The sequence below is a fragment of the Lynx canadensis genome, chromosome A1, assembly GCF_007474595.2.
Source record: "Lynx canadensis isolate LIC74 chromosome A1, mLynCan4.pri.v2, whole genome shotgun sequence".
NCBI classification, from domain to species: Eukaryota; Metazoa; Chordata; class Mammalia; order Carnivora; family Felidae; genus Lynx; species Lynx canadensis.
In genome coordinates this window covers 20,281,662-20,425,840 of record NC_044303.2, presented here as the reverse complement: position 1 = coordinate 20,425,840, position 144,179 = coordinate 20,281,662, and the positions used below count along the sequence as shown (strand labels likewise).

The window sequence follows — 144,179 nt, the reverse complement described above, 5'->3', positions numbered from 1 at the left end:
ATTTGGGTGTATAAACGTTCTCTCATGATCAGATTCAAGGCCTGTGCTTTAGACAGTGATGCTGCACAAACCACGTGTCCTCCCCGGTGTGTCGTATCAGGAGGCACGCAATGCCGGTTTGTCTCGTTGCTGGTGGTTTATGCTTCCGATCACTCATTGAAGACGGTCTCCTCTGCATAGACACCTTTTCCTCTTGGTAAGTAATAAATCATTTGTGGGGAGATATTTGAGATTCTGTAAATATCCAGTTCCCCCCTCCCTCACCACCACCACCACCAATAAACTTTGACCCAATGGATCCAAGGACTTTAGACTTTGTATTGTGGGAAGCCACTAGAGGGTAATAGTGTGATTCCAATACTTTAAAAAATTACATCTGTATGTAAGTGCTCAGTGCTAAAGGCTGGGAGCATTGTTAAGCAAGTGATTAACTGTAGACTTCTACATTATTTAGGTATTTGAGAAGAATAACATGTCCTTGAACTACCTGGGTAATTTTTTTAAAAAATGTGTATTTTTTTTCATTGAAGTGTAGTTGACACACAATGTTTCAGTCGTTTCGGGGATACAACAGACTGATTTGACAAGTCTATACATTATGCTGTGCTGCCAGTGTCGCTCCCATCTGCACCATAGAACGCTACTAAAATACCACCGACTATATTCCCTACCCTGTACTTTTTATCCCCATGAATTAGTCATCCCCTGACCTGAAGCCTCTATCTCCCACTCCCCTTCACCCACTTTGCCTATCCCCTTACTCACTTCCCCTCTGGCAACCATCGATGCCTTCATTGTATTTATGGGTCTGGGTCTGCTGTTTTTGTTTGTTTGTTTCTCTGTTTGTTTTGTTTTCAATATTTCACATGTAAGTGAAATCATGTGGCATTTGTCTTTCTGTACCTGACTTATTTCACTTAGCGTAATGCTCTCTAGGTACACCCACGTTGTTATAAATGGCAAAATCTCATCTTTTTATGGTTGAGTCATATTCCATTGTATATACACCATGTCTTCTGTATTCATTCATCTATAGATGGACACTTGGGTTGCTTCCATATCTTAGCTGTTGTAAATAATGTTACAGGAAACACTCGGGTGCATATATCTTTTCAAATTAGTGTTTGCATTTTCTTTGGGTACATACCCAGTAGTGGAATTGCTGGATCGTATGATATTGCTTTTTTTTTAATGAAATTAATTTAAAATTTAAATTCCAGTATAGTTAACATACAGTATTATATTAGTTTCAGGTGTACAATATAGTGACTCAGCACTTCCATACATCACCCGGTGTCTATCACAAGTGCACTCCTTAATCCCCATCACCTATTTAACCTGTCCCGCCGCCCACCTCCCCTCTGGTAACTATCAGTTTGTTCTCTAGTTAAGAGTCTGTTTCTTGGTTTGTCTCCCGCTCCTTTTTCTTTCTTTGGTCTTTTTTTTTTCTAATTACTGTACACGAGTGAAATCATATGGTATTTCTCTGAGTTATTTTGCTTAGCATTATACTCTCTAGCTCCATCCATATCATGGCAAATGGCAAGATTTCATTTTTTATGGCTGAATAATATTCCGTGTGTGTGTGTGTGTGTGTGTGTGTAACCCATTCATTTTCTTTATCCATTCATCTATCAATCAATGGACACTGGCTGCTTCCATAACTTGGCTATTGTAAATAATGAGGTATCATAAACATAGAGGTGCATGTATCCCTTTGAATCGGTGTTTTTACATTTTGGGGGAGTACATCCCAGTAATGTGATTACTAGATAATAAGGTAGTTCTACTTTTAACTTTTTGAGAAACCTCCATACCGTTTTCCATAATGATTGCATCAGTTTGCATTCCCACCAACAGTACAAGAGGGTTCATTTCTCTCCACATCCTTGACAATACTTGTTCTTTCTTGTGTTTTTGATTTTGGCCATTCTGACTGGTGTGAGGTGATATCTCAAGGTAGTTTTTTTTTTTTTCCTTTCATTTCCCTGATGATGAGTGATGTTGAGCACCTTTTCATGTGCCTGTTAGCCATCTGGATGTCTTCTTTAGAGAAATGTCTATAAATTTCTTCTGTGCATTTTTAAATTGGATTATTTGAGGTCTTTTGGTGTTGGGTTGTATAAGTCCTTTATATATTTTGGATGCTAACCCTTTATTGGATATGTCATTTGCAAATATCTTCCCCCATTCTGTAGGTTACTGTTTAGTCTTGTTGATCATTTCCTTTCCTGTGCAGAAGCTTTTTATTTTGATATAGTCCCAACAGCTTATTTTGCCCTAGGAGATCGATCTAGAAAAATGTTGCTATGGCCAATGCCAGATAAGTTACTGCCTGTGCTCTCTTCTGGGATTTTTATAGTTTCAGGTCTCATATTTGGGTTCTTAATCCATTTTGAGTTTCTTTTTTGTTTTTCTTTTGTGTTGGTGTAAGAAAGTGTTCCAGCTTCATTATTTTGCACGTAGCTGTTCAGTTTTCCAAACACCATTTGTTGAAGAGACTGTTTTTTCCCATTGAATATTCTTCCCTACTTTGTTGAAGATTAACTGACTATATAATTGTGGGTTTATTTATGGGTTTTCTATTCTATTCTATTGATCTATGTGTCTATTTTTGTGTCAGTATCATACTGTTTTGATTACTAAGACTTTGTAATAGAACTTGACATCTGTAATCCTGATACCTCCATCTTTGCTTTCCTTTTTCGCAATTGCTTTGGCCATTCGGGCCTTTTGTGACTCCATATAAATTCTAGGATCATTTGTTCTAGTTCCGTTGAAAAATACTGTTGGTATTTTGACAGGGATTGCATTAAATGTGTAGATGCTCTGGGTAGTATGGACTTTTTAACAATATGTGTTCTTTCAGTCTCTGAGCAAGGAATGTCCTTTATGTGTCATTTCTTGGTGTCACCTTCAATTTCTTTCAGCAGTGTTTTATAGTTTTCAGAGGACAGGCCTTTCTCCTCTTTGGTTAGGTTTATTCCTAGGCATCTTACTGTTTTCGGTGCATTGTAGATGGGATTTTCTTTTCTTTTTTTTTTTTTTTTTTAATGTTTCTCATTTGTTTGTTTATTTGTTTGTTTAGAAAGTGCAAGGTGGGGGAGGGGCAGAGAGAGAGAGAGGAGAGAGGAGAGAATCCCAAGCAGGCTCCACACTGTCAGCACAGAGCCTGGCTCGAACTCACAAATCGTGAGATCATGACCTGAGCCGAAATCAAGATTCAGATGCTTAACCTGCTGAGCCAGCCAGGTGCCTGAGACTGTTTTCTTAATTTCTCCTTCTGCTGATTCATTGTTAGTATATATAATGTAACAGATCTCTTCATATTGCTTTTGTATCCTTTGACTTTACTGAATTCATTCATCAATTCTAGTAGTTTTTTGGCAGAGTCTTTAGGGTTCTCCCTATATAGCATCGTATCATCTGCAAATTGTAAAACTTTTACTCCTTTCTTACCGAAATGGATACCTTGGTACTTCTATTTTTAATTTTTTCAGGAAACTCCATACTATGAAAATAATTCTTCCAAAACATGAACAAAGTCTGGAGTCAGGCCGATATGGAGTTAGGCCCAAAACATCTATCACTAGCTGCGTAAATTGAGGAATTTATTTACTCTCTGTGATTCAAGTTCCTCATCTGTAAACTAAGAGTAATATTAGTTTTGTATGAATTAAATAAGAAAACAATATGTAAAACACCTAGTACACAAAGCAATCTCTGAATTCTTTTTTATTGTTTTTTCCCCTCATAAATTTCCAATTGCACTCTTTATAGTGGCTTCTTTCCATCAGATATGCTTGTTATTTTTCACATCTTAAAAATTCCATCTTCCCTCAGTCCAGTTTCTTTTCTTCCTTCACCTCGTGAAAGACCTGCCTATTCTCTGTGTGCTCACGTCCTCACTTCTAACTCTGTTCCCATGCTGCAGGGATTTGCCTGCCAAACTTCCTCCACTCCAGAAACAGGCCCTTCCCCAGGTCCCGTCAGCCTCCTGTTGTCAGTTCAGTGGTCACTTGTCAGTCTCTTAACCTTTCCATTCTTGGAAAGCTCTCTTCTCATGGCTTCTGCTACCTTTGTGTATGGATGCTCTCCCAGATCTCAGGTTGGGCCTTCCCAGTCGTCCTTGTGGGATCCTGTCTCTTTGGCCTTTAAAAGCCAGTCTTCCTCTGGTTTCAGTCCTTGGCCCTCTTATCTCTTGGCTCCAATAATACAACACCTCCTCAGAGAATTCCTTCCCTAAACGCCTGATCTGAAACACAGAGTCATTCACTGTCATATTTTTAGCACTAGGACGAATTGAAAATCTTATTTATTGATGTGTTTACATGTTTATTTTCTGTCCCCAGAGGTTCCCCCTCTGGATTGTAACTTCAGTGAGAAACAGATCTTGCTTCTTCAGTGCTTTTTCCTAAATGCTGACAGTGAGTAGCCAGTTTGATGAATGAATGAACTCTACACATTCTTTTTGAGCCATTTCTTTACTTCAGGCATTACCTACTACCTTTATGATAATGACATCCCAAAATAAGACTCACTTAGCTCTCTCTAGAGTTCTGTGGATGAAAATCAACTTGCCATGAGACATCTCTCCCTGGATATATCATGATCACTTCAAACTCAACTTATTCAGGACTGACCTAATTTTCTTCACTCTTTGTAACTACTCTTCCTGCTGTGTTTCCAGCTCCTCTTCCAGTGTCCCAGACAAAAAACTAGATGTCATTCTTTACTCTTCCCTGTCCTTCACCTTCTCCATAAACTCAAGCCTTGTGATTTGTCCATCTGCCTCTGAAATATCTCTGTAACCAACCCACTTCTCTCCACCCACTACCTACACCCTACTCTTACCCATCATCATCATCTGACATCTGGGTGGCTACTACTTTCTCCTGTTTTCTCAGCTTCTGTTGTTACTACCAGCTAACTCATCTTCCATATGGCACTCAGAATAGTTTTCCTAAAATACAATCCAACATTTAGAAAAACAAATGTTCACTAGCTTCTCATTACCCTGAAGATAAAGTATGAACACAGTAAGACAGCTTATATGATCTTCCTGAACTTGACCATGTTCCAGCATGTGTCAGTTTCCAGCATCATGTCTCTTTCTTCCTCTTTCTCATATTACGCTTTGCCCACTTAGTGTCCCATTCACACTCAGCTCTTCGGATTCAGTATACTTTCTCTTGCCATTGGTCCTTTTTCCTATGCCGTTCTTTTTGTCAGGAGCAGGGAGCCATTCTCTTCCTAGTCTAACTTCTATTTCATCGATGCTTAACTTAAGTATCACTACTTCCAAGACACCCTCTCTCACCTTCTAAGGATGGCTAATTGTCTCTTCTATATACTCTCAATAACCCCTATCTTACCATTATATTAATTAAAAGCTAAAACAAGTAAATTTCAAAAATTCAGTAGTTTAACACAATAGCAGTTTGCTTCTTCCTTCATTGACTGTCCAGTGAAGATGCTCCTGGTTAATGGGGACAAGAAAGAAGGGCACTCACTCTGCACTTTAGGTGCCAGTGAAGATGAGAGCTGTGGAGATTTTTTAGCACCCTCAGTAACTTTGAAAGCTTCACAAGAATATAGCACGGATTTCCATCTCAGGGATGCCATTGTTGCATTTTGGTCCTACAGGGGTCTGAGGACTTTCAGTTATGAAATTTTAGCTCCAACCTAAAACTTTAGTCTGTCTTGTGGTTTCATGGCTAAATATTTTGCGTAAGAGAGGATGTTGAGCATTATATGGCTTAAAGAAGTATCAGTCAGATAAAAGTAATACGCCTCACAAAGGAAAGATAAATGTATGTGGCAGAGTGGGGTAGGATGTTTTCTTTATCCTCATCAATATCACCTCTAACTTGCTAGTACCCTGGGTTCTCACAAGGCCCGAGGTCTAGCTATGTCTCTGTAACTCATCATATGTGAGATCTTGAGCAGCGAATTAACTCTTTGGTCTTCGTCTTTCTGATTTGCAGCCTTTACATGTGTGATTTCCAAATATCCCTGCTGGTTCTGATTTATATTTTGTTCATTTTTTCATTCTTTATTCATTCACTCAACAACTATTACTGAATGTCTGTTATGTATAAGGCATTGTTCTGGATATAGCAGTGAACAAAACCAGACAAAATCCATACCTCTTGGAATTTATGTTCTATAAATCTGCTTCTTTACCATTAATGCAATACAAATTATAAGTGGTCAGAATGCAAATGTTTTGATGCCTTAGTTGATTGTGACTTACATTTCTTGATTTTTCTGATTCTAAAATGAACCCTCAATTGATAATATCCTGGATTAGTGAGGATGTAGAAAACGGAATGAGCAGTCTCTGAGCCTGTAGGTACAATGTAAATTAAGTCAGCCATTTTAGAGGATGGTTTGGAGGTATTATTAAGTTGTCAACCAAAATTTTAAATGCACATGCATTTTGATCCAGCAATTCCCCTCTGTGGAATATTCCTTATGGACACACCATGTTACCATTCTAAAAAAGGAAAACTATATGACTGTATCAACAGATACAGTAAAGGTATTTGACAGAATCTCACATCCATTCCTGATAAAACTTGCAGCAAACTAAGAGTGGAAAGGAATTTCCTTAATCTGAAAAAGTACATCCTTGAAAAACTTATTGCTACACCGTAAGAATGGTAAAAGACTGAAAGTTTTCTCACTAAGATTTGAGATGAGGAAAGGATATTCACTGTTACCACTTCTATTCAATATTGTTCTAAGAGATTCTAGCCAGTGTAATAAGCAAGAAAAATAAATTATGCATCTAGTTTGGAAAAGAAAAAGTAAAACTATTTTTCTGTTTGCATTCAACATGATCATCTATGTAGAAAATCCAATGGGAACCTATTAAAAAATCACTAGAACTAACATGAATATAGCTTATTTACAGGACAGAGGTCAATATTCAAAACTCAATTGTATTTCTATACATTAACAACAAATCATTAGAAATTGAAGCTTTAAAAGAAGTGTCATTTATAATACATCAAAAAGTAAGAAATAACTAGGGATACATTTAACAAAACATGTACAACACTTGTGTGCTGAAAATGATAAAACATTGATCAGGGAAATTAAAGAAGATCCAAATAAATGGAGAGATATGCCATGCTCACTGATCGGAAACATTAAATATTATTAAGATGTCAACTCATTGTAAATGGATATACAGATTCAACACAATCTCATTCAAAATTTTAGTATTTATTTGTATAAATTTACAAACTGACACTAAAATTTATATGGAAATGCAAAGGCCTAAAATAGCCATAATATCTTTGAAGAAGAATAAGGTTGATTTCACAACTTTTTGTAAGCTACAGTAATCAAGACAATGTGGTATTAGAATAAACTAGGCAAAGAGATCAGTGAAACAGAATAGAGTCCAGAAATGGACCCACACATATGATCAATTGATTTTTTGACAAAATTGCTAACATAATTATGTGGGGAAAAATCATTTTAACAAACGGTGTTGGAATACTTGCAAAGGATTTATAATAGTGAAAATTAATTCTGAAAAAGAAGAATGAAACTATAGAACTTCTATACAGACATTTCAGATAATTGTTTTTTTTTTTTTAATTTTTTTTTTCAACGTTTATTTATTTTTGGGACAGAGAGAGACAGAGCATGAACGGGGGAGGGGCAGAGAGAGAGGGAGACACAGAATCGGAAACAGGCTCCAGGCTCTGAGCCATCAGCCCAGAGCCCGACGCGGGGCTCGAACTCACGGACCGCGAGATCGTGACCTGGCTGAAGTCGGACGCTCAACCGACTGCGCCACCCAGGCGCCCCTCAGATAATTTTTTTGACAAAACATCTATCCATGGGGGGGAAAGGAAAGTCTTTTTACTAAAATAAAGTGCTAGAAAAAAATTGGATATCTATATTTTAAAAACAAACTTCAACCCCCATGTCATTATAAAGAAGAAAATTAATTTAAGATGCACCACAGCCTTAAACGTAAACAATATGTACTTATACAGCTTCTAGAAAAAGAAATGTTCTTAGAGAGGGCTCCAAAAACACTAAGAATAGTTGCAAAACTATTGATAAAATGGACTTCATGAAAATTAAATTTTCTGCTATTTAAGAGCTATTGTTGAGAAAATAAATAGGCGAATCACAGACTGGAGAAAATATTTAAAATTAATATATGACAAAGGACTTGTATTCTGATACATACATGTTAATAATTGAGAAAATCCTATTTTTAAAATAGGCACAAAATTTGAACAGACATTTCACAAAAGAAGCCATTAATAGCCAACAGGCACAAGAAAAGTAGCTGAACATCGTTAGTCATCTGGAAAAGACAAATTAAAACCACAACGTGTACAATTTCACACTCACTAGAATGGCTTAAAAAAAAAAGAAAGAAAGACTGGCAATAACAAATGTAGAGAGCATATGGCACAGTTGAAACTCTCATACATTGCTAGTGGGAGTGTAAAAAAATTGTACGAGCAACTTGGAGAACTGTTTGGCAGCTTCTTATAAAATTAAACATACATGTCCCCTATGACTCAGCAGTTACATTCCTAGGTACTTACCCGGAGAAATGCAAACATATGTTAACTAAAGGACTTATAAAATTATATTCACAGCGTTCTTATTCACAATAGCCAAAAATTGAAAAAACACACATGTCAATCACAGGAGAGTAGATAAACAAACTATGGTATATTCGTGGAACAAAATACTTCTCAAGAAAAAAAACAGTTTAAAACTATTTATGATTGCAAAATATGCCTAAATCGTACAGGTATTAATCTGATTGCAGCAAATGAACCAAAAAAGAGGACTCACCACAGGTGACAGAATTTTGTCCCCATGACCTTGGTCATATGGTTATGCTTGTGAATATGTTACATAACTTGGCAAAGGGACTTTACAGATGCAATTGAGGAAACTCATCAGTTGACTTTGAAATAGGGAGATGATTCAGGATTATCCTGGGAGGCCTAATTAAGCATATGAGCCCTTAAAAGCAGAGGCTGAAGGGAGTCGGAGAGGTTCAAAGCTTGAGAGGAACTCCGACTGGTTTCAAGGTGGACGAATCCATGAGGAAACTGTGCGAAGGAATTGGATTCTGCCAACAACCAGCACTTGGAAGATGACCCTGAGCCCCAGACGAGAACTCCCCTCAGCCAACACCTGGATTTTGGCCTTGTGAGCCCCTGAGCAGAGAATTGACCCATGCGGTGACAGATTTCTTACCTACAGAAACTGTGAGGTGATAAATGTCTGCCGTTTTAAGCTGCTCAGTTTGTGGCAAAGTTTTATGCAGAAATAGGTAACTAACACGCTATGTGATTTCATCTATTTTAATTACTAGAACAGCAAAATGGATCTATGACAATAAAAATCAGAAAATAGTTGCCTGTTAAAGGAGAGAGCCAGCTAAAAGGGGCACAAGGCAAATTTCTGGGGTAATAGAAATAAGTGTTCTATATCTTATTTGACACAGTGACTGACTGCATGGTTTAGAAAACCTTCAAAATTCAATAAACTTTATATGTCCATCAAAAACAAAGAAACACAATGAATGCCCACCAGAATGCCTAAAAACAAAACAAAACGAAACCGAAACCAACCAGACAAAATACTGACAATAAGCGTTGGCAAGAATGTGGAACAGTTAGAACTCTCCGGCATTGCTGGCCAGAGTATAAAATGGTACAACCAATCTGGAGAATGTTTGGAGGTTTCTTAAAAAGTTAAATACACATTTTCCCCATAACCCAGCAATTCCACTCATAGGAATTTACCTAAAAAAATTCAAACTCTGTCCACAAAAAGACTTGTGCAGGAATGCCTGGGTGACTCAGTCGGTTAAGCATCCGACTTCAGCGCAGGTCATGACCTCGTGGTTCATGGGTTCCAGTCCCAGGTCAGGCTCTGTGGTGACAGCTCGGAGCCTGGAGCCTGCTTCAGATCCTGTGTCTCCCTCTGTCTCTGACCCTCCCCTGCTCACACTGTCTCTCTCAAAAATAAACACTAAAAAAAAAATGTTTAAAAAATATATTTGTGCATCAATATTCAAAGCAGTCTTATTCGTAATAGCCACAAATTGAAAAATAACCTAACATTCACCAGTAGGAGAATGGGAAAACAAATTGTGGTATATCCATACCATGAATACACTGTATACTAAGTGGCAAAGAACGATACGGCCACATGGATGAGTCTTCAAAATGGCATATTGAGGAGTGCCTGGGTGGCTTAGTTAAGCGTCTGACTTCCTTCCGCTCAAGTCACGATCTCGCAGTTTGTGAGTTCGAGCCCTGCGTCGGCTCTGTGCTGATGGTGGAAGCCTCCTTGGGATTCTCTCTCCTTCTCTTTCTGCCCCTTCCACGCTCTTTCTCTCTCTCTCTCAAAAATAAATAAATCAACTTTAAAAAATTTAATAATAAAATGGCATAGTAAGTAAAATAATTTCGGCACAAAAGAATGCATACTGTTGATTCAATTTATGTGAAAGTCCGTGAACAGGAAAAACTAACTATGGTGATAAAAATCAGAAAATGGTTGACTCTGGGTTAGGGGGATGGGTAATGAATTGGAAAGGGCCAGTAAGAAACTTCTGGGGTGATGGGAGTATTCTATATTTTGTTTTGGGTGATGATGACACAGGAGTAAGTAATTATTAACAATTATTAGACTGATAGCATAATGTATAAACTTGTCAAATCACTAAATTGTACACCTGAAACTAATGTAACATTGTGTGTTAACTATACTCAGATTAACAACAAAATTATTGGACCGGGCACCTGAGTTCTGTGTATTATATGTCAACTGTATTTCATTAAAAACGAAAAAAAAAAAATCCTAAGGAGGCAGGGATAGTATTTATTTAATCAGCATTCACTCTCTTACATGGTTAATTGAGTCCCTTCTATCTGCCCAGCCCTGTGCTGAGCTTTGCACTGGGAGACCATTTTGTTTTGACATTCTCTGTCCTGTTTTCCAGACAGATGTGCCTCACACCAGACATATTCCCTTCCTTAATGGCAATTTCATAATTTCAAACAGATCTCTATCACATCCATAGTGGAAAGCTACACATTATAAATACACTACTAACATGTAACATTTGTATTTCGCAACAACTATGGTATGAAACAGGACGTAGCTTATTTTCCTAGGAAATGGAAATTGTGTATCTGCGAAATGATTTGATTTAGAATTCTGGGTCCAAGGAAACCTTATGGGTTTGAAAGTTTTGAGATTTACGTGAAGGATGACAGTGAGATTTATATTCCTTTTTCACCTATTTTTATCCTGCCAGGTGTCTACTATGGATTATTTATTTACTGCTTCCACCTTTGCTGATACCATCCAAGATGTTTTTAATATTATATTGCAGTGATTATAAAGATTTGAAAGTTTGCTGCACAGTAGAGGGATTATTACAGAGATAGAAAGTTTACTTAAAAATTCCACTCAGCCTTTGCAGAGCATTTTGCTTCAAAATTTAAAGCAGTTCAGGAAAGGAGAAATACAAACGATTAATAAACCTATGACAGATGTTAAGGTCTTCTAACAATAAAAGAAAACTAAATTACGAATTAGATACTATTTTTTTTGCCTCTCAAATTATCAACGATTTTTAAAAGTGACATTATTCAGGTTTGGCTGGGATGGACCATAGGTTGCATCCTATGGTACCACTTTGGAAAAGCAACCTGGCATGTGTGTCTGTAGCCATCCGAAGGCAGGTGGCCCTCTCTTTTGCACACTGTTGTGTGACACTGAAACTCAATCATATAAGAACCATACAAAGCGAGGGGTGTCTTCACGGCTTTAGACACAAAAACCTCCACCCCCAAGCATCTGTGTCGAGGTATTAAATAGGGATGCCTGAAAAGATTAACTATATTTATTGAGGCATTGTTTATAATAAAAAATGGGAAGTAATCCACATGTCCAACAATAAGGAATTGGTTAAATAAATTCTGATGCTTCCATACAGTGGAACAGCACACTTCCATAAAAATGATGTTTTCAAACAACAGCTAAAGACATTTGGAAATGCTTATGATACAGTATTCAATAAGAAAGCAGGATGCAAAAAATTACATACAGAATGATCTCAATTTTATGTGCATCCGTGCAATCGTGCTCCCAAGGAATATACACACATGATACTATTTTAAATTGAACCAAAATGTTAAGAAAGCTCTTTCTGAGTGATGAGATTATGGGTAATCTGTAATTTTTCTTATAAGTTTCTGTACTCCCTGAATCTTTGTTATGAAACCGTACCTTTTATAGTACATTTTAAAAATCTGGACCTATACAGAGTAAAAAGTTCAAATTTCCAGCCTACCTCCCTGTACAGAGGTGATGGTCCAAACCATTTTCTGTGCCCTTGCATGTGTCTGAAGTTGTATATCCATATTAAAAAATGACTTCATTGAGGCGTAAGTTACATATAATAAACTGCAATTTTTTTTTAGTTAATTTATTATCAGAGAGAGACAGCATGAAGGGGAAGAGCAGAGAGACGGTGAGGAGAGAATCCCAAACAGGCTCTGCTCTGTGCTGTGAGCACACAACCTGAAGCCAGGCTCGATCCCAGGAACCATGAGATCACAACTTGAACCAACACCAAGAGTCGGACGTTTAACCAACTGAGTCACCCAGGAGCCTCTAAACTACATCTATTTAAATTGTACAGTTTCATAAATTTGACAGATGTGCATCCCTGTTCAACTGGCACCGTAATTAAAACATAAAACATTCCTATCACCCCCCACAAATTTTTTCATGTCCCTTGGCAATCCAATGTTCCCTCCACTAATCAATTTTTTGCTACCATAGATTAATTCTTTTCTAGAACTCTACAGAAACGAAATTGTACAGTATTTAGTCCTTTGCATTTAGCTTATTTTACTCATCATTATGGTTTTGAGAGTCATCTATGTGGTTGTAAATAGAAGTAGTTGTTTTCTATTGTTGAGTAGTATCTCAATGCATAGATATACTACATTCTGTTTATGTATTCACCTGCTGAAATACTGGGGTTGTTTCTAGTTTTTGACTAATATAAGAGCTCTGCTTTATCATTTAGTGCAGAAGCTTTTTATCTTGATGAAGTCCCAAGAGTTTATTTTTGCTTTTCTTTCCCTTGTCTCAGGAGACCTATCTAGTAATACGTTGCCACGACCGATGTCAAAGGAGTTACTGCCTGTGTTCTCCTCTAGGATTTTGATGGTTTCCTGCCTCACATTTAGGTCTTTAACCCATTTGAAATTTATTTATGTGTATGATATAAAAAAAATAGTCCAGTTTCATTTTTTGCATGTTGCTGTTCAGTTTTCCCAACACTATTTGTGGGAGAGGCTGTCTTTTTTCCATTGGATATTCGTTCCTGCTTTGTCGAGTATTAGTTGACTATATGGCTGTAGGTCCATTTCTGGGTGTCATATTCTGTTCCATTGATTCATGTGTCTGTTTTTATGCCAGTACCACGCTGTCTTGATTACTACAGCTTTGGAATATACCTAGAAGTCCGTAATTGTGACGCTTCCAGCTCTGCTTTCCTTTCTCAAGATTGCTTTGGCTATTCGGGGTCTTTTGTGGTTCCATACAGATTTTCGGATTGTTTGTTCTAGGTCTGTGAAAAACACTGGTTGTGTATTGATGGGAATTACATTAAATGTGTAGATTGCTTTGGGCAGTATGAACATTCTAACTATTTTTCTCCCAGTCCATGGGCATAGAATGTCTTTCCATTCCGTGGTGTCATGTTCTATTTCTTTCATCAGTGTTTTATAGTTTTCAGAGGACAGATCTTTCTCCTCTTTGATTAGATTTATTCCTAGGCATCTTATAACATTTGATGCAACTGTAAATGGGATTGCTTTCTCAATTTCTCCTTTGCTGCTTCAATATTAGTGTATAAAAATGCAACGGATTCCTGCACATTGACTTTGCGTCCTGTGACCTTACTGAACTCATTCATCAGTTTTAGCAGCTTTTGGGTAGAGTCTTTGGTGTTTTGCTTTGGGTAGTATGGACATTTTAACAATACTCATTTCTTCCAATCCAGGAGTGTGGGATGTTTTCCCACTTCTTTGTCTCATCTTCGATTTATTTCATAGGTGTTTTATACTTTCCAGAGCACAGATCTTCTATCTCCTTAGTTAGGTTTATTCCTGGGTATCTGATGGGTTTTGGTGCAACTGTAGATGGGATCGGTTCCTTGATTCCTCTTTCTGCTGCTTCGTAATTGTTAATTACATGTATACTGGATGATTTGCTATTTTCCCACAGGTGTTTTAAAACAAACTTTCTTGGGGCGCTTGGGTGGCGCAGTCGGTTAAGCGTCCGACTTCAGCCAGGTCACGATCTCGCGGTCCGTGAGTTCGAGCCCCGCGTCGGGCTCTGGGCTGATGGCTCAGAGTCTGGAGCCTGTTTCCGATTCTGTGTCTCCCTCTCTCTCTGCCCCTCCCCCGTTCATGCTCTGTCTCTCTCTGTCCCAAAAATAAATAAACGTTGAAAAAAAAAATTAAAAAAAAAAAAACAAACTTTCTTAAAGGAATAGTTTTAGATGACAAAAAAAAGTGCAAAGATAACATAGTTCCCATATACCCCATATCCGATTTCCTCTGTTGTTAACATTTGGGCCATCTGTGGATCTGCTTCTAATAACATTATTTGTATCTTGACTTTGGGTCACCTCGTCCTATTACTGTCAGTAGCTCATGATATTGTTGTTTTATACTGGCCATGTGGTCTAATAGAGCAACAAGGTTGGAGGTAAATAATATTTACTCCTGCTGTGCAGCATGGATCCTGCTTTTTAGTCCTCTGTGTTCGAGGGGCTGGTCAACCTGATCTTTAGTTGGGCGGGTTCCGAGCTTTGTTGCAAGTTTTTGGATTCAGTTTATGACTGGTTGCATGAGCTTCAAGAGTGGGATCAGGACTTTCCTTTCGGTATGTCTTGAAACCCTAGAGCCTGCAAGACTCTGGAAATTTCCTCAAGCTTCACAGGCCGGCTCCCAGATTTCCAAACTATGGAAACCTGTCTGTGCTTTAGAACCCAGCCACCAAATTTTGGGGGTTGTTGTATAGCATTTTCTTTGCCCCCCCCCCCGCCCCCACTCTGCCTCTTCATCATAGAATTTTGGGATATCTATTTCCAGTCTGATGCCCTCCCCCCAGCTTTCAGTAGGCAGCTGCAATGTGTTGAGTAAGGGCCTGATGTGCCTCCAGTAGGGGGCATTCCTGTCAGTTCTCCTGCTTTGCCTCAGTTTCTACAGGCTGCTTCCTGGCCCCGGGTGAGAGCCCGTGTTCTGAGGAGAGAACTCCTCTCAGCTTTGCTGGCTACACCCAAGCTTTGCAAGCCAATGCCTAACAATCAGTGAAATTCATGTACCTAAGAGAATCTCTCTTCCCGCTCCCGGTCGGCTTCCACCTCCAGCAGGCTGCTTTCCTGTACTGGGGAAGCCTTGATGTACCTCTGGGGGATATTTTTTGGCACCCCTGCCCTGGCATAAACTTTCAGTGTACTCGGCCCATGTACTCAGCACAAGTATCATGCCTCCCCACATACGATCATTGAAAGTGTGTTTACAGATAGGCTGGTCTCTCCCTTCCTTTGCTATACCCCTTCCAGACTGCCCTAGGGGTGAAAGCAGTGTGGGACTCCTCTTCTAGAAAGTACCTGATTCTTTCTAACATTTAGTTAATTTAGTTATTTTTGCCTCACGAATTCTCTGATGGGTATAAAACAAGTAAACAAAAACAGCAACAAATCCAACTATGATTTTTTAGCATTTCTGGCCTGTTCTTGTTAGGGTAAGAGTGACAGACTTGAGGGGTTCCTGAGTGGTTCCATCAGTTGATGTGTCTGACTCTTGATTTCTGACTCTTGATTTCAGCTCAAGTCATGATCCCAGGGTCATGGGATCGAGTCCCATGTGTAGCTCTGGGCTGAGCATGGAGCCTGCTTAAGATTCTCTGTCTCTCTTTCTCTCCCTCTGCCCCTCTCTCCACTCACTCTCTCTCTCTAAAAATAAGATAAATTGTAAAAAAGAGATGAGTGACAGACTTGTAACTTTCTGCATCTTATACAGAAATTAAGTCTTGTCCCCTCATTAGATGTACATTGTCCTGAGGGGGTAGGTTGTATACCTGTCACAAGGTTACCTGAAATACACACACACACACACACACACACACACACACACACACACCACACACACATTCCTTTTAAAAGTGGCTAAACAATGCTTTAAAGCCTCAAAGTTCAACATCCATACTAATGTAAAGGAGCTTAAACTTCCCTTTCTCTTCAAAAATGCCCTCTAGAATCTCCCATATTAGTGATGGACTTTATTCACGTAATTCTTTATCCAACAAATGCTTGTTGTGTGCCTACTGTGTGCTGGGGGCCATCTCAGGGCCTGAAGGTACAGGATAAAAGTCCCATGGAGCTTACATTTTAGTGTACTTGTAGAAAAATAAAAGGATCATGATTTAGATGGGAGAACTCCCACAATGTACAAGTTCACCATGCTCTAACATTGGAAACAGCCATTTCGGGAGCCAAATTATTAAGGATAATTTATTCCAGATCTCTGCTGAAATAAACAATGCTTCTGAGTTCTGTACAAATGTGTAGCCAGCAGGGAGCCGCCTGACTCCATCAGTTTCTAGGCATCTTTCAGCAAAGTCAGAGCTCCACAAGGAAAGCCGAGTATTCAGGGCCTCTGTGCATATGCAGGCATGCCCTGGGGTCTCAGGCTAATGAGGGGATTACACTCTTCTTTGTGTGCCATTATTTCATTGGTGACAGACTTAATGTGGACAGTAATGCCCACTTAATAAGCAATGCAGTATAATTTAACAGGAGTTATGAGTGTACGTTAAAGTGAAGCTTCATCTGCCATTTGAAGAGCTTCATGTCTATGACAGAACAGTGAATGGAGAACTCACCTAAAAATAGTGACATCCTGAATTATGTTATTACATTCAGTTCTTTTACTTAAACTTCTTAGACGACGAAAAGTGGAAAAATATATTTCATGATTCGGGTATAATACTAAGAGCTTAAACCAGAAGATGGTACTATTCACCGAACGTATCACAAGACATGAAATCATGTTTACTCACACAGTTTTAGCTTACCAACTGAATCAGGGTCATGCGTAATTTGTATTGATCCATAGCTGGCTACAGGCAGAAATCAGTGGCTGTGTGTTATGCATAAAATATGACTCTATCATGCAGATATATATGCAGACGTACATGATGGAATTTATGAGTGAGTATCATATCAGTACATAATGATGCTGTGCCTGAAGGTAGTCAGGGAAATAGATTTTCAATAGACTCTGATGTAGTAGCTTTCCTCTGGATGGGAAAGAATTAATTAGATTAAGGTCCCTTCAAAGTTAGAGATGTTTTCAACACCATTCCTTCATCCGGCCAGCACTGGTGTTGTTCACATCATGCTAGGATCTGGGGATTCACAGATAAATAGAAAACAGTATCTGCTCCCAAGGGCACACAGTCTAGTGACAGAAAGTGATGAAAAACTAAGACTTAGAGGGATCTGGTAAGTTCCGTAGTAAAAGCATGAGCAAGGTACTCTGATATGGAGAAATGGAATCTCTCGACTTTTCCTGAAGATATTAAGGAAGACTTTGTGACAAAGGTGTCATTTATTTGGTCTTACAAGAGTCAGTATTTGCCAGGCAGACAAAGGGAGTAGATAATTTCAGACAGGCGGGCAAGTTCATGTCTCTTTCTTCACTTTTCCTTAACTCCCTGACATTTGGCTTTTGTACCTTAAACTATTCTGTCCTGAAGGACACCAAGCCATTAACAGTTTCTCGGGCTGCATTCTCTCCTTGACCGTTCTGTCTCGTTTCACTTTATTAACCACTATCTCCCCCATGCTTCTTTAAACAGATTCCTCCTTTTGGAAGATCATTTAACCTGAAGTATGAAAATGACTGCAGGGAGTATTGGTTAGGATTTTATTGTGTTAATCAAAGTGAGAAATGATAGGGCCTGACCCGAGACTTGGAGTGCTAATACAGAGGGGGAATAGGTTCTAGAGTGATTCGAAAAACAGACCCTAGGGAGGAAGGGCAGATTGGAAGTACAATGTGGGAGGTGGGTAGGGTATGACCCCACCAGACTGGACTTAATGTCTTAGAACCTTGACAGAGCACTTAACTTCTCTCTCAGACGGGCTGTCATCCCTGGACACGTTATAAAACAGCTCCAAAAAATAATGTTACTCATTTCTTTAATTATTTTTAAAACTGTCTTAAAACACACATAACAAAATTTATCACCTTCCCTATTTTTAAGCGTGCAGTTCAGTGGCAACAGTTACATTCACATTGTTGTGCCACCATCATCACCATCCATTTCCAGAACTTTTCTCGTCTTTTACAAAACTGAAACCCTGTATTCATCAAGCAGTAACTCCCCTAGCAACCACCGCTTACATTCTATCTCCATGGATTTGACTGTTCTAGGCACCACATATAGATGGGAGTCATACACTGTTTGTCTTCTGATGACTGACTGATTTCACCCAGCACAGTGAAGCCTCCTGGTTCATCCGTGCTGTGGCACGTGTTCAAATTTCCCGCGAAAGCGGAACAATATTCCATTGTACGTATTTAACGGATTTTGTTTACCTGTTTAATCATCGATGGATACTTGTGTTGCGTCCACCTTTTGGTTATTTTCTTGCTTCTTAAGGCTGAAAATAACATTTGAAAGATGCTTATACTATTCCACACTGAAAATACCTGCAAAGTACCCATTCTTTAGAAAAAGCATAAATCTGTTATTTTTTTTTCTTACTAACTCACATCATGGAAAAAAGAGGAAAGCACCAAGTTTGATCTCAACCAGCACAGATTTCTCAGGATCTTCGCCTTCTATTGAGTCTTTCTGTTCTTCTCTCTGCTTTGCGCTTTCTTACCTTCTATGATATCGTTAAGAAGGGATTGGCTGTTAAATAATGGTTGGAAGAGCCGACGTGTATTATGATCATTGCTTGATGGTCGGTGCTTGTTTTGTTTCAGTTACATCTTTGCCAAATAAAGCAAAGATGCACAGCTTTTCTTGTATCTTAATTCTCTCATCTGGTTTCAATTTTCTTCTGCCAGAGGGGTATCTTTCACAGTAGTTCTTTTAGCAAGGATCTAGTAAATGTCCCAGGCTTTGTTTCTCTGAAAGTCTATTTTGCCCTCGCTCTTGAATGAAAATAATAAGACCATACCTAGACCTGTGACAGTGAAACTTCAGAACGCCAAAGACAAAGAAGTCTAGAAACTTAAGAACTTCGATATAGACATTTGAAACAGCATTACAAGTTAGTAGTCTTGAGGAAATTGTCTATTCAGACAGACGAGAAACCTAAACGTCAGAAAAGCAATATTGTAAAAGTTTGGACGAGAATAGAAAAATAATATCTTTATGGCATTAGAATAGAGACGTAATTATTATGTAAAATTCAAGAGCATAAACCATGAAAAATATAATATACTTGAATATCTTAAACTTTAAAAAAATCCTCCACCCAGTACCATATAAAAGTAAAAGAGCAAATAAAACAAAAACAAAAACAAGACAAATAAAACAGAAGTACAAAAGCAAGATGCACACTAGGATATTTGCATAGTACACAGAAATTATTAGTATGTAAAGAATTCCAACCAATCAATAAAAAAAAAAAAAAGCCCAATAGCCCAATAGAAAACCTGGACAGAGGATGTGAATAGGCAATTTATAGAAGAAGAAACATGAGTAATCAGTAACCAGGTGAAAAGATGGCTAGTCTCACCAGTACTCAGAGCAATTAAAACTGAAACAACATTGAAATGCCCAAGACACTCATTGGCTTGACAGAGAATACATTTTAACCTGACAACACAGAATGTTGGTGGAGATGTGGGAGAAGAAGAGCTCTTGAAAATCACTGGTTCTAGAGTAAATTGCTACACTCAGGAAACAACTTAGCACTACCACAGGAAGTTTACTGGGGAGTGACCTCAGGATCAACACTTGTAAGGGAACGAGAGGTGCCGAACCGGCAGAGGGGCAAGTTGAATCACAGCTCAGCTGCAAAAGAGTCTGTGTTAATTCCATGGGGTGGTCTGGAGCTGCCTCTCCCTTCAGAGTTCCCCTGCACTGAGGCAAGAGACCAGGTCTTTCCATTGGCTCTCCTCCCCCATTCAGATGCTCCCAGGCAGGAGGTGTGACTTTGGGCCAGGTATCTCCCTTTGGCCAATGGAAATTTTCAGAGAGGGAATCAACCATGGTCAACACTACCATGTAGAGGAAAAGTACCTTGCATCTGACTTCAGCTCAGGTCATGATCTCACAGTTCGTGAGTTCAAGCCCTGCGTTGGGCTCTGTGCTAACAGAGCAGAGCCTAGAGCCTGCTTGAGTTCTATGTCTCCCTCTCTCTCTCCCGTTCCCCCGCCTCAAAAATAAATATATTTTAAACAACTTTAATAAATAAAAAATAAAATGAGGATAATAATAATAATACCTATTCTATTCTACATGTCTCCCAAGGTTATAATGAGGATACAAAGAAGCATTGTGTGTAAAAATATCTAGTAAATGGGAAACAAATATTCTGTAATAGTACAAAAAGTTTTCCATTTGTAGTCAGCAGGGCAGTATTGGTGACTTGAAATCTGTTTTATCTTTTCTGAGAATATATCATGACTATTGCAGCCTTCAGGTCTTCCCTGGCCTGGAATGGCTTCTCCTCTTTCCTCCACATAGTGAAGTCCTCAGTGTCCTTCAAGCACACTTTCCCCACTAAGGTGCCCTTCTTTTGAGCTTTTCTGAGTCTCGTTAGTGGAGTTTGTGAGATCACTATTGCATACTGTCTTTCTCTGGCCATTGCTTTAAGTCTCTTTCTCCCTTGTCAGGGACATTATTTTATACACCTTCTCCTCCCACAGTACATGACAAAAACAGCGGACTCACAGTAAGTAAATGTTTGTTGAGTAGCGTTAAAAGGTAAACTGAGACATATCAAAATTTCTAAGAGCATCAGCCAAAATTAATTCGAATCAGGAGGTAGCCAGGAGGTAGAAAGGAACTCTGAGGAGCCATACAAAATGAAAGACTTTTACAGCCAATGTAGCAGGATCAAGGAAATGACACTAGGCAAAAAGGATGTTGGTGATTGCAAGATTATTTTCCTTTGGGGGAGAGCATTGTTCCATCAGGCAGTCTACCTAACTAGTACTGACCAGGTGATTCCTGCTTGACTGGTTCAAGATTCCATTTCTGGGAGAAGATCCCATTTCTGTAATTAAGTCTCAGTTTGGTGATGGGGGGCTTAGCGTAAGCAACTCCATTTTGGATGTGTTGTTTTTAACAGTAGTTTAATAATCTCTGAGTTGGCTCGTATCCGTTCCCAAGAGCCCATTATACATATCACTTCCCAATTTTTCACTTAGTCATGTCAAGTTGGTAGCTTGAAAGTGGCAGTTCTGGGAGCGTTTCTACCACAGGAATTGGCAAATACTACAAATTACAGCCCCACGCTCTACCATAGCCAACTGTTGACATTTATCAGCACACCGTCCACGAAGGTTCTGCATGAAGATGGTCTGCAATGGAGAAGAGAACACAGTTCCTAAGATGGAGTCACGGCTGGTAAAGGGTGCAGAAGGGTGGCCTGAGCCTTTAAAGGTAGCCTGCACTGGGGTGCCTGGGTGGCTCAGTTGGTTGAGCATTCGACTTAATTTCAGCTCAGATCATGATCCCAGGGTTATGGGATCAAGCCCTGCATTGGATCTTAGGATCCTCTCTCTCTCCCTCTGCCCCTCTCCCCGACTGTCATTCATATATATGTATATGTATATGTATATGTATATGTATATGTATATGTGTGTGTATATATATATATATCTCCATATTACAAGTACATGTGGGAAGGCTGCCTGATCTTTCTCCTTGAATTCCACTGATGCCCTCTTTTAATCAAGAGTATTACAACTATGATAGACATATAGGAATAGGGGAGGCAAGGTATTTTTATCATTACTGTCAGGGGTGTAGAAACAAAAGAGCAGTTTAAAAAAATCCTTAAAAATATAGGTGGGGGAAAATATAAAGGTTTGACCAAACTGTACAATTACACAATTAGTTATGGGGGGAAATGTGATTGCTGGGTCTTCGTATTTTAGCCTTACTATTCATGGCATTGAATATGTTAGCATATAAGAGATTTTGTTTAGAGTGAGCAGGAAGTGAGAGAGGATATAATCTCCTGGAGGGTGCAAATGACAGCCTAAAGAAGGAGGGCATGGCGACCAGCCTGGGGTGATCAGGAGGAGAGTAGGTTGGGGCAGCATGATCCACAACTTTTTCTACTAGGTTTTTCAGTCCCTTTTCTTAATGCCAGTTATCCATTACCTAAAGCAAGATAAAATAGAGATTTTTCCCTCAAATTAGGGAATAGGGTTAATCTAAATCGTATGTTCCCCTTTTATGAATTAATACACTTTTTAAAGGCATTGTAAGAGAAGAGTGCTTTTTGGCAAACCTCCAGCCAAATGCCTATCAAGATAATGCTTTCCACATAAGTTTAAATCTTCAGTCACCTGATTGATTTCAATGTAGAAATTACAGTATCATAACCTATCACCCTTAAGGGTAAAATCAAGAATAAATAAAGGCCAGCCTTTTGGTCCAACCACTTCCCACTCAATGAGTGATCTCATTATTGTCAAAATATTGGCCTACAGTTGTGGGCATCTGTGCTGCTGTGCACAGTCTCGTCCTCACTGCCACATAGGAAACAAGGGGGGTGGGGGGTCCCTGGGCAGTGCAACATAGCGCTGGGATGGTGCCCGTTGTCTCCTTGCTCCTGCTCTGCTGTGTGGGCACTTGGCTGCAGCTCATTTTCTCTGGGAAATCTCATTTTCTCTGAGAAACCTTTCCCTCTGTAAAAGAAACATGAGTCAAAGAGCGGAAGAGAAATTGAGGTGATGGAGGAGAAAACAAGAAAGGGAAGATGAACTACAGGGTGTGGTTTGAAATGCAAAGCCTGGATAACAGAAAATTAAAACAGAATAGAGGAACACAAATTTAAAAGCTTTGGAACAAAGTAATCAGAGAAACCAAATTTTAAATCTGGAAAAAGAATCATCTGATTATAACAACAGGAGATGGAGACTAGAGCATCCTGAAGTCTCCTTGATTACAGAGAAGGCAGAACTGGACCGAAGCGTTTCCCATGGTCGTTTTATGTCGTAAGGATGGTCACTAAAATTTTAAATGATGAAAAATAGCCTTGTAGAAGAAATCAAAGAACTCGTGTGAGTTAATATGGACCTGCCTGAATGAGTTAAATACATTCCCTCCCTCCTAGTGCCCTGCAGTAGTCAGCTTTCCAATTCTACGGGACCATGACAATCTCAGCTATGCTTGGGATTCTTTCACTTTATAATGTTGGTACCAAAGCCTTATAAAATGCTGTTTGTGTAGAGAACTCAGTGATGTTAAAAAAGCAATCATTCGTAAGAAAAATTCCGAAGGGAGCAGTAACACGAAATGATGAAAATGCCAAAGATATGAAAAATAAAGACAATTGTTACAAGACGCAATAGCTCTGAATGTTTGCTTTTATGTGACAGATGTTTTTAACCAAAGCTCAACGTTGGCTGTTTGAGTACACTTATGATTTTAATTTGTGCTCTATTCCCTTTTCATATCGATGTCTACTTACAACATCTGTGAAGGCTCTGTAACCTGAATTTGACAGGGGAAAGTGAACAGACTGCTTTTGGAGTGTTTCCATTAAGTCCACATAACAGACTGTTAACAAAAATCTTAAATAGCTATTCTAATCATCAACAGCAATCTTACACAAATTAAATTAGACCCAAAGGGCCCGATTAACTTTAAAATGCCTTACAGGCATGTAACATAAATTTAACTTTTTTTTTTTTCCTTTGGAGAAGAAATAGGATTTTTCAGTGTGAGTCAGATATACAGTTAAAAAAAAAAAAGCCAGCATGCATGTTAGACTCATAATAACGTGGAGACAGGATTTCATTTTCTTTATCAGGAAACCACACTTATGTGCATAGAAATTCAGTTAGGCCGCAACCAAGCTCCCTGTTTACATGCAAAGTAGATGCATTGAATGAGGTCTTATGGCTGAAGAAAAGAGGCATGTATCAATTGGCCTTAACGTTAAAATGATGCCATGAGCAGAGGTAAAGCTGAGCTAGAATTTCTGCAGTTCGTCAACCCCACCTACCAAGAAATAGGCTGAATTCATGATTTAAAGCATAATTAGACCATGAATCAAGGAAAAACCATTAAAAAAGATATCTTCCCTTCTCTGCTTTAGCTAAATCCCCAGGGGTATGTCCAAATTCATTTCTTGAATTTTCACTTATTCCAAATCCCAGCCAGCAGGTTCACCATCTATATATTTAATAGCCTCCATTCCTCACACACATTGGATACCTTCTCTTAGGCAACTTCCTTCCAGCTGCATGAAACATGTGATTTCTGCCCAAATCAGTAGCAGCAAATGAGAAACTTCGTATTAAAGACCATGAACTGTCAGAATTACCAAAGCTACATTTTGGACAGCCTATTGGTTTGAGGAAACCGTGTCCTTTCAACTCTTGGAAAACTATCACAGACAACCTCCTTGGCAGGCAACACCCCCTGTGTTCTGGTGCCCTCAAGGTAAGTGTTTTCAACCACTTGGAGATGCTCTCTTCTCCCCACCTCTCCAGATGCTAGGTAAGAGTCTTGGGAGATGTTCATTGCCTGCAGAATATTCATTGGTACTTTACAGTACAAAAGTGCTTTTCAGAAACCTACCCTCTTCCACACATTGCTGGGGGCTTTGACCGCCACCTGGATCATCAACAATAGAACCTGATTAGTTCAAGTTCACGTCAATGGCCGTCTCCCAGGCACTGTGTTGGGCACATAATCTGAGATGAGATAGGCATGAGGTATTTCATGCCTCAGATAGACCAGGAAGCAAGTAGCCCTCGTTGCCACTGGCAGCCAAACGGGGACTAGAAACAGAACCAGTCTTAGGAGGAGACTAAGGATTCTCTACCTTCAGGATCTGGGTATAGAAATAAGTATTCTGGTTATTTATGCCAGGTGGAGTCAGGTAGTTTGATTCCTCACAGTTGAAAATACTTGGGGCACCGGGGTGGCTCAGTTGGTTAAGTATCTGACTCAGTTTCAGCTCAGGCCATGATCTCATAGTTTGTGAGTTCAAGCCCCGTGTTGGGCTCTGCACCAACAGTGCAGAGCCTGCTTGGATTCTCTCTCTCTCCTTCTTTATCTGCCCCTCCCTTACTTGTGCGCACTCTCTCTCAAAATAAATAAATAAACTTAAAAAAAAGAGAGAAAAAACTACTCCACTGATTTAAGTGGTCTTCTGAGCAATTTGTACACCAATATCTCAAAAGTTTTCCTAGAATTCAACCACGAGTCCATAAGTGCTGGACCAAAGAGACTCTAAATAGCAGACAATGCACGGCATATTGTCTCCATTCTCCAGTGTTGGAGAACTGATTGTGAACCATGTGTGTGCGTGACTCTCTAGGACTGAGTTCTTTTCCCAAGAGACTTCCTCATGCAACTAGACCTCTTCTGCCCACCTGTCAGATATGTCCAGTGATACCCTAGAATATGCCAGGTTAAACGCAAGCTAGAACCCCAGGTACATAAATAAATATATTTAATGTATTTTCATATCAAGTTTGAACTGAAAAATGTTGTTTTGTTTTGTTTTCATTTATCAGACTTAATTGCCCTTCGTTTTAGATGACTTGACCTGACTTGAGTCCGGAAACACTGAGGAGGCACAGAGGTAGGACAGAGCCCACATTTCCTGCTCTCCACTCAGTGCTCAGCCTGCTGCTCTGCAATCCTGAACCTTCGAGCATAACCCTCGTGCCCTTTTCCAGTAGCAGATGAGCATTCTACAAGCATTTTTTGGGGATCTGAAGTAAAACTGTTGAGATTCTATATTTTAGGAAGTCTGAATTTTTCATGGCTCTGCCGTGTTAAAACTGTTACTGCTACTTTCCAAGAAATTGTCCTCGGATGCAATGAAAATTTAAAGAAATACTAACTGTCAGGAAAAGAGTTTTAAGCTCCAGGTTAAAGCTCAGACTAAACTGAATGATAAGAAGGTTATTCAATCATACCTAGGCTTCTTTCCTTCAGTGTGTTCTAAAGTAATTAAGAGTAGTCATTTAACAATAACAAAAATCGCAAGTTTTAACATAAAAAAGAAGCAGAGGGGCACCTGGGTGGCTCAGTCCCCGGGTTAAACTTCCAACTTTGGCTCTGGTCATGATCTCCCAATTCGTGGGTTCGAGCCGCATGTCGGGCTCTGTGCTGACAGCTCGGAGCCTGGAGCCTGCTTCGGATTCTGTGTCTCCCTCTCTCTCTGACCATCTCCCAACTGTGCTCTCTCTCTTTCTCTCTCTCTCTCTCTCTCTCTCAGATATCTCTCTCTCTCTGAAATAAGTAAACATTTAAAAAAATGCAGAAAAACATGCAGACCTTTTATGTTGTACCTAATCCATATGAAATATTTAACTGTGAAAATTGCTGCCAAATAAATCCTGGACACACGCTTTTCAGTACATCCCTGCCCGACTCAAGAACACACACAGGCTCCTTTCCCCTTCCATCCTTAATTCTAGAATTCTCTGGCTGGTTTCCAAAGCATTCCGTGACCACACACCACTAATCAACCATCTCACTTCATCACCTCCCATGTCCTCTGAAGCATCTGCACGATAGCCAGAAGCCTCCATGAACAACATTCTCTGATACTCATGAATATTCCTCCCTCAGGTCTGAGCCCACATTTAGCTGACATCTGAAATGCCCTCAACTCTCCTGTGATTATTCAAGCTCCATCCATCCCATAGGGACTCATCATAAACCCCTCCTCAGTGACAGTGAGCCCAGCCCATAATCTTTCCTTGCGTTCAGAAGTACTTGCCGTTGATTATCAGTGTGTTGTTTTTCTAATTATTTCAAACATACGAGTCCTTTCTAAGTTGAGCGTACACTTTTAAGGATAAGCAGTAATGTTACTCTTCCTATATTCATTCTGCAGAGCACTTTGCACAGTATGGATTTCTAACGCTCCTCTACAAATGCTTATTGATGGGTGAGTAGAAATAACCTGTAGTACGGATGAAACCACACCTTACCCTGCATCACGGGTTCCCCAGAGCCCTGGTCACCACTAGTCCGTTGGTGTATGACAGCTTGTCATTAATTAGTACAGGCTCTTATAAGGGCTGAGGACCAAGTTTCTTGTTCCCTTCCTTGGTGTTCTTCCTGCCTTGCTGTAGATTCTGAGATCTGTTGAGATCTTCATACCTGGAGAGTTCACAGACCAAATCTCAAATTTCAAAGGACACCTATGACATTGATAATCCTTTCTAGTTCCAAGTAGGCTAGGATCTCGGCTATTTCAGCAAAGCTCTTGTTCTCCAAATCCCCAGGCAATCTTGAATGTCTTGCAGAGATATGTAGTTATTTCTAATGTCTAATCTAAATCTCTTTGGCTGCAACTCAAGTCTGTTGCCTTTATCCCAACCCTAAGTGGAAACAGGGACCGGGACTTTCTTTGCTGAAAAGCATGTCCACATCATATAACTGATTTCTTTAAATGTTATTTACCAGCCTGTCTTCTTTACAAATTAAGGATGTGGTATAGTGTTTTATATCTGGTCTCAGTTTTGTTTTTTTTTTAATTTTTTAAAAATGTTTGTTATTTATTTTTGAAGGAGAGAGAGAGAGAGAGAGAGAGAGCATGAGCGAGGTTGGAGCAGAGAGAGAGGGAGACACAGAATTCAAAGCAGGCTCTAGGCTCTGAGCTGTCAGCACGGAGCCCGACGGGGGGCTCGAACTCACGAACCGCGAGATCATGACCCGAGCTGAAGTCGAACATTTAACCACCTGAGCCACCCAGGCGCCCCAACAACAAATTATATTTTAAAAAATAATAATAAAATACAGTAAAATCTTGGGAAAAAAAGGCATTCTAAAAATTTGTGTGCTATCAACAAATTCTTCATTCTTGAGAAATCATTTTGTACTTTGTGCTTTAAAGGCTCAAAATCTTTGGATAAAATTGTCTGTTTAATCCAAAGTGAATCACAATTAATAATCACTAATGATTTTTCTTTTTGTAATTATTCTCAAGTAACTATTTTGGGTTTTTTTAGACTTTAAAAAATTTACTTCCCCATCCATTAACAAGCATTTACTGAGCATTAATTATATGCCAGGTCTTGCTGTGGGAAAATAAGACAAGATAGACAGAGCCCCTGCCTCATGGAGCTTACAGACATTAAATAAATATGTAATCACAGGGCCAAGCTTTCACTACCACTGTAGTAAGTGCTCTCCAGTGCCCTTCTTCTTAGTCCTCACATAATGTGGCTTCTTTTCCTTCAGAACTTCATTGAAAATGTCATATCCTCTGAGAATCCTCTCCCTACCTGCCATGATTATCTGGTTTGGTTCAGAGCCCAGATGTAAGAAGCTTATCACAATTTACTATTATTGAGATTATGTATTCTAAAAAGTCCATCATCCTAACTAGACTATAAGCTCCACAAAGACAAAGGGCCTGTTTTATCGTGTTCTGTTGTCTTTGCTGTCACTTGCTAGATGATGCTTGGCTCGCAGTTGGAACTCTAAAAAATATTTGCTGAACGAATGGGTAAGTGAACCAATAATAGAAAGAGACCTAAGAAATGAATAGGCTCTGGCCAAAGAAACGGAGGACGTGCGAGGCGTGTTGGGTGGGGGTGGAGAGAACGTTCCTGTCAGAAGGAGCAACCTGTGTCAGGTCCTTGAGGGTGAAAGGAGCATGGCATGTGGCAGGAACAGAAAGAAGACCAAGGAACCCTGGCATTACAGGAGGAAAGTAGTGGGCAGCTCAGCTCCTCTTGGCCCTGAATATCAAACTGAGGACTTCAAATTTTATTTGAATCATCGTTGGAAGCCACTGGTGTGGTTTAAGTAGGGAAATGACTTGTTCAGCTTTTCTTTGTAAAGCTGCTCTATCCAATATGGCAGCCATTAGCCCGGCATGGCCACTTAGATTTAGATTCATTAAGAATAAACGAAATTAAAATTTCAGTTTCTCAGTCGTACAATCCACATTTCAAGTGCTCAAAAGTCACAAGTGGTTAGTGGCTATCTTAACAGAAAGCACAGAGTGCTCAGTGGTTCAGAGGACGATTCCAGTTTACTGTAAAACTTGAACCTAAAAACCTAAATGTGAGACGTGAAACCATAAAACTTCCAAAAGAAAACATAAGCAGTAATCTCTTGTATATTGGCCTCAGCAACATATTTATGTGTATGTCTCCTCAGGCAAGAGAAACAAAAGTATGAATAAACTGTTGGGACTACAGCAAAATAAAGTTTTTTCTTTTAATTTTTTTTTTTTTTTTTTTTTTATAGCAAGGGAAACCAATAAAAAGGCAACCTATTGATTAAGAGAAGATATTTGCAAATGATGTATCCAATAAGGGGTTAACATCCAAAATATGTAAAGAACCTACACAACTCAACGCCAAACAATTAAATAAATAAAATAAATAATCCATTTAAAACTGATTAGAGAACCTGAATAGACGTTGCTCCAAAGAAGACATACAGGTGGCCACAGACCCATGAAAAGATGCTCTATATCCCTCAACATCAGGAAAATGTGAATCGAAACCATAATGAGGTAAATCCTCTCACACCAGTCAGAATGGTTAGTATCAAGAAGACAAGAAATAACAAGTATTGACAAGGTTGTGGAGAAAAGGGAACCCTTGTGCACTGTTGGTGGGAACGTAAATCGGTGTTAACTCCTATGGAAAACAATATGGAGTTTCCTCAAAAAATTAAAAATAAAAATGCCATATGATCCAGTAATTCACTGCTGGATACTTACCCAAAGAAAACAGAAACTCTGATTTGAAAGGATACATTCACCTCTAAAGCATCATTTACAATACCCGAGATATGATGATGAATAAAGAAGATGTGGTATATATATATATATATATATACACACACATATATATGCACATATATATGTGTGTGTATATATGTATATGTGTGTGTGATGGAATATTACTCAGCCATCAAAAAGAATGAAATCTTGCCATTTGTGACAACATGGATGGACCTAGATAGTATTATGCTTGGTGAAATCAGTCACACAGAGAAAGATAAATATCATATGATTTCACTTATAGGTGGAATCTAATAAAGCGAATGAACAAACAAACAAAAAACAGACTCAACTACACAGAACAAACTGATGGTTGCCAGAGGGCAAATGGGTGAGAGGATGTGTGAAATAGGTGAAGGGGGTTAAGGGGTACAAACTTCCAATTTTAAAATAACTAAGTCACAAACAAATAAACTGGAACCTATCCAACGGCAAATGTAAGAACTTTTTTTGCAGCGGAAAAAAATATTTAAAACTATAGCCCGATTTAAAACAAATTTTGAATTTTGACAGAGCAATTTAACAGTTCAGAAAAGGACCAGTGCTTATAAGCTCATAAAAAGAAGCTGCTCTCAAACATGTTGAGAATCCGTCAAAACATTTTGAGCTACAGTTCTAAAATTTGTATTATCTAAAAACAAATACATCTAAAGACTGGTCTGGAGATAATGAACAGAAATCTATTAGCAAATTTACTAATTAGGGTTACATCTATGCTTTTATGGAAACACTAAACATTTGTTTATTTGAAGTCAAATCTCTTTAGCCAACTACCACGAATATTGGCTGCCTGTCAAAAGTGATGTGCCCAAATTTCATATGTTTTACATCTCCTAGTAGTGATCCAGCCCACGCAGTATTTTTATATGATGACAGCTGTCATGAAAGCAGAATATCGTATATATACCTTGGATTTTGATTAATGAGCTAATGGTAGTTCCCGGTCAAAGTCATTAGGCCCTGTGTGGTGTCTGGCATGCTCAGAGTTGATGATGTCGAGGACGTCATCCATGTGTTAGGATGTAGCTAAAATGAGCACATTACTGATAGCCATGCTTTTTCAACGGCAGATCACAACCTATTACTAGGGTGTGAAATTAATTTAGTCAGTGCTATCAGGGTTGAATAAAGAACAGAAACCTAATAGACTAGAATTAGAGTCCATTGAACGTAATGCAAGTAAGTATTGGTTTGGGAAAAGTTTCAATTGTGTGTCTGTCCTGTGACTGCTGGGTCATACTGTAGAACGTATTTCTTACTGTGGGTTACAGTGAAAATAGCTTTTTCATGTTTATTTATTTTTGAGAGAGAGAGAGAGAGAGAGAGAGAAAGAGAGACGCAGCGCAAGTCGGGGAGAGGCAGAGAGCGAGAGAGGGAGAGGGAAACGCAGAATCTGAAACAGGCTCCAGGTTCTGAGCTGTCAACATAGAGCCCGAGGCGGAGCTCGAACCCACAGACCGTGAGATCATGACCTGAGCTGAAGTTGGACGCTTAAGCCACGGAGCCACCCGGGCGCCCCCAGATGTTACCTTTTTTAATGAGGCCTGCTGTGACTTCTTTATTCAGGACTGCAACCCTCCTCATACTCTTTCCTCGTAACCCCCCTTTCCCTGCTGATTTCATTCCTCCATTGTACCAGCCACCCTCACTTGTACCATAGAATTTACTTATTATGTGTATTGTTTGCCTTTCTCCCTCTACTAGATGTAAACTTCAGGAAGGCAGGTATCCTTGTCCCTTGTATTTACTGACAACCAGAGCAGGGTCTGGCACATAGCAGGTGTCAATAAATATTGTAGAATTAATTTAGATTGGGCCCACATCAAGAGAGACCAAGCATCAAATTCAAAATTACCAGATGGATTTTGCATTCATAGGTTATTTTCTGCATTTTATCAGAAACTTCTAACCCTTCTTAAAAAGCAGGCATTCTAACTTACATTTGCTCCTTATAAGGCTCAGTCCACATCTGGTTCTATAAGCCATTAGACCAAGAGCCTCCACTAACTTCTTAGAATCCATCCCAGAGGAGTATAGCATAAGAAATGAGCCTCTGGTGATAATTTATAGATTTAATACAGCTAATCTAGGTAAAATCATCAAAACATGTGCCTCTGCTGAACGCGCTTATTTATCCAACATGGAAAATGAAATAGTAAAGGAGGTCAGAAAATAAATTACAGTGTCACGTGGTTTACAACTTAAAACTTAAGGAGAAAAGTAACCGGATCAAGGTGATGGGCCCTGAAATTTTGGTTCCGAAGCCACCCAGGTCAGGGAATAAAGGTCCCCAGTTCAGGGAATAAAGGAGTTGGCTCTGCCACCCAGGTAGGAGGGTTATGTTCTTGGTACATTTCATTTATCTTTCACCTCAAACTTTCCAACATAGAAGCAGGGACTACTCCTGGCATCTAAGGGAATCACCAATGCCTTTTTGTACTTATTCCAAAACAAGTTACCTTGATCTGCTTAGTGTTATGAGCATCATATATGAAGTAGTTTCCATTTTTAAAAAGCTGGGAGATGGTTGGGTCACCTGGGTAGCTCAGTCGGTTGAGCGTCCGACTTCGGCTCAGGTCATGATCTCGCGATCTGTGAGTTTGAGCCCCGTGTCAGGCTCTGTGCTGACAGCTCAGGGCCTGGAGCCTGCTTCGGATTCCATGTGTCCTTCTTTCTCTGCTCCTTCCCTGCTCACACTCTGCCTCTCTCTCAAAAATAAACAAAGATTAAAAATTTTTTTAAAATAAATAAGTAAATAAAAAATAAAAAGCTGGAAGATTGTGAAATAAATAAATAATTTCTGGAAGAAATGCTAGAAATATCATTTTGGGTTTGTACATGATTGCAGTATGGATGCCATTTATAAAATGGCTCACAGAAGACATATTTGATGTTAGAAATAACAAAAGGAGGAGACTTCAAATAGATTGACTTCAAATAGATTGACATCATATAAATAGCAAAAAACTCCAAAACAAGGGCACCAGGGTGGCTCAGTAGGTTAAGTGACCATCTCTTGGTTTTGGCTCAGGTCATGCATGATCTCATGGTTTGTAGGATCGAGCCCCACGTCAGGCTCTGAGCTGACAGCACGGGGCCTGCATGGGATTCTCTCTCTCTCTCTTTCTCAAAATAAATAAATAAGCATTAAAAAAAAACCCTTCCAAAACAAAATATAACCAAACACTTCACAAAAGGGATGCCTACACATTTGGCCACTTATTTTAATCATTATCTTAATTTGTGCTTATTTATTTACCACACTGTTGTGAGAAACTTAAAGCTATATTATTTTTCCTTTTGTCCCCAAATCTATCCCCCCTTCCTCCCAATCTGTACTGATATTTGAGGAATTTGAACATAAACTCAACTTGAAAGCTTTCTTCTATCTCAGTGTTTATCTCCAAAGCCAGAAGAATTGCACCAAATCTTATTCATACTTCTTAATATTGTTTTTATTTTAAGCTACATTTTAAATAAATGGAAACATGTCTGCATGGTTCCTGTCTACAAGAAAGATGACAGAATCTGTTTCATTATAGGCTTGTCACGGTTCAGTCAATATTGCCAAAGCTGTGGAATAAATATTGCAGCCTTTCAGGGAAGCGCAACTCTTTCACATCTTAAATCAATGTTAAACTTTTAAAATGTCTCTGTTTTTTTTCTTCCCAACTCCAGAACAAGGGGTACTTACTTGGTTACAAATTCTTCACCTCTTGGCATGATCTTGATAAGAAATACATGGGATTAGGGGCGCCTGGATGGCTCAGTTGGTTAAGCATCAACTTCAGCTCAGGTCATGATCTCACGGCTCATGAGTTTGAGCCCGGCATCGGGCTCTGTGCTGACAGCTCAGAGCCTGGAGCTGTTTGGGATTCTGTGTCTCCCTCTCCCTTGGCTCCTGCCCCACTCACACTCTGCACTCTGTCTCTCTCTCTCTCTCAAAAATTAATAAACATTAAAAAAAATTTTTTAATAAAAAAAGAAATACATGGGATTCATTTGTTTTATCTAGAGGTCTTGATAGGTTTTTTTAAGTGTGTTTCATATTTACACTAAAACGTAGAAAAAATATATAAGCACTTTTAAAAGATAATCATTTTATTAATTTAACTAAGTTCTTAAAGAATTAGGGATATTTATGAGCTAACAACATTCATTTATTCTGTCTTGAGACCTAGATGATTTTTTTTCATAAATTTTCTTCATGGTTATGCTAAAAATAGAGAAGTTATAAGCTCTTTTAAAGGACAATCTTTTTATTAAGTTCTTAAAGGATTAAGGATATTTCATGGACTCTGAAGAAGACTCTAAGACCTAAGAAAAGTTACATGGTCAATGTAATTACAAAGCTTAATGTGAGGGATGCCTGGGTGGCTCAGTTGGTTAAGCATCCAACTTCAGCTCAGGTCATGATCTCATGGTCTTGTGAGTTCGAGCCCTTCGTCAGGCTGGGTGCTGACAGCTCAGAGCCTGGAGCCTCCTTTGGATTCTGTGTCTCCCTCTCTCTCTCTGCCCCTCCCCTGCTCTCTCTCTCTCTCTCAAAAGTAAATAAACATTAGAAAGCTTAATGTGAAATTAAATATCCTGTAGAAGATGCAGAAGTTCCTCTTTAATCAATATTACTAATTTTTGCTGTTGAGCAAAATGTCGGGTGGACGTCACACTACCAGGAAAATTGTTCATCTTTGGTGATGCATTAGTCATACTTGGCAGTTGCAGTTCCTGTTTTCAGATGGTCGGACAGGATGAGTTCCTAAAATATCTCATTACTATTTGAAGAATATTTTACTTGTGGGCAGAGGGCAGCAGAAATGTACTGCTTTGATGTAATCAGTGAACGTGTATCCTCAACCCTCTTAATTGTGAGACCATTGGTAAAGGTAATCGGGACCAAAAGGGAGTAAGAATGTTATTCTTTAAACAGATTGGAGGGGGGGGGCCCTGGGTGGCTCAGTCGGTTGAGTGTTCAGCTTCAGCTCAGGTCGTGATCTCGCGGTTGCTGAGCTCGAGCCCCGCGGCGGGCTCTGTGCTGACAGCTCAGAGCCTGGAACCTGCTTCACATTCTGTGTCTCCCTCTCTCTGCCCCCCCTCCCCAGCTCATGCTCTGTCTTTCCCTCCTCAAAAATAAATAATCATTAAAAATAACAACAACTACAAAAAAAAAAAGAACAGGAGGAAGCACAGAGTAAAATGAAACTAGAAATTAATAATATATTTTTAGAGTACATTATTTATTTAATTTCAAGTTAGTTAACATACAGTGTAGTATTGGTTTCACGAGTAGATCCCAGTGATTCATCACTTGCATATGACACCCAGTGCTCATGCCAACAAGTGCCCTCCTTAATGCCCATGACCCATTTAGCCTGTCCCCCACCTACCTCCCCTCTGGCAACCCTCAGTTTGCTCTCTGTATTTAAGAGTTTCTTTTTTATATATATTAAATATGATTTATTGACAAATTGGTTTCCATACAACACCCGGTGCTCATCCCAATGTATTTAAGAGTTCCTTAAGCTTTGCCTCTCCATCTCTGTTTTTATCTTATTTTTCCTTCCCTTCCCTTATGTTCAGCTGTTTTGTTTCTTAAGCTCCACATGTGTGAAATCATATGATATTTGTCTTCTATGACTGACTTACTTTGTTTAGCATAATACACTCTAGTTCCATCCACGTTGTTGCAAATGGCAAGATTTCATTCTTTTTCATCGCCAAGTACTATTCCTGTGTGTGTGTGTGTGTGTGTGTGTGTGTACCACTTCTTTATCCATTCATCAGTCAATGGACATTTGGGCTCTTTCCATATTTTGGCTATTGTTGATAGCACTGCTACAAACATTGGGGTGCATGTGTCCCTTCAGACCCGCATTTTTGTATCCTTTGGATAAATACCTAGTAGTGCAATTGCTGGGTCATAGTGTAGATCTATTTTAAATTTGGGGGGGAACCTCCATACTGGAGGTTCTGGAATCACATTCCAGAGTGGCTGCATCAGTTTGCATTCCCACCAACATTTCAAAAGTGTTCCCCTTTCTCCTCATTCTCACCAACATCTGTTGTTTCCTGAGTTATTAATTTTAGCCATTTTGACAGGTGTGTGGTTGTATCTCATTGTGGTTTTGATTTGTATTTTCCTGATGATGAGTGATGTTGAGCAGCTTTTCATGCGTCTGTTAGCCATCTGGATGTCTTCTTTGGAAAAGTGTCAATTCATGCCTTCTGCCCATTTCTTCACTGGATTATTTACTTTTGGGGGGATGTTGAGTTTGATAAATTCTTTATAGATTTTGGATGCTAATCCTTTATGTGATACATCATTTGCAAATATCTTCTCCCATTCCATCGGTTGCTTTTAGTTATGTTGATTGTTTCCTTTGCTGTGCAGAAGCTTTTTATCTTGATGAGGTCCCAATAGTTCTTTTTGCTTTTTTTCCCCTTGCCTCTGGAGATATTTCTAGTAATAAGTTGCTGCAGCCGAGGCCAAAGAGGTTGCTGCCTCTTTTCTCCTCTAGGATTTCGATGGTTTCCTATCTCACATTTAGGTCTTTCTTCCATTTTGAATTTATTTTTATGTATGGTATAAGACAGTGGCCCAGTTTCTTTCTTCAGCACCATTTGCTGAAGAGACTTTTCCCATTGGATAAACTTTCTTGCTTTGTCAAAGATTAAGCTGGCCACACATTTGTGGGTCCATTTCTGGGCTCTCTATTCTGTTCCATTGATCTATGTGACTGTTTTTGTGCCAGTATCATACTGTCTTCATGATTACAGCTTTGTAATACAGATTGATGTCTGGAATTGTGATGCCTCCAGCTTTGGCTTTTTTTTTTCAACATTACTTTAGGTCTTTTCTGGTTCCATTAAAATTTTATAATTGTTGTAGCTTTGTGAAGAATGCTGGTGTTATGTTGATAGGGATTGCATTGAATGTGTAGATGGCTTTGGATAGTATAGACATTTTAACCATATTTGTTCTTCCACTCCATAAACATGGGATGTTTCTCCATTTTCTTTGTGTCTTCTTCAGTTTTTTTCATAAACTTTCTATAGTTTTCAGCATACAGATCTTTTACCTCTTTGGTTAGGTTTACTCCTAGGTATCTTATGGCTTTTGGTGCAATTGTAAATGGGATCAATTCCTTGATTTCTCTTTCTGCTACTTCAGTACTGGTGTATTAAAGAAGCAGATGCAACCAATATCTGTACATTGATTTTACATCCTGCAACTTCACTGAATTCACATATCAATCAGTTCTAGCAGTTTTTTGATGGGAGTCTTCCAGTTTTCCATGGACAACATCACGTCATCTGTGAAGAGTGAAAGTTTGACTTCTTCTCTGCTGATTTGTATGCCTTCTATTTCTTTTGGTTGTTTGATTGCTGAGACTAGGACTTCCAGTACTATGTTGAATAATAGTGGTGAGAGTGGACATCTTTGTCGTGTTCCTGATCAGAGGGGGAAAGCTCTCAGTTTTTCCCCGTTGAGGACATGGCCTTCGTGATGTTGAGATACGTTCCTTCTATCCCTACTTTCTTGAGTGTTTTTATCAAGAAAGGATGCTGTATTTTGTCAAGTGCTTTTTCTGCACCTATTGAGAGGATCAGATGGTTCTTATCCTTCCTTTTATAATGTGGTGTATCACATTGATTGATTCGTGAATATTGAACCAGCCCTGCAGCCCAGGAATAAATCCCACTTGATCATGGTGAATAATTCTTTTAATGTACTGTTGAATCGGATTTGCTAGTATCTTGTTGAGAATTTTTTCCTGCAGCTTCATCAGGGATATTGGCCTGTAGTTCTCCTTTTTAGTGGGGTCTTTGTCTGGTTTTGGAATCACGGTCATGCTGGCTTCATGGAATGAGTTTGAAAACTTTCTTTGCATTCTACTTTTTGTAACAGTTTGAGAAGAACAGATATTTTTTTTTTAATTTTTTTTTTCAACGTTTATTTATTTATTTTTGGGACAGAGAAAGACAGAGCATGAACGGGGGAGGGGCAGAGAGAGAGGGAGACACAGAATCGGAAACAGGCTCCAGGCTCTGAGCCATCAGCCCAGAGCCCGACGCAGGGCTCGAACTCACGGACCGCGAGATCGTGACCTGGCTGAAGTCGGACGCTTAACCGACTGCGCCACCCAGGCGCCCCGAGAAGAACAGATATTAATTCTTCTTTAAATGTCTGGAAGAACTCCCCTGGGAAGCCATCTGGCCGAAGAGTCCTGTTTGTTTGTAGATTTTTGATACCTGATTCAATTTCTTTGCTGGTTATGGATCTGTTCAAATTTCCTATCTCTTCCTGTTTCAGTTTTGGTAGTGTGTAAGTTTCTAAGAATTTGTCCATTTCTTCCAGATTGCCCAGTTTGTTGGCATATAATTTTTCATGGTATTCTCTTATAATTGTTTGTATCTACGTTATTTGCTGCCCGTGTGGCTCAGTAGGTTGAGCGCCCAACTCTTGCTATCAGCTCAGGTCATGATCTCTTGGCTCTGAGACCCAGCTCCGTGTTGGGCTCTACACTAGTGTAAAGCCTGCTCGGGATTCTCTCTCTCTCCCACTGCCCGTCTCCCCACCCCTCTCTCTAAAAACAAAATAAAAATTAAAAAAAATATTATCAAATTAAAATATTAACTGCACAATTTAGAAAATACACCAAAGAAAGAAAGAATGAAAGAACAACTCTGGTTAGATTTTAGCCACCAGTCTTTTATTTCTGTTATTCTTCTTAGTTGTGACCATACTTTCTGTACAAGTTTGTATCCTGCTTTTGAACATAAATATTTAAATGAAAAGTAGCCGATATTTGAAACATTTCTCAATTTATTGACTTGCTAGGTGATTCATGGCTTAAAAACACACATCTCAAAAGCATTGTACTGTTGAAATATTAGTATTATATGAAAGTAAATTAAATGAGTAATGAAGACATCAAGTTATTAAAATTTTCTGAAGTGTATGATAATTGCTTCATCTGTCATGCAGCAAACTATGTAATTATCTAATTATCTGATTCATGTGATCACGGTAGCCTATCTTTACAGATAGTTCAGGCACAAAAGTATATTTTGGAGTTTGAGTTGCCTGAGATTTCTTGCTACCTTGATTTTATGTAAATATATATGATGTTTATAACTCTATGCACACCCAGACTGGAATGTGTAAGCATAGTGCCAATAAGCTTCAGCCAAAGTCTACTAGAAACATACCTGTAGTTGAACAAGTTCAACTTGTCACTTGTTGCAGGGAGGGTGAATACACGCTATGGGAAATCATGGGTCTTAGTAAGACAGTGTTAGAAGGAAGCTTCAGTTATGTGACCCGGGGGAGAGCCTAAGGAAGCAGACATGGCCTCCAGATTGGGTGCTGTTGGAAAGTGGGGCAATTCTGTGATTGAGGGTCTTAATTGAATCTCATCTACAGGAAGGGAAAACTGGAATGAGGATAAAGCTGTACATGGTAAAGAAGTAGCAGTCACTCATTTGGTCTAAGAGAGGGGAGGTGTGTGGCATTTTGTGGGTGGCACAGTGACCTGTTTTTGTCTGTGCTTGGCCAAAACCATGAAGTGGTCTGGCTTTGTCTCATTTTCTTCTGGTTTCAGGGCAGGCTTGTGTGAGGCTGGTATTCTGGGAAATTGTTTTTGTCTCCTGGCAGAGTCACACGGTCCAGCTGTGAGCCCCGGGCCAGCTTCTCAATGTCAAGGGTGGTTCTTCTTCCTTTCCTAATAGCTTCAGTCATTTTTCTTCTAGAACTGGCAGATCTCACTAGTTTACACGTGCCACACTGCCCGTCTGCAACAAGTATAATCCAATTTTAGGTTGGGTTGGATAAGAGAGTGAACATAAAGGAAACATTCTCCCCAGAAAGGATGGTTCACTACTACTCATTGGTCCCCTTTGTAAACAATTGGCTCTTTTGAGAGCTGATCCTTTTCTCCTCCCCAGCTTATGCTCAATGTTGTCTTCTCTGTTGTCACTAGATGAACACTTGGCAACAAGACAAAAACAAGGCAACAATCTTTTCTTATGGTAAAAGTGATGATAGATGTGAATTTTCATTTGCATTTTGTTTTGAAAGAAGCATTCTCATAAGTTTTTAATAATCTCTAAGAGAAAGAAATTGTTTCTCTGCGCCTTAGCTCAAGGATTTTCTGCTCTGGTCACCACTAAGCATTGCTACAGGTCATTTGACTCTGAACGCCTTCCTCCCAGTTCCTTTTTTTTTTTTTTTTAAACTAGAAAATGAACATCTCTTGCTTTTGGCATTTAGAAGACCTTCTGTGATTCTCTATTGAATTCTCTACTTGCTGTTTCTTTCTTATTCTTTGGAGAATGACCTGCTTGACTTTTTGCATGTTAGCATGACTAGTATAAAAATTAATTTCTGGAATATTTTTTGGTATATTGGAAAATCCATGTGTTCTTGTTTGTAAAACTTAGAAATACCAGAAGCCACACTGTTACCATAACTGCCTATTTATCTACATACATATTTATTCAAAAGATATATGCTAAGCACATGGTGTGCCCATAAGCTTCGTCCTAGACATTGGACACCAGGGCAGGAGGGAGGAAGGGTGAAGAGCCATCTATGGGTTGGTATTCCTGCTCGGTCACTTGCTGGTTGGGCATGCTGAGCAATTAGTTATCTCTCTAAATTTACATTCTTCCTCTGTACAATGTGGGGATCCCACTAATACTTCCCCTTAAGGCTGCAGGAGGATGGAAAGAGATCATCTGAGTTAAATGTTTAGTGCGGTGCTGTCACAGTTAGTACTAAAAGAAAGCCATTGTTATTTTTTGAGGATTAAGTGGTGAATAACTAGATGCTATCCTTCCTCAAGGAACTGATGGAGGCTTGGGCTCCCCTACCTAGTGATGTACCTGGGAAGACTGGAGGCATCTCATTCATTCTTGGGGAGGGTGTTGGGGGGCAGCAAGACGAGTGCTGTAGAGAAGGAATTGCCTAAATAAGACCTGGTGGGTGAGTAAAAGTTGACCAAGCGGTGGTGGAGAGAGAGAAAGTGAAGGAATGTGGCTAGTGGAGAGCAGGTGTCCCTGCAGTGGGAACACAGTGTCAAGTGCTCGATGTGACAAGGGCAGTTCCTTGTGGCTAGACTGTGGACAGGGAGGGAGGCAGTGGGAAGTGTGGTTGGAGGGGCAAGTGAGGACAAGATCTCAAGGTCCCTCTGTTCAAAGCTTAGTATATTGGACTTTATTTATCCTGAGGACAACAGGACTCTGGAGTCAGTTTCCTATATCACCACTGGTACCCCTTCTAAGAAGGTACTCAAATTTAACATTTTAAGTGAATAAAGGAAATTGTTTAGAAATGTTTGTTGGAACAGATTTTTAAAAAATGTTTTTATCCCTGGACGGAAACGCCAGAAAGTAAATTATACTCTCATTCATAAAACATAGTGACAGTCGCCCATGTGTGCCCTGGCTCCTCTCTTATTTGACTTTCCTTGCCCCCTCATTCTTTACCTGTCCCTTATCCCATTACCCTCCATTTTGAAGATGCCATTCCTTATGTGTTCCATCCATGGTCTTAAAACTGCATGTATCCTTTTAAAAGATACAATGTTTTAAGTGGGTTTTATTTCTTAATGTTTATTTTTGAGAGAGCCAGAGAGAGCCAGAGAGAGCCAGAGAGCGAGAAAGCATGAGCGGGGGAGGGGCAGGGAGAGAGACTGGAGACACAGAATCTGAAGCAGGCTCTAGGCTCCAAGTTGTCAGCACAGAGCCCCACGCGGGGCTCAAACTCACCAACGGCGAGACCATGACCTGAGCCGAAGTCGAACGCTTAACCCACTGAGCCGCCCAGGTGCCCCTTATGTGGGTTTTTGATTTATCTACTTGGTATTCTATTAGTCCTGCATCTTTTTTTTTCTCTTGATATGAAGCATCCATGTTGCTGTGTGTACATGTAGTTCATCATATGAACATCTAGTCCATTGCTTTGAACTGCCACAAAGTCCATGTATAGTATGCATTGTAGCATTATTTATAATAACAGTTTGAAATAACCTAAATATTGCACACTAGGGAATGGCTAAGTAACCTTGGTACATTAGTAGTATGAAATAATGCCTCCTTTAACAATACGCTGGATGCCATGGGAAACATGTTTATACAATGTTAAGGGAGAAATGCAGACAAAATTGTCTTTACTCTGTGCAAACTACCTCCTGATAAATACATATTCATACAGACAATGGCTGGAAAGGATCAGAGAATGAAAACAATTCTGTATGTCAGAGCAAGGGAACTGTGGGTAACGTTTCTCTTGTAGCTGTTAATAGCGATTATGGTGTGCCTGGGAATTTAGCCTACACACGCTTTTCCCCTAGTATAATCTTGGGGGAGGGAAGAGATCAGAGCAATACTAATCTGCTGCCTGTCCCAGCGTTGGCATCTGGATGTCCCTCCTGAGGCAGAAGGGTGTGTCCTCCAGTCAATTTCAGCTGCATTTGCCACCACCACTCCCCATGGGAAATTGGACTGAAATTAAAACTCCTTTCAGAAGGCTGAGATAGATGGAGTTCTGCCAAAGTTAACTATCTTCAAGAAAAGTGAAGTGCATTAAGCTATGTAAAATATTATTCTTCCATTCGTGCAAAAAGACACGGACTTGTACGTGCATGGAAAATTTTTGGAAGAACAGACAAGAAACTGTTAACAGTAGTTGCCCATGGGGATGGAGATTGGGGATCTGGGGTAGGAGGCAGACAGATTTTTCTTTACAGTATAAGAGAAGTATTTATTATTTTCTTTTAAGAAACCCTGTACCAGGTACCACTTTTTCAATTAAAATTTTATTTTTCAAAGTTTAAATCACCAAATTTCATGAACTTAACTTTTAAACATCGCTTTGATTTAAAAAAAAAAAAAAACAACAACTTTTTTTTACTTTATTTGTTTAGAGAGAGAGTATGGGGGGGGGGTTGTGCACAGAGAGGGAGAGAGAATCCCAAGCAGGCTCCACACTGCCAGTGCATGCAGGGCGAACTTACGAACCCTAAGATCATGACCCGAGCGGAAACTGAGTCCCACGCTTAAGGACTGAGCCACCCGGGTGCCCCTTAAATATCCCTTTTAAAATGTCTTACATTTTTAACTCATTACAAAGATTCTCCCCAAATAACAAATTCGTATTTTGAGCACCTCTTTTTAGTGGTGAGAGCTAAGCCCAATTCGAAGACTACTTACAATGCATTATGAACCCCCAAAGCACAAAATACTGTGACCTTAATTCCAACGCAGAATGCAACCGACAAACAAGATATACTAACAAGAATGACATCAGGATTAGAATCTGATGGCAGTTGTCCTTAACACGGATCTGCTGCAGGCTTTTTCCTCCACGCTTGGTGTTCGCGCTCCCCAACCCTCCGGGTGCGGCGGCCTCATCCGTCCCGGGCCCCCTCTCCCCCCCCCCCCCGCTCCCAAGGTGGGGGGGCCCGGCCTCGCTCGCTCTCCCACCTGGGACTCCTTCCGCCGCCGGCCGCACCACAACTTCGCGGGCCGAGGCTCCCCCGCCCGCCGCCGCGTCCCAGGGTGGCCGCCCCGCGCGCCGCGTCACTCCGCGCCCTCGGTGAGGACCTACCACTGGCCGCGCAGCGGAGGGGAGAGGCCGCGACCCTTCCCCTGCCGGCGGGCGACGCGTCACCTCTCGGGTCGCCTCGGCCTGGCGCTAAATTTAAAAACGTTCACAGGCGCGGCCGGCTGGCTGCGGAAACGAAAGTTAATTCGTCCCGCGGGCCGCCTCCCGGGCTCCGCCGGCCCCTCCGCGCGCCGCGCTAGCGGGAATACACCCTTCCCCCGCCATCTTCCGCCGGCTCCGGGCAGGTCCCGCGCTCCGCGGGTGAGGCCTGCTCGCGCCCCGCGCAGAAGGCGGGCGGCAGGGACAGCATGGACGGCGGGGACCGGGCTCGCGCCCGGCAGCACGTGTTCCTGCTTCCAGGTAAATACGCCCGCCCCGAGCGGCGGCGCGCCTCGCCCGGCCCTCCGCCCGCGCGGTCCGGCGGCGGCGGCGGCGCGCGGCCGGACTTCCACCTGGGGCGGCGGGGCGCGCCACACGTCGGCTCTCGGCGCTCGCGGCCCTGCGCGCGCACCCCAGCGGGTCCCACTCCCGCGCGGAGCCCGGGCGCCGCGGGCACGGGCGCTGCGCGTCCCCGGGCCCCCCGTATGGGACCAGATTCTCTCCCCAAAGCGTCGCACCCGCTCTTGGTCACTCCTTACAGCTGGCTGCGGGGTTTGCAACCCAACGCCGAAAGCGCAGAAACGGGCCGAGCCTTATTTCTCCCGCTGCGGTGGGCTGCAAGGAGCGGCCCAGGCCTGTGGAGAATGACGCGGGCTCAGGGTCTCGCGGCACGCTGTGGGGCCCGGAAGTGTCTGTTTCGGGGGGCAGTTTGCTGTCCCCCTCTCTCTCCCCACTCGGCAGCTGGCCCAGCCCTGGGTTCCTACTGGATAGGATCCAGTGAGCCCGGAAAGGCCTCAGACGCTGTGCACCTTTCTAACAAGGCCCAGGTGATGGTAGGGGTTAGGACAGGTCTTCAAAGAAAGTCAGGTGGGTAGTTAATGAAGTGATGGAGCCAGGCCCTTTTTCAGCCTCCCCCTAGGTGGTGAGCGGCCATCCGGGGTCTGCAGAGGATTGGAGAAATAGATAGTGAGATTCCGCACGCGATGGGCTCCAGGAAGTGTCAGAATCAAAGGCGTTTGGGACTAGGGAATGCAAGCCCGTCAAGTTTGGCCCTCTTGTAGGTTGATACATTGATATGATGGCATAACATTGGAAATAAGGAGAACCCTTGGTTCACTGTGTTTAATTTTTAGGTTTAGCTCAGCAAATGCAGTGTTTTTACAGCAAATAATGGTCTGATGATGTTATAGGTATCTAGCAATCTAGACTTTCATGATGAATATTGAAAATTCTTACCTGACAGTGTGTCAAGAATATTTTTGTGTATTTTTGTGTATGTTTCACTTTTTCTCCCTTTATAGTTATTACACACAATACGGTATACAAATTTAAGTGTGCAATTCAGCAAATACACTCATATATTTTCATTATGTACACGTACGTGTACACCCCTGTAATCATCCCCCAAGTCAAGATGTAGAACTTTTTCAGCAAGCTCATGCTTGCTGCTGGATAGCCACGGGTCAGTGCTGACCTTTGTCACTAGAGATTTGTTTTGCCTGTTTGGGTAAGTGTGTACTCCTATAGGTCTGGCTTGTTTCACTCAGCAGTATTTCTTGAGATTCATCCATATTATGTGTAGCAGTGGTTTGGTTTATTGGTCGATTTGTGTTTTCATTGTTGTGTGTATTTTATTGTATGAATATCCATACTGTTTATTTCCTCTGCCGTGGGTGGACATTTTGATTGTTTTCACTTGGTAACTATTGTGAATTGCACTTTTTTTTTTTAAGTTTATTTATTTTGGGAGCAAGCAAGAGAGAGGGAGAGGGGCAGACAGAGAGGGAGAGAGAGAGAATTCCAAGCAGGCTGTGCACTGTCCGCACAGAGCCCAATGCGGGGCTCAAACTCACCAACCTTGAGATCATGACCTGAGCCGAAACCCGAGAGCCAGATGCTTAACTGACTGAGCCACCCAGGCACCCCATGAATTACACTTCTAAGAACATTCTTTTATGAGGCTTTTGGTAGAAAGAGGCACTCATTTCCCTGGCGTGTGTACCCAGGAGTTCCCATTGCTTCATATCTTCACCAGAGATTTGTATAGGCAGTTTTTTAAAAATTTTGTATTTGAGAGAGAGAGAGAGAGACAGGGAGGAAGGCAGAGAGAGAGGGAGAGAGAGAGAATCCCAAGCTCAACATGGGGCTCCATCTTGCGACCCTGAGATCGGGACCTGAGCCAAAATCAAGAGTCCGACACTTAAACAACTGAGCCACCCAGGTGCCCGGAGATGTATATATACTAAAACCATTAAAGCAAATTTCAGGGTTTTGATAGAATCTAGCAAAGGCCTACTCGTATACATGTTTTACATTAGAAAAATCTTCTTCTTGTTTTTGTCACATCAATTCAGTGAGATTTTAAGGGTAGGAACTCCGATTCTTTCACAATCAAGTGCATTATTATTATTTGGATACACACAACAGCTGCTGATAATTTGAGTTTCTTATTTTGTTCTGTTTAATTGGTATTGACATTTTCATTCTTGAAAATGCATATATCCTCATCGTATTAAACACAAAAACCTGGGGCGCCTGGGTGGCTCAGTCGGTTGAGCTTCCGACTTCGGCTCAGGTCATGATCTCCCGGTCTGTGAGTTCGAGCCCCGCGTCGGGCTCTGTGCTGACAGCTCAGAGCCTGGAGCCTGCTTCAGATTCTGTGTCCCCTCTCTCTCTGACCCTCCCCCGTTCATGCTCTGTCTCTCTCTGTCTCAAAAATAAATAAACATTTTTAAAACACCCACAAAAACCTTCATTAACTATTGCATCCCTGAAAATTAAAAAAAAAAATTTAATGTTTTACCTATTTTTGAGAGACAGAGACAAAGTATGAGCAGGGAGGAGCACAGAGAGAGAGAGGTAAACACAGAATCCAAAGCAGACTCCAGGCTCTGAGCCGTCAGCCCAGAGCCCGACGCGGGGCTCGAACCCACAGACCGTGAGATCATGACCTGCACCGAAGTCGGATGCTCAACCGACTGAGCCACCCAGGCTCAGGAAATATATGCAGGAAATATATGCAATTTCCATATCCCCGAAAATTTTAGGTTTAATGTGTTTACTGCTGGACTGTGAGAAGTTCAGTCTGCTTCCCGTTCAAAGCTGAGATGTCCTGTGGCCTGTGAACTCATTGGAGAGGGCTGAGCCAGCTGCTCAGGAGCTGCGTTGTCTGGCTGGCTTGTTCTTTACCACTACTTGAGCTTCCTGTTCCTGCCTGTCCGGCCGGCCTTTAGTGCCACCTGCAGGCTTTGAGCGTACAAACATTGGTGGTTTCACAGTTCCTGCAGTGCAACAATGCCACTCAAACTTGAGGGCGTAGGTCACCTGGGGAACTGGGCCCCACCCCCAGGGTTTCTGATTCGGTGGCTCTCGGGAGAGGCCTGAGAACGTGCATTTCGAACGAGTTCCCAGGTGACGCTGATGCTGTCGGTCTGTGGACACCACTTCGAACCCCTGCACTGAGACAGCCCTTCGGAGTGGGTAGGGAGGAGTAGGAATGGCCAGCCCCAGGTTTAGCTCTCTTTTCGTGGGCCGGAATTTGTATCCTCAGGGGTGTGCGTGTTAAGTCCAGGGTATGAGGCCCATCTTTCACAGATACATATTTGTGGGTTTTTTCTAGCAGATGAGAAATCAGCTACGGTAAGCTATGCATTTGAGACGAGGAGACTATATCCTCCTTGGAGTGAGCACTTTAGCGCCAGTGAAATTGGGCCCTTAATTAAGAAAACAAAGATTATAGAAGATTTTTCAAGAATATTTGGTGGGGGGCACCTGGGTGGCGCAGTCGGTTAAGCGTCCGACTTCAGCCAGGTCACGATCTCGCGGTCCGTGAGTTCGAGCCCCGCGTCGGGCTCTGGGCTGACGGCTCAGAGCCTGGAGCCTGTTTCCGATTCTGTGTCTCCCTCTCTCTCTGCCCCTCCCCCGTTCATGCTCTGTCTCTCTCTGTCCCAAAAATAAATAAACGTTGAAAAAAAAAATTAAAAAAAAAAAATTTGGTGGAAGCCGTTTGTACTCAGTTTTAGGAAATTTCTGGGATCGGAGGAACTTACTCTGTCACTGGAACACAAGCTCATTAGCCAACAGATGAATAGAACTTTAGAGATTTACCCATGAGGCAAACGCAAAGCCACTGGTCCTTGGGATGACACTTTTTTCTTGCCATTTAGTTCATGTTGTTTATCAAGTTGTCTACAATAACATTGTGTTATACGTTGAAGGATATATTAAAAAGGACTATTTAGGCCTCTTGCTTTTTAATTCCTCTGGAGAAGTCAAAATTCCCTGAGAAACAAAAACTGAAACTTGGAAAGGATACTTGTGAGGTAGTAAGGCTTAGGGCCTTGACTTTCATAGGCTGCCAGGGACAGAACTGCCTCCCATGCAAACAAGACAAGCATTTCTTGTAGTTTGGGATGGTCTTCAGTGTTTCTCCAAAAAGGCCTGTAGGTTCTAGCCTATTCACAGTTTTAGTTACTGTAAGAGACCGTTAACATCTCTATCTTTTAGAATTTGGTATAAGTTTCTGTCTCTCTTTGCTGCCCTAAAAATAAATGTTTAAGTCATATTCTTAATGTTTTTCTCTAGTCTAAGTTTTGTACACTTGTCAGCTCTACTAGGTTGGGATAGACCCTAACGTGAAAGGTGGGCTGGGAACCGATTCACCAAGTATAGAAGTCTGTGTGGATTGTTTGTGTGGCTGCACCCTGTGGCTGGACCATCTCCAAGGAGATGTCAAAACATTGGAAAACCCTAATGTTGTGTGAGGGAAGAAAGGAAGGACAGAAATGATCTCAGGACCACTAAATTGATTTGGGTTAGCTTAGGCTGAAAGCATCCCTCATTCAGCCCCCTGATTACAAAGCCCCCAGATCAAGGTAGATGCCACATCACATTTTCAGCTGTAGACAAGTTTTGAAATAAAATTATTCACCTTTATCTCCAGAAAACACACGTTCAAAAACATTTTAAGAAGAATTGTATTTGTTCTTTCCCCACAGCGTGAATCGTGCCAGCTTTTGCACGGTAGAGGATGGGTTGCTTTTGGGGGGGAGGTAAGAATCACAGGCCGGCCTGCCTGCCTACCTTAGACATTCCAAATACGTTAATGAGCCTTTTATGAGAGGCAGCATGATGATCACAAACAATACGATCCTCTTTGTCTCTCCAAATAGAATACAGAAATAGATCTGAAAGCATTGTGAGAATGCAGGCTTTAGAACCATGTTCTAATTAAAGGATTAAAAAAAATCAACTTTAAAAGGCAAAAGTAGTTTTTGTAATTAATGGTAGACACAATTTATATTAATGTTATTTCTGATTCGAGTCTTGTAACTTTTTAATAAGCCCACAAGAAACACCTCTTATTTGAAAAAAAATAATAATAATAGTGTGAAGTATGTGGTAAAGGAAGAATTGCTATAGACCCAAATGACTTTTTTTTTCAGTGACCCTAAAACACATAAATAAATAAAACTTTTTTCCTCCTTTACCTAAAGGCACATGGTTAATGTCAGAAGAAAACTGTAAGCAGATTTTTTGGTTTTTTGTCAACACTGTTTACACGTATGCATGTTTGTGTTTGGAAATCTAGCGTGTGGGCTGAAAGCTTCCTTACTTTCAGAAGAGCTTATTCACAGGGCAGGAACCTGTACTGTACTTGGTAGGAGATGGGGCACAATTCCAGCACTGGTTTTAGACAATCTCTGAATAACTAAGCTCCGCTTCTTGGGAGATTTGTCTTTTACTGAATAGTCTTCTGCAGGCCGTCAGCAGCACGGGAGTCTCTGAGTTCCCCAGCATGGAGCATGTTTAACGTTTTCCACACAAATCCTGAGGCTGGTTTTGTCTTTACGAGGCTTTTTTTTGGTGGCGGTTCCACCGACCTTTTCTCAGACGGCCACTGGATCTGCCCTATCTGAGCACACTCTGAAGCGGGTGAACTTAGTCGGTTGTCAGTTGTGCAGTCAAGCTGAGCCTGATACTGTCCCGCTAGTAATTGTTCCGAAAGATTTGGGATATTTATAAGAACTTTTAACTCTCACATATTTATCCTCCAGGGCAGAAAAGAGTTTTCATAAAAGGAAAGTAAGAAATGTTCACAATTTTTATTTGAGTATGGTTGTCACCTAATGTTACGTTAGTTTTAGGTGTGCAACATAGTCTTCCAGCCACTCTGTGCGTTCTGTGTGCTGTGCCCACCACGAGTGTAGCTGCTGTGTCACATTGGCTGTTCTCCCCATACCCTACCTTTTATTCCCATGACTTGCTCATTCTGTAACTGAAACCTGGGTCTCCCACTCCCCTTCACCCCACCTCTTCTCCTCTGGCAACCGTCAGTTTGTTCTCTGTATTTATGGGTCTTTTCTGCTGTTTGCTTTGCTTTGTTTTGTTTATATTCCACATGTAAGTGAGATCATACGGTATTTGTCTTTCTTTGTCTATTTCACTTAGTATAATACCCTCTAGGTCCATCCATGTTGTTGGAAATAGCAAGATTTCATCGTTTTTATGGCCAAGTAATATTCCATTGTGTATGTACGTGTACACATACATTTTACATACACACACACACACACACATAATCACATCTTCTTTATCCATTCATCTATTGATGGACACTTGGGTTGATTCCATATCTTGGCTGCCGCAAATAATGCTATAATAAATATAGGGATGGCCATAGCAACCTTTTTCTAGATAGGTCACCTAAGGCAAGGGAAACAAAAGCATGTCAAAATAAAAAGCTTTTAAAAAAAGTTTTGACTACATCAAAATAAAGAGCTTCTGCACAGTGAAGGAAACTGTCAACCGAATGAAAAGGCAACTCACTGAATGGAAAAATATATTTGCAAATAATATGTTCAATAAGGGGTTAATATCCAAAATATAGAGAGAACTTCTACAACACGACATCAGGAAAACAAATAATTTGATTAAAAAATGGGCAGGAGACCTGAATAGGCATTTTCCCAAAGAAGACATCCAGATGGCCAATAGACACATGAAAAGATGCTCACCATCACTCATCATCAGGGAAATGCAAATCCAAACCACAATGAGATGTCACCTCACAACTGTCAGAACGACTAAAATCAAAAAGACAACAAATAAGTATTGGTGAGGATGTGCGGAAAAAGGAACCCTCATGCACTGTTGGTGGGAATGCAAACTGGTACAGCCACTGTGGAGAAGAGTATGGAGGTCCCTCAAAAAATTAAAAGTAGAATTACCATATGAGGGGCACCTGGGTGGCCCAGTCGGCTAAGCCTCCAACTTTGGCTCACGTCATGATGCCTATGTTTGAGCCCTGCATTGAGCTCTGTGCTGACAGCTCAGAGCCTGGAGCCTGCTTTGGATTCTGGGTCTCCCTTTCTCTCTTCCCCTCCCCCACTGCACTCTGTCTCTCTCAAAAAATAAATAAACATTAAAAAAATAAAAAAATACCATATGATCTAGTACTTCCACTACTGTGTATTTACCTAAAGAAAACATAATTTTTTATTTGAATAGCAGAAAAGGGGGGCACATGGGTTTTTCCCATATCCTCTAAGCTTTTACCATGATGTTAAGACACAAACAACTTATCAGTATTTTCTAAAATGTTGTAATAAAACATACCTAAAACTAGATTTATGCTATTTGTTGGCTCTATGTCCTTGGACAAATTGCATCTTCTTTGTAAAGCCTCAATTTCCTCATCTCTGCAGTGGGGAGAACAGCTCTTTCTCCTAAGCTCTCCTTTGCACCCCAAGATCTTAGTCCCAGACCTGGGACAGAGTGGGCATTCGGTAAACATTCACTGAAGGATGCATGTCTCACGTGCCATTTTTTCCTGCAGTCTTGGCTACACTGCCCTTTGTCCTCCTTTTACACTTCTATCCAAATCCTACCCCTTTCTTCAAGGCCTGGTTCAAAGTTAGTTTCCACAAAGCTAAGCCATTGTATAGACCACAAATGAATTCCAGTATTCTTCAATTTTTCTCATTTTTCTATTTCTGCCTTTATTTCACTCTGCGCTCATACTACTCACTAAAATACTCAGGGTTATTGGGGTTATACAACATATCTCTGTTTGAATGCCCGTGACTTTGGGTCTGCCTGGACTCTCCTGCCTGCTCATCTTCACGTTCTCTGCCTGGCACATGCCTGCCTGTCTCTTAACCTCAGCCCCTGGCTCCTCCAGGCAACCTTCCCTCCGAGCCTCTCCCCTGTGAGTGTGCGAGCTCACGGTACCTTCTCGGCCACCTACGCATCTTGTGATTATTCTGTCCACTATCCTTTTTATGTAAAGACGTATTGAACCCCCAGTACATGCCAGCAGCTGGAGAGAATCCACGTGGGTTCCGCCTGCATCACCACCACCGGCTCCTCAGTGCTGGGCACCTTGGCCTGAGGCTCCAGAGCCCTCCCCTGCCCAGTGCCTCTGAAAGCAGAGGCGTGCCACTGAGGACTCCCAGCCTTTTTGTTCAGAGGTCCTTTATCTGTGCCTTTTAAATATCTGCCTTTCTAGGTATACCTTGCCTTTCCAGGTATGACTGTTGCTAAAGTGGAACGGGCTGCCTGCTGGAGTGGTCAGATCTGCATGTTCTCATGCCTGTTTTATCATCTGCCTCTGAAACGCCGAGGATCCAAGCTGGCTGAGGTCTCCAGGCGGAGCTAATTTCTCTGCAAGAGTCTAAGACATTTGGTGAGGCTCTGCTTTATCAGTATAGAATAGTATAGGTTAGACTATACCGCACTATACTATGCTATACTATACTGTATATTTTAATAGTAGAATATTATTAGAACAGTAATACAGACCCAGTGCTGTATGGAAACTTTACCCAGTTCCCAGTATGGAAACTTTAGCGATGCAGAAAAATATAAAGAAGGAAATAATTTATCTATCATCTTGCCACTGAGAAATAACAATTTTGGAAATATTTCTTTCCAGTCTTTTTATATTGTATGTATCCTAGTGTGAACTCAGTGTTTTTCATTTTTTTCTCATTTTTCTATTTTTAGCTTTATTTCACTGTTTATTCTTTCTACTTATACTATGAATTTATTTCTTTTTTAAGAAAAAATTTTTAATGTTTATTTTTGAGAGAGAGAGACAGACAGACAGAGAGCATGAGCGGTGGGGAAGCAGAGAGAGAGAGGGAGACACAGAATCAAAAGCAGGCTCTAGGTTCCAAGCTGCCAGCACAGAGCCCGGTGCGGGGCTCCAACTCACAAATTGCAAGATCATGACCGGAGCCAAAGTTGGACACTTAACCAACTGAGCCACCCAGGTGCCCCTGAATTTATTTCTGTTGTAACAAATATACCAAATAAGTTTTGCTTCAGGGCACCTAGGTGGCTCAGTTAAGCCTCTGACTCTTGATTTGGCCTCAGGTCATGATCTCATAGTTTGTCCCTGCATCAGGCTCTGTGCTGTCAACGTGGTGCCTGCTTGGAATTCTCTCCCTCCCTCTCTCTCTCTCTCTCTGCCCCTCCCCTGCTCATTCTCTTTCCCTCTCTCTCTCAAAAAACAATTAAAAAAAAAAGTATTACTTCACAGCATAGACTGCATATTTTGAATGGATTATCTTTAAGAGTAGGTAAAGACTGAAAATACAGATAGATGCAGGAGAGGTGAACGTAAATTCACAGAACCATAATGGCCACAATGGCAAGCTGGGATTCTTTGAAAGACATTTGAGGCTGAAGTTTTTAGGACAACCATGGCCTCCTGCAAACGTCCCTTGGTGTACTTACCATAAATAGGATGCCAGTTTGAGTAGACCATGAATCTGGCTTGGTATGGAAATTACTATGCATTTAATGTTGAGACATTCATCCTAATTGTGTTACAAAACCTGGCTTATACTTCCTTAGGGGTTCCCTAGCCAGTTCATTGATCCCTGGGAAGGGCCGGCTGTGAGTTGGGGGTAGAGGCGGGGTGGAGAGTATACAAGCATTGGAACTAGGGTGTTGCAGCACTTAGAGGTCCAGAGCTTCTGTCCCCCTGAGAGTTTACTTCCTCTGCTCAAACCAACTTCCTCCACTTAGTGAATAATAGGCTGCACGCTGCACCCACACCTCAAATCCTCCAGTATCTACTGGGAGAAGCTGCCCCTTTTCTCTTCTTCTCTTACAGCCTTTTGACTGGCCCCACTGTGATCACATGCAACCCCAGCCTCACCCCCTGTTAGCTGTAGCCTTGGAGGGGCAGCCTCCACTACAGCACCAGGTGGGAGACAGGGAGGACAGAGGGGTTCTGGAGGGTAGGGAGCACTTTTCCAGAAGAGGGAATGGTGAGGCTGGGCAGCACAAGAGCTAGCTGCTGCCCTCAACCCCCAGTGTGCCTGAGCTCTGGCCAGAAGCCTGCACTGCGTGTGACGGGGTGGTCTCAGCCGAGCATTCTCAGTTTCCCAGTTCTTGGGGGTCTCTTTGGCTAGATGGCGTATAGGTGGGGCAGAGGTTTATCGTATGAAGAAGTAGATTTGGGCTGTAACTTGCACTCTTCTTCGTTTACCCAAGGTTTGGGTAATTTCTAGGAAGCCCATCTTCTAGGTCCTGTGTCTTTTAGCTCTTATACCTTTGCAGGACACTTTGATGTCTGCTGTTGTATTTGACCCTCACGATGGCCTTGGGAATTAGTCAAGGCAAGCTTTATCATCACCATTTTACAAGACTTGGAGAAGTCAGACAATCTGTCCCAACACCCCACAGGAATTAAATGGCAGACACTCCAGGCCCTCCTTGGGTGTCTAGGACCCCTGCTGTAGGCCAGAGGCCACTCTGCTGGCCGAGTGGTGGCATCCCACCAGGATGGGAGAGGCGGGAGGATCAGAAAGGGCTGGGGTTCCCTCTGTCAGTTTGATGACCAGGGACCAGGCACACTGCCTGTCCTGGTGCCAGCCCTGGTTATCAGTAGACATCCCAGTCGGGTCTGTCCTTTCTGCCTCTCTAGAATATTCCTGCTTCGCAGATATTTCAAAAGCTTAGCTCCATCTGTACGTGTCGTTGGTCTTCGTGACTCTGAATTGCCCGCCACCCTGAAGTTCTTCATCAGTTTCTTCTTCAGCGCACAGGTCCGTCCTAGAAACATGGCTATTGATAGGGGCAGCCTTGAGAAAATGGAAGGTTTATCTTCTATGGCCTTGGTGAAGGCCAGTTTTTGGTTTTTTCTTTTTTCTTCAAGCTTTAAAATCAAAAAGACATTCTTAGAGGAACCCATTACTTGAGAATTATTTTTCTGGTGCGTGCCTCTGTCTAGCTTTCTTGGTTTGCCTCCTGTGGCGTTGAAGGAAACAGAGTGCCCCAAAGTCTGGAAAGTGACCCAGATCTCTTTGATGGCAGTGGTAACATCTTGGGAAGGGAAGACATATAGTCATTGCTTAAATTAACATTCCTGGAAGTGGCAAGTAACTTAAAAATTATGCTGATCTGTCTTGCGTGCATTGCAAGTGTCCTAGCCAAGTGTTCCCAAGGAGCTGTCCCTGGCAATCAAACCAAAAGGAACCAAGGGGGGTGAATATGTTCTAATGGCTGATGACTGCAAAAAATGAACCAGAACCTATTTAGGACAAGGTATTGCATGAGCATGAGAGTGATGCTCTCCTCTTTTTTTTTTTTTTTCCTATTAGATCTTCTTAAGGAAACTGAATAGCCTTGATATAGTATCTAAAAATAAAGTAAGTGGTGCTTTGATGTCTGTCCTTTCTTCCCCATGTAACAGCGGGTGTGTGTTTCTCAGAGCTTATCTGCTGTGTGCCAAAAATCAGACAGGGTCACGGACAAATGTCCGTTGCTTCCAAGTCATAAGAACACTTGGCAAAAAGGTGGCTCTTTCTGCTGCCTCATGTCTTTGAACTTTAAATGATACGAAGAAACTTGTCTTAACCAAGAGAGGGATAAGAAAGGGCTGCCAAGTTTAAAAACTGGTTGATAAGTAACTTCGTATCAACGGCACAGCCCATACCATGTAGTCTGAAGATGAAAAATAATGTTGCATTTTGGCTTCTACAAGACTTCCTGACTAACTTTTCAATATTACATAATGGTTAAGTCTGTGCAGTGATACATGCTGTGTACAGGCAAGTTTTCTGTGAGAACTTGGGGGTGTATGTAACTGTGTAGAGGATGTTATATTCTCTAATGGGAAGAGCAGTTTCCTTTTCTTACCTTTGGTCAAACTTCTTTATCTGGTTTTATCACCTGAAATCCCACGACAGATTTCTCTCTTCGTTTGTTCGTATATTTTTTGATCCCAGCCCTTTTTGTCTCTCTCGCTTTCCCCAGCACCCCCGCCCCTCTTTTCCTTCTGCTGCACCCCTGGCAGTGTGGGAAGCCGGCTGGATTGGAGTGGGGGCAGCTGATTAGACGACCCTCTGGTCCTCAAAGCCGAACAGGACACAACAAGAGAAGACAAATGGGTCTGCGACGTCTTCGTCGTAAGAGAACAGGCATGCAAGATAGTCCCTGCGCCTCAGAGCTGCAGTTTGTGTTTTCTGAGTTAATGCGGATGGGATTTGAGATTAAGAGTTTCTCTCAAGTGTCTCTTAAATCTTTGCTCTCTGTCCAGCTACATAGCTCTGTGACCTTGAACAGGTTCCTTAACTTTGGGCAAGTTTTTCACCCAAAAGAGTGGGAATCAAAATAGCACCTACCTCATAGAAATAGTATAAGGATGACATCATGTAACTTGTATCAAGGACGTTGCCTGGTGTGGTAGATGCCCAATACGTATTAGCTATTATTTGCTGTTTTACATTCATCGGACACAGTTGTCTCTTGATCACTGGCATGTTTTCTTTAAAGTTCAAATGTCAGGAAGGTAGCAATGAGACTTTCCTTTCTGTTGAGGTGTTTAGATCGGGATGGTAAACAGATGGAGAATTTGCTGCTAGAGTTAATGGTGACCAGTGGGACATAAAATTGGGTCTTTATAGAAAACACAAAGGCCATAAGAAAACTGCCGTGGAGTTGGTTAGACAAAAGCTAGCAGGGCTTGAGACAATTGGCAATTAGCAAGTTTGAGATATCACTGAGTCCAAAATGGCCCAAAATACCAAGTACCTATGTCTGAATTTTTTTATTTTTCTGAAAACACTTTTGGCCAGCATGGCTTAAGTCATCTCTTACGTAAGAGAAAACAGTCAGAAAAAGAAGGGTGGGAAGCTTACTCTTTAAAAAATGCAATTTGAATCTTATTTTATTCAGCGTAGCTTTAGGTGTTTCATATGAGTCGATTTTCTAGATAAATGAAGTTCAACTTGTTGGGTATCAAAACTTGTTTTACTGTTTCTTACTGAGCTTTTTCTAAAGTCAAACACCACATTCATGTAACATTTATTGAGCACATTCCATGTGCCAAAAACTGCTGGGTACTTTACTATATATTGGATTATCTTCATTTTCGCACCTAAAATGAATATTGTGTTTTGGCTTTTAGAAAAGGATATCCTGGTCCTAACTTAGTCTCTTCTTAAAAAGCTAATCATTAAGCCCTTAGGTAATTCTGTGTTTAGAATTTTTAACCTTTATATTTTGATCTTATTATTCCCTGCATATTCTTAATGTTTCCATGTCACTGAGAGAAAGGGAACTGATTTTTAATTGTTTATTACATGTTCTAGGCACTTTGACATATATTTAAGCTTAAGAAAAACTTATAAAATTTGGGGGCGCCTGGGTGACTCAGTCAGTTAAGCGTCCGACTTCGGCTCAGGTCATGATCTCGCGGTTTGTGAGTTCGAGCCCCACGTCAGGCTCTGTGCTGGCAGCTCAGAGCCTGGAGCCTGCTTCGGATTCTGTGTCTCCCTCTCTCTCTGCCCCTCCCCTGCTCATGCTCTGTCTCTCTCTGTTTCAAAAATAAATAAAACATTAAAAACATTTTTTTTCTTTAAAAAAACCTATAAAATTATTTTATAAATGAAACAACTGAGGCACACAGTTCATACTGTGCCCAAGTTCATACTGCTGAGCAAGAAAAGGAACTGAGAGTGGGTTATGCGGACCTCTCTGTCTCTGGATCTTGTACTCTTTTTTGTGCTGACGTTATCAAAGAAATAGGCCTTAGTTACAACTAGGTTAATAGAGGACAACCCTTCTCCAACTCCCACTCTCATACACTTCTTATTCTTTCTAAAAGCAGATTTTTTTTTTCCTTCTTTAATTAATTTTGCTATCCTTCAGCTGTGCTAGATGCAGGTAAAAGTTAGAAAAAAGATAGAACTTTTAAGCTTGTGGGTAAGGAAATAGTCCATAGGATGACCCAGAATTTTCCAGATTTAAATGAAAATAAAAAAACTGTAACTTTTATAGAGCCTTTAATTTATAGTCGCAAGTAACTTTGTGTGCCTAAGGCCAGGTATAGACTAAAGAATTTATCAGAAGTCTTATAGCAATATGAGTTCTTTCCTCATGCTAAGCCTTCAAGATTCGGTGGGGGTAAATCCACCCCTCCATAAAAGCAATGAAAACATTGGCAAAGATGGCCAAAATCAGCTTTTTCAAAACTCTCGAAATTAGCCAGTCTTCCAACAATCTGAGAAGTGTTTATTCAAGAAAAACTGCTGAATCTCATTAAGCAGGGTTTGTGGCATTGTAACTTGAACTGCTCACATCTCCCTCTCTCCAGGTCTACAGGAACCTTGAAAACCAACAGTCTTGCAAACATGGTACTTGTAAAAACCATCAGCATTGCAACCCCTGGATGGGACAGGCCTTGTTGGCGCTTCTCTAAATGTTCCATTCCCAGAGCATTGTCCCTATTTGACCTGTCTTGCAGTTCCCTAGAAAAGCTAGATTGGAGCTCAGAACTTGCTCTGCAAGAAATACCCTGTCCCCAGGGCCTTTGTCAAAAATAATCAGTGGCAATTGTTAATATATCAGCTCCTGAGGGAGCAATAGCAGTTGGGCAAATAAGAACCTGGCCAAAAACTTAAAAGGAAGATATGAGGAGAAGATATCCATAAGGGACTTTGAAAAGCTCTGACATATTCCTAGGAAATTAAAAGGCCGAGCACGTATTCAGGACGGTATGCATGCCCAGGAAAGACCTGAGAGGGCCCTAATCTCTCACAGTTAGGTAAGCAGTAAATAAAAGGTAAGGTAGAAGTTTAAATTGGTTGAGTGTTGAGGGTATGTCCCAAAACACATGCAGAACTCCTTAGCAAATGTTGGAAGGCTTCTTTGTTCAAAACATTTAAGGGAATCTCTGACTACTCATTAGCTAACCACTAAACTAACTGAGACATCAGTGGTTACAAGCGTAACAGACTTTATAGGATTAGTCCAGGAAGGTCACTAAAAAAACAGCAACAACTACAATGATGACAAAAAGCAGCAACAACAATAAATCTTAGGGACTTGGGGCAGGGGGTTCTGATTTTCAGAATTGTCACATCAATCATTATATTATCTAAAATGTCTAGCTTTTTGTTTTTTTGTTTTTTTTTTAAGGGTGTGGGACACCTGAAGAAATAGGAAAGTAGGTTTATACACAGGAGAAGAAAAAAGTAGTCAATAGAAACTGTCCCTGAGGGGGCCCAGTTGTTGGACTTATTCTGTGAAGATTTTAATCAGCTCTTATAAATACATTCAAAGAACTACAACCAATTATATCTAAAAAATTAAAGTATGGTAATGAAGTCTCACAAAATAAAGTATATCAATAAAAAGAGATAGAAATTATAAAAGAATATATAAATTCCAGAGTTGAAAAGTATAATAACTGAAATGAAAAATTCATGAGCAGGTTCAATAGCAGATTTGAGCTGACAGAGGAAAGAATTAGCAAAACTCGAAGATAAGCCAATTAAGATTATCTAGCCTGAGGAACAGAGAGATAAAAATATTAAGAAAACTGAACATAGTCTCAGAGACCTATAGCATACCACCAAGCATAGCTGACATATGTATAGTGGGAGTCCCAGCAAGAGAAGAGAGAAAGAGGTAAAAAGAATATTTGAAGAATGGCCAGACCCAAATTTGATGAAAAACATTACATATCTAAGAATCTCAACAAACTCTAAGTAGGATAAACAGAAAGAGATCCATGCCTACACACGGCATAGTCAAACTGTCAAATGACAAAGAAAGAATCTTGAACGCATCAAGAGCAAGTGATTTATCAAGTACAGAGATCCTCAGTAAGATGAATAGCTGACTTCTCATTAGAAATCAAAGAGCCCAGAAGTTAGTTGGATGGCATATTCAAGATGCTGAGAGAAAAAGATACTCAACCAAGAATTCTGTATCTGGCAAAACTACCCTTCATAACTGAGGGATTCTCAGATACAGAAGAACTGAGAGAATTCATCACTAGTAAATTTGACCCTCAAAAATCATGAAGTTAGTCCTTCCAACTGAAAGGAAAAGAGACTAGATGGTAACTTGAATCCACACAAAGAATGCAGAGCACTGGTAAAGATAAATATAGATAACTACAAAAGACAATAAAAATGTACTTTTGTTTGTAACTCTTTTCTATCTGATTTAAAATATAACTTCATAAGCAAAAAATATAAAATGGTTGATGGGCTTATCATAGATAAAGATAATTTGTGTGTATATGTATATATGTACACACACACATAGATATATGGCACATAGTAATAGCACAAAGGAAGGAGGGGAAAAGGAATATATTGTGGGAAAATTTCTAGATACTATTGAAATTTTCAAGTTAATATTAATTTGAGCTACATTGTTGTAAGTTAGGTTGCTAATTATAACTCTCAAGACAACAACTGAGAAAATTGCTCCCCCAAAAATATAGTGAAAGAAATGAAAAGGGAATTAAAATAATGCCCTAGAAGATATCTATTAAACACAAAAGAAGGCAATAATAGAGGAATACAGGATCAAAACCATATGACATATAGAAAATAAAGTTAAATGGCAGATATAAATCCTACCTTATCTGTAATTACATTAAAGGTAAATGCACTAAACATTCCTATTAAAAGGCAGAGATTGGCACAATGGGGAGGCATGATGCAACTATATGTTATCTACCAGGTGCACACTTTAAATTAAAAGACACAAATAGGTTGAAAATAAACAGATGGGAAAAGGTATAATGCAAACAGTAACCAAAGGAGAGTTGAATGGCTCTACTAATCATATGAAATAGACTTTAAGACAGAAATTGTTGCTAGACACAAGAGTGGATACTTTATAATGATAATAATGTTAGTCTATTATATAACATATATACACCTAACAACAGAGCCCCCAAATATACAAACCAAAAACTGATCAAATTGAAGGTATATATACACAATTGAATAATATTAGTGGGAGATCTAAATAATCCGTTTCCAATATGGCTAAAACAACTAAGAGGAAGATCATCAAGGGAATAGAAGACTTGACCAACACTGTAAAACGACTAAAGAGACATCTATAGAACACTCAATAATTGTGGAATACACATTCTCCTTAGGTGAACATGAAACATTCTCGAGAAAAGACCATATCACAGGCCATAAAACAAACCTCAGTAAATTTAAAAGGATTGATATTATACAGAATATGCTCTCCAAAAACACTGAAGTGAAAATAGAAAGCAATAACAGAAATTTTGGAAATTCACAAATACGTGGAAATTAAACAACACACTCTGAAAATAACCAATGGATCAAATGAATCGAATGAAAATGATACATTATATATCAAAAACAGAAGAGATGCAGACATATGAGTGTTTAGAGCAAAATATGTAGTTGTATATGGCTATATCTAAAAAGGAGAAAGATCTCAAATAATCTAAACTTCCAGTTCAAGAAACTAGAAAAAGGAGAACAAACCAAACCCAAAGCAAATAGAAGGAAGGAAATGAAGATCAGAGCAGAAATAAACAAAGGAGAGAATAGAAAAACAACATAGAGAAAAATCAATGAAGCCAAAGTTGGTCCTTTTGAAGAGATCAATGAAATTGCCTAATCTTTAGTTAGAATGACCACAAAAAGAGAGGGGAGGGGAGAGAAAGAGAAGATTCAAATTACTAAAATCAGGAATGCAAGAGGGGACATCACTAATGATCTTACAGAAATTAAAAAGGACCATGGGGAACGCTATGAACAACTGTATGCCCATAAAATAGATAACTTAGATAAAATGCACAAATTCCCAGAGTGGCATAAATTACCAAAGCCAACTCAGGAAGAAATAGACAATCTAAATGGACCTATAGCAAGTAAAGAAGTTAGTAAATTACGTTTCCCATAGGAAAAAAAAAAAAAAAGCCCAATCCTACATAGCCTAACTGATAAAGTCCACTAACCATTTAACATATTGGGGCGCCTGGGTGGCTCAGTCGGTTAAGCGTCCGACTTCGGCTCAGGTCATGATCTCACGGTCTGTGAGTTCGAGCCCCGCGTCGGGCTCTGTGCTGACAGCTCAGAGCCTGGAGCCTGTTTCAGATTCTGTGTCTCCCTCTCTCTCTGACCCTCCCCTGTTCATGCTCTGTCTCTCTCTGTCTCAAAAATAAATAAACGTTAAAAAAAATTAAAAAAACATTTAACATATTAATATTAATCCTTTTTAAAGTTTTCAAAACAAAAAAGGAAAAAGAACATTTCCCAACTCATTCTGTAAGGCCAGTATTACTTTCATACCAAAACCAGACAAAGGCATAGGAAAATTATAGATCAATATCCCTAGCAAACATAGATGCCAAAGTGCTCAACAACTAGCAAACTAAATCCAGGAGTATGTAGAAAAGGATTATAAACCATGAGCAAGTGGGATTTATCCTAGGAATGCACGGTTAGTTCAACATACCGAAATCAATCAATATACCATTTTAATAAAATAAAAGCCCCAAACCACATAACCATCTCAATAGCCACAGAAACAGCATTTGAAAAAACACAGTACTTTTCATGATTAAAAAAAAAAAAAAGTTAACAAATTAGGAATAGGGAACTTTCTCAATCGGATAGAGCACATCTATAAAAAACAGGTAACATGCTAACACATTTCACGTGAAATTTTTTTGCATGTTATGAAAATACTTTAGGTATATTGGGTTAAATAAAATATATCATTGACACTCATTTTACCTATTTTTAATTTTTATTTTACCGATTTAAAATTTTCTAAGTGACTCACATTTGTGGAATGCATGTTATTTCTGTTCTGGACCCAGGGCCTCCAGGTTCTGGTACATGTGGGCCCTATCCCCTGTCCTGTAGCACTGGATGATTGAGAGGTTAAGGGTAGAGCATGGGGATTGATGAAATGGGGTGGAGAAGAAGTAGACGGAGATAAAGGGGTGTAATGAATGCAGTCTTGCTCTGAGAGCCAGGGCCTTGTTTTATTCACAGCTGTATCCTCAGGGCCTAGGTTAATACCTGGGCTGGTAACAGAAAACTGGTAATAAAATAAAATAAAGATTGGCAATAAAACAAAAAAGATTCGGTAAGAGGGTGGTGTCTATTACTAAATGGTTATTTATTCAGCACTTGATACTTGTTAGGTCCTGCTGTGGATACACAGAATCTAGCAGACAAGAATGCAGTTCAGTGAGGACATATGTGGCATCTGTCAATGGTCTGACCATGGGATGGATGTACGAGCTGCCATAGGGGAATATGGGAACTAGAGAGTGGTAGTTGGGGTTTCACAAAGTTAGCTTGTTGTTGCCAGGTTTCTTTGATTGCACAAGGCAAAATCTTTGCCTAGTAATTTTTTTTTCACGTTTAGGGAAAATATACTTAATTTGCAGTCTGCACTTTATGTAAAATCACCTGATTTCCAAATATTGGCACCTAAATTCAGATTTTTTTTTTTAAAGGCGCACATCAAACAAAACCCTTCTGTGGCTTGGGTTGGGCCCAGGAGACAAGGGAAGATTTAGCTAGTGAAGTGAATGCATAATTCCTTTGACTTCTTAGCCTTCAAAGCAAAGTACTTAACCATTGCTAGGCACCAGAGGCCTTAGACCTCCTCGTCTCTGTTGTTATCCTCTGTCTTAAGGTCTCAAGTTCCATGTATTTTTTCATCTTAGCAGCTGTTATATTTGGAGTCCGCATTTGTGTGATAATTTCACCCAATATCTTTCTCTTCCATGGAAAGTCCAAAAGCGTCTCATGGGTAGAGGCTGGGTCGGCTTTGCTAAGCAATAGTTAATAAATGAATGACTGAAGTAGGGAGGAGAGATTAGTTTTAAAATCCATTGTGTCGTTGAAGAGGAAAAACAACCTGAGTATAGCATCTCACTTGGAATTCTGTGTTGAAAGATTGAGTCCAACAGCAGTTCATTTTATTGGCACGACTGAGAAAAGATGACTTTTTTTCCCTACCAAATAGACATTTCAGCATTATCTACACTAATACCTCTCAAAGTATATTCCAGAGAACCCTGGCATTTGCAGCAGAACACATTGTCAGTATTTATTTGTACTTAGTAAATCCAAAGTTCTTACAGTTTGACATTTTAGGCCATACCTAATCCTCGGACTTAGTGCTCTTCCTGAGAAAAATGGAAACAGTGCTTCCCTTGTCTAGTTGTTAAAAATATATTTTTTGGCCCTTTGGTGTTTGTAAATTTTAATTATTTTAAGCTCTGCAGGAATGGGAAGGCTGAAGGAGACCTGGCAAGAAATCACCACAACTGGCACTTTCTATTTAAAAAAAAAAGGAAACAGAAAAAATCAATAATGATTCACCGAGTTAACGGTGAAAGATTTACCGTGGTATTGATATAAAATAAAGGGTGTATTGCCGAAAGAGAGAGGTCGCCTTTTCTGTGCCTGGAGACACAATGGAGATAAGCGAGGCTGGACAAGTGAGAAACGGCAGGGGCAAGGAGAGAAACCAAAACCTGTTTTCATTTTGTGGAAAAGTTTTTAACAGTGCTAAACTTTATCCTGTACATTTTTACAAGTTGCAGAAAGGAAAGTCTTAAAAGATTCTTAAAATTAAATCGGTATGGTTCCATTTGTATCACATTCTCAAAAGCACAAAACTGTAGAGACGGGGAACAGATTTAGTGGTTGCCAAGGGTTGAAGATAGGGCAGAGGGTTCTCTGAGGGTTAGCACATCCTGCGGCTCTGTATTTGTGAGCATAAACATTTAAGATTATTTCCTCTTGGTCTTTTTCTCATTGTGAAATGACATGACCGGCTTTAAAAAAATTATTTTTTTAAATTCCAGTAGAGTTTTATTGGCACATACGTACATTAGTTTCCGGGGTACAATACAGTGATTCTACAATTCTATACGCTACACAGTGCTCATCATAGTACATGTATTCTTTGTCCCCATCACCTATTTCATCCATCCCCCAACCCACCTCCCCTCTGATAGCCGTCAGTTATCTGTAGTTCAGAGTCCGTTTTTTTGTTTGTCTCTTTTTATCTTTTTTCGTTTTTTTAAATTCTAAATATGAGTGAAATCATATGGAAAACGGTATGGAGTTTCCTCAAAAAAATTAAAAATAGAATTACCATATGATCCAGTAATTTCACTACTGGAAATTTACTCAAAGGAATGAAAACACTAATTTGAAAAGATATGTGCACCTGTATGGTTATTGCAGCGTTATTTACAGTAGCCAAGATACGGCAGCAACCCTAGTGTCCGTCGGCTGATGAGTGGATAAAGAAGAGATGATAAATATATGACGGAATATTACTCAGCCATAACAAAAGAATGAAATCACCATTTTCAGCAACGTGGATGGAGCTAAAGGGTATAATGCTAAGTGAAACCAGTCAAGTCAGTGAGATGACCTTCTTCATTCCTGGTAATATTCTGTGTCTGTTATTAGCAGAGCTATTTCATCTTTGTTTTTATAAGTAGCATGATAAGGGCGATGTATCTTCTTCCTTCATTGTAATCTGCTAGTGCTTTCAAGTGTGTCTCTTACAGGCAGCATATGGTATTACCTAACTTTTTTAACCAATCTGGAAACTTCTGCCTTTGAATTGGGGTGCACAGAGATTTATGTCACATGTGATGATTAATAGGGTTAGGTTTGTGTCTGTCAGCCTCTGTTTTCTCTTTATCTCATCTGCCCTTTGTAACTGCTTTTACTCTCTTTCTGCTTTTTTAAGACTGAGACGGCATAAGAAACTCACAACAGTATGCTTTCATTTCCCCCATCCTGGCCTTCGTGCTATTGTCGTCATGTATTTCATTTGTATGTAGGTGGTAAGCCCCACACTAACTTGTTATTTTTGTTTAGTCAGTGATCTAAAGAGATTCAAGTAATAAAAAAATTCCTATTGATTTACCCCTGTAGTCACCATTAACGGCACTCTTCATTTCTTTGTTTAGATTCATATTTTCATCTGGTATCGTATTCCCTTTTTCCGGGACTTCTTTTAGCATTCCTTGGTAGTATGGGTCTGTTGGTGGTTATTGCTTTCAGCTCTTGCTGTCTGAAAAAGTCTATTTTAATCACCCTCATTTTTCAAGGGTATTTCTCTCGAGGATCATCATGTTTTCTTTCAGTGCTCTAAAGATGTTTCTATTGTCTTCTGGCTTGCATTATTTCCAACAAGAAATTTGCTGCCATTTTTAGTTTTGTTCCTCTGTACATAAATGTGTCCTCTTTTCTTGTGTCTGTTTTTAAGATTTGTCTCTTTATTACTGGCTTTGAGCTATTGATTATGATGTATAGTTTATTCCTCTTTCTGTCCTTTGGGTTTATTGAACCTCATGGATGTGTGGGTTTATTGTTTTCATCAGATTTGAAAATATTTAGCCGTAATTTCTTCAAATATTTTTTCTGTTCCCCACATCCCCTTTCAGAACTCCAGTGACATGTATATTATTAGGATGCTTGAAGTTGTCCCACAGTTCACTGATACTCTATTTATTTTTCATTCTTTTTTCTCTGTGTTTTCATTTTACATAGTTTCTATTGCTATGTCTTCAGTTCATTAATCTTTTCTCCTGCCGTTAATCCCATATAGTGTATTTTTCATTTTAATTTGGGTCTTTAAAAAAAAAAAACCAAAACTACGTCTCTCTATTTAATTTTTTGTGCAGGAGGAATACTGTTCTTATGCCCTTGCCTGTTCATTCTAACATCTGTGTCTAATATCAGTACCCTTCCCTCAATATTGATTTCTTTATTTTTCTCATTATAGGCCATATTTTCCCGCTTCTTTGAATGCGCAGTAACATTCGATTAGATGCCAGACATTGTGAATTTTACCTTTGTGGCTGATGAATACTTTTGTATTCCTATAAATAATCTTGAGCTTCATTCTGGAGCACAGAGGAGGTACTTAGAAATAGTTTGATCCTTTTAGGTCTTGCTTTTAAAATTAGTTTGCTGGGACCACAGCAGCATTTAGTCTAGGGCTATCTGCTCCCCATTGTTGAGGCAAGGCCCTTTTGAGTACTCTGAATTGTGAGGTTTTCCAGCCCATCTGGAATTTGGAGCCCTGAGTGAGTGTGAGGTCCTATTCCCTCTAATCCAACGCGGGTGGCTCGTCTCCTGGCCCTCAGGTAGTGTCATCATATGCATGCACTGATCAGTACTCCGTTGAGTACTCAAGCAGTACCTTTGCACATCTATGGCATTTTCTTTCTTTGTAGCACTCTCCTTTCCCGTAAACTGCCCTGTGAACTGTAGCCGTGGTGTCTCTAGAACTCTCCGCTCCACCTCTAAAACTCAGGGAGTCTGCCAGGCTTCATCTGGGGCCTTCCATTCTGTTCTGTGGACCGGAAACTCTTCTCAAAGCAATAAGCTGGGGCATTCACAGGGCGCACCTCGGTTGTCTCCCATCTCTCCGGGGTCACTGTCCTGCAGGGTTCAATGCCCAGTGTCTTGAAAACAGTTGTTTCATGTATTATTTTATTGTTGTTGTCATTGTTGTTACTGTTCTGGTTGTTTCAGGTGGGAGGATAAATCAGCTTCCTGTTACTCCATTTAGTTGCAAGTAGAAATCTCAAAATTAGGGTTTTTAAACCTTTATATATTTAGTGTACTATTATTTTAAGAAGAAAGTTGTATTTTAACCATGCATGAGTAAGCCGATTTCTTTTTTTTTTTTTTAATTTTTTTTCAACGTTTTTTATTTATTTTTGGGACAGAGAGAGACAGAGCATGAATGGGGGAGGGGCAGAGAGAGAGGGAGACACGGAATTGGAAACAGGCTCCAGGCTCTGAGCCATCAGCCCAGAGCCTGACGCGGGGCTTGAACTCACGGACCGCGAGATCGTGACCTGGCTGAAGTCGGACGCTTAACCGACTGTGCCACCCAGGCGCCCCGAGTAAGCCGATTTCTAATCATGCTTGCTGTATTTAAGTTTATGAAGATCCGAAATGGGGTGAAGGGAACGTGGGCCACAGAAAAGAAAACACACCGAAGTGCCAGTCCTTACCCCAAAGCTCTCCCATTTGCTCTTTGGTAGGTTGTTGCTCTGCTCGATTAGTAGAGCCCCTTTGTTCCTTTTGGAGAGAGATTCTCCAAATGACTTCTATGAACGTGCATTTAAATTTTTTTTTTCAACGTTTATTTATTTTTGGGACAGAGAGAGACAGAGCATGAACGGGGGAGGGGCAGAGAGAGAGGGAGACACAGAATTGGAAACAGGCTCCAGGCTCTGAGCCATCAGCCCAAAGCCCGACGCGGGGCTCGAACTCACAGACCGCGAGATCGTGACCTGGCTGAAGTTGGACGCTTAACCGACTGCGCCACCCAGGCGCCCCTGAACGTGCATTTAAAACGTCTGGAAGAAATGTTATAAATAAAATTGTCATGATCTATGTGTTTTGATCTACACAATTAAAACTTGGACAGGAAAATATTGTAGAGGAAACATACTGCGAGAACTTACTTCAACAGGTAATAAAGTGCATTTTAGAGCTATAATAATTGAAATATTGAAGTAATAATGCTAAAGCAGACACAGATTAGTGGACCAAAATAGAATTTCCATAGACAGACTTAAAAATGTATTTTAAACATTCAGCATAAAGGAATTGTTTCAGTAATGAGTCCTTCAGAAGATAGTGTTGGGACAACTGGACAATTCACTGAAAAAAAAAAAAGCTGGATCTGCTCTCCATATCTTACACCCAGATATATTTCAGATAGATTGAAGATACAATGTTAAGGTGTTTGGAGAAAATGCAGGTGATTCACATAAGCTTGAGGAAGAGAAGCCTCTCTAAGTATGACCCAGAAGGTCCAACTCTAATGAAGTTAAAGATTTTACAAAGAAAAACCATATAAACAGAAGGAAGAAAAACCAAGTAAACTAAATAAGGTGAGCAACAAAGCAAATGCCCTTTAATCGTACAGACTCATTGTTTCTTTTCAGAATATTTCAAAGATGCTGCAAAGAAGATGAAAAGTGGGCTTATGTTTGTCAAACTGGTGAACCCGTGTTCAGGTAAGCTTTCCTCCTCTCTCTTCCTCACCACCTCCGAGAACTGTAACTTTAATGTTTTTTAAACACTGCTGCCCCAAAGTGTATATACTTATTACCGTGTATGTTTGTCCTTCCTTAATAGCTTTGAAAGGTAAGCTGGCATTACTGGATGATCAAAACAAGTTTGACCTAAACATTTTTTGTTGTTGTTGTAATTTAAATCTGTAGATGATTCACTCGTCAGAAATGCATGCAGGACAAAAAAGTGGCATGTTTGGTTTCTCTCGGAAAACGGACTAATTTTCTTTAGCTTTCTTAAGCCAACTCTTCTTAGAGTAGTTATCCAACATTAGCCTCCACTTATATTCATTTTATGTTGTAAAGTAAAATAAACAACCAGAGTGAAAAAAAAAAAGTTTTTGCTTGACATGCCAAGATTTTGAGTGGTTTCATTTTTAGCGGTACTTTCCTTATTTTGTTCTGACCAAAAGGCAGTATATTCGTTCCCAGTCAAGGGGCGAATTTTTTATATTAAAAGCATTGCATACGGAGATACCTATTTTATTGCAAGCCGTTTTAGTTTAACTTTATATTCAGTGCATTTTGTTTCCTAATTTTTAGGCAAAAATGTTAAAGTATACCGTAAATATACTGTAATATTGATATTTGTCTTTATGTGGGATTGTTTTTTCATTAATTTATTTTACAAGGCTTATATTATAAAGTTATTTTATAAGGCTTTGAGTAGACACCTAATACTTAGCAAATTAGAGCGTTGTGCTGGCGGGTACAATATTGAATAGTGAAAGCAAGGGAAAGCCAATGGGTAGTGCCTTGTTATTATTGTTGATGGAAAGACATACAAATAGAAGCCACAAGTGAGGCAGAATTTCCTGGCTTCCTCCAGTTTTCTTTCCTCAAGATGAAATTGAATTTGAATTGAAAATGAAATCAGTCAGCTACGTTATGTGGCACTCCTCACTGGATGTGAGACTAAGCTGAGGTGGGCAATTTTTTTCAAGAGAAGTCTTAGGTAGTGGTAAAGGTTGTAAAGAATCAAACGAAAATAAAGGTATAAAAAAAAAGCTAAGCTTCTTGTAAAATTTCCATTTTGTCTAAATTGTCTGTAAACAACAGAAGAACAAATGTTTGCATCTTCTACGTTGGCTGTGGAAAAATAAAGGCTAACATTTGCTGAGCGTTTACTATGTTCCGAGTACTGTTTTAGGAACTTTACATATATTCTGTCTTTCTACCCTTTACAAAAACCTGTGAGGTAGCTTCAGTATTGCTTCCGTTTTACCGGAATGGAAACAGAGGCACAGAAACGTTTCCATAACTTCCCCAACGGCACACGCCAAGCATGTGGTACCCACGGATTCAAACTCAGGGTCCTTGACAGTGCTGTGGTTAGAAAAAGATTTCATGCATTGAAGGGCCCTCGCCTTTTCTCACTTCGAGCTGGCCCTGGGGTGTGTAGGATCCGTCCCTTTCTTGGGCCCTCTGTGTGCAGAGCCACACGCTGCACTGTTGACAAGGACCCACATGCCAGCTCAGTTCATCTGGCTGAACCATTAGGTTTGGGTAGTTTAATAATGGGCTTCCCCTCATGATCTAATGGAGGATTCAGTGAGAGGCTTTGTAGCAGTTAAGATGAATGGCTTGTACTTTTGTATTTATTGGTTTAAGTTCAGTGAGGATTATAGAGCTGGAAAACAAGCATCTGTATATAATAGCTATAAGCTTTCCTTGGAGTCAGTTTGTGTAGAATATATCTATGTATGTTTATGTTCATATTAGGAACATTCCTCAGAACTATTGGACAGTCTTTTGATTTTGTGTGTGTGTGTGTGAAAACTTACAAATAAAAAACAGATTTGTCTTAACAGGGGAAGGAACCATTTACTTGTTCAATATGTGTCTACAGCAGCTGTTTGAAATAAAAGTTTTCAAGGAAAAACACCATTCTTGGTTTATAAATCAGTCAGTTCAATCAGGTAAGTGACTAACGTATACATTTCCATTAACAAAACACATACTCTAACTTTTCCAACCTTCATGCATGGTGGGGGTGTGGGGGTTGGTACAGGCCTGTCTGCCCAGTTTGGAGTCTGGTCCATGCCTTAGCCTTCCTTGGCACCAGAGCAGGGCTTAATCAAGGGGAAAGGAAAGATAATTTGAGCAAGTTTAAATCAATACCTACATGTCCTAGATAGTAGGAAAATTTAAACGAATACCTCTGCTTTGTCTCCTAAAACATTGACGTGTCCTTAGTCAGAAATTAGAGGATCTTCCTACCACTGAAAGTACAAATCTTTCATTTTCACTGCACATTGCGCAGACTGGGAACTCTTTGCTCTTCTGTTAGACACTTTTGAAGATTTTCAAGTTTTAACATCTTATTTCTTTGCAAATGGATACCGATATTGCTTCTAAAATAAGATAGAATATAACAGATTTTTTAATGCTTTGTCATATAAATCACTGCTGCCCCCACCCCAACATACCCCCAACACACACATATACTCAACACCGAAGAAAGTTCTGTTTATTTAATGTTCTAATTTGGGGGTAGTATTGACTCAGAAGGAAAAAGTAAACCGCATGTTGTTCTGATGGTTCTGGCAGTTGGGGGGAGTCAGGGATAGTTGAGGCATTCTGTATTCTCTCTGCCTATTTTCTCATTGTTTCCAGAGAGTGCTTTCTGTTTCTTTCTAAGCCCTCTGCTTTCTGTTGACTGTGTATGTCTCCACTTAGTGCCAAGGTAGAAAAGCCACTTTGTCTTTCTTCTTCTCAGACATTCCAGAACAAAGGTTTATTGCTGGTGATAAATTTCACATGCTTGTGTGCATGAGAATATCTGAAATGGCTTTCAGTTGCCAAAATGCAATGGCAGTCTGTGTATAGTCTGGCAGGTGGAAAGTATATATTCCCTTTTATTGTCACTGCTATGCTTATTCATTTGGCAATATATGAGAGTTCTAACTTCTAACGTAATACACTTGCAGTTGGGTTTAGCTCGATAGACACAGTAATATCCAGATGAAATTGGGATACATCGGGAGGCAGTGATTGATCATCTCTCCCTCTGAGCTGGTACCTGCTTTTTTTTTTAATAGACCTTATTTATTTGAGTGGTTTTAGGTTCACAGCAAAGATGTCTGCTTTTTTCATCATTGTCTTCTTTTAAACTTAGCCTTGAAGAAAGAGCTGTTTTTAAGAATAGCCACCAGGATATTAGAAACCTGTTCCTAATTTCTGACTATCATGGATGCCTCCTATAAAATGAGCTTACAGCTTGTTTTCATAAGTTTCTCTTCTACTTTTAATAAAATAATCAACTAATATAATATGAAATTACTTTCTTAATTTTTCTTTTACTTGCTATGAAATGGATTCACATATATAATTTAGGGTTAGAATTTCTTGGCTGTATAGATAGGTTGTTCTGCTAGGGAATAAAAGTAAGTACACGTGTTTCTGAAACCAAAATAAGGATTGGAGATAAAGGAATTGTTTATTGTTCCATTTGATGAAATACCTCTTCTGGCTTACTCCCATGGGAGAAGGAGTCTTGGATGCTTGGAGGGGGCTGTGACAGAGGAAAGAAAAGTGGGGAATAGGTAGGCTAGTTTGTTTGATTCGCCTTTTTTCCCTTCAGCCTGGATGGTAGAGTTAGACTCTTACTGCAGAGTTTCCTGTTTCTTATGCTCAGTCTTGTTAGATTCCTTTCCTCTTGCCTTTTCTTCAGGAGTAGGAGGATAGGGTAGGATGTGGATAGGTTAGGGTCTGGGGTGGGGAACCACCTTCTGAGCCTTCGATCATTGGAAGTTCCGAGCTGTGAACCCACAGACCATAGAAGGAGCTATGTATGGAGAGAATACTGTTGCTTGCCCATGACCTCATCCTCAAAAGCGTAGGAAATTACATTTTACTGCAGCTTTATAGATAGACTTCTACAGGTTTCGTAATGTTTTTCTGGTTCACGTTCTGTCCATATTTCCCCCAATTCTTGCCTTTTTAGGGGTGGTGGGATGACCTCTGCTAAAAATGATTTCTAAATATTCCACACACACACACACACACACACACACACACACACACACCCTATCTTCTTTATTCATTCATCCTTCAGTGGATACTTAGGTTGTTTCCATACCTTGGCTGTTGTAAATGATGCTGCAGTAAACATCAGAGTGCACGTATCTTTTCAAATTAGTGTTTTCATTTTCTTTGAGTAAACACCTAGTAGTGGAATTACTGGGTTATATGGTACTTCTATTTTTACTTTTTTGAAGCATCTCCATAATGTTTTCCACAATGGCTGCACCAATTTGCATTCCTGTCAGTAGTGCACAATGGCTCCTTTTTCTCTGCATCCTTGTCAACACTTGTTATTTCTCGTATTTTTGATTCTAGCCGTTCTGACAGGTGTAAGGTGATATCTCATTGTGGTTTTGATTTGCATTTCCCTGATGATGAGTGATGTTGAGCATCTTTTCATGTGTCTGTTGACCATCTGGATGTCTTCTCTGGAAAAATGTCTGTTCAGGCCTTTGCCCATTTTTAAATCAAGTTGTTTTTCTGGTGTTGAGTTGTGTAAGTTCTTTATGTATTTTGGATATTAACCCTCAATTGGATATATCATTTGCAAATATATTTTTCCATTCAGAGATTTCCTTTTTGTTTGGTCGATGGTTTCCTTCACTGTACAAATCTTTTTATTTTGGTGTAGTCCCAGTAGTTTTTTTTTTAATGTTTTTATTTATTTTTGAGACAGAGAGAGACAGAGCATGAGCAGGGGAGGGGCAGAGAGAGAGGGAGGCACAGAATCCGAAGCAGGCTCCAGGCTCTGAGCTGTCAGCACAGATGATGACATGGGTCTTGAACTCACGGACTCTGAGATCATGACCTGAGCTGAAGTCAGACAATTAACCAACTGAGCCACCCAGGAACCCCCCAATAGTTTATTTTTGCTTTTGTTCCCCTTGCCTGAGGAGAAATATTTATATACAATGGAATATTTTTTTAACTTGATTTGTTTGGGGAGAGAGAGAGCACAAGCAAGGGAGAGGCAGAGAGAGAGAGAGAGAGAGAGAGAGAGAGAGAGAGAGAGAATCCCAACCAGGCTTCATGTTGTCAGCACAGAGTCCAATGTGAGGCTCGAGCTCATGAACATGAGATCATGACCTGAGCCAAAATCTAGAGTCAGACGCTCAACCAGCTGAGCCATCCAGATGTCCCTATATACAATGGATATTAATCTGCCATAAAAAAGAATGGGATCTGGCCATTTGCAACAACATGGATGGACCTAGAGGGCATAATGTTAAATGAAATAAGTCAGAGAAAAATAAATAGCATATGATTTCACTCATGAATGGAATTTAAGAAACAGAACCAACCGACAAATAAAAGAGACCAAAATAACAGACTCTTAAATACAGAATAAAAACTGGTGGTCACCAGAGGGAAGATGGGCTGGGAAGATGGGTGAAATAGATAAAGGGGACTAAGAGGCACACACTTCCAGTTGTAAAATAAAGAAGTCACAGAGATGGAAAGTACAGCATAGGAAATATAATCAGTAAGAGTGCAGTAACATCATTTGGAGGCAGATGGTGAGCACTGAGTATAACGTATGAGCACTAATGTATAGAATTGTTGAATTATGTTGTACACCTGAAACTGATAACATTGTATGTGAATTATACTTCAGTAAACAACAACAACAACAAAAAGATGTCTAAAGACAAAAGGAATTTAAAGATCAGTTTCATTGTCTTGGCTGTCCTCTCCACGTACGGATTTGAAGCTTTTTGGAGTAGAATCTCATGGACCGCATCCTGCCTTTTGAAAGAGTCATGTAGAATCTTGGGCTTGTGGAGGAAAAACTTCTGAATTTGGAGTTTCACATATATTTTTCTTCTTTTAAAAAAAAATTTTTAATGTTTATTTCTTTCTGAGACAGAGACAGAGCATGAGTGGGGGAGGGCAGAGAGAGAGGGAGACACAGAATCCGAAGCAGAAGACACAGAATCTGAGCTGTCAGCACAGAGCCTGACACGGGGCTCGAACTCACAAACTGTGAGATCCTGACCTGAGCCGAAGTCGGTCGCTCAACCGACTGAGCCACCCAGACGCCCCTCTTCTTTTATTTTTTAGATGTTTATTTAGTTTTGAGAGAGGGCACGAGCAGGGGAGGGGCAGAGAGAGAAGGGGCCAGAGGATCTGAAGCAGGTTCTGTGCTGGCAGCAGAGAGCCCAACGTGGGGCTCGAACTCGTGAGCCATGAAATCATGACCTGAGCCAAAGTCGGTAGCTTAACTGACTGAGCCACCCAGGTATATTTTTCAGTAAATGGTTTCCACACTGGGATTAAGATGAAATAACTAAGTTGTCTTTCCAAGACATTTAATTCCCTTTGTTCTCTTTTTAATCTATAGGAGGTCTTCTCCACTTTGCCACACCTATAGACCCTCTATTTCTGCTTCTCCACTACCTCAGAAAGGCTGATAAAGAGGTGAGTTCCCACTTTGGGATATTAACAGTGAGGGAACAGAATACACTGTTTTAGCTTGATCTTCTCTCTCTCCTTTTAATGATCCAAATGTAGATTCCCCACAATTCACATTTGATTCAATTTAATTCAGGTTGGTATAGAACACCTGTATCACATGTGCTGGTATGGACTCGATCACTGACTCAGATCTGAGAAGCAGCACCAATCTCAGACTAGTTTTCCTGTGTCTTCTGAGAATCGCCTAGCCCTCCATGCTATGTACCTTACTTGTTTGACTCAGCCTGACAGTGAAACTTTTATCATTAACTACCCTTTGATACTACTCCAAAAATCAACAAGGAGTAGAGGTTTCTGAGAAGTTAGTTGCAATGTGGAATCTGAAACCCTGTTAATGAACTTCTCATGCTCTGTTCACATGAAAATCGATTGGCCTGTCTTGCACTGAAAATGGATTTTTTTTCCCATGTATGACTTTGTAATGTCATGCATTGATCACTTAGAAAATATTGTTTCACTGAATTATGCAGATCTTACAAATGTTGACACATCTCATTACACACACATAGATTCTCCCTCTCTCTCTCACATTTGTTAATATTACCACTGGTCTCATCAGAAAACTATTATTATTATTTATTAGGAAGCTGTCATAGTGGCAGATATAACTTTTCTACAGTTCTAATTTTTGCTTAGAAGTTAAAGTTGTATCATTGGTTATAAGCACTGTCAGTCTTTTCCTTGAAGTGACAGGTTCACTTCTTTTATGTTCTATCAAATACCTAAGTCTAAATAGCCATTGTCTGTAACGTTTCCTTTTTTTTCCAGTTAAAAATGGTATCCTACAAAAAATGATTATTTTTGCTCGTGACTCAGTGATGCAAGCACTTTTCCTTGAGGTGATCACTGTGCCTGGGTAGTGGCAGAAGGACTTTAGCTTCTGTCTTAACACATAGAGTATTTAAGTTTATTTATTTATTCTGAGTGGGGGCAGAGAGAGAGAGAGAGAGAGAGAGAGAGAGAGAGGGAGAGGGAATCCCCAGCAGGCTCTGCACTGTCAGTGCAAAGCCCGCCATAGGGCTTGAACTCGCGAACAGCGAGATCATGACCTGAGCCCAGATCAAGAGTGGGACACTCAGCCAGCTGAGCCACCCAGGCACCCCTAACACACAGAGTATTTAAAAGATTTGTACTCAGGCTCAAGGTTTAACTAAAAGTAGTTGCTTTTGCTCCTTGATCAAGGATATCCTTAAAGTGAAACTGGCTTTTAAAAAAAAAAATTTTAACTTCCCTGCATGGCCATGAGGAGTACAGGGACTCCTGGGACAGTTTGTTGGCATGGCCGTGACTGGTGCTAAGGAGCCTGCAGTTTAACCCACCTTTGCACTTGAATCTTCAGTGCAAGTGTCAACACAGTGAAAACGCAGATAGCATCTTAGCATTATTGTGAAAATTGTTTTGAGTTTGCGGACCCCCTGAAAGGATGCTGGAGACTCCCAGGGATCTATCAACCACAGTTTGAAAATCTGTGAATTAACAACTTTAAGGAGTAAGTTGTTATTCAAACTGCTCAGAAGAATCTGGATTTTCGTACCCTGGTGTTTACTTACAGTTTAAATGTTTATAGCTCATCTTATTTAGTCCTTAGACCAAATTTCCAAAACTTCCATATTGTAGGTGTGTCAGTTTAATTTGCCGTAGAAACTGAAATTAATAAAACTGATTTCAAACTTCTCAAGTCCTGCTTTCTCCTGATGCAGCTTAACTTCTTTTGTTCTCCTCCTTTCCTACATCCTCTGTCCTTTAGTGTGGATTAGTGAAGTTGTATTCCTTACTTTATTCATGGTGCTCATTATCATGGAGCCAGTCTATTTAAGGCATGTAAGCAGTGAGGCAAGTAAGTCTTATATCTCTAACAAACAGAAATGGTTCTGGTCACCACCACGAAGGCCCTAGTAGTATTCAGGGAGGAAGCTGAAAACTTCCATTGGCTCCCATTTGCTTTCTAAGATACATTAACAGAGAGAAGGCCATGAACCAGTACCTGTAATGATGCACATTTAAAGTGCCTCCCCACCATGTTGTAGTGATGTTTCCCTAAGACCATGACTGGGGTGAATTAACTCTCACCTTGGCCATCTGTGAGTCCTGAGTGTGCTGTGGCTGGTTCAGAATGGCACAAAATGAAGCAGAAATCCTGCTCAAAGTGGTGCTTGGCTTTCATTGTAAGCCGTCTTACTTCCTCTTCTGAAATACTTGAAATGCCCTATAAAATAACTCATGAGACATTTAGGTATTTCCTTCCCTGCATTTTAGACATGGTCTTTTCCTGTTTAGTTAAAAAATATTGGTATGCACTTTTAAAATGTTGACCATGGCGCCTGGGTGGCTCAGTTGGTTGAGCGTCCAACTCTTGATTTCGGCTCAGGTCGTGATATTGCAGTTCATGAGTTCAAGCCCTGCATGGGGCTCCGTGCTGACAGTACAGAGCCTGTTTGGGATTCTCTGTCTCCCTCTCTCTGCACCTCCCCTGCTTGTACTCTCTCTCTCTCTTTCAAAATAAATAAATAAACTTAAAAGAAATAAAATTAAAATGTTGACCTAGTCTTTTTTTTTTAAGTTTATTTCTTTCTTTTGGGGAGTGGGGGCAGAAAGATAATTCTAAGTAGGCTCTGTGCTGTCAGCACATGGACTATGAGATCAAGACTTGAGCCAAAATCAAGAGTCAGACGCTTAACCGACTGAGCCACCCAGGCACCCCAGACCTAGTCTTTTTTAATCCTGAGATTTAACATCAGGAAAATTCTTTTTTTCTAGCTGTCCCAACTGTTGTTAACTTTATATTCAAAGCAAGTTGCCATTACATTTCCCTTTGGGGCATGTATGGTAAAGAAAATGAGAATAAAACGTTAGTTAATTATGAAATTATTATATCATAACTGTATGGCAGTCCATTGTATATAATTAGAATATTTTTTTAAATTGCTAAATATTTAAGGTATTGGTTGATCATGGGATATAGATTAAGGTAGAAGTCTAAGAGAAAGCCACTAACCAGCCTTAGTACCTATAATGATGCACATTTAAAGTGTCTCCCTCCTATGTAGTGGTGATGTTTCCCTATGTCCCCTTAAGACCACCGGCGGGGGGTGCGGAATTAACCCTCACCCTGGCCGTTTGGAAGTCCTGAGTGTGCTGTGGCTGGTTCAGAAGGCACAGAATGAAAGTAAAATTAAGTAAGTAAGTGAAAGTAAGACTTGGAAAATCCCCGGAGTATTCTTACTATCTGAAGGAAAAAGATAGCATTTAAATTGAGGCACTTCTTGCCACTTGTTGACCTAAGAGAAAGTATGACAAGCTTTCACATGTGCTGCTGAATGAATGAGATTTCATCTCAAAACCAAAGAAAGCTGCATTTGCAGAAAGAAAGATGATCAGTTTTTCTGTCTTCAAATGGAGTTGTCACTAAAACAGAAAAGCATAGCGAGCTAAAAGTGGGACACGGGCAAAAGAATACATTTTTTATAAAGTCTGGTATCGTTAAGTCAGGGAACTAATCATTTAGACAGACTCCACCCCTCCATGCTCCTGTACAGTTAAGTAAAAATAAACCTGACTGAGAAGAAGAATGTTCTGAATTCCTATGTTCTGCCTTCTGGCCCATTGGCTACCAGGCCTTATACACGTATATGGATGAGCCTGATTTAATATGCATGCACCTTCACTGTACTCATCCATCCGGCTGTCTTTTCTTTTATTACGGTCTGCATTCGGAAGTACTTCAGACAGCTCTGGCAGGAGTGGATTCATTTTGATAATTTTCTTCTTGCTGTGGGATTTCTTTCTTCAACCTGGAGTAAGGATAGGGAGCAGAGCAGTTTGCTCCGGGCATGATCTGGGCTTATTCCCGAGTGGTGGTCAGGACTCCTGCTCTGTTCACTCAGCTGGTTCTTCTTCATGTCGAATGGGTCGGAACGGCCCCAGGTAATATCTGCCATCTTCACAAGCTTCCGTGGCTTCTCGCATTTTTTTCAGAATTTTGCTCCCCTGTTTTATCCAGTGGCTATGCCTTTGATGTGGGTAGTATGCTGCTTGGAACCCCAGTGCTTTCAAGAGCTTGCTGAAGGGAGCTGAGAGTCTGTTCTGGCACCAGTCCCAGTGTAGGGGTTCCTTAGGTGGAACCAGTGGCTTTGAACTTAGTTTAAAGGTTCAGTTACAAGATGATGTATCTTTTCCTCTTTTTTATGTGTGAGCTTGCCGACTGGAGTGCCTGCATTCTGACCGAATAAAGTCTTTTTTCAGGGCAAGTTCCAGCCCCTAGATCAAGTCGTGGTGGATGACATGTTCCCAAATTGCATCTTGTTGCTGAAACTTCCTGAACTTGAGAAGTTACTTCAACATGTGACAGAAGAGAAAGGTATAGTACGTGGCCTTTGAAATGAGGCTTTGGCTGCTGGAAAGGCTGGGCGTCCGTCCCACCGAATGTAATACTTGTTCTAGTTTGGTCATAGGGGAGGCCGACATTCAGACTTGCTTCCCCTTGTCAGTACTGGTCCTCTATTCTACTGGATTGTTCAGCCTGTGAAATTCCAACCAGTGGAATACAGTGGCCTGTCTCCTACAGGGCCAGGAATCGTGAAGGTTGGGCTTTGGTCTCAGTCCTTCTTTTAACTAGTCTGTGACTTTAGTTAGGTTTCTTGCCTACTTTCTGCCTTGGATTTCTCACTTGTAAAATTACATAAAATCTATACCTTCACCGAATCAAGAAGTGTTTATTGAGGGCCAACTAAGAAGCATATGTTGAGCACTAGGGTTAGACTCTAAGCTAGTTATAAATAAGACATCACCCTTTCTCTCATTAAGCTTTGAGTCTGCTGGGGACAAATGCAAGTAGGGCAATGACAGCAAGGAGTCACAGAAGTGAACTCTCGGTTTTCTGGGGATGCACAGGACAGATTCATACCCGGGCAGGTAGGGAGTGCAGAAAGTTGGGTATTGTGTTGCTCTCCTGGGGGAAATGACCTCTAAATGGATCCCTGAAGTGCTCTTAGAGCTCTAAGTGGAGCTCAAAGAATAGCAGCATGACAGGGGCATCAACATATGGGAAAGTGTCATGTTTAGGAAGCTCCAAGGGGTTCAGGGTAGCCAGCGTATAGGATGCCTGGGATGCATTTAGGTTGGTAAGGAAGGAATGGGGTAGGATGTAGGGCAAGGGCTCACATGGTGAAGGGTCTTGTATGTGTCTGACTCTGCCTCGTGGTAGTGGAATGTCGGCAGAGTTGGAGCAGGGCAGAGCTATAACGTGGAAAACGTGCTAGAGAAGCCAAGTCCAGGTCCATGGAGGCTGCCGCAGCGGTCTCGGCAGGAATGGTGGTGGCCTGAGCTTAGCACCTGCAGAAAGCAGCACCGAAAGGGAAAACCGGCCTCATTTAGTGTTGGGCAGTAGTCAAGGAGAAGGAGGAGTCAAGGATGACCGTAGAGTTGTGCCCTGACCCGCAGTGAGGTTGGCGTCCTGGAGACACAGGTGAGAGGAGCAGGCTGGGGGTAACGAAGAGATGAGTAGCAGATACTCTTCATTTGAATTCTGAGGGGGGGAAGTGAGTCGATAAGCTGATAAGTTAGAAACACTACAGCCTTAGTGTCAGTGTCTCAAAAAAGTCATCCAGGTAGTTTCAGGGTTAACATGGAAATATAGCGTGGGAACCAAAACAACAAGCCGATGAGCTGTGGTTGTTCGGGGTCACGGTCGGTTTGGCAACTATGACGGATCTGAGACCAAAGTAGCAGTGGTTCCAAGAAGTGTAAGCTTACTGCGGGAGAGGGGAGAACCTTACTGACTGCATTTCACGTTTTAGGTTCTGCTAAATTCACATGTGGCCAGGCCCAGGGCTCCATTCTGGATATGGTGTGTGGCACCAAGGTTTTATTAAAACAGGCCCGTTAAAGACATTCCCTGATGCTGAGCTCGGAGAAGATGTCCATCGTTTTGTGGATGACAAATAGCCATTTCTGAAAGCTTAAGTAGTGACGAATAATTACAAGTCATTTTAATTTTGCCAAGTTACCGGAAATTGAAAATGCAATTAATTCATTATCCCAGATTCTTACATTAGCTGAATAAAGAACAATTACCTTAAACCCAAACCCAGAAACCCAAATTCAGAAGCAACGTTAACACACTGGCATTTGTTAGCTTACAGCCTGCATTTCAAAGCAAGATCTTCTCTCTCTCTCATTCCTTCCTTCTTGTGTGCTGAACTTGTGACCATTTACTGAGTCATTATCTGAACTCCTGTCGTCATCTCTTTCTGTCCTCGACATCGCCTGATCATTGGAAGTTCTACTGCAATAGAAAGTACGTGCCCTACACTTCTCTTGTTTGACCAGCTCTAAATAAACTTCAAAATACGATGCCTTTCCCTTTGGATCTTCCTGGAAAAAGACGTCTGACTCAGTATGCTGTCCTTGTATTCAGAACTGATGTAAAGAAAATATTTCACATATTTGTGTTCTGGATTAGGGGTGAAATCAGTAATGTGAGATTGCTTATGTGTATTTTGATGAAGAGGCCTTTTTGAGGGTGAAAAATAAGAGATCCTACTATTTCCTTTTTTTGTATTTGTTCTTAAAATTTTTGGTGTTGCTTTTAAGCCTTCCATTATTTTAAGATTTACAGAATGCAGTTCTTTAGGGGAAGAATTTGATTATGAAGAAACTGTCAAGGCTTTTAGAGAATTTCATACATCTTTTAGTATATGAAATGTAATCTGAATTACTTTATGTTTTGCCTTAATATCACTGAGACAGAAAGAAAAATTTGAGGCCTGGAATGTTTAGAAACCTGGTTTATGTATAGGCTGATACTATATCTGCTTTGAAAATGAAAGTACATGGGCAGGTAAAATAATTATTTTAATTAAAAAAATCAAAGATACAGGAAAAACTCAAGAAAAAAAAAACTGCAAATATTATTTGTACCCAACCCCAATAATCAACAAATGTTAATATTTTGTTACAGTTGCTTCAGATATTTTTGAGGAAAGAATTTTTTAAGAACAGTCTGGTAATCTGATCTCAGGATCTATTGGCTTGGAAGAAAAATTAGAAGTGTATTTACTATATAGTTTTGAAGAAATCATTCAAATTTTTCATCATCTTTGGTTTGTAAGATGAAGAGTTTGAAGGGTTGAGAGTATCCCTCATACATTGTATTTACTACTTTGCAAAGTTGTTCTAAATCACAAAATAAAGCTTTTTGCTCTTAGCTTTATAGCATTGAGATTACTGAATGACCAGGAATGACCAGAATGTGAACATTATTTAAATATTGCAATTAATAGTGTCCGGTATCTACCTTAAAGAGATGTGTCTGGAATTAATAGTGTCTGGAATCTACCTTAAAGAGATGTGCCATGTCCTACAAGTAACTGAGTGCCAAGAGAGTACTGGATATATAGTAAGTGCTCAATAAGTGTTCATACCGTTAAGGCTGCTAAATTAGAAATTTTAAATTCTTTGCTGATGTTTAAGTACTATATACACTGATACACATGTGCTTTTGAAGGTCCATTGCTAAATTATATTCAAACGGTTTAAGTAGAAGGGGGGTAATCAGATAACAATAAAAATATCTATCTACCCTATAATGAGAAATTATGATGTATCATTTCGGTGCCTACTGCTTTACATATGTTATGGTATCCTTACAGTAATTTCCTTTCACTATTATTACAACCTGCATTTTTACAAATGAGGAACAGAGGCTCAAAGAGTTGAAGTTACTGGACTAGAGTCACAGAGGTAGAAGTGGTAGAATCAGGATTTGAACCCGTGTCTGACAGCAACTCTTTCCTTTCCTTCTTGCAACTGCAAAACACTTCCAGAACACTCCATTAGAATTGTCAGTTGCTGTCTCCTGTAAAAATAGAAACATCCAAAAAATCTTGTATACCCCGTCTTAAAAGGCAAAAAGAGATAGGAAAGAAGACAGAGAACTTCAATAACTTAAGGAAAAGACGTCTAAGTTTCTCATCCCAACAATGAGCTTTCTTCCGTTCTCAGGTACCCATTCCCCTCTTTTTTAGTGATTGCCTTGGGTACTGGTTGCTTGTTTGAATTTGGCTTACTGTCCATTTATAAGTTAGTGTTTGGTTCTGTTCTGTGTTTTACTGCTAGGATTTTCAAAATAAGTAACAAAGAGGACTGCTAGGGAGTGGTCAGGTGATATCCATGAGAAGGAGCAAAGATAAAGAAGAGAGCTGATTATCTTTAATGTCCTTCTTTCCCCAGGCGCTGTGCAGACAGAGCAAAACCTGAAACACTCACATTCCCCAGCCAGATGTTTTGATATTAGACTCCAGATGCTGTCTCAAAAGTCTATGGCATTAAAGACCTGGTTAAGCCTGCTAGGTTTATGAGAACCTCCCCCTGGTCGCGTCGTCCCTGCCGTCCCTGTGTCCCTACCGAGTAAACCCAGCCATGGTTGTTTGCATCCCAAATGATGATGGTGGTGACCTTAGTTAACATCGCCTGCTTTGTTAGTGAAGGAAATGATGTGTCTCTGTTTGCTAGCTCTGGGGCCCGGTATATTTTTTGCCGAAGAAGCTCACATTCAGTGGAGGGATGACAGAGGAAAGGCCTAATAAAGGCTTATGAACTTCATCTTGAGTGTAACACTGTTTCATATTGCAAGCCAGAGCTGCGCTGGGCTGTCCGATGTGATTAACAGGAAGAGCCAGGAAAACTTACCTGATTAAAATACCCCAAGTACAGTTGCCAAGTTTCTATCCCCAAGAGGCAGGAAAAAAAAGAGACCATATGAGTTTCTCCGTTATGGAAAACATTGAGAAAGTAGATGTGAGAATGTGCTCTAGGCAGTTTGTTCAACAATGCATCAGGGAAATTCAAGATTGTGAGCCGATTACCCAATTGCTGAACATGTTATTTAATTGTGGACTCACTTTTATTCCATCTTTATTTTGTAAACCCAATCTTTCCAGATGTTTGAGACCAGTTTTATCGGCACCAGACACATTAGGGAAAGAAACCTTTCCAGCATGTGCACATATTATCTAACTCACCAACTCTTGCAAATATTAAATTTAAGACATGAGCAAACATGTTATGGTATTTTTCATAAGTGTGGGTAATTCATAATTGTGAGCCTTCGTGGATATTTTGAACTCCCTTGCTTATCAAAATTTGATAATTTCACAATTAAGCAGTAGTTTAGCACTTGATCCTTTTGTAGCATTCTGGGATATCCGAGCTGGATGTTTTTTAGTGACCATCTTGTCCTGGGAATGTTTAATTAGAAACAAATCTATAGGGGCGCCTGGGTGGCGCAGTCGGTTAAGCGTCCGACTTCAGCCAGGTCACGATCTCGCGGTCCGTGAGTTCGAGCCCCGCGTCAGGCTCTGGGCTGATGGCTCAGAGCCTGGAGCCTGCTTCCGATTCTGTGTCTCCCTCTCTCTCTGCCCCTCCCCCGTTCATGCTCTGTCTCTCTCTGTCCCAAAAAATAAATAAACGTTGAAAAAAAAAAAAAAAGAAACAAATCTATAATTAAAACCTTCCTAGAAAAACTCCTCCAGGCCCAACTAGCTTCATTGGCAAGTTCTGCCATACTTTAAGAAGAAATAATACAATGGAATAAAAACATACCATTCATAATATTATCAAAGATCATGCAGTTTTAGAAACAAATATAACACAGTATGTGTAAGACCAGTACACTAGATATTATAACATATTGCTGAGAAATTAAAGAATTAAATAGAGAGATATACCATCTTCATGAATTTGAAGACTCAATATCGTTAAGATGTTCCTTCTCTCCAAATTGATCTATACATTTAATGTAATGCCTATGAGGCTTTTTTTGACGGGGAGTAGAAATTGATGAGCTGATTCTAGAATTTATATGAATTTGCAAAAACCTGCAATATCCAGAACAATTTTGAAAAAAGAAGAACAAAGTTGTAGAACCTACACAATCCGATGTCAAGACTTACTCTAAAGTTATAATAACCAAAGTGTGGTATTGGTTTAAGAGTAAATATATAGATAATGGAACAGAATAGAGAATCTAGAAACGGACCCACACTTATATAGTCAATTGAATTTTTTTCAGTGGTGTCAAGATAATGGGAGAAAAGACAGTCTTTTCAACAAATGATCTGGAAAAACTGGATATTCATATAAAAACCAATGTTAACCCTCACCTCACAGTCATACAGAAAAATTAACTCAATATGGATCACTAACTTAAATGCAAAAATCAAAATTATTGAACTTCTAAGAGGAAACTTTGTGACCTTGGGGGTAGGCGAGGATTTCTTAGGACACAAACCCACTAACCATAAAAAAAAAAAAAAAATTGTAAATGTAACCATAAATTACATTTCATCAAAATTAATATCTCCTGTTTTCTGAAAGATACCATTAAGAAAAAAGAAAAGAGAAGTCATAGTTGAAAGAACATGTTTACATGGCACATCTGATAAAAGATACGTATCTCAAATATCAACTCTTAACGCAGTACTAATATACATATACAGCCTAGTAAAAATGCAGCAAAAAATTTGAACAGACACTTGGCAAAAGAAGATTTATAAATAGCCCATAGGCACATGAAAAGATGTTCAATATCATTAGTCACCAGGGAAATGTAAACTAAAACCACAAGGAAATGTCATTAGCAGTCACCAGAGTGGTGTGAAATAAAAAGAAAAACTATAAATTGAGGAACAACTGGAACTCACCTACCTGGTTGATGGAAGCATAAAATAATATAACTACTTAACAATTTCTTATGACTCAGTAATTCTAATCCTAGAGATTTACCCAAGCCTTACAAAAACATATCTCCATGTAAAAAGACTTGTGCAAGGATGTTCAGAGCAGCTTTTTTGTTTTTATAGCAACTTTTTCAAAATAGCCCCAAACTGGAAAAAATCGAATGCCCTTTGGTTGGTGAGTGCGTAAACAAAATGTAGGATATCCATACACAGGATACTACTCCATAATACAAAGGAAGGAACTATTCCTAGCTGCAACACAATGGGTGAATCTCACAGAAATTATGTGCAGCAAAAGAAGATGATCACAAAAATATACTTACTGTATGATTCCATTTCCATGAAATTCTAGAATCAAGCAAAAACTAAACTCTAATGACGGCAGATCAGTGGTTACCTGAAGTCTGGGTAGGTGTAAAAGCATTGACTACAGAACGGCTCAAGAGAACGTTTTGGGGTGACAGTTACGTGACCATATGTATACATTTGGCCAAACTCCTCAACTTGTACACTTAAAATGGGTGTATCAACCATATGCACATTATTCCTAAATAAAGGTGATTTTTAAAAAACTAAAGTAGTTACTGATCCAGCACAAGAAGCTAAGCCTCCTCATTTCTGATACAGTGTGTTTTGTTTTGTTTTGTTTTGTTTTGTTTTGTTTTGTTTATCCTACCCCACAGCTCCCACAAGGTAATGCTGGAATCCAGTGATAGAATGTGGGAAGCAAGGCAGGAGTGAGTAATGGCTTTGAGAGTCAAGCCTGGTTGACCAGGAGGATGGTTTGGGAGGAAGCTGAACTGTCTTTAGATACAGAGCCTCAGCTCAAGCCTTTGGACTTCCTGATTGGATTTGTTTAGTCTGAAACAAAATCAACTCCTCCCCCCCCCCCACCCCCCCGACCTCCCTGCAGAGAAAGGTATAGTTAGCCTTGGAGCAGGGGGAAGCAGAGCCAGGAAAGAATCAGAGGAAAAGTCATCAAAGACAGAAGAACCAAGAGGAAAATTTTTGTAGAACCTAGAACCATGGAGGAGTTTTTCCCACAAAGGACAAGGTCAGAAGTACTGAGAAGGGTGAAGACCTAATTGATCTCAATAAAATGAGTATCAGATCCACAGCTCTGAAGTCATCTGGAGTAGGAATCTGGTGCCTCTGCTTACTAGCTCAGTGACTTTGGACAATCTAGTTAACTGCACTCTAACCCAGTCTAGGAAGGTAGGGACAAACAATGGTTTTGACCTGAGATCCATTCTGAACATTCAATGAGAAATGTATATAAAGAACTTACAAAGGCTTGACTGTATATTTGTTTCTGATGCTGTTATCATTAACAAGCTGTCATTTAATCTTTTTTTAAAGTAATATTAAGTATTTGTTACATGCCAGGTGCTGTGCTATTGGCTTTGTGTGGATCATGTCACATAATAGGTGACACTGTGCCCTGGGTGGGTCGGAACCCAGGCAATATGGCTCAGAGCCTGTGGTCTCCGCTTCTTCTGGTAGAGTATTAAGGAAGGGCCTACAAGGGGCTCAGGGAGTGGGAGAGAGGAAGGAAACTGTGGCAGATTGTGGAATGTTCTTGCAGGAAATGCGGAGGTGGAGGCCAGAGAGAAGTGAGCAGCCGAGTCAAGGTGGGATTTCTTAGGAGAGACCTGCACGCTGAGCTTCTCTGGAGATTTGTCTCGTGCAGTGACCAGAGCTTCTTTAGAAGTTTTAACCCATGCAGCAGCATACATTTATTAAGTGATTGCTGTATGCTCTCAGAATGCCCCTTACTCTTGCACATGGGTAGGACACTGTCTCCAGGGAAGTTGAGTCCAGCCTCGCCCGGTTCCACAGCAGACTGTTGGCCCCGGTGGTCCTGGCTCCAGCATGACAGACTTTGCCCCTTGGAATTCTCGGACTCCTGACAGTGCCACTTGCGGCGGTCTCCTTTTCATTACGCCAGTGACACACGCCGAGGGGATGGATGCAAAGGCCCAGCCCGTGCTCCATCATGCCTCCTGTTGCCCACAACATGAACAACCACAGGCTGCAATGGGGAGGAAGCCTACAGGTGCTAAGGCCAGCCCCTCTCCCATCTAAGCCGTCCCAGGAATGCAAGCAATTTAACCGACTGCAGGAAACGATCCCTCCCTAAGCATTTCCACTTCCCACGATGATTATGGAAGAAAGAGAAATTGTTATTCTGCATGGCTAGCAACATCACATGGGGCAAGTCTGCATCTGGCCTTAGGATATTGAAGGGTCCCCAAGATAACTCCTGCACTGGGCAGGAGGCTGGGAGTGCAAGCCCCGCCTCTGCTGACTGCACAGAAAGCAAGAAACTCCATGAATGAAGTGTTACCAAGGAACTAACAGCTCAGGTCACAGTATGCAAAGCTGGGTGGATTGTAAGGGGGGCGGGGAAGTATAACTTCCAAGAGGGGAACCTTTTATCCCCCATTACAGGCCAAGTCAAGCCTATCATAAATCTAAATTCCCCTGAATAGCTATGGTTAGACTGGTGATGTGTTCAAAGATAGGCATATCTTTTCTTCCTTCTCACTAATCCCACCAGGACAGTACTAAGTAGTTAACGAGATTTTTTTTTCCCTGAATGTTTGCAACACACTTCATATGCATCTCCTTTTAGTTTTTGTTTTCTTTCTTGGGATTTCCATTTTTATTTTAGAAAAGAAGTCTTTCGGGGCTCCTGGGTGGCTCAGTTGGTTAAGCATCTGACTTTGGCTCAGATCGTCATCTCATGGTTTGTGAGTTCAAGCCCCGCATCGGGCTCTGTGCTGACAGCTCAGAGCCTGGAGCCTGCTTTAGATTCTGTGTCTACCCCTCTCTCTGTTCCTCCCCCTCTGACACTCTGTCTGTGTCTCTCTCTGTCTCTCAAAGATAAATGAACATAAAAAAAATAAACATTAAAAAATTTTTTTTAAAAAAGGAAGAAAAGAAGTCTTTCATTGAAAACACTGAGGTAAGCTTAAACTTATGTCGACAAATGAAGGTTGCTTGGCATGTTCATTTGCTGAGTTTTAAAAATCACAGATTTTCTACAGATTTGTTGGTAACCTTTTTTCCAGTTTTACTGAGAAGTAGTTGACACACATCACCTTATAAGTTTAAGATGTACAGCATAATGGCTTGACTTACATATATTATGAAATGATCCCCACAATACGTTTAGTTAACATCTATCGTCTCCTATAGGTGCAATAAAAAGACAAGAAAGAAATTTCTCTTTGGGATGAGAACTATTAGTATAATTTGATGATTTTCTTAAATTCCCATTCATTTAACGGTTGGATGAAACCTGAGTCACCCAAGTTCTGGCTTGCGATGATTTTTTAACTTCTCAAGTATGTTCTCAGGCTTAGAGATTGACTTTTTTAAGAATATAAACTGTTACAAAACATTTTTAAATTATTGTGGATGTTACATACATATCTTGTATACGATATAACCTTATGAGTCTATTTTTTTTTTTGCTTAATCCACGCTTCTGTTTTGTTTTGTTTTTCTCTTTAATCCAGAAATAGACAAAAAGAAATATTACAAGTACAGCAAGGAGAAGACGATAAAGTGGCTGGAAAAAAAGGTAGAGTACGCCTCCAGTACCTTACAGCAGAAAGTTTTAATGCTCCTTTTAAAAAATATTTACAGAAGGAGGTAAGTGTGAATCTAAAGGGCCATGTTGTTTATCCAGCTAAAATACAGAAACTGTATAGAGATACCCAAATACTCTTCATCCTCCCTAACTCATGTATCTCTGGGTTTAGCTCCATGTTTTCCTTTGACCTACATCCCCATTTCCCATGATCCTCACCCCTGAATGAAAGAAGTTCCCACCATTTGGTGATGGATATTTGAGTCTTACAAGCCAGATAATACCAGGCATGACACGCACTTACTGCTTTCAGTCCCTGTCTCAGAGGTTGCTTTTGCTCACACAGCAAGGCAGGGGGCTGAGGCAGACGGGATTCAGGCCTAGGGGAAGTGTGTTTCACCTTCAGCATCCGGATGCTGGAGGGAACTTAGTGATCCTAACATCCCAGAACTAATCTCAGGTCTGGGGCAATGGTTTTCAAATAGATTCTGTGGGTCACAACCAGTATTTCTCTTGAATGGAATGGGATTGGGGTGGGATGGGATGGGATAGGATAGGATAGGATGTATTACAATGTAGCACAGAGTAAGGGCAAGTATTAAGTATGGTTCTATGAAGCATATATATGTGTTGAAGTACTGGGTTGCTGGGTATTGCTTACTGTAGGTGTAGTAGAAACAAACTCTTTTGAAAGCCACTGGTCTAAGAATATTGTGGACTTTCATACTGATTAAGAATCTCACCAGTCTAGGCCTACTGATGACAGAGTTTTTCAAGTTCAGTATAGTACTGATTCTGAAGATTCTCTTCTGTCTTATATGTGCAAAACACACTTGTCATACCATGTTACTGGGCACACGGGGAACCCGGAAACATGGAAGTGAACCTTGCGGAATTAATCAGGCTCCTACTAAACAAAATAGTGGAAGGATTTTACAAGTGCCCCCATGGTTCAGTTTTCATTTGCATTAGTAGTAGGTGAAAAATAAGGGTGAGTGCTGAGCAGGGTCTCGGCATTTAGGTTTTGTTGTTAGCAAGTGATGATGATGTGAATCGCAAATTCACATGTATATTTATCAATTGTGTTTCTTTTCTTAAATTCCTAGGAAGTGGGATATTTATATGATTTATTCCATTTAGAAAAAAAATTATTGCATATAAACTTTGTGCCAGGCTCTTTTCTAAAGGCTTTACATATATGAACTCATTTAAGCCTCACCACAATACCGTGCATTAGGTACTATTTTTGTCCCCATTAGATAGAGGCACAGAGAGGTTAAGTAAGTAGTCCATGGTCACAGAGCACAGCCAAGTAGCCTGACTCCGGAGGCAGTGCTCTCATACTGCGTAGGCATTTAGAGGTCCATGTTTTGACATCATCCCCAAATGCTGCCGCTGTTGCTCAACTCCTGTCCAAATGTGCATCTCTCTCTCATCTTCTGGTATCTGGTCAAGACATTTCTAGGTCCTCAGTTACTTCTTCCTGGGTCTTAAATGGATCGAGGATCATCTGGAAGGTTGTGGATCTCTAAAGTTCCTTGGAAATACCCTGATGTTTCCCTTTTGGTTACTTTATAGGTTAATCAGATTGTGGCAGCCTTAAAAACCAATCATGTAAATGTCAGTGCCCGGGTACAGGCAACTGCATTTTTCTCTGGTGACCAGGCTTCCAGTGACAAGGAAGGTAAGGAAATCAGTTTTGTTAATATTATGTATGTATTTATTTATTTATTTTTAATTTGAGAGAGAGAGAAAATGAGCATGAGTGGGGGAGGGGGCAGAAGGAGAGAGAGAAAGAATCTTAAGCAGGCTCCACACTCAGCGTGGAGCCTGATGCAGGGCTCGATCTCAAGAATTATGAGATCATGATCTGAACCAAAATCAAGAGTCTGACGCTCACCCAACTGAGCCACCCAGGCACCCCGGTAAATCACTTTATCAGAAATTACTCTTGCCTGGAGTAAGTTGCTGATTTACAAATGCCTGCCTTATGACTTTAAAATCCTAATGTCGCAGAAGCTTCGCATTCTTGTTCATGTGTTCTCATCGATCTTGTGGCAGTGTGCGTTTCGTTTCAGAACCAAGTGGTATTTCTACCATAGATCGCTGCTGTCACTAATCGATGCCTAAATAATTCCTTCGGCAAGTACTTATTTTGCAAAAACAGTAATGGCCACCCTAACAACTCTGGCCGTCACTCGTTGAGATCATGTTGTGTGCCAAGCCCTTGGCTCATTTGCCAGTATACACACAGTATCCCAGCTAACACTCCGCTTAAGCCTCACTTTACAATGAGAGTCTGGAGGCTGCACCCAAGGCCACACAGCCAGTAAGTGGTGAAGCCGAGCCTGCCTGACTCTGGGGCCCACACGCTTCCCCTTTCCGTCATACTGCTGTGTGTCCCTAGGCTTCCAACGGGCTGCTTCTGTTTGCATCTTGGTCTCCAGAAGTGTATGTCCTACATGGATCTTAATATTTTGATCTTCGATGCAAATTGATGCCCTTGGCAACTTTTTTCTTTTAGATTCTTAAGGTACATTCTTTTGCTTTTTCCAGTGTACTGTCCCCTTATTTTTGTACGTATAGTTGAATAAAAACAGCTGTATAATACAATTAACATTCTCAACTGTGGAACAGAAATTATTCTGGGGGCGCCCAGTTCTTGATTTCAGCTCAGGTCATGATCTCAGGTCGGTTAAGCGTCCCATTCTTGATTTCAGCTCAGGTCATGATCTCACGGTTCATGAGACGGAGCCCCGTGTCAGGCTCCGTGCTGACAACGCAAAACCTGCCTGGTTTTGCCCCTCCCCTGCACTCACTCTCTCTCAAAATAAATAAATAAACATTAAAAAAGAAAAAAACTGGGGCGCCTGGGTGGCGCAGTCGGTTAAGCGTCCGACTTCAGCCAGGTCACGATCTCGCGGTCCGTGAGTTCGAGCCCCGCGTCGGGCTCTGGGCTGATGGCTCAGAGCCTGGAGCCTGTTTCCGATTCTGTGTCTCCCTCTCTCTCTGCCCCTCCCCCGTTCATGCTCTGTCTCTCTCTGTCCCAAAAATAAATAAACGTTGAAAAAAAAAAAAAAAAAAAAAAAAAAAAATTTTAAAAAAAAAAAAAAAAGAAAAAAACTTATTCTGAGTTTAAACTCCAATTCAATGTTCCCCTGTTCTAGACAGGCATACCACTCCAAAGCATCAGAATTTCATCATTAAAAAAATTAAAACTATCGCTTCTCGGCCTTTTGGCTAAGATCAAGTGTAAAAAAATTAAAACTAGGGCCAGGGATCTGTTTGTGATTGAAGGTAATTCAGGCAGTCCTTAATTTGCAGAAATCTACCTTAAAACACCTTACACATGTAGATGTTAGCAGGCTCCAGGCATTCAGAAAATGGTGGACAGCTCTGCTGAGCTGAGTTTACTGAGTTTACCAGCTATCACTGGTTTTGACTGGCTTAAACAAAAGAGAAGGGATTGAGTCAAATGGATGGATGGACCCCAGATTTTTTTTTTTAAGTAGGAGAAGGGATGTTAGACATTAGATAGATCTCATTTTAAAAGTGAAGACTCATGGTATCAGAGAAGGAGATGACTTATCCAGCGTCACCTGTCATAGCTAGTAGACTTCTGTCTCTGAATTCAGTTGGGCGTCCGACTTCGGCTCAGGTCACGATCTCGCGGTCCATGAGGTCGAGCCCCGCATCAGGCCGTGTGCAGACAGTTCGGAGCCTGGAGCCTGCTTTGGATTCTGTGTCTCCCTCTCTCTCTCTCTCTCTCTGTCCCTCCCCACTTGTGCTCTATCTCTGTCTCTCTTTCAAAAGTAAAATAAACATTTAAAAAATAATAAAAAGAAAAAGATGATGAAAAAGATCGGCCCCTCTTTGTTATGCCTAATTTTTCTACCTTGAAGTCACAGCATTCACATACCACAGACCATAGCGACTATTAAAATATATAAAAACGGGCGCCTGGGTGGCTCAGTCGGTTGAGTGTCCGACTTCGGCTCAGGTCATGATCTCAGGGTCCGTGAGTTCGAGCCCTGTGCCGGGCTCTGTGCTGACAGCTCGGAGCCTGGAGCCTGCTTCGGATTCTGCGTGTCTCTCTCTCTGACCCTTCCCCGCTCGTGCTCTGTCTCTCTCTGTCTCAAAAATAAATAAACGTTAAGAAAAAAAAAATTTGTTTTTTAAATAAAAAAAGAACAAATGATGAAACTGAGGCTGTGAGCTTAAATGAGTCTCTAAGGCCAGCTACAGCCAGAATTTTAACTCTGGTCAATTTGGTTGTAAAACTATCATAATTGTTACTAATTTTTTTTTTCTTTCACTCTCCATTCTGTTTCTTTCAGAGGATTATATTTGTTATGCCCATGGTCTGGTATCTGATTACATCCCTAGAGAACTCAGTGACGACCTGTGTAAATATTTAAAGTAAGTATCATTCCTCTTCAGTCGTAATTAGGAAGTACCTCGGTGCTTCCTGGTCTCCCAGCAATAGGTCCTTTATGGCTCATCACATCACATCACATCACTATTTTTGATAAGAGAGTATTCTCGACTTACCTCCTGGACCGTGTGGTTTAAAGGTAATTTTTAGTGGACACTGGTGGATTGGAACAAATTGATTTGGTGGATACTGATTGCGGAAACTTGTGAATGTTAGGACTGGATTTTTGGATTGGTATGATTTTAGAGGGTAAACAGTATTAAAATTGATCCCCAGTTACACTTAACTAATTTGGTTCTTTGTGATGATTTTAAGAGAAATAAAGGTTAGAAGGAAAGAAGAGATGGCATGTGGAATATTCTTGAAAGCTACATGTAAAGGCTTTGTACCATATTTACCATCATTGGATACTCACCAAATACCTTCATTTTGCCCAGCACTTGAAGCTGAAAGGATGAAACACAATCTGTGTCAGAGGGCAGAAAACGGGTTTAAGAAGGACCTGATTTGTGTTATGTCCTTCATAAAGATATTTAATATACTATAAAGACTTTACCTTAGGCTGAAAAGAATGTGTTTATTTTCTAGATTTTAGCGACTATTGTTAAGATTTTATGGGTGTGATAATAGCTTTCCCTGATTCTTCTAGTAGCTTTCTCCTCTGATACATAAACATAAAGCGACTTCTTAACAGATGCATAGTTGCTGTTTTTAGCAAATTACTTAGGTCCTACTTTAAAAAACAATCAGTGGGGGCACCTGGGTGGCTCAGTCGGTTAGGCATCCACCCAACTCTTGGTTTCAGCTCTGGTCATGATCTCATGCATCGGGCTCTGTGCTGTGGCACAGAGTCTGCTTGGGATTCTCTCTCTCTCTCTCTCTCTCTCTCTCTCTCCCTCACTCTCTGCTCCTCCCCAACTCACGCTGTCACCATCTCTCTCAAAAATAAACTTAAAAAAAAAAAAAGTGGGAACTGGTTTCTAGTGTAGTTAAAGTGTTTGCAAAGCCTGCTTTCAATCAATAACCCTATCTTTCTGTTTAATATTCCCCTGGGTTTCTTAGTGCCTGTTTGTCTCATTAGAGACCTATGTCTCTGTACTCCCATTATTCTTTAGATTCTTTTCTTTACCCTGAAGTGTTTGAAGATTTGGGGAGAAAGATAGGTCAATTAAACTTCTCTTTAATTGAAGAAAAGTAAAGTTTGTGTGACTTTTTGTCAACAATTAAAACAATTTTCAATTTCATATATGTGCTGCATTCGTCGTTTTTGAAGAAAAAAAATCCTACAACGCCAGAATGCAAATTTCTAGAGACTAAAGTAAAGCAATTCCATTTCAACAATGAGTTCTAATTTTGTTTTTTAGTTCAGACAGTTTCACTACAAGGAAAATGAAGGTTTCTTCATTTAGAGAAATTTCATTCCTTTCACTGAGGCAGTTGTACAGTCAGATACATGGAGGTGAAGCTATTCCCTAAAAGTAGGACTTGTAAGTCCTAAGCTGTCCCAGACTCTCTGTTTGCTTGTCTATGAAAAACAATGACTATGATTCTTATTTTTCACTCCTTAGGCTTCCAGAACCTTCAACTTCATTGCCAAACCCTCCATCAAAGGTAAGGAGCTGTGACTAAGCTATCTTTGGGGCACTTGGAAAAATATTTCATTTTTACCACATAAGTTTAGTTTGTTCTAGTACATTTGAAAGCTTTTTTTTTTTTTTTTAAGTTTATTTATTTTGAGAGGGAGAGAGCACAAGCAGGAGAGGGGCAGAGAGAGAGAGGGAGAGAGAGAATCCTAAGCAGGCTCTGAGCCATCAGTGCAGAGCCCGACATGGGGCTCAAACTCACAAACTGTGAGATGGTGACCTGAGCCGAGATAAGAGTCGGATGCTTAACTGACTAAGCCACCCAGGCACGCCCATCTTAAAGCTTTCTAAATCCACCTTGCATGGACTGATGTTGTATGGATTAAAGATTGTAATGAGCTGTCCATCGGTATTTTTTATTTTTGTAGATTTTACCTGAATGATAAAGTGCTGTGAAAACCAGATAAGAGCTGGTTTTAGCCAGATACCTACATAAAAGTCTTATAGATACGTGACGAAATCTTCTTGAGTCAGCCAGATCCTGTAATTAACTTTATTAATCATCAGGAAGACTCCATGTATAACTTAAACTCACTTTGCCAGATCTAATTGTTACTAGCACAGAGGTGAGCAGAGCATGATTTTTGTAACACAGAGAATCCTTTGAACAGAGATAGCCAAACTTTTTTTTTTCCTCCGCTTGAAATGATCAACGCAACTTTTGTGTTGCACAAAACCCTTCCTCTTCCAGCTGTTCTCCGACCGCCACCCACCACTCCCCTGCTCCGTGGGCTGCAGCTTGTTTTTGTCTCCCAGATACAGAGAGTAGAGAAGGCAGCCATGAACCACACCTGATGGCACACTGTGGCGTCCCTCAGTCCAGGCCTGATCTCAGACAAGTGAGCGCTGCTCAGAGACAGGGAAATAAACACATGCATCAGCTTGTCAGTGAGGCCATTCTCCTGCCAACAGAATAATGGATGCCCTGAGAATGTACAGTGGACACGTCATGGATGTTAAAGCACTTTCTGTCTTCCCGGCCTTCACGATGGCCAACATACTCGGGGTCGTTTTTGTTTGTTTGTTTTGTATCATGTCCTGTTAAAGTGCATCAGTAGTAGCTATGGGCCATTTTCAGCAGATCGTCCGAGGAGGGGCATCCTTTTCTCTGGAGGAATAGCACTGGGCAGAGGTCAGTTGCTAAGGTCATTCTAGGTCAGACCCACACTTCTTCCAGTCTGGTAGTTAATCGCTGACAGTAAGTAGCTCTAGGGGACAGAGACATGATTGCCTTCCTGTAACTAAGGAGATGGGCATATCCGTTTCTCTCTCATATCTCTCCTTCCAAAACCTAAGCATCTTTCTCCCAAATATCCGTCTTCCGTAGTAACTTAGAGATCACTTGTGAACAGATCGAAGCCTGTTCTTGAAGCTTTTGGCCTCTGATAGCATCCGGGGTAATGCATTTCATACGTTTGCTTTTAACCCGGTTTTCTGTTTTCCTATTTTAATTTCCAAAATGTAAATCATTTGTGATGTCATTCATCATTTATGATTTAGATCGGAGGTCAGCAGACTTACTCTGCAAAGGCCAGAGAGTGAATACTTGAGGCTTCACGAAGCAGCTGGTTTCTGTCACAACTGCTCAGCCCTGCTGTGGTAGCACAGAGACAGCCACAGACGATTCATAAACGAAGGCGGGCGGCCGTGTTCCAGCCAAACTTCATTTATAAAAACAGGCGGCCGGCAGGGCTTGGCCTGTGGGCCGTTTGCCAAGCCCTGATTTAGATCTCCCAGTCCTGTTTCCCCTAAATCTCAGCCTCATCTCCTGGATTGTTTAGTTGCTTTTTGAGGTCTCCCGGTCTATTGTGTCTTCCTGGGGCTCCGGCGTGCAGAGTGTGAATTGCACTGGATGATGTACCACGGCTTAAACAGGCTTAGGGTAATGTCTTCTGCTAGCTTTCTTGTCTGCGTCCAGGATTTGATTGATTTTTACAGTAATAGAGTTGACCGTTTTCAGGAAATACGTTCCAGTGGCTATTAGGTATCTTTGTATCTGTCTGTAATGATGGCACGAAGCCTGTCATCCTTAATATGTTTCGCATTATTTTCTTACTATCACATGTTTGCCTGTATTGAAGCCCTGCTTCCACCCGTCGCCCCCTTCCATCCTTTGAATTTATCGCTGGCAGCTGGCAGAGCCGAATGCAGTCAGTAGGTTGGAGACGCTCCTGAGCTCCTTCTTGCAGCTCATTTGTAAGAATCAGACCATCCTAGCATGAATCCCTGTGGTACTCTTCTGTTTGCCCCCTCTCTTTCCAGAACTGTACCCGCTTAGTCATACTCTGTGTTACTGTCTTTCTGAGCCCTTTTCTATTTCTTCTGAAACATCCCTCCAAACCTATAGTGATTTGGTCTTTTAAATAACAAACATTCAAGTGAGTGTAACAACTATGACTCTTTCAAGGGTATTCAACGTGAGCTGTGAATAACACAAGAAAATTCCAGGCAGAGCCTTCCACAGTCAATTTCTGTTATTGTGAGCACTGACAACTGGTGTCTTGCTTAGCAGTGAGCCATTAAAACACCTGGGCAAGTCAGTCATCTTACGAAACATTTTATATTTGTGAAGAAGCACTTTTCATCTTAACCTTTACCTTGAACATTTTTCATTTAACTTCCTTTTCAGTGAAAAGTAAATACGCCCAAGGGTTTATAATGACATCTGTAGAACATTTCGCCACAGAGAAGGAAAGCAAACCACCTTATAACGTTAAGCTTTTTGCAGTTTGCATCCGAGCCTTCATCGTTATTCCCTGCGAGTTCCACTCTCCTGGCTGAAGAGACTTTTCTAGTAAAAATATGCATCACCTAAATACCCCTTACTGATCTTAATTTAAGTAGAAACATGTATTCTTAAGTTCCTTGTATACATACTTTGCTGGTAGGTAGTTCATTCATGATAAGCTAGTCTTTTTCTTTTGAAGGTTCCCTTCATAGATTGTGGTGTGCCCAAGAGAAGGTTTTGCCTTATAGATTTCCAGGATGCCCCTGTTTTTTTTTTTTTTTTGAGTGTCACATAATGTTATAGATTCCCAGAAGCGCTCTCCCCCCCACCCCCCGCCCTTGTTTAGAATGAAGTATTTCAAGACCTGTTGTTTTATCCCCTTATTCATGTGCCAGGGTATCTTTTAGCCCTAGCCCTGCAGTTCTTTGTTTAGCAAAAGCTGGGATATGAAGAGGGAAGCCGGGAACAAATCTGCATTTCCCAGGGAAGAGTCACGTTAGATCTTGTCAACCCAGTGTCTCCACAAAGAACCCAAAGACCTATAGAAGACCAGGTTGTGGTCACTGTGCAGTTAGTTCTCTGTGTTAATCATCAAGACTTACCTGCCCTGTTGTGTGCCTTTTACATAGTAAATGTGTCACGATTCCTTCTATAATGGGACCATTAAGGCCACAGTCTAGCTCTTGACAAGATTCTCCCATTCCTTGGTGCACGAGGCTCATGTGGATGGTGAAAATATGAGGTAGAGGTGGGCTTGGTTGCACCAGGCCTCATGGAAAGAGCACTTGTTAAGAAATGGAGATCCCAGCCCTTGTCCTCTGCTAGGTGGCCTTGATTATTTGTTTAGTCTCTCTGTGCTTCCTTCTGCTGGCTTCATGCTTTGCAAGGTTGTCCTTGTGTGGACAAACTGAGAGAGTTCAGTTGAAAGGAGGTAAGAACATGAAGCTATACAAAAATGGTAACAACAGAATCATGGTGTGCCTTCTTCCTCAGTGGACGTTACACCAGCCCAGGTGGTGAATGCAGTGGGGGTTCTGGCTGGACACCTGGCCCCCTTAAAGGAAATTCTTGTCTTGGACCCCTGTGCCTGCCTTCACCCCGTTAGACTGTCCTGGAAGTCAGCAGTCACCTAGATGCTTCCTGGTCCTGGTACATACAAAATATGTGATCAGTACCACTAGACTGCCCAAGGGGCTGGGTCGTGGGCTCACCTGATCATATCCCCCCATCACCAAGGCTGCTTTTCAGAAGGGACGTGTGGCTTCATTCCCCAGACAACTGGCAAAATGCAAAGTAAAGCCCTTTGCCGGGTCTGTTGTTCCATTTGGCCTTGATGTGGGTCCAGATTGGCCCTGTTGTTTTCTTAAAAATGGAGTGATGTGTCGAGGTGACATTTTATACCACTTTACTGCTCTAACATTGCAGAAAGTAAAGTTATCTGATGAGCCTGTAGAAGCAAAAGAAGATTACACTAAGTTTAACAGGAAAGATTGGAAGACTGAAAAGGTATGTGTGTCCAGCTGTAGTGGCATATTCTTGGATCCCGTAGGTGATCCTGCATGAGGACACGTAGGAACAATTACATGTTTGATTGTGATTTTATAGTATTAACCATGAAGAATTATTAACTTGCATTTCTGCGACTCAGTAATTCAAAATTGTGAATGACAATGGATATGTCAAGTCAAGAAGACTTGTGAGGCACGAAGGCAATATGCTTAGCAAGAGTGTGCCTACCCTTTGCTCTATATTAAGAGTAGGGGGGCACAAAGAGAGGGGCCTCCACAGGTCATTTTTTGTCAACTCTACTGCCTGGAAGCTTCCCGGAACTTATGACGAGGACCATAATTACTAATATGAAATAGGGTACAAATAATTTTCTAATCTGTGTTTATCCTTTTCATTTGATTTTTTAACAGCTTTAAGTTTTTCTGAGGATTAAATAATAGGAATTGTTTCTTCTTGTGATTTTCTCATTATTTTTATGCTTAAAAAGACCTTGCCCAATCCAAGATAAATTAACTTCCACTTGGATTTTAACATTTAACCCCCCCACCTTAGAGCTTAATGTTTTTTTTATAATTTTTTTCTTTGATCTATACGTAATTCATCTGGGCATGTGACGTCAGGGGAAAATCCAGGTTGAGATCTGGCAAGACAGCTGGTCACCTCAATGGCTTCTGTAAGCAGGGCGGGTTTTGGCATTCTCTGTGAGAACTGCTTCTGCCCCACCCTTGGAACTGCTGCTTTCTCTTGTATCTATTTGGGCACCACCCCAGGGAAATGAGGGGCTGGACCCGGCTGTCTGTTAAAGACAGGGGATAACTTGTCTCGAAGAGACTGCCACTTTTCACCATCCCGTGAGAAAATAAGCCTTCCAAAATATAAGTACAGAATGTGAGAAGCAAGATTTCAGGGATCAGACACCGTGCCCTTAAAAGGTTCTCTGTCAATGACTATCTCACAGTTCACAGGGAGACACAGGAATTTTTTTCCTTCGCTGCTTCCCATCACGTATGCTTCTGCTGAGAAGTTATGATGCACTGAAGGAAACTCGGCTACTATTTACCTCCTGTTAGTGCTCGTTCCAGGATGTGGCAACAAACCAAAACAAAACAAACAGTGACCATAAAGAGATAGAAATTTAAAAGGCAGAGTCACTTGGAGTCAGCTTTTTGAAAAGTTCTTAGTTGGAGGAATCCCAGGGCAGTGGTCCTGCTGGTCCGGGATGCTCTGCAGTACAGGTTATCTTTTGAATATTATAGTGTTGGCCTTGGTTTCCCGGAGAGCCTATGAATAAACTCCAACAGTAAATTGTTGTGAATTATTCATCGTGCTGTAATACCAGGCTGTAATTCCTCCTCTGACAACCGCAGCCTATGTCAGTTCCTTTGTTGGTGTTATTGCACTGAAAACACCCTCCAGAATTATTCCCCTAAAGTAAACCATTGGTTGCAACATTCCCCTCCTTAGAAGGCGGCCGTTTTGCGTCCTGGTTCTTTTAACGTATTTTGTGTCTTAGGTCTGAATTCTGAATAGAAATCAGAACTTTAAAAAAAAAAAAATTATCATTCCCTTATGAAGCACGTTACCAGCAAATACTTCTCTTAATGAACCTTGAGACATGCGTGGTCTTGTTTGATTTGCATGTATGATTCATAAACGTTACATTTGTAACAATTGTTCTCTTATTTTCCTTAACAGAAAAATAACAAAATGACCGCAGCTCAGAAGGCTTTGGCTAAAGTTGACAAGAGTGGAATGAAAAGTATTGATTCCTTTTTCGCTGCAAAAAATAAAAAAAAAAATTGAAAAGACTTGAAACTTTGAAAATGAAATCTAGCAAAAAATATTCGCCTTTTCCAGGTTCCGTTTTTGTCCTTCCTCCATGCCACTCTACCTCCTGACCCTTAATTACCACCTTTTGAAAAAATAAAACAAAAAAACTTTTTTAAAATGAGGGCAATTTTCAGAGTCGAACATTTCTTGGCATTTGATTTTTGTGTTTCTGAACAAAATATGGGAAAGTAATTGGGTAACTTCATGGCCTGTGGCCTTCAGAGTCTTGTCTGACATCATGAAAAGTCATCAAGTGAACAGAGCTCATCTGTAGCTAGCCTCACAGTTTCCTCAATAAACGAACATGTGACCATATTTGAGTGTATGCCTGTAATTGTGCACAACTTTGCCACATGGTACCTGTAGCAATCTGGTTTTCAGGGTACCAAGAGAATTCAGATAACAGCTGTCAGAAACTACTAGTTTTCTAAAAGCCTTTAGTTTTTGGTAAATCTTTTGTCTAACACTGTTTTACGAGTACCTGTTCTTTGCAGAAAATAGAGAAAAGTATAAAATTAAAATTCGAATCTTCCACCTTGACACTGGCTGGAGATAATATGGCATGTGTTTTTATAAGAATAATTTTTTAAGGAATCATAGTAGTAATTTTATAATCTTTTTCCTTGACAACATCATTTCGTGAGCATTTTCCCAGGCTGCCAAAGTATTTTTCATAAATATGCTTTTTAATTGATGGTCATTTTAGGGGCACCTGGGTGGCTCAGTCGGTTAAGCAGCCGACTTCGGCTCAGGTCGTGATCTTGCGGTCCGTGAGTTCGAGCCCCGCGTCGGGCTCTGTGCTGACAGCTCAGAGCCTGGAGCCTGTTTCAGATTCTGTGTCTCCCTCTCTCTGACCCTCCCCTGTTCATGCTCTTTCTCTCCCTGTCTCAAAAATAAATAAAACATTAAAAAAAAATTTTTTTAAATGATGGTCATTTTAAATTATTTGGATACTTGATTAGTTCATGACCATGACATTTAGATTACTTGCACTGTTTCACTGTTTGAAGAATCACATTATAAGTAAATATTTGTCCAAGCCTTTATTTATTTTTTTATTTTTTTAATGTTTATTTACTTATTTTTGAGAGAGAGCAAGAGCAAGAGAGAGAGCGAGAGAGAGAGAGAGAGAACAAGCGGGGGTGGGGGGGAGGGGGAGCAAAGAGGAAGGGAGACACAGAATCCGAAGTGGGCTCCAGGCTCTGTGAGCTGTCAGCACAGAGCCCGAAGAGGGTCTTAAACTCACGGACTGCAAGATCATGACCGGAGCCGAAGTCAGAAGCTCAACTGACTAAGCCAGCCGGGTGCCCTTTGTTCAAAACGTTTAGTTCTCCCTTAGAATGGATTTTTAGATGTGGGCTTCCCAGTTTATAACTAAACTTTCGAAATACATACTTATGGGAAGATCTTTCACAGAAAGTGTATGGGATCTTGTACTGTATCATATGGTAGTATCAGTTCTTGTCTTATTCATGCCACCTGGTTAGCTTTGAATGTTATCTTTGCAAATAAGTGGGGAAAAAGGCATTTTATTGTGGTTTTAATTCGCATTTCCCTAATTAGTAATAATATTTAATATTTTTTCACATTTCCTTCACCATTTGTCATCTTATAGAGAATTGTCTGATTATGTCCTCTGTTAAATTGTTGGGAGTGTCGGGGTGCCTGGGTGGCTCAGTCGGTTAAGCGGCTGACTTCAGCTCAGGTCATGATCTCGCGGTCCGTGAGTTCGAGCCCCATGTCGGGCTCTGTGCTGACAGCTCAGAGCCTGGAGCCTGCTTCAGATTCTGTGTCTCCCTCTCTCTGACCCTCCCCTGTTCATGCTCTGTCTCTCCCTGTCTCAAAAATAAATAAACGTTAAAAAAAAAATTTTTTTTTTAATTGTTGGAGTGTCAGTATTTTTCTTATGGACCCTAAAGATATTCTATAACTTAAAGACATTCTTGTTTGTCCACTATATTCATTGTTAATTTTTTTCTTGACCTGTAAATTGTCTTTAATTTTGTGTATGACTTTTTTGTCATGCAGATGGTTTTGGTTTTTAAGTAGACGTGTGTGTGTGTGTGTGTGTGTGTGTAAACTTTTCCTTTATATTGATGTTATACTTAGAAGGATGTTTCCCTCTGCAGGAAGGTTAACCACTTATTTTCTTCTAATTTTTCAATAATTAATTTTTTGTTTTATATTTAATACTTAAATCATCTACAGAATTTGTGTTTAAATGTGCTGTGAGATAAAGTTCTAATTTAATTGTTTTCTCACCTGTTTATTTTTCCATTGGATCTGTTGGATTATTTTGTCAGGTTCTAAGAATAAGCTCCAATGAGATTTCTATTGAGATGTTGTTAAATCAGTAACATTTGGAGACAAACAGATGTGTTTATAAAATTCATTGTTGTTACTCAGGCATGTAGTAGTTTTTCATATTTCCTAAAATCCTAACCATACCTTTCACTAACATTTGGTTCTCCATCTCCATATAGGTTCTAGATATTTCTCTTAAGGCATATCTCTAAGGTATTTTTGTTGCTATTAATGAAATCTTTTTTTTTTCCTTAGTTAGATCTTCTAACTGGCTATTTTGTGGCAAAGTTTTACATTTTTACATATTTATCTTTTAAATGACCAATTTACTAAACTATTAATTTAAATATTTTTATTATATTCATATTGGGGTTTTGATGCATAAGATACATATCTTCAAAAAATTGTGTGTAACTCTATTATATCTCTTATATCTTTTATGTCCTTTTACATGGGTTAATACCTGGAACAGTTAAAGTATAATAATGGTAGTCATTCTAATTTGTGATTTGATTAATGTACGTTTCCATTAATTCTGACACTAGCTGTAGTTAATATAAGGAATGTCTATTTTTGAAATTTCCTTTCATACTTAGTTTCCTTAAAGTTTTAATTAGTAATTGGTGTTGGCTGTTATCATATCTTTCTGGCATCTCTTGAGATGACGAGAGTTTTTATCACTATTGAACTGTACTTGAGTTCCTACCATAAATTCCACCTGACATTAGATAAAGAATACCATAGTGTATGCTTTCTATGTGGTTTAGCCATGTCAGTTTGTTTTTCTGGGCTTTTACTTAGAATTTTTGCATCTGGGGGCGCCTGGGTGGTGCAGTCGGTTAAGCGTCCGACTTCAGCCAGGTCACGATCTCACGGTCTGTGAGTTCGAGCCCCGCGTCAGGCTCTGGGCTGATGGCTCGGAGCCTGGAGCCTGTTTCCGATTCTGTGTCTCCCTCTCTCTCTGCCCCTCCCCCGTTCATGCTCTGTCTCTGTCTGTCCCAAAAAAATAAATAAAAAAAACGTTGAAAAAAAAAATTAAAAAAAAAAATTATAGAATTTTTGCATCTGTATTCAAAAGTAATATTGCTGTTATGTTTAGCATTAGAATTATGCCACCTCTCCATATTGACCAATGTTCTGGAAGGAATAATTTTGCATAGGAATATTCTATTATTGAAACATATTAAAGAAAACGTTCGATAAAACCACCAAGCACTGAGACTTCTTTTTCATTGTTGTTACAGTCTTTAATCTGGAAGAACTTCCCACCTTTTCTTTGTCTTACTTGATCGTGACATTATTGAATACAGGCCATTACTTGGTAGAATGTTCTGTACTTTGAGTTTGCCTAATGTTTCCTCTTGATTAGATTTGAATGATACCTAATGGGCACCCACGGAGGTGATGATGTGTCTTTCTCATTGCACCGTATCAGGAGTCACAGTGTGACCCAATACCAATGATGTTCACCTAGATTAAGGTGGTGGTAACCTTTGATACAGGTTTATCCACTGTAGAGTTACTGTTTTTTTCTTTATAATTAATAGATAATTTACAGATAAATACTCTGGGATTTTTAACTACACTATTCCTCATCAAACATTCGCCCACAAGGTTTAGAATTGACTGGTGATTTTTCTAACTCCTTCATTTCTTCTATATTTATTTCTTTTTATTTAGCTGGCATTTTTAAAATAAGGAATAGCTTTCCCTTCTCTACTTATTTTTCATCTATGAATTTGTATCAGTATGGACTTGCAGATTTTTTACTTTGCCCACTGTGTTATATTAAATCATTTTGTTGTTCATATCATCCCAGAAGGGCCAGTGGGAGCCCCTTTTAGCTGGCCTCTGTATCTTCTTGGTGTGTTTCTATTATTCTTTATTACTTCCTTTCTTCTTCTGTGACAGTTTATTCCAGGCTCTGGTACTCCTTCTGCCCAAGCCATGAATCAGCCTTTTTCCTAAAAATCCAGGGTTCCTTATCATGGAGAATGGTATTTAGAAACCAAAATCTAGGCACAAAATGTGCTCATTGCTTCTATCAATCGATGTGCATGATTTTTGTGGATTTCTCTCCTACCCCCAGTTCACCAAGAGTTTTGATCAGGAATGGGTATTGAATTTTGCCACATTTTTTTTTCCTAATTTATTGAGATGATCATGTAGTTTTCCTTTAATAGAGGAATATCTCTTAATATGTGAAGTATAATGATTGATTTTGGAAAATTAAAATATCGTTAAATTCCTGGGAAAAACCCTACTTGGTTTATAGTGTATTATTCTTTTCACATACAGTATTGTGTTTTACTTCCTAATATTTTGTAAATGATTTTTGTATCTCTATTCATGAAGGATGTTGGTCTGTGGTTTTCCTTACTTGTAATAATTCTGTCTAGTTTTAGTGTCAGAGTAAAACTGACCTTAGAAAATAAATTGAGAAATATCCTCTCATCACCTATTTTCTGAAAGAGTTTATATGAGATTAGTAATTGTTGCTTCCTTTTATGTTGGACAGAATTCACCAAATGAAGCCATTTGGGCCTGGAATTTTCTTTCTGGGGAAATTTTTAATTACTAATTCAATTTCTGTAATAGATAGAGAGCTATCCTAATTTTCTTCTGTGTGTGTGCACCAGTTTAAGTAATTTCTGTCTTTCAAAGAAATATGTGTTTCATCTGTATTGTCAAGTTTATTGACATAAGTTGTTTCTCGTATTTTTATTATCTCTTTTATATCTGTGGATCTGTAGTGATTTTCTTTTTTCATACCTGATTGGTCGTGTCTTTTTTTGTTTTTGTTTTTCTTTTTCTTTTTCTTTTTGTTTTTTGGTTGATCCAACTAAAAACTTTTTAACTTCTTTGATCCCTTCAAAGATTCATTGTGTTGTGGCTTGTGTGATTTCTGATGAGACATCTGTGATAATTTTTGTATTTCCTCTAGCTTATATAAAGTGTGTTCCCTTTCCTCCCTGGCTTCTTTTAAGGTTTTTCTTTATTGTTAGTTTTCAGCAAGTTGATTATGATGTGTTGAGGTGGGTTTCTTTGTGATAACTTGTTTCTGGGCCTATCGAGCTTCTTGAATCTTTGAATTTGTAATTTTTTATCAAATTTGGAAAATTTCTGGTCAGTGTTTCTTTAAATATTTTTCTGCTTTTTTTTTCTCCTCACCCCCCTCAGCTTCTAGAACTTCATCTACATGTATGTTAGACCACTTGATAATAGCCCACCAGTCCTCTCACTGAGTTTCTGGATTTTGTTTTATGTTCCATTTTAGACAGTTCTCCCATTGTGTTTTCAAGTTTACTTTATCTTATACTGTGTCATCTTCCATTAGCCTCAGCTAGTAAATTTTTATTTCAAATACGGTAATTTTCAGTTATGGATTCTCCATTTGGTTCTTTTTTATGTCTTTCCATTTCTCTTCTCAAATACTTCATTATAGTTACAATAGTTGCTTAAATGTCCGTGTCTACGGGTTGCATCATCTCTGTCACTTCAGGGTCTCTTTCTCTTTCTTTTTTTCTTTACTTTTTAATTTTGGAGTGATTTTAAATATATAGAAAAGTTGCAAAAACAATAGAGTTTACATATATTTTTCACCCAGCTTCCTCTAATGTCAACACCTTATGTAAACATAGTATAATGATCAAACCCAGGAAATTTACAATAATGCAATAGTATTAACTGATTTACCACCTTATTTGAGTTTCACCTATTTTTACATTAACGTTTTTCTATTCCAGAATCTTTTGAAAAAAATTTTTAAGTTTATTTATTTTGAGAGAGAGACAGAGTGAGCAGGGGAGGGGCAGAGAGAGAGGGAGAAAGAGAATCCCCAGCAGGCTCTGTGCTTTCAGCATAGAGCCTGACGCAGGGCTTGAACTCATGAACTGCAAGATCATGACCTGAGCCAAAACCAAGAGTCAGACGCTGAACCGACTGACACTCCACGGCTCCCTAGGCGCCCCTCTACTCCAGAATCTAATCCACCATCACACATTGCATTTAGTTGCCCTGTCTCCTCTGATTTTTCTAACATGTGAGTCTCTCAGTCTTCCTTTGTCTTTCAATGACTTTGACAATTCTGAGAATACTGGTCAGTTATTTTGTAAAAATGCCCCTCAGTTTTTGAAACTATGCTAATATCCTGTTTTTCATGTGATCATTTCATAATACTAAGAACTGATGATTCTAATAACTACTCACACTGTATAGCATTTATGTATTTCTGCTGTTCTGAGCACTTTACATATAATAACTCCTTGAATCCCCACAACAGCTACAGTCGTAGGGCAGGGTGACATAGGAGCCAGGATAGTGACGTCTAACCCAAAGATCTTACTTAAATCTCTTGGTCCTTTGCTTCTGTTACTTAACGTTATTTATCGTTTTTGATTCATATGCTGAGTTCAGGGTAAGCTTCAAAAAACTTCTGCAAACTATAAAACCACTTAGGTACTTACACAAGAGCCTCCGTTTTCACCAAACCATACATAATTCTGAAGTGGATATCAGAATTACCAGCGTTCTTTTCTTTTTGATGTCTGGTTTATCTTCGATTTAAATGTTCCCTGTACCCCGGCTCTCAGGCTCTCTCGTCTTTCGAGGCTTATACTTCTCTGGTCCTGCGCTCCCGAGGAGATTCTCCTCCATCCGCTTTAATGTGGATGTCAAGTGGATTGTGTTGTGTTAGTTCGGGTGTGTTTCTCGTGTGCTGTGCCCATTCCCAAGATCATGTTTCTCTCATGAGGAAACTTAGCAAGACACGAAGGCAATTTGGAAGTGAGAAACTAAAAAGCATCCCTTTACTTACCCAATGTACAGTGTTGCTTTTGTTATATGCAAACTTATGACACTAACAGGAAACAGATATCTGAATCTGTAAAAATGTAATAAAGTGAAAAGTGACCAACAACCACTGTGTTTCCAACTGAACTAAAAAGTTTTAAAAAGTAGGAATAATTGGTCTAAAAAGACCGGTTAATTTACAGTAGCTGGATTATACTGTCCCTGGAACCTGCCTTAACTCTGTGGGCCCGGGAGCAAATCACTAGCTTTGCTGGCCCACAGCCGTGTGTTCCCTGTGAAATGAGTGTCGATCAGTGAGTCCTTTTATGTCCTTCCCTGCAGTTGCTGCTGGGTGGGGAGCCTCAGCTCCTATATACCCAGGAGAAAAATGCTTCAGAGTTAGTATCCATCCAGTACTTAGCATGCATCAGGCACTCCTCTGAGTTCTTTAAGTGGATTATCTTACCTGTTTGACTGGAAGAAAGTCTGAAGGAAACCTGCCAACATGCTCGTTCTGGCTCTTGCGGTGTGCCTGGTATAGACTTGTCTCTTTTCTTCATTTTCCTTAGATTACATTACCTTGCAGCGGAAAAAAAACCGTGAAGAACACCATTTGGGGGAAGTAATAACAAAGGCTCACCAAGTGCTCAGCAGATGTTAAGCACTTTTCACGTGGATTTATGTGATTGATCCTTCCAGAAACCGTAGGGCACAATTGGTTATTATTTCCATTTTACAGTTGGAAAAGCGAAGTTCACCTTATGTGCCTGAGGTCACTCGGCTGATAAAGAGCTGAGCCAGAAGCTCACCTCAGGACCCTGACTCCCAGACCAAACTCCCTCTCTCCAGAGGAACTGACTTCCGTCACACTCTAGGAAGTCATGCCATCACTAGATTTGAAAGACAGTCTCCTCACGTGGTTAGGACGGACTTCCTCCGTTATTAAAGGTAATGGAACTTGCTAGACGTCCTCCCACAAGCCCTCTTTCCAGGACTAATGCGAGCTCTGGAGAGCTCCAGAGTCAGCTGCATTGAAGAGTCGAACCTCTCTATAGAAGACAAAGAGCTCCTGGTCCAGGAAGGGAGGTGTACTGGTATTTTCCTAGTGTCCTTAGAGGATGGCCACAGGGTTTGACTCGTCTGAATAATGGGAAGAAGCAATCAGGCTTATACACCTTTCATACACTGGTGTTTATACACTGCTCAGGGTCATTAGACTGACAGAGCGGTTTCCTACCTTGTGTTTGAATAGCCCTTTATGGTTCCCACAGCCACCACTTATCAGTAGCTGCACTGATCCTTACAACAACCCTCTGACGTAGACCAGAAAGGGGGGGTGTCCCTGTTCCATGTTGGTCACGGTGGGTGGCACAGACTGAAAGTGGCTGAGCCCACCGCTGCCCTTTTACCCTCCGGCCCAGGCCTCTTTCCTTTCAGCCTACCTCAAAGGTACCTTATTCATACTGTTGTGTGTGTAGCTTTATGGCCGTTTCTCCTTCGCTAGTCTGTTTTAATCGTGAGTTTTATCTTAAGGAAGGGACACTCAGATTTCCTGGGCTTCATCTTCTTGCCGTATTCAAAACGGGTTCTGCAGGTCCGTGCATCCTCAGCAGTGGTGAGCCAGAATTTAAGGAAAGCCTCTACTTAGCTGGTGCCTCTGCACGTCAGATCTTCAATTCAGCCTCAGCATTTTAGCCTTTCCTGTACTTTGGTTAATAAATGTTATTTTGATGGCCTCACGTTAGTCAAGCCCGTGTGAGAGGGAGGAAAAACACCATATGTGATTTATAGAGGAATCGACTTCTTCACACATGTTAGAAGAGGTGTTACCTTACACGTGTGTTTGAATCAGAAGATGTGTAAAGTTAAAGTTAGTCATGGTATTTGCTCTTTGAAAAGAGAAAAAAGCCAAGGGACAAGCGCAGACTCATTTATTCCTTTAAAAACATATACCGAGGGCGCCTGGGTGGCGCAGTCGGTTAAGCGTCCGACTTCAGCCAGGTCACGATCTCGCGGTCCGTGAGTTCGAGCCCCGCGTCAGGCTCTGGGCTGATGGCTCAGAGCCTGGAGCCTGTTTCCGATTCTGTGTCTCCCTCTCTCTCTGCCCCTCCCCCGTTCATGCTCTGCCTCTCTCTGTCCCAAAAATAAATAAACGTTAAAAAAAAAAAAATTAAAAAAAAAAAAACAAAAACATATACCGAGCACCTGCTACACGCCAAATGTCCTGGGCGCTGGAAATGCTGTTGTCAACGTGGCCAACAAAAAACACCTGCCTTCAAGAAGTTTCTGGTCTGTGAGCAGAGAGGTGGGCGTGTCATGTGGTGCCAGGGCTATGGCAGAAGGGGAAGGGAGGGTGATAGTCCTGGGGAGGAAGGTGCTTAGGGAAGGTCATCCCCCATTATGGCACGGAAATCTGATTTCCATTAACTTAAAAAAAATCTTTGAGAACACAGCTCCAGAATAAATGATGTTTGAACTTGGACACGGAAAACAGCGGATCGTAATTACACGTGTTCAGAGTCAAGTCTTCTTTAGGGACGACAACTTCCGCCAACAAGTCTATAGATACCTATTTTTTATACACTGGAGTCCACATCAGGCCTCCCACTGTCTCATAAAAGGATCTGCGTTTAACAAAAAAGAAAGGAAAAGGCAAAGAGTAGAAAGGATTTAAGAATCATTCGTCGTAGAACCTTGTTTTCATAGGGTTTTTGTATTTTTTTTTTTTTTTTTTTGCTAAAATGATGGTGTCCATTCCATAAATTCGGGTGAACTGAAGATTTCGTCTTTCACTCCATTTGAACAGTGGACAGAAAATACGCTTCCTCCCCACCCCTGCTCCTGGAGGAGACTAATACTAGCTCCAGAAGGAGCTTGGGGATGGAGGCTGGCCACGACGGGAGCCCTGGCCCTTACCTGAGGTCTTCCCTCAGAAGCAGAAGTTTAACCGCTGCTGTTTCTCAGAACTAGAACAGGCCGCCTCGCTTTTCTGTTCTAGAAGGTGCAGATAGTGCTGGGGGTGTCAGGTGACTGCTTCTCCTCGGCGGAATACAACATATGTTTTCCTTTTCTCTCTAGGTGGCAGCACAAAGACAGAGAAGGGACAAGTGACAGCCGTTTCACTCAAAGCTTGGCTGCTTCTTCTAGAACTTCAGATACTCTCAAAGGGCTAAGACTGTTTCTTCTGCGCCTCCTGGAAATTCTCCAAATGCCAAAAGGTGTATTTTAAAGAACTACCCACTGATGATTCATTACTTCTTTGACTGCTACCGCCCGTCCATTGGTTAATGGCATGCCACCCTGGAGGCAATTCAGTCCCTGGAACTTGAGAGCAGCCTCTGGGTGTGAATCCGCCTGGGGTCTGAGGAGCTCCAGCCACACCGCCCCTCTGCCCGCAACCTGTCTTCTCTTCCACAGCCTCGTGCTTCTGATTTCAAAGCAGTGGGAGGAGAAGGCTCTTTGTGAGATTGGGGTCCTTTCGAAAACCTGACCATGCTGGCCTAGAAGTAATGCTTCCCTGGGGCCAGGTGAATGTGTTTTAGGGATGTGTGTGCCGACCATAAGTACTTGATTTCCACACACTAAAAGCTCTGTTGAACCAAGTTTCTACCCTTACTTAAAAAAGAAAGAAGGGGAGGGGAGAGGAGGGAAAGCCTGACTTTTCTTTACTCTTTATTAATTTGTCAGCTTCTTCTAATTCAACGTGGTAGCTGAACATGGGTATCTTACGACCTGCTGGAGTTATAAACATTGACATTTTTAAGAGAAGCCTAGTATGTGTGTTATTACTATTTTTAAAAGTGAGGACCTAAGACATGGGGGAAAGTGGCAAGTACCTGCCAGAAAGTTTCATGGGGAAATCGATGCACAGTGAGTATGTTGTAGGGGGCAGTGGGGGGATTTGTGCAAAGACATCCAGGGATTTGAGCGGGCTCGTCCACCGGACACACAAGGGGAGCAGAGTAGAAGCCACTCGGTGATCTTCCTGCATTCAGACAGGACCCCGAACCTCTTCTTCTTGAAATAGCTCTGTTTCTGATTCTCTAACTCCAGCAGGTAAGTAGAGCCTGGTTCTGGAAAGTACTTTGTAATTTTTTTTACACATCTCCTTCCACACAGAGAAATTTGCATTAACCTCGAAGGACTTTGAATATTCCCGTGCTCTGTAGTTGGTACGTGAGCCGTCCTCTTCAGAAACCCAACTCTAGAGAGCCAGCTGTGGAACGAGGGTGTACTACAGGCTTCCAAGAGGGAGCACTTGGCAGAAATCACCTGTTTGGAATCCAGGCCATTTGGGTAAGAACCAAGAGCCTGACACCTAGTTCAACATACGGTGGTAGAGTTAAAACCTGGCCTTTTCCGTCCTCCCCTTGCATAATCTCAAGCACTGTCCTTGGAGGCCAGTGTATATTTTGGCCCAGAGCAACTGCCAGCCCTGGAGTTTTACTGCAAAGTGTGCTATGTGTCCGGGAGCAACTCGGTTAGCCTCTCAGGACCTCGTATCAGGGCAGGAAAGCCAGCGGATGTGACAGCTGTCCCTTGTCTCTTTCTCCTCCAGAAAGACACTGCTGGGAAACCTTGCGTGGGCACCAGGCTCCCACATGGACGAGGCTTCCCCAGCTTGAGAAAGTCTTGTTGGAACAGTTCCGAGTCTTCCATTGGCATTGGATCCACTTATCAATTGTGTCCTTGTTCCCCTGCTGCTTTCTTTTCTCCTCTTCTCCTCTCCCTCGCCCTCTCTGTCTCTTGCTACACACACGCGCGCGCACACACACACACGTACACGTACAAATACACACACAAATATCCACACACACATATGTACACATACAAATACACACACACACACACACACACACACACACATACTACCTCAAATATAACCCACTCCTTGGTGGCCAAAGTCATGAACACGGGTGACACCTAACTTGTCCCCGGAAGCCCCACTCTCTTACCTGCGCCCCGACCTCATATTTCATTGACCTCGGAACTGTGAAGAACTACCATCACTTTAAATTCAACACACCTAAAATTCTAAACATTCATTAACTTTTTAATCTTTACGCAGCAATTCATGAGACATTCCCAAAAAGTTTAAAAGACAAGAGAAGGTGAAAACAATCCCTACCCTCGCCACTGCTCAGGCTCCTCTAGGTGACTGTTTCATTGGCCCTGAACCAACTTCTTTTCTTAGCTGTTCAATTTTCAATATCGAGTTTCTACCCTTTTCCAGCTGGCAACCCCACACTCACTTTTCATGCAGTCTCTTTCATTGTTTCATCTACGTGGTTTTCATGTCATATACTTATAAATGCCGTATATATTGTATGTTACTATGTTGTCTTATTGGTTCCTTCTTCAGAAATATTTCACAGGAAAGCTAAAACTAAAGTAGATCAATGGCACTAAAACCCCAGCACTTTCAAAAAAAAAAAAAAAAGCCCATTCCTCCACACGCCCACTGCCCCCAGGTTTAAGGCTGTTGCCCACCTGGATTGTCGGCAGTCTTGAGGGTAGAGACCATGTGGCCCGTGTCTCTAGTCCCCACAGAGCTGAGCATGTCTCACGTGTTCCCCGCTCAGTACAGGAGTCGCCGATGCACAAATACAAGGAGATCCTCCTTCCTCGTCAAATTGTCAAGGACTTTTAAAAAACAGTCCCGCGTAGAGCCAGAGAGGGTGCCGGAAGTGAACACTGCTGGGAAGAATATAAAAAAGGACTTCGGGAGGCCGAGTGGGAAAATAATATCAAAGGCCTTCAAATGCTGCATTCCCTTTGCCTCAGCTGTGCCCCACCGTGAGCCACGGAAGAAATAATCACGAATGTGTACAAAGATTCAGCCACACTGTGTGACCCCCTCACTGGAGAGAGAGAGAGAGAGAGGAGCATGAGAAAGCCTGCACAGGATTTCTCCCGACCACCTGTGTCTTTGTCCCTTATGATCTGGCTGTATTCCCTCCATATGCCGCTCGCTGCAATGAATCTTAGCTGGGAATACGGCTATTTGCCAACTCCCGTGAGTCCTTATAGCAGATCTTCAAACACGGCAGTGGTCTTGAGGACTCTCCCAGCACCATTCTGTCCCCAGAAACTTGCACAGTATTTGACATTTATTAAGTGCTTTATTATCTATTTTTTAAATGAGAGTGAACATGACTTCAGAGGGCTGGGGCTTAATCTATCCTGTGGAAATTCTCAAAAGAACTAAGAAATATTATAATTTATTAACTATATCCCCATGACCCAAATAAAGAATGCACAAACCTCCCAAAAAAGCGGAATAAGAAATGATTCCGGAAATTTAATACGGTCAAAGCCAGTCAGAATTTTTTCTCAAGACAGTGAATTTTCTGTGTCTAAAGTCGGGGAAGGCATGGGGAGCAATGGGCTAGAACCTTCACTCTGGCCCAGATGCGTCTTCCCTGGCTTTCCTGTCTCTCTGCTGCCCCACCACCCATTGGCTATCACATAGAGTGACACTCAGCGTGGGGAGCAGTGAGTGCGTCCCAACTTCGACTGCGCGTTGGGAATCATCTGGAAGTTTTAAAACACAATGACGCTGGGGCCTCTGCTCTAGGAATTCTGATAGAATTGGTCTGAAGTGTAGTCTGGGCACCAGGATTTCAACGTGCAGCCCCCCCTGACACCTGCACTGCCCTTCTCCCCCCGCCCCCCAGGCCATGTTTTTTTGACACTCATATTTCACAAGGCCCAGGCTTCCAGTCAAGGCCAATTTATCCTTATTTTTGAAAGACTTCTTAAAACTTCTGTTTTCTGGCGTCTTCGCTCACAACCAATAGGCAGGCACACTGATAAGAGGAATAAATAACACCTTGTAATCTCAACAGGGCAAGAAGAGGGGAACAGTTAGGACACGCAGTTAGAAGAACTCAAAACCATTAAAATCAGGATGATTTCAGAGTGGGTCACTCCTAAGAACATCCCTGTAGGGCTGAACATCCTTCGTGAGAACGTTGTGTTCAACAGTGAGCGGTCTACACCACCACTTAGTGCCATGCCCATCATACTACCTCACTTTACGTATAAGCTGAGGCCAATTAATTTTAATATTGGTTGTATTTGGCAAGAGCTCAATATCAGTAATAAGGATGCGTATGTTACATACTGTCTTCCAGTAAATGTAAACCCATGCATTTGCTATTTTTAAACTTTTCTCTAGGGAAGACCGCAGACTATGAGGCGCAGCAGCTGTTGATTGGCAAAGCTGTGAGCTCTCCTTGCAGGACCCAGCATGTCTGCTCAGGGAATCCGGGAGCAACGTGTGGTAAATTGGGTGAGGTCAGGTTATCCGGGTCTTGAAAGCCAGGCAGAGGAGTTTGGCTTGGAAATGGATGGAAACGTAGGTTCTCAAACAGAATAGAAGAGCCACAAAAAGAGATACGGATTGTGGGATACAGACTGGAAGGTTCCATGGCGAAGGTGCACCTGAGCTGGGATGATTGGGATCTAGGCAGGTGCGGCCTGAGGCGAGGCCCCAGGGAGAGTGAACTGTCCGTGCGCGCGCAGACTGCGTGTGCCCCAGCCCTTCCTCAGGATGAGAAGCAGATGAGAACTCAGGAGGAAACAGTCTCAGCACCTAAGGGCTTGGAGAACCTCTTTGGGATCTGATTTCACTTTTCTCTGCCTGGTGCCATGGCCTAAAGGTGGCAGCGATAATTCCAAGTTGAGTGGTGGTTCGAACCCGTGCTCCAAGGAGACACCACAAAGGCTAACAGGTCTGTGAGGAGCGCCTATCCAGGGGCCCTGGAGTCGGGCAGGCCCAGGCAGGGCCCCAGGAGACCCCATCTTTCAGGCGCGGAGGAGGAGTCAGCTTTCAAAGCCCCTCAAGTCAGCTCTCTGTTGTTAAGCCCAGAGGTAAGTAATCACTAAATGGGCACTAATCATTTTACTGCTCATTTATCTTCCCTGGCGATGTTTTTCAACACAAGTGTTTATATTTCCAAAGAATAAAGACTTGTAAGAAAGGGTAGTGGAGGTTATGGCTGCAGGAAACTGGCTCCCAGTTTCCTCTGCTGACAGGTTTATAAGGCCAAGGAAGTTCATAAGGCAAAAAGAATTTCTAAGCAAATGTATTTTGAGGAAATGAATTTTTCGCCTTTTTATTCTTTTAATAAACATGAAGGTTATTTGCATTGATTTCATTAGTGAACAATCAAAAACGGTCGAAATGAGGTATGGAATAGTTTTTAAATGTGAACCAAAGTACCGATGGGTTTTTTGTTTGCTTTGTCTTGTTTTAAGAGATGAGCTCCGTGAAAGGTGCCTTGGGTCTTCTAATATATGTAGTTTGTCTAGTTTAAAAATGGCTGATTTGGCTTAAAATTAATTAAAGTTTTAGTAAATGAATACCGTGTTGTTTAGAATATAGTTTCCAGAGCATTAGCCTGAACAGGCATAATGTAGTTACCTTAACACAGCCTAGATGTGGCCATTGGGGGATTAATAGCAGAGTGGGTCCAATTAGCTTGGTTGCATCCATGATTGTATCAATATGATGTGTATTAAAACATCTGGTCTTTTATTTTATTTTTTTTTTAATTTTTTTTCAACGTTTATTTATTTTTGGGAGAGAGACAGAGCATGAACGGGGGAAGGGCAGAGAGAGAGGGAGACACAGAATCGGAAACAGGCTCCAGGCTCTGAGCCATCAGCCCAGAGCCTGACGCGGGGCTCGAACTCACGGACCGCGAGATCGTGACCTGGCTGAAGTCGGACGCTTAACCGACTGCGCCACCCAGGCGCCCAACATCTGGTCTTTTAAATAATTACCGTGGAGATGGGACGGAAGGCAGGGAAGCAGAAGGCCTTAGTGACTGGGAATGTTACCACGGCCCATGCATTTCAGGCAGGACAGGCCTGCACACCAAAGAGAATTGCTCTAGAAAGAGCACTGAGCTCCAAAACCAAGAAGGTCAGGATTTCTGTCTTGGTTCTGTCATCTTGAATAAGTTATCCAACCTCTTAGAACCTCATTTTCCATGACTCTAAAATGGAGCCGATAATAATACCTGCCCCCGTGAACATTAAGGTATGTTAAGTTCCTAGCACAGAGCCAGGCAGATGGTAACTTCCCTGTACAACTTAATTCTCCTCTAATTCAGGGCCCCAAACATCCCCCCCTCCAAGTTTCCTCATGCCCAAGTTTCACCGCTAGTCATTAATTTCTCGGAGTTAAGCCTTGGGTTGTCCACTCTGTCTTAAGGCTTTAGAGATCCTTTCCCTTCATTGGAGAAATGAGGTCCAGAGAGATAACTTGCCCAAATGATAAGCTAAGGAAATGTCCTGAATACTTTAAACCCATCTTGAGACTTCAAAACATCACATGCTCTGGAAAGTGAATCTCGTATTGTTTTTCCTTAAAAGATTTTCGAAATTAGCTGCTTGAATCCTTTAGACTGTTGGCATTGAATCTGAAATATGAATGTCCATGAACTTTTCTTATAGGAGTGTAAAGATGGAAGGTCTATCTGTCTCTCTCCCTTCTCTGAAGTTGTGGAACGCAAAAGTAAAATAAGAAATGAAAATAAAATACCCATTTTCAGCAAAAGGAGGAGGGAGTTAAGACTAAGAACAGCAAAATAGAGGGAAGGCCTGCAAATGCTGGAGAGCAGGGAAGGGGAGAGATGAGCACGTGGCTTCAAATACCAGGATGAATCAGTAAAATACGTTTGTTAGAAGGGCACAATGAGGTGAGGAACAGAATCTGGGGCTCGTGTTTTCCTACAGAGGGAACAATGTACAAATAAGGGTGGCAAGAACTTTCTGGACCCAATTTGGTTGTGATAAGTAGAAATGATGGGGTTAACACACACACACACACACACACACGCACACACACACACACTTGCAGGGAAAGCCCTATCTGCCAGCAGCAGGAAAGAGACGAGTTTTTTGAAAACCCTACTGCTGCCTGTCTTTATTGGCTGGGGAGACTAGATCTAAAACTCATGCACAGGGGCGCTTGGGTGGCTCTGTCAGTTAAGTGTCCGACTTCGGCTCAGGTCATGATCTCACAGTTCATAGGTTCGAGCCCCGTGTCGGGCTCTGTGCTGACAGCTCAGAGCCTGGAACCTGTTTCCAATGCTGTGTCTCCCTCTCTCTGCCCCTCCCCTTTTCACGCTCTGTCTCTGTCTCAAGAATAAATAAACATTAAAAAAAAATTTTAAACTCATGCACAAACTCTTGATTCATAAAAAAAAAATTCCTACTAGGCTTGGATGGGACCCTGCAAATATTTGGTACAAGAAAAACTCACTGGCTCCAAAAGCGAGACATCAAAAAGAACCCACCCAAATTATTCCAGAGACTCAAGACATAAAACAAGATCAGGAAAAGCAAATGGCAGATAAAATGTTGCCAAAGAGCAGATGAAAATAGTATAAAGTATTGTACTACAGATGTGAAATATTTAGTGATGATGTCACCTCTACAAAGTTGGGGCACAACGCAGAGGCACAGCCCTCCGTTAGCAGTGACGGCAAGACAAGAGACCGAGAGTGAGCTGGCAACATCCAGGGTAGAAATGGAAGAAAAAATGAACCATCAGAGAAAGAGGATGAATTGGGAGAGAAAATGGATAATAATAAAACATAGGAAGGAGCTTAGAGGGTCAAAATGAGAAAAGCAAACAAAATGAAATGGATATGGGTATAGAAAAGACGTATTAAGAAGGACACAAAAGTGAGCATAATATTGAATTTAAAAACCTGATAATAACTGTAATTTTTTTAAATGAAATAATTTTAAAATACCGATGCAAAAATACAAAGCAAAGTTCTACCGAGTAGACTCAAGCAACTCCTTAAGAGAATAGTATAGCATGAAAAAGTGGCATTTATTCCATGCAAAGATGGTTCAATTTCAGGAAGTCTACTTATATGAATTCACCATATAAATGATCAAAGAAAAGAACTATGTATTTATCTCTTTAGGTGCTTTGAAGATATGTAGTAAAATTAAATTTCCATTCTTGATCTAAAAAATTCAGTGAAATAAGAATAGATGTGCACCTGCTAGGATAAGCCAACTTGAAAGTCAACATATGTTTAAAGGAGAAATACTGGGGCTCAGTCAGTTGAGCATTTCTTGATTTCAGCCCAGGTTATGATCCCAGGGTCTTAGGATTGAGCCCCACTTTGGGGTCCATACTGAACATAGAGCCTGCTTGGGATTCTCTCTCTCTCTCTCTCTCTCTCTCTCTCTCTCTCTCTCTCTCCCCCTCTGCCCCCTTCACACTCACGCTTTCTCTCTCTCTCTCTAAAAAATAAATAAATAAAGTGGAAATACCAATATTATCCCTACTAATGTCAAGAATAAGCTAAAAATGTTACAAACAGGAAAGAGAAATTAGACACAGAAAAATTGAAAAGATATAAAATTATCATTATTTGAAAATTATATATTTGTATTTTTGGATGTCCCAAGAAGATTATCTGAAAAAGATTCTGAAAATAAAACTTGAGTAAGGTGGCTTAATATAAAATCAATATATAACTTTCAAAAGCTTTCCTTCATTTATGCAACCGATTAGGAGATGTAATGGAAGGCCTTTTTACACTTAGCATAACAACAAAAAAGCTAAAATAACCAAGAATAAGCCTAAGAAATGTTCCACATCTTTATAAAACAAAAACTTTAAACTGATCCTGAAAGACACAAAAGCAGTTTTAAACAAATGCAGGCATACCATATGCTTGGATAAAAGGAGTGACTATCTTCAAGATGGCAAATCTCCCTAAATGAAATCTCCCTGTGTTGTAATTCCAACCCATATACTGCCAGATTATGTGTGTAACTCAACAAGTTGACTCGAAAGCTCACGTAAGAAAATAAGTTAAGACGAACATTCAGGAGAATCCTTTGAAATAAGAATAACAAGACACGGGGCGCCTGGGTGGCTCAGTCAGTTGAACGTCTGTCTGACTTTGGCTCAGGTCACGATCTTCTGAGATCTCATGGGTTCGAGCCCTGTGTCGGGCTCTGTGCCATCAGCTCAGAGCCTGGAGCCTGCTTCGGATTCTGTGTCTCCCTCTCTCTCTGCCCCTCTCCTGTTTGCGTTCTGTCTCTCTCAAAAATAATAAACATTAAAAAAATTTTTTTTAATAAAAAAAGAACAAGACGTACACTAGCCGTCTCACGTATTAAACTATAGTTCTATGTTACAAAAATTAAGAGTGCAGTAGGAAATGAATAGATAATAAAGAATCAGAATAAACATACTACGGGTAGACCTAAATGCATACTAAAGCTTAGTATATGATAAAGGTAAAATTTCAAATCAGTAGCAAAAATATGGATCTATTTCATACATGATTTTAAGACAAGTAGCAATTTAGAAAAAACAAAGTTAGATGTGTGCATCAGGATGAATTCTAAATGGATCAAAGATTAAATGATAAAAGATAAATGAAAGAAATGTGGGAGACTTAAAAATAGAATTCTTCCTGGCAAAAATCAATATAAGCAAAGTCCAAATACAAAATAAATGGGAAAAACTATTTGTATCTCATTTCACAAAGACCCAAGTTTCTAGAAACTGAGAAGTAAAAGAACAAGCCAATAGAAAAATGCACAAGGAATTGGCACTTTAAATGAATGGAAATTCACCAAATTGCAAATGCATCTGTCCTTTGACTCACTATCCGGTTCTGAGAATTTATAAACCTGCAACTGTGCAAAACAGTATATAGGTAAGATTATTCATGACCTCATAGGCTGACACAGCAGAAGATTGGAAACAACCCTAATGTGTGTTTATAAGGGGCTAACTAAATAAATTATGCATAGCTGCACAATGTGTTCCGGTTATCAGTTGTTATAGCCAAATGACCCCAAAATACAATAGTTAGAACAAAAACACATTATCATCTCTCAGTGTCCTGTGGGTTGACGGGACTCAGCTGGGCGGGTCCCACTTCGGAATTCTCGTGGGGTTGCAGTCAGATGTTGGCTGGGCTGAAATCATCTGAAGCCTCCACGGTCTTCATTGCCATGTGTGGTGCACAGGCCAACATGGCTAAAATAGCTGGGACTGGCTGAGATCTCTCTGCACACGGTCTCTCCACATGGCTGGCTTGGCTGCCACACAGCATGATGGCCGCAGGGTAGTCAGATTTCTCCCCAAGCGTCTTTCCCCCCCAGGGGAGTGTCCCAAGAGGCAGGAGGGGGAAGCAGCCAACCTCTTCGCTCCTGACCTACATGCACGGCCTCACTCGCACTGTGTTCTGTTAACTGAGCAAATCACTACGACCGGCACGTCTTCGAGGGGAGGGAAGTAGAACCTACCTCTCGGTGGGAAGAGGAGCAAAGAATGCGGGGCTGTCTTCAGTGTGTCACCTCATGAAAACCTACACAGTTGCAAGAAGAAGAATGAGGATGTTCTCTAGATACCGACATGAAAAAATGTCAGGTTCTAGTGTTAAGTGAAAAAAATAAGTGTAGAACCATGTAGATAATATCTCTTGGGGAAGGTAGGTAGGTGTGGGGAATGAAAACACCTAAGTGTGTGTGCTTCTAGTTTCATAAAGAAAATATTAGTGAGAAGTTAATTTCAAATGCTGATCTATAATGACAGCAGTGGGTGGATAGGTTCAGAGATCGGAAGAAGACATCCTCACGTATGCCACTTTATGGTATTATTATTATTATTATTTTATGGTATTACTTATCTTGACTTTTGAAATAAATTGGAAAAAAAATACTTAAAGAAATCCGAAGATGCTCCACCTTGCTCCTTTCCTCAGGGTGCCAGAGCTATCTGGGGACCCGTGGAATGGACTCTGCTTTGACAATCCCATTGGTTTCCAAGAAATCTTCATCTCACCATTGCAGTAATAAAGATCAACCCAGAAAATAGTCCATTTGGCCACATGTTTAGTTATGGCTAATGGCCCCTACTAGTAATATTGTCCCCAAATTCACTGCCATATTTGAGCTGGCCCGGGGGTATGGAGAGGGGAGTTATTTTTTCTTCCCTGTCAATCCCAACCTGCTATTTAAAATGCAATGTTAGAGGTGCCTAGGTGGCTCATTTGGGTAAGCGTCTGACTCTTGATTTGGGCTCAGATCCTGATCTCACGGTTGGTGAGATCAAACCCTGCATAGGCCCCCGTGCTGACAACACAGAGCCTGCTTGGGATTCTCTCTCTCCCTCTCTTTCTGTCCCTTCCCCACTTGTGCTCTTTCTCTAAATAAATAAATAAATAAATAAATAAATAAATCAACTTTAAAAATAAATCCATCCATCCATACATAACATGCAATTTTCAGATGTAGGAATCGTCAAAAGAGAAGTTCACCAGTGGCACGTTGGTTCATGAGAGCGAATTGTTAAACATTCAGGAGTTTCCCAAGCCGTTTGCGAAACCACTGGTAGCTTAAAATCAACCACGGTGACTACTTCCAGCACATATAAACAAATCAGCTAGGGTCAGGCTGCAATGGGCGTATGAATGAAAAACACAGGGGAGTGTGGAAGAACAGGAACCGGAGGAATGCTCACTTACACCAGGGATCAGGCAATGTGGCAAATGGAAATTATATTTGGCTTCATCAGTGAGACTTGGGGGTTCCGCTTTTTCTATTTCTGTAAGAAACCGTACAGACATGGGCCGTTAAAGGATTTTTCTTTTTTTTTTTTATTTTTTTTAAATTTTTTTTTTCAACGTTTATTTATTTTTGGGACAGAGAGAGACAGAGCATGAACAGGGGAGGGGCAGAGAGAGAGGGAGACACAGAATCGGAAACAGGCTCCAGGCTCCGGGCCATCAGCCCAGAGCCCGACGCGGGGCTCGAACTCACGGACCGCGAGATCGTGACCTGGCTGAAGTCGGACGCTTAACCGACTGCGCCACCCAGGCGCCCCTAAAGGATTTTTCTTAAATGGTTAACGTTTATTGCACAGTTCCGTGCCCGAGACGCTATGTGTTTTGCAAGCATTATCCCACTAGCCATCCTAACAACTTTCTGAAACAGGGACTATGATGGTTGCCATTCTACAGATGACATGGAGGGCCCAAAGGTGGAAAGTGATTTGCATAAGCCAATGAGCCACAAAACCAGACTCCAAACCTGGGTGGCTTGGCTCCAGTGCCCATTCATTTAAGCAATGTGCTATAAGCCCTTTACATTATTCCTTGGAAAACTCAGAAACTCATGATGAAGAAAAAGAAAGTCGGCCATAATTCTAGCTTCTAAAGATGACTGCTATTAACATGTTGATCTAAATCAGTGGCTTTCAACTGTTCCTTCAATTCCGATCCATCTGAGAACTGTGACTCACTTCTGTGAGTGACTGTGGCTCCCTTTGAAAAGATTTTCTCAAGGGTGTGAAGGGTGTAATCTGAAAAATCCCACATGTGTTTTTTTATATGGTCTGCTTGCTGTCTCATTTTATTTCTTCTTCCAATAAACGGCACGGTTTTTCAAAGTTCACATTGTCCATAATCACGTATAAAGAAAGTTGATATGTTTTTACTAGAATGATTAATGGAAAGCTTTCCTGCACTGTTGCATTCCCACTGTACCCTCATTATACAGCAATCTGCTTTACTTTTCTTAAGATGCTAAGTACTGTGGTGATATGCACACAGTCACATACAGAGTTACGATACCTAGATGACCTGAGAGCCAGGTTCATATTGAAACACACACACACACACACACACACACAATTTTTTGGAAGAGATGGGTCAAAATCAATTTTGATTTTGCCAATCATACTCACTTTGAAAAAACTCACAATCACAAGATGACCATAATATTTACAAACAAATGTGTTAGAGACAAGAAAAGAGCAAAACCAAAACGTAAAACAACTTTTTTAGTCAGAGGTGGTTTTTTTAAAAAAAACTTTCAAAATGGTAAATGGTTGAACCTGAAAAATTTTTAGAGATTTCTCTGTGAACTGATTTATTTTTTGTCAAATGTTTAATTAAAAATACTTTTGATATGGGGGTGCCTGGGTGGCTCAGTCGATTCAGTATCCAACTTTGCCTCAGATTATGATCTCATGGCTTGTGAGTTCGAGCCTCGCATTGGGCTCTGTGCTAACAGCTTAGAGCCTGGAGCCTGCTTTGGATTCTGTGTCTCCCTCTCTCTCTACCCCTCCCCTGTTCAAGCTTTCTCTCTCTCTCTCTCAAAAATAAATAAACATTAAAAAATACTTTTGATAGGTAAAGAACATATAATGAAGATGTTAAAGTTCTTTGTGGAAAGATATTATAGGCTAACTAATCATGGACACTAGCCAGTGTCCAGCTGGTTAGCTATGGCATATATTTTGAGGCTCTTAACCTCTGTTTTAGCTCTTTTTGATTTAAAAGAAAATTAATGTTTATTTATTTATTTTGTAGGGGGTGGGCAGAGGGAGAGGGAGAGAGAGAATCCCAAGCAAGCTCTGTGCTACCAGTGCAGAGCCTGACATGGAGCTCGATCTCATGAACCATGAGATCATGACCTGAGCCAATATTAAGAGTCATATGCTTACCCAACAGCTACCCCAGTACCCCAGCTTTTCTTGGTTTTTAATTAAAAAATTTTTAGTGTTTATTTATTTTCGAGAGACAGAGACAGAGAGACAGAGCGAGAGCCCAGGAGGGGCTGAGAGAGAGAGACACAGCATCTGAAGCAGGCTCCAGGCTCCAAGCTGTCAGCACAGAGCCCAACGTGGGGCTGGAACCCACGAGCCGTGAGATCCTGACCTGAGCCAAAGTCGGACGCTTAACCGACTGAGCCACCCAGGTGCCCCGATTTTTTAGATTTTTTAGTTCCTGATTTTTAATTAGTATTCCCATTTTCTTTGCTCCTATTTTTCCTCCCTTCGGTCCTTAGTGCTTGGTCCCTATGACACAAGTCCTTGCTGGGCTCATGGGTTCCTCAGGACGGCGGGCCCCACCCAAGGGATGAGGTTCCTGCTGCTTTGCTGAGCTCCTGAGTGGCCCGTTCGCGAGTGACTTTGTAACTTCAGTCTCTTGTGCTTGTCACTGGTGTTTTCAATCCTTTTTAATTGAGGTCTTTATGTAAGAGAATACTTTAATGATATTTTTTCTCTTCTGCAATGCAAGCTTACCATTCTAATCTAATATCTTCAAACAAATGTGTTCAGCAGAAATGAAAAAAGTAAGATTAATTTTCCATAAGCAGAAATGTAATTTATTTCCTAGCCTATGACAAAGCTAACAGTGCAAAGAATTGTCAGTCTCCTTAAATGTTCTTCTACCCTCGGACAGGGTAGAACAAGTCATGATCAGAGGGCGACGTGCGTTTGACTGGTGTTTACTGATCACCAGCAAATTAGTAAACCTTTTGCCTCCCGCCGCCTCTGGTTTTGTTGGATTAATGTTTTCTCCCTGTCACGGTGCTTCAGGCACTTTCAAAGTGGCGTTTGCTGATCTGAGAACGCGTCAGCGATTCCTATGTAAAGCTGTTTTATTTCTTTCATCATATGCTTAGTTTAAAAATACGGTTTCTGGAAGATAAAACGTCTTCCCTTTTTTCTCAGTGTTATTTGGCATCCGCTTTCATGTTAATTTCCTGTTAATCCAAGGCAGCCGAGTAATGGGGGATCTTCAGGGACTGCTCAAGTCCAAAGCGATGGGCCAAAGCCTGCTCCGAGTTGTTTCTTCCCCGACAGGAGAGAGCAATGGGCAGGATTTGGGGACACTTTACTTCTTGGTAATATAAATGAGTTTGAACTCAGTTTTAGACACATCGAGCGATGAATCTTACGGCACGCTTCAGGCTCCAACTAACCATTCATTTAAACTGCTGGATATTCTATGGGGAAAAAATTCAGTCTTAACTTTCATGTAGGTCTCTCCTATTTAGTTAACTCCAACTATATGTGTCTGACCTCGGGGGCTTTGTCGAGGGAGCAGGCGCGAGCACGCACCTTTCCCCCTACCGTCTGTGGAAGCATCAGAGAGGCTGCGAGGGGCCTGAGCCAAGACCAGAGTTGGGGTGGGAGTCGGGGGCTAGAGCCGAAGCCCCGTTCTCGCACTCAGCTCTATGCCTCTTTCCCCAGCTGTAACGTCGGATGGTAACAGTACTCACCTCACACTCACAGGACCGGGGCACCCGGCTGGGGCTTGGAGCCTAACACGGACGCAACCCCAGGTGGCCGCGAGAGTATTCCCAGCCAGCATGAGCACTCCATGTCTAACGCTGCATGTCGACAGGAAGCTGCTGGTCACGTAGACCTCAGGCTACAACCAGCCCCTCTTGTCTTTAAGCCGACTGGAGCCCCCCGCGAGAGGGAGGCAAAACAAGGGGAAACACTCTGAAGCCCTGCATTGGGAAACTGAAAAACATGCAGAGAAGGGCGTCCGCCCGTGTTTGAATGCACATTGTGGTCGGTTTTCTAATGCTGCCTTCACAGGGATGAGTTAAGCAGTTCGTTGACATATCATTATCACATTTTGAAGTTAAACAGCCACAGGAGCTATGAACTCGCATCACACGGCTCATTATTCCTCGATTTTTCTGCACTCCTGCAACATATTCTATTTATTTCACCATCTCCTGGGAGCGCTGGTCGCCTTTGTCCCCGTGACACAGCCAGTGGTGTAAAACTTCTGCATCTGTCAGATGTCTCCATGTGGAGCATAATTGCCTGATTTCCATTTGAAAGTACGGCCCTGACGTTACAAGTACATAGACCCACCAGTGATAACAATGATGCCCTGACACCTACAAGGGGGCGGGGAGTGCATAATGCTGTAACAAACGTGCGCACCAAACGCGGGCTCGCCTTCGGAGGGACCAGGTCTCAGTTTACAGCTGCAGATGAAGTGTTCCTCGGGAACAAAAAAAATGAAAAAATAATAATAACAAAATAAAATTTAAAAAAAAACTAAAGAAAAAGAAACCAACGGATTAGCATCAGCGTGGGTCTGGTGCAGCCAGATGGCTCTCTGTGGAAATCGAGCTTTCCCGCTTTCTTCCAGTAACCCCGACTAGCAGACAGCAAGCCTGCTAAGAGGGGGAGAGAAATGATCTCATTCCTCAGCCAGGCGCGTGATTCGCCTTCTTTCTCGGGCTGAGGGAAAGCTGGAAAAGAAGACAGGGTGAGAAAGAAAAGGTGGGGGAGTTCGGGCTGTTATAAAGAATGAGCACTGGTACCTAGAGGAGGGGTGAGACCCCAGCCCCTGCCAGGCCCCGGTGTTCAAAAACCAGGCTCAGATGGCCCTGGACAAAGCCAGGTGGACGGGCAAAAGGGTGGCAGGAGGGGCATCCCGGCATATTGTCGTCCCCTCCACCCGCGCCCATGAACCCCACCTCCAGAGGCTGGTGTGTGAGGGTTGGGAGGTCGGGCTGGCTGCAGAAGCCACAGGATTAAGCTCTGGGCTCCCGTGGGGAAGGACGGTAGATGGTGTTTTCAAGTTCTTACTAATGAAAACGTCCACCTCTCTCCATGGGCTGGAGGCCAGCGAGTCCGTAATAGCCCTTGGCTAGCTAGACCGGGTCAGAAGCCATCTGCTTGGATCTAAGTCGGCCGTGCCCAGGACTGTGGCCTGCGGTGCAGGGAGCCGAGGGGCTGGCGCCAGACAGGGTGACAGGATGAAATGAACCTAACAAGTGGTAGGTGTGGGAGGGTCCCTCTCCCCCCCAAGGTCCTAAGGCCTGGAGGGGGCTCCGTGTGGACTCGTTGCGCCTTCCCTGCTGAGCAAAGCATTTGCGGCTCATAAACAAAAGTCTGTTTCTGGAGTGACAGCCAGATGTTCAGCGGATGGGCATCAGGCAGACCACCAGATGTTGTCGGGAGAGCATAGCACTTGCAGAGGTGTGCAGAGGTACAGGCGTCCCCCAAGCCGACCTGCCCTCTTAGTGGACGGGCACACGCCCCAGCTTGGCAAGGGGGCCCCTGAGGGCTCCAGCGGCGAGGAGGGCATCCAAGAAAGAACGCTCCCTTGAGAGTACCAGGGGCTCACAGAGCATGCCGGCAGCCTGGCTGGGTTTCTCTGGGTGCCAAAGTTCGCCTCCACCAGTGTTTACTCCCGAGTAAATAGCAGGCTCCGGAGGGATACCAAATGCACGATGTAGTCATTCATTTACAGCTGGAAATAATTATTTCAATCATAATAAACACTGAACAAAATCCTCTCCATTTTCACGCAAGGCGAGGGCACCTGCTTCCCAGTCTTGGCGGTCTTAGGTATAACTGAGCGTTCAAGGGGCACATTCTGCTGGGGCCAAGGAAGCAAAGCGAGCTGCGGGCGGGGAGCCCTGGCTGCAGGCTCCTGCTCTGCGCCCTCCAAAACCAAAACAAAAAGCCACCACTCTCCCAAACAGCTGTTTGCTCTCCTGTCACCAGCCATGCTGCCACCTAACTGTGTTCATAGTCTTGGGCTGGGTTCTTGTGGCTCAAAGCTGAGTGAGCTAAAGGACTTCGAAGGAAAGTGTGCGCGGAAAGTAACAAGAATTGTGAGCCGGATCACTTTTACTCGTTTCAGAGGCGTGTTTCAAGCACGTAAAAATTCCTCGCCTCTGAGGAGGGCTTGCAAAGCGTGGCTACCTCTTCTGAATGCTTTGTGTGTAGTTCGTGACATTCCTATGAGGCAGGTCCTCTAATTATCCCCGTTTTACACAAGGGACACTGAGGCACGGAGATGTTAAGCAACTTTCCCAAACTCTCACAGCCGGGAACGTTGAATCCTGAAGCAGGACTCAGACCTGCCCCCCCCCCCCTGGCTCCAGGGTCCATACCTCCAGGCTGTCCTGCCTTTATTTGACCTAAGAACGTTGAGCAGGGTGCGTCTGGCCTGGGCTATTTGCCAGCACCGTCAGTGTGATCTCGGGCTGCTGAATCTGTGTGAGCTGGTTCCTCGCCGGTTGAGTGGGAAGGGCAAGACCTGACTTATTATGGGATTGTTGTCAGGAGCGGAAGTAACGTGTAACGTACATGTGCAGCCAGTGCCTAGCGTGTGTTTGGTGGTCAACAAACGTCAGTAGCTACTATTATTGGGAGCATCACGGGCATATTTGTGCTCTTGTATTTCCCCAAATCCTCACCAGAAAACAAAACAAAAACCCTGTGAGATAGGTGGGGCAGCTGTCACTAACCCTATTTTATAGCTGGAGAGATTGAGGTACCAAGAGGTCAAGTGGTAGAGTCAGGACAAGAACGCACATCTTTTTTTTTTTTTTTAATTTTTTTTTAACGTTTATTTATTTTTGAGACAGAGAGAGAGCATGAATGGGGGAGGGTCAGAGAGAGAGGGAGACACAGAATCCGAAACAGGCTCCAGGCTCTGAGCTGTCAGCCCAGAGCCCGACGTGGGGCTCGAACTCATGGACCGCGAGATCGTGACCTGAGCCGAAGTCGGACACCCAACCGACTGAGCCACCCAGGCGCCCCAAGAACGCACATCTTTTGACTGAGCACTTTGCGCTCATTCGAATCCTGGCTTGCTGTAGCCCTGCACCTGCCCGTTTCTAGACACAAGACACGGTTGCCTCCTGGAAGGATAGAGCAAGGAATTCAGCTCTTGTTGCCATCCCCTTCCCTTCTGCCCCTGGGATTGGCTGGGGGACAGAGTCGGGTCCTGCCCGTGCCCTGCTGGGAATCGTCAGAGACAGTTAATGCCTCTTGGGACAAGTCAGGTCCTAGCAAGGATGACTCACAGAACCATGCGTGCCCTCAGATTTTCTTTATTATCTAGGTAAAACATACGTGCTAAGTTTCTGGCCATCCCCAAACGCAGATGCATAGTCCGAAGACCACATCTCTGCCTCCCCGCTGCCCGGGCCCACGCCTCTGAGAACATCTCCGGCGCTCTCTGCGGCAGAAGGTGTTTCCATGCCCGCAGCGACGAGTAGTAGAGGGGCCTTCTGTGTCGTGAAGGTGGCTGGCCAAGGGGCCTGGGTGTCTGACTTCATTCTGCTCTGCTTTCCTATCTTTCCTAAGTCTGCCCTTCCTGTGATTTTCACATTTTCCCCTCCATCCTACTTTCAGAAAGTCTCTGGGGAATGCAGCTTTCGTTCTATTGCTTCACATAATTCCCAGGGCTGGGAATGAAAATTATTTCCTTTCACAACCCCTGGCCGAGTGCCTTTCACGTCCAGGCTGTGTTATGGGGTGATTTATAAACTGCGGGGTCTGGGTCTCTTTCCTCCGCCTCTTCCTCCCCCTTCCCTCCCACCATCATTTAAAGCAAGACATTGCACACAACACGCTCAGAGGTCAGGGTGTCCTCTGAAGCTGGCCACTGGGGCTTTTGCTCAGAGGTGAAGATTCAGTGGAACCCTAGCAATGAGAGCATGGAAGCCATTCACCCCTGTTAGAAGAAAACAGAAAGGGGCCCCTCAGCCGAACTTCTCATCTGTGGGAGCAAACAAGACGCAGTCTCAAAGTTGGCGGGGGGGGGGGGGGGGGGGGTTGGCTTCGAACTGAGAATGTAAAAGACACTTTCCAAACCTGTCAGGATTGGGTTTCGTTTCTAGACTTCTATTCTCAAAGGGACAATGAGGAAGAGACGCAGCTTAAGACGTTCTGAACTGAGAAATGAAAAGAAGTTACTTTCCTTTGTCTCCATAAAACTAAGTTGGGGAAAAATTAAGCCCAGGCGTTCGTTTCCCCTCTGTTACAACAGAGCACAGAAACCAGACGGCAGAACGTCATTAGGAAAGCGAGGTGTCTCTGTCTGATCTGAAGACCGCTGTCTGTCAGCTGCCTCCACGGAGTCCTGTCCTGCCTCTGAACTCCCTTCAGGTGTCATTTCATCAGAAGCTGAAACAAGACAATGAGGTGAGCAAATCAGTCAAGCTTCAGACTGGCCTCAGTGGTCAGGGGGCTCCTGTCTGAGCCAGGCTCTGGGCTCCCTTTCCCACCTCCCCAGCTGGAGAACACCTTTGTGGCCGAGGCTGAGGAAGCCCAGGCAGACCTCGGCCTTGTTGCTGTTGTATTTCTTTCGTCCCACATTGTGTCATCTTGTTGGTCACATACTGAATCTTTACTTGTGCGTAGCTCACATAATCGCACCTCCAGACTTGCTGGCCTTGGGACTGTCTATGAGGTCTGAGCATCAGCAGGACACAGGCCGAGGGTCACGCCCGGTATGGCCACAGTTCATTGTTAACCTCCCTGGGCCTCGTTTGTCCTCATCCGAAGAGCGGGGAAATAATGATTACACCTATCTCCCAAGATTGTGGTATTATAACTAACTCAGATGATTGATATAAGGTGATTAACACAATGATAACGCAGAGTGTGAACTCAAAATGCCAGTTCTTATTCTAAGTATGGAAAAGAGCCCGGGGAGAGAAGGCACTGGAAAAGAACTACCTTGGGGAATGAGGCACGCAAGGAGGGAGGGTGGGGAGCAGGACTCAGAGAAGGAATGGAAGCAAGAAGGCAGATGTCTCGATCTCTTCCTGCTTTCCCTGTGGTTTCATTTGGAAAAGTTAGCATCTAAGATTTTAAAGTCATATATCATTCCTGCTTCTCTCTTTCTTTCCCTTTTTTTTTTTTTTACACTAATCATTGCTCCAGAGACAGCCGAGTTCAGAGAGGTTCACGTATTAGATTTGCGGCTCTAGTGTTCTAGAAATTAGGAAATGCAGGAGGGGTTTCTATCTTCAGCCTTCTGCTCCCAAATTAATGAATGACTTCTTTTACCGTTAGGGACTGTTAGCATTTCAGACCTCTTCCTGAACCCGGTTCAGTGATTAACCTTGCTTTAAGATCTTAAAAGCGATGGGTAGTTTTCAGCACAAACAATTTGCTAATGTACTGGTCGTTAAAGAACATTAGTTCATGTGGAAAAATTTGGACTTACTGGGTCTGTCCCCAGTTTCTCCCCTGTCTCTAGCCCCGGATGAGGTGAGAACTTGGGAAAGGACCCTGGAGCAAACAAGGTGGGAGCTCCATGATTCTAGAACCATGTCACTGAGGCAACTCCTGGTGATGGCTCATATTGGAGTATTCGGCTCATGCCTAAGGTGGGGCTAATCTGACAAGGAATCAAGGTTTGTAACACCCTCAGATGTGACATTCTTATAGGGTATGGCCAAACAGGAGTTACTTAAGTGGAGATGTCATTAGCTATACGTTCATTGAGCTCCATAGTACGCCCTCCCCCTCCCACCCTGCCTTGCAAAATACTGAATCACCCTCAGCAATATTTTATGCTCTTTGGAAACTGTTAATTATTCAGATATGGGGTTTTTTTTTTTTGTTTTGTTTTTGTGTTTTGCTAATTCTCTACAAGTTTTTATTATCCCTTTCACTTTGAATCACAGAATTTATGGCGGTAGAGCTTTTCTTTGAAATATAAGCACTATTATATTTTTTTTTAAATTAATGTTTATTTTTGAGAGAGAGGGAGAGACGGAGTGTGAGCAGGGGAAGGGCAGAGAGAGAGGGAGACACAGAATCCAAAGCAGGCTCCAGGCTCTGAGCTGTTAACACAGAGCCTGACGCTGGGTCAAAAATAGCCCCAGCACTATTATAATTTTTAAAAGAAAGCAAATTTCTCAAAAACGGAATATGCAAGATTAATTATAAGCATAATATGTTTGAAAAGTTTGAGGGGCGCCTGGGTGGCTCAGTCGGTTAAGCGCCTGACTTCAGCTCAGGTCATGATCTCACGGTTCGTGTGTTTCAAGCCCCACATCAGGCTCTGTGCTGACAGCTCAGAAACTGGAGCCTGCTTCAGATGCTGTGTCTCCCTCTCTCTCTGGTCCTCCCCCACTCGTGCTCTTTCTCTCTCTCTCTCTCTCTCTCTCTCTCTCTCTCTCTCTCTCTGTCAAAAATAAATATCCATTTAAAAACTTTAAAAAATGAAAAAGAAAAGTTTGAGATCAGTTTTGCTGTGGTATTATGGCAAACAGAGAGGAAAGTAGTTGATTACTATTGAGAGGACATGACGGCAGCCAGGTCTGTCTCTAACCATCAGCACTAAAAGGGGCAACTGAACTCCCCAGCTAATGTCTCCCCATGCCTCAGTCTCTCCAGCTGTAAAAGGATCACTGCACAACACATCTGCCTCCCACTCAACTCATAGGAAATGTTATGAGACCTGTAAGAGAAAATCTCCACAAGATAACATTGTGAGTGCAGAAATTTGTTTCGTGCCTTCGGAATTGGTACCAAAAGTGGGGATCACCCTGACGAAGACACAAACCGAACAATACGGGGTTGGAGTTGCTAAAATAAGAGAATCCAGTAAAGGAAACCTTTTTGTTTACCTATCCACAGGGAGGCTCTATTTATGATGTGCCCCTGCATCCTGGCAGCACCATCATTTCTTTGTAGCCAAGGTGAATAATCTATTTTCTGGCTTACCTCTCACAAAGAATTTTGGAAGTAAACTCAACACCAGGAAATAATATTTCACAGACCCTTTAGTCTCCCCATTCTTTGACACTTTCTCATGTTTTTCTTCCTTCTAATTTCTCTTCTTAGAAAGTTTTCAGCCTACCTTTCCTCACAGTTTCATTTCTCTTGCTCCCACGGCACATTTTTCTCTCTTCTAACTGGGTTGGTTTTTTTTGTTTTGTTTTTTTGTTTTTTTTTTTTTTGTTTTTTACTTTCTCGCTTGTGTGTGACTGTGGTCCTCTTTCTCCTCCATTCCTACCCATGTTTCCCTTGCGCTCTTTTTTTTTTTTTTTAATTTTTTTTTCAACGTTTTTATTTATTTTGGGGACAGACAGAGACAGAGCATGAATGGGGGAGGGGCAGAGAGAGAGGGAGACACAGAATCGGAAACAGGCTCCAGGCTCCGAGCCATCAGCCCAGAGCCTGACGCGGGGCTCGAACTCACAGACCGTGAGATCGTGACCTGGCTGAAGTCGGACGCTTAACCGACTGCGCCACCCAGGCGCCCCCCCTTGCGCTCTTATTAAACTCACTCATCTTCCTGTTTCCCTTTTCTGCCCCTGGAGAAAAAGTCCCTGATGGACAAGGGGAGAAAAATGACCAAGTAGCATTGTGTTGGGAGAACTGAGACAGCATATTGAAAGCTACCAGGCCAAACACAGCTTCATTTGAGTCAATGCCACCTGACGATTCAAACAAGCCTTGATCGGCATGGAATTGTAAGACTTTCCTGGAATTTCTACACATATATATTTGACATTTTACCCCAATCCCATTCCACACTCCAGATGGTGAAAGACTTTCCTTGTTTATTTGGGATGAATTCTCATTCATCCTCTTTCACTCTTACAATACTATTGCTCACAACCCCTGAGGACTGCCTACTGGTACCGTCATTTTGCTACAAGTTAATGTTCATTATTGCGCATCGTTGGGAAAGGTAGTGCTGTGGTTGTGTCCTGATTGAGTATTACAATGTGCGTCTCCCATGGATGACTGATATCTAGGTACCTGAAATATTCTAGACATCAAAACTAAGTTGAACTAGGTTAGACTTTCTTGGAAACTTCAAAGGCAACTAGAGGACTCACAGAATATCAGCTACCTCACAGATGTATTCTGAATGTGCAGAAGTACACAATAATTGGAGTTTCCACTTGATGTGATGTAAATTGGCTTTTGGTGTACCACAGCACAAGTCGCATGGGAAACAACTATACCATAACATGTCAAGCTCGTTATGTCTTTTCCAAATATCCCTCTTCTCTTTTGAACTGTGTTTAAATATTCAAAGGAAAGAAATCCATCACCTCCCAAGTTACAGAGCAATGTATGTGTGACAGTCCCCATTCTGTGCGGAGAAGCATCCATGCATATACACGCACGAGTACCCTAACACGCACAAGTGTGGAAGACGGGCACCAAACATTAGTCGTAGCCTCTCTGGGTGGTGGAATTACAGGTGCTTTTGCTTTCTTCTTTTGGTTTATCTGCACTTTCTGGTTTTAACGTAATGGTAATAATTAAATATTACTTCTATAATATAAATGAATAAGCAAATAATCTTCAATTGAACAAACCAACACAACCCAGGAAAGAATTAAAAGCAACACCAAAACCCACTTCGATATCTATTAAACATGAATTAAGTAAAAAAGAATGGTTGTAGAAAGAACCTTCCCTGGCTTGGGGAACAAGCATCACTGTGTATCGTTGTCAAATGTGAACGTAGGGGATGCTGTAGTTCAGTAGGGGCAGCAAAGGCGAGTTCTGGGAAATATTGTTGCCTTGGGATATATACGTGGAATTTGGGTCCGTGGCTGATCATTACAGACAGGACTCCATGAGTCATAAAGGATATGACATGGGGTTATAAGAAGGCATTCTTACATTTGCGATTGAAATAATTCCTTGTCTGCATCCTGCATCTGTATTTAACCTCCTAGATAGAATAAGATGTGGGAAACCATATCTTGGTTTCAGTACTGAGTTTCCATGACTGGGGTGGGGGCTTTGGCCTGAGCCTGAAGTCTGACTCTCAGTTGAATCTTCTCAGTTGTCCCCATGACTTCACCCCGTTGGAGTGCTCCCCACATGGAGCCTGCAGTTAGGCGTCCCCTCCCACCTGTACGTCTCACCCTGCACCCGGCCTGGCCTTTACCCTGAATGGTCTCCATGTGTGCAGAACAATTTATCTCCTCCTACTTGGTTCCAACTGAGTTCATTTTCCAACGAATCCACCTGATCTGGGGGACAGTCAGTCTGACCACACCATGCCGTTCATAAGTGTGAACAGAAAAAGGAGCCATGAATTCTAGAAGTGATATTCTTTGGGGGGAAACTCCACCAGTGATAGAATTTTATTCTAGTGATAAAAATGGTGCAGTTGGGGTCACCACCTTCATGGGGGTGGTTTCCATTCTAGAATTCCTCTCCCCCTTGTCTCCTATTTCTGTCCACGGGCAAAAGAGGTCATGACCTGAAGGAATGAGATCTCCAGCTTCCAGAAGCCCCTGCATTCTCCAGAGATCAGAGCAGAGGCCTCATCCTTGATCTGCCTGTCCCTGCCATCACATATTTGTCAAGTGAGTGAATTCCCAACAATAGGGTCCCTAATTGACTAAGCAGCTGGCATATGTGACATGTCTTCAGCACTTTACAGTTTCCAGATCATACGCAGCCTCTCACATGTCCCTCAAAGCGACCAGGTAAAGCAGGCACTCTGCCTACAGGCTGAGAAAGATGAAACAAAGCAGACTTGCCCAAACTGACACAGCTGGTTAATGGGCACCAGGATGTGGACATGGGCCCAGGAGTTCTGATTTCAAGCTAGTGCTCATTCTACCATGATGGTGGTTCCCTAGCCTGGCAGCTTGTCAGAATGCCCTGTGAAGATGGTTAACAAACCGGAGTTGGAAGGCCCCCTCTGAGCCCACTGAGGTAGGCTCTTGGGGTGAGGCCCAGCCATCCGAGTCTGATGCCTTCCCATGCCAATCAGCACCTGATGCCACATCCCAGTCGATGATGTCAAGGCTGACAAATGACTCTCGAGGCCAGTCCTAACACTGACAGTGTTCTTCCATTAGGAAACTCCCCGCTTGTAAAGAGTTCATTTATACTTCCCAGGATCTTCCTTCTACAGAACATTGTTGGGTTGACAGCGCAACTTCTAGAAAGCCTGAGGTTAAACACAGCTATGCCTCAGGGATAAAAGACACAACACGGGGAATATAGTCAATGGTATTGTAACAGCACTGCATGGTGACAGACGGTGGTGACACCGTGGTGAGCACAGCATAATGTACACATTCTCTTCGAATCCCTGTGTCATACACCTGAAACTAATGTGACATCGTGTGTCAACAATACTTCAATATTAATAAATAAATACATATGAAGACCAGTCTTCTAGCAAAAAACAAAACAAAACAAAAACAAACAACAACAACAACAACAAAAAACACCCAGCTATGCCATTCATCAGCCCCAGAGAGAAGAGGTCAGGAAGATCTGACAGCCATGCTTAGAAAGGCCTCAGATGGGCCGCTGAAAGGTCTGAGGGCCAGGAATACAGGCCCAGGCTCCTTCGCCTGGCTCCCAACCAGCGGGGCCCCGGCTCACTGGACACGTCTGGGAAAGACACTTGACTTGTATTGTCAAGACTCTGCAAAGTGAGGGGCGAGGACCTGCCAATTAAGTGACCACAGACTCCTGCCTGCGAGAATCACCCGCGAGGAGGATGGCCCAGGGTGGGGAAGTTCCTCCTGTCAGGAAGACTGAGTCAGACTCGGGGGGGAATCGGCGGAGCCCCCAGCAGGCAGACCGCTCAACTCAGAGAGGGACCCCTGTCGCCACCACCCTCCAGCGGAGCCGGTAGGGGTTGTGTAAGAAGTCCTTCAAACTGACTTAACCTGCCATGAACCCAGCAAGTGGTCTGGTTTATAAGACCTTGGGCGGATTTATAAGAAGGGGTCGCCTCCAGAGAGGAGCCTGGGCTGCATGCCTAAGTGCTGTATACAGGCCAGCCTGGAACCCATTATTATAATTGCTGGGAGAATCAGTTAGGAGACAAGTCGAAGCAAGTCGGCATTCGAAAAACGCAGCAACAGCGGTCTGACGAGATGCCAGAAGACCTGCCAGCAGGGACAGCTGGAAGGCCAATTTTTTGGTCAATACTGAAAGGTGCTTGCTTAAATATCTGAGTCAACACACACCGATTTCTCTCCGGCTCAATACTCCCGTTTAATTGCGCTGGGGAGTCTCTCCACCGACACGTCTAACACCCAAAACCATAGTGGAGTAGAAGAAAAGGGTGTGATTCAAGTGCAAATCAGGTCCGGGGTGCAGCCTGCAGGCCTGGGTCCTGCTGGAGTGTTTCCTATTGCCAGGGCAGGCAGACGCTTGGGCTGGGCCTCACGGAGATTCAGGGAGGCCCCCCGCTTTGAAAGAGGGCCAAGGGAAGGGGTGAGCATCACATCTCAGCCGGCCCTCAGAGAGGGGTCTGTGTGGTTTGCTCCCCGCCTCTGCAGCTCTGTGCACAGAGGGGGGAGAGGGAGGCAGGGAAGCGCCTGCTTCCCACATCCGGGAGCCAAGTCAGATGGGAATGGATGCCCCTGGAAAGCGATCAGAAGTGTGGCAACCAGGTGACGACCTGGCGAGGTTGATGGCGGACGTGATGGATGAGGTGAGTCTTCAATGGCCTTCCAACTGCCCAGAGGTCGGGAGGCAGGCAGAACCCTGAGCCAACAGCCTAATCTTCAGGGTCCTGACAGGTTTTGGCTGCTAATAGAAGCACTTTCCCGTAATGACGCCCACGTAGGGGCCGACCGGAATGGCCCCGAGGCTGGAGGTGAGAGTGGGGGCTCCTGCAGTGACTGACCTTCTGGCACCTTCAGTGCTAAGCGTGACGTTATCACATGTAGCCCCAAACCCACCAGAACTGAGACCTAAATCACAATGACAAGGCAGGCCCTGGGAGCAGGTGACGTGAACCCTTCAAGGGGAAACTCTACGTCCGCTGTCCACCATCAGAGATGAGGAAGAAGCCCGTGTGTCGTGCTAAACTCAAACTCCGATTCCCTGGGGAAGTGGTGCAAAGCAACTTCTGATCTGGTAGGTCTGAGTCTGGACGGCCAGAGTGAGGCCCGGCGGCTCAGCTGCCCTCTGTCCTCATTTCCAAGCCTCTGGCTCATACCACACGTGTTATCATTCACCCGCACTGTGTGAGCTGGTCCTCACTAATACGCCTGCTAATCACACTCGGAAACAACCAAAACGCTGCTCAGTCGGGGCCCAGAGGATCTGAGAGAAACATGGCGGGGCACCGTGAAGCCTGGAGGTCCCCAGGCCTACCACCTGGGGAAACCGAAATCGTTTGGGTCCATTGCTCACGTGAATACAGGCTGCTGAGACAAACAAGCATAAAGATCAAGTCCTACTTCTTCCAGTTACTAGCTGTGGGACCTCATCGAAATTACATCACCTTTATGAACTTCAACTTTCTTACCTCTGTTACGGGAACAGTCACAGGACTCTTGTGTCAAATGAGATAAAGTGGGTAAAATGCCCAGGACGAACTTGTTGCCCAACAAATGCCAGTTCTCTACCCATCCAGTTTTCACCCCCAAACTGAAGTGACCTCAGTTTCTCCTTCTTTAGTTGTTGGTATTGGTGTATGTCCAGGAAAGCAGCAGTTGGAGGAGATACCGAATCAGGGGCCCAGCTGAGAAACTTCTGTCTCATGTTAAGCAAGAAGCCCAGCCCCTGCCAAGACCTGTTCATCTCTCCTGTGGAGGGATCCCCATGTAGCGCAAGTTTGAACAATGAATTTGTTCCCCTTCCTAGAGCACGAAGGGTTCTTAGACTTCCCATTCCGAGCTGTTTATGGAGCAGTCACTTAGGAACTCAAGTGGTAGAGACCTTCGCCCATGGAACATTTCCGTGGAGCTCCCATCGCTCCCTGCCTTGCCCCTTACTTACACTCAGACTTTCTGTGTGTGGATAGGAAAGCTCAAGACCACACTGGCCAGGGCTTCTGCTTACCCCTCATCCCCTACTGCCCCCTTCCTCTTCTACTCCTCTTTAGACGTCTACACTGGCCGCCTTCTTCTTCTTCTTCTTCTTCTTCTTCTTCTTCTTCTTCTTCTTCTTCTCCTTCTCCTCCTTCTCCTTCTCCTCCTCCTCCTCCTCCTCCTCCTCCTCCTCCTCCTCCTCCTTCTTCTTCTTCTTCTTCTTCTTCTTCTTCTTCTTCTTCTTCTTCTTCTTCTTCTTCTTTGAATTGACCATGCTCATGTTTGCTTAGACCATGGCTCTGTCTGAAAGTCCCCATGACAGCCACATGGCCGGCTCTTATCCTGCACATTTCAGCTTAAATGCTGTGCCCCAAAGGAGCCTCCATTGCCCTCTTCTCCATTGCCCAGTTTTTCATTTTCTTCCTAACATCGGTCGCTACCTAAAGTGATCTTATTTATTTGCTCTATGTTGTGTGTCTTCCACAACTAAAACGCAGGCTGTATGAAGGCAGGGACTCCACCTGAGCTGCCCCACCCCCCCACGAGCCACACCTCTGAACCCACCGATTCTCCTGCCCCGCGGCGCTGGGGGTGTCTGTAGTGGTCAGTGAACTCACCATCTGCTGTGTCACTCTTCAGGGACAACTGCCTACTGTCCTTGTACTGCATGATGGCAACAGCTGCTCTGTCTTGACGTCCTTGAGTACTTGCTTCTGCAAACAAGCAGGTGGGGAAGGGAAAGTGAGGGTGGCAAGCCAACCTCATGAGCTGCAGAAGTGGGGGCCTTTCTTTGGTGCCTCTGAACATCAGCCGCCCCATGGGTATTTCCTCAGGTGCCCATCGTGTGAAGGCCTTGCTGGACAGTGGTTCCACCTGTTAAATGTCACTGCTGGGGAGATTATGTGACATTTAATATGTTTAATGCATTCACCAGCTAGAAGATGAATCAGTAAATGCACTTGCTTTGGAGAACAAAAGGGAGAAAGGAGAATGGTTTGAGCAAGAGCGCTCCGGGGTGCCATCCTTTCTTGCTCCTGTTACCTCCCGGGTGTCCCCTCCTGCCAGGTGGGGGAGGAGCTCGGACCCACAAGGGCACCGGAAGGTCACTTCTGAGGCCCCCTCACCCTGCTCCACTGCAGTTACCCATAGTTCTTAGCGTGGGCCTCAGTGCCACTCTGCTCTCTTTCATCTCCTTGGACTTCTTCCCGCGCCTCCCCCAAATCACCCAAAACACCAGTGTGTGTGTCCTGTGGGAGATAATCTGAGGAAAGAGGCCAATTCAGGAAGAACATTAGCGTGCATATTAGTGTTTCTGTATCCCCCTCCCCCATCACTGGCTTTGAGAGGCTGGGTCTTGCTGTGTGGGGCAAAGTCCCTTGGCCCCTGCAGGCTAATAGGATCATGTTTGGGGGCCATCTCCAGCACTGCACTGCAGTGGGGATGGGAGGGGCAGGCACTCCCTTCCCCAGGGCTCGCACCTCCGCTCCTGGCAGGAGATCCTAGGCTGATGGGGAGGGGGAAATGGAGAGAAGCATGGAAAGAAAAAAGGCTGAGATCTTTCTGCCATTTCTCTGCATGGAGATACCTGGCCAAGGAGGTCAGGAGTGGGGCTGACGTCAGCCCAGAGGAACAGGTGACTTTCCTTTGCCATCAACCATACCTGGGGAGATATCTACCCCCCCCCCAAGTGTGCTTTTCCCCAACTTGCACAGAGATGCTGTTTAGGGTCCAGAAGGGGCTAGCCCTCCCTCTCTTTCACACCCTTTCTCCTTCTCAAGGTCCACAGTGAAATCTTTAACTGAGGCAGCTTACTCATATCCTGCCGTTGGTTAGTATTGTTTTTCCAGCTCAGAACCGAACTTGGTTTAGAGTCGACTGACCCACGCCGTATTCTAGAATCCTGTTTCTCAAACTTTCCCATCTGAGAACCCCTGCGGGGGCAACAAGGGAGAAAGCGGTATCGAGTTTCAGCTAGGTGCCTCCGGGCTGGACGCTGTTGCGTCCTGGTGCTAAAGCCTCCAGCTCCGTCTCTCCTCTCGCACAATCAGGTGGCACAACGCCTCTCCCCGTTTACGTTGTCTAGTTCTGACAACAAAGCAAAAAAAAGGGGGGGGGGAACCTTGCTTCTCCCTTTCTGGCAATCCTCCCTGTGGGGAGGGCATGCTGGTGGGAGGGAGAAGGTGATGTCATGGGCGAGGCACCTTGAGCCTAGAAATTCAGGCCCAAAACTCTGTTAAGGGTGCCCTCTGGTCTATACCAGCCAAAGTTATTCCTAGTTTTTAACTTAGATCTCTCCATCTCAGTGTCTGCATCAGTCAAGTGTGGCCCCAACCTGTCCCAGCTCACAGGGAGACCGATGTGAGGTGAACGTGCTATGAAAACAATATTTCAAGCTCTTCAAATACCCATTGGGATAGCCCCACTTTAAAAAATAGTAACGTTAACCCATGTGTCCCAAAGAGACCTCCCGCACGTATTAGCAACCAGAAACCCCTGGGTTTCGAGATTTTCCTTGGCAAGCCCCTGGAGCAGCTAGAGATTAGCTCCTGTCAGAACGAATCCACTTCCTCCTCCACTTTGCTTCAGAGGTTCAGGGAGGTTTTCCTCCTGCTCCTGGGTTTCCCCGTCGGGTCAGCACCTCCCAGCATTAACCAGGGCAGATGTTAAGGGGCCCTGACCGCGTGGGGCGGAGGGGCCTGCCTCTGGCAGCGGATAGAAACCTCCTCATTGGATTCCATCTGCCGCAGCACCGTGAGCCAAAGGGTGATCCCTGGGCTGGCTTAGCACTGGGTTGTTTTAACCTAAACTCACTCTCCCGTCATTCCTGGAGCTGTGTGAGTCACAGACTTTGTCCTTCTTCCCAGTTTTAGAAGCCAGCAGAAAATGAGAAAGGTGGATGGTTTCAGGGTGGGAGGAAAGCCAGTCCTGGAGTCTCCTCTGAGGCTGAGAAGCAGAGAGCTTCTAAAGGCATCCCCCAGCTGCAGGACAGACAGATGTGAAAGCCCCCTTGTGGGACCGGCAAGAACCTTGAAAATGAATGCATGAGGGACGCTTTAGGCTGGGCCCATCAGCCCAGCTCCAGGGGCATCAGACTACCCCGGATGCAAGTGTTCATCCTGGTTGCTCTGATCCTTGGGAGCCTCGACCCAAAGAAAGTCGTGCAAAGGGATGACCCACGCTGACCCCACATGCCCAAGGGCCCCACTAAACACATCTGAAGTTGTTAGTGGAAAAAATATCTGACACTGAGATGCGGCTTCTCTTTTCTGCTCACCCTTGCGATCAAGCCGGCTGTGAGGTCTGCCCATGATCTCGTCCTCCGAGGCATGCAGGTTCCGGATCAGAAAGTAGGTGGTCATTTTCCCTTTCCCCTTCACTTCGATTTCGCCCCTCTCAACTATTTCAAACCCTTCATTCTCCAGAGCTCTGCACAGAGAGAACAAATCGCACCGGGTATCAAAGATCACGGATGTAGAACTTAAGCTTTGGCAACAATGGAGAGGGTGACGCGGAAGTGTGCACCAGCCCCACGTGGTTCTGAAGCAGGAGGCTCCTTGGAGATCAGCGCTCTCCTTTC

The 144,179-nt window shown here is 41.8% G+C and overlaps 3 protein-coding genes across 9 annotated transcripts in view; 1 reads left to right on the top strand and 2 right to left on the bottom strand.

Annotated features, from left to right (window-relative positions):
- Window positions 1-38,785: 38,785 nt before the first annotated feature.
- Window positions 38,786-43,995, bottom strand: LOC115515785. Its single transcript, XM_030318299.1, has 3 exons — window positions 43,897-43,995; window positions 43,292-43,775; window positions 38,786-39,871 (listed from the first exon to the last, which is right to left on the bottom strand). The coding sequence occupies exons 1-3, from the start codon at window positions 43,993-43,995 to the stop codon at window positions 39,678-39,680; spliced, it is 777 nt and encodes a 258-aa protein (XP_030174159.1). The 3' UTR covers window positions 38,786-39,677.
- Window positions 43,690-113,552, top strand: RNASEH2B (ribonuclease H2 subunit B). 7 transcript variants are annotated; one of them, XM_030310053.1, is made up of 12 exons: window positions 43,690-44,045; window positions 48,782-48,835; window positions 69,052-69,123; window positions 70,992-71,099; window positions 75,548-75,624; window positions 79,924-80,038; window positions 89,942-90,006; window positions 91,594-91,699; window positions 94,353-94,434; window positions 96,019-96,061; window positions 100,247-100,327; window positions 102,026-102,475. In XM_030310053.1, exons 2-12 carry the CDS (start codon window positions 48,814-48,816, stop codon window positions 102,131-102,133), a joined length of 879 nt encoding a protein of 292 aa, XP_030165913.1. In that variant the 5' UTR covers window positions 43,690-44,045; window positions 48,782-48,813; the 3' UTR covers window positions 102,134-102,475. The 7 variants fall into 7 exon arrangements, with proteins under 7 accessions (XP_030165913.1, XP_030165904.1, XP_030165930.1 ...); XM_030310044.1 differs by lacking the exon at window positions 48,782-48,835; XM_030310070.1 differs by lacking the exons at window positions 43,690-44,045; window positions 48,782-48,835 and adding an exon at window positions 52,318-52,470.
- A 30,142-nt stretch (window positions 113,553-143,694) lies between these two features.
- The window catches only part of LOC115514882 (guanylate cyclase soluble subunit beta-2-like), a 37,573-nt gene continuing 37,088 nt past the window's right edge, over window positions 143,695-144,179 (bottom strand). Inside the window, exon 12 of the mRNA XM_030317172.1 lies at window positions 143,695-144,028. Coding sequence (XP_030173032.1) covers window positions 143,695-144,028 — 334 coding nt within the window. The remainder of the gene's footprint in view (window positions 144,029-144,179) is intronic.

What these genes read in the sequence shown, in the direction of transcription:
- RNASEH2B (XM_030310036.1), top strand. Translation starts at nt 65,422, where the DNA reads ATGAAATCACCATTTTCAGCAACGTGGATGGAGCTAAAGGGTATAATG. An exon ending in AAATCAGTCAGTTCAATCAG is followed by an intron (nt 71,100 to 75,547) that starts GTAAGTGACTAA and finishes TTTAATCTATAG; the next exon opens with GAGGTCTTCTCCACTTTGCC. An exon ending in TAAAGTGGCTGGAAAAAAAG is followed by an intron (nt 90,007 to 91,593) that starts GTAGAGTACGCC and finishes GTTACTTTATAG; the next exon opens with GTTAATCAGATTGTGGCAGC.
- LOC115515785 (XM_030318299.1), bottom strand. Translation starts at nt 43,995, where the DNA reads ATGCTGTCCCTGCCGCCCGCCTTCTGCGCGGGGCGCGAGCAGGCCTCA. An exon ending in CGGAAGATGGCGGGGGAAGG is followed by an intron (nt 43,776 to 43,896) that starts GTGTATTCCCGC and finishes TTTTAAATTTAG; the next exon opens with CGCCAGGCCGAGGCGACCCG. An exon ending in TTGGGGGTTCATAATGCATT is followed by an intron (nt 39,872 to 43,291) that starts GTAAGTAGTCTT and finishes TACTTGTTGCAG; the next exon opens with ACGGGCAGTGTGGCACGTGT.